This window comes from Cervus elaphus, chromosome 24 (genome assembly GCF_910594005.1).
Source record: "Cervus elaphus chromosome 24, mCerEla1.1, whole genome shotgun sequence".
NCBI classification, from domain to species: Eukaryota; Metazoa; Chordata; class Mammalia; order Artiodactyla; family Cervidae; genus Cervus; species Cervus elaphus.
In genome coordinates this window covers 64,250,815-64,373,904 of record NC_057838.1, presented here as the reverse complement: position 1 = coordinate 64,373,904, position 123,090 = coordinate 64,250,815, and the positions used below count along the sequence as shown (strand labels likewise).

General features: G+C 49.7%; 3 protein-coding genes across 10 annotated transcripts; 2 read left to right on the top strand and 1 right to left on the bottom strand.

Annotated features, from left to right (window-relative positions):
• Positions 1-17,710: 17,710 nt before the first annotated feature.
• Positions 17,711-35,547, top strand: CCR9 (C-C motif chemokine receptor 9). 5 transcript variants are annotated; one of them, XM_043886694.1, is made up of 4 exons: positions 17,712-17,833; positions 24,636-24,680; positions 31,268-32,365; positions 34,964-35,547. In XM_043886694.1, exons 2-3 carry the CDS (start codon positions 24,660-24,662, stop codon positions 32,348-32,350), a joined length of 1,104 nt encoding a protein of 367 aa, XP_043742629.1. In that variant the 5' UTR covers positions 17,712-17,833; positions 24,636-24,659; the 3' UTR covers positions 32,351-32,365; positions 34,964-35,547. The 5 variants fall into 5 exon arrangements, with proteins under 5 accessions (XP_043742628.1, XP_043742629.1, XP_043742626.1 ...); XM_043886693.1 differs by lacking the exon at positions 34,964-35,547 and having other exon boundaries at positions 17,711-17,833; positions 31,268-33,463; XM_043886691.1 differs by lacking the exon at positions 34,964-35,547 and having other exon boundaries at positions 17,736-17,978; positions 31,268-33,463.
• An 8,255-nt stretch (positions 35,548-43,802) lies between these two features.
• On the bottom strand, positions 43,803-122,230 carry FYCO1 (FYVE and coiled-coil domain autophagy adaptor 1). 3 transcript variants are annotated; one of them, XM_043885318.1, is made up of 18 exons: positions 122,105-122,230; positions 111,214-111,355; positions 108,189-108,295; positions 106,335-106,460; positions 102,792-102,898; positions 99,870-100,013; positions 96,623-96,713; positions 93,269-95,629; positions 92,166-92,258; positions 91,268-91,386; positions 88,973-89,140; positions 86,293-86,442; positions 85,345-85,556; positions 82,522-82,666; positions 63,081-63,176; positions 59,009-59,219; positions 49,552-49,661; positions 43,803-47,576 (listed from the first exon to the last, which is right to left on the bottom strand). In XM_043885318.1, the coding sequence occupies exons 2-18, from the start codon at positions 111,266-111,268 to the stop codon at positions 47,501-47,503; spliced, it is 4,371 nt and encodes a 1,456-aa protein (XP_043741253.1). In that variant the 5' UTR covers positions 111,269-111,355; positions 122,105-122,230; the 3' UTR covers positions 43,803-47,500. The 3 variants fall into 3 exon arrangements, with proteins under 3 accessions (XP_043741253.1, XP_043741252.1, XP_043741254.1); XM_043885317.1 differs by lacking the exon at positions 122,105-122,230 and adding an exon at positions 111,869-112,045; XM_043885319.1 differs by lacking the exons at positions 63,081-63,176; positions 122,105-122,230 and adding an exon at positions 111,869-112,046.
• Positions 69,489-74,551, top strand: CXCR6 (C-X-C motif chemokine receptor 6). 2 transcript variants are annotated; one of them, XM_043885321.1, is made up of 2 exons: positions 69,489-69,595; positions 72,682-74,551. In XM_043885321.1, exon 2 carries the CDS (start codon positions 72,703-72,705, stop codon positions 73,723-73,725), a length of 1,023 nt encoding a protein of 340 aa, XP_043741256.1. In that variant the 5' UTR covers positions 69,489-69,595; positions 72,682-72,702; the 3' UTR covers positions 73,726-74,551. The 2 variants fall into 2 exon arrangements, with proteins under 2 accessions (XP_043741256.1, XP_043741255.1); XM_043885320.1 differs by lacking the exon at positions 69,489-69,595 and adding an exon at positions 71,829-71,962.
• Positions 122,231-123,090: the final 860 nt, after the last annotated feature.

Genomic DNA, 123,090 nt, shown 5'->3' with positions numbered 1-123,090 from the left:
AAGTGGTACAGTTCACTTGAAAACAATCTGGCAGTTCCTCAAAAGTTAAAGAGTTACTGTGTGACCCAGCCATTCCACTCAGAGCTGTCTACACAAGAACAAATGAAATATCTACAGGCATAAAGACATGAATGTTTATGGAAGCGTTACCTGTAAAAACGAGTGGAAGCGACCGGAATGCCCACTAACCTGACTGCAGGACAGACTGCGCTGTGGCCAGATAACTGAATATTGCTCAGTGGTGCTAGACAACTACTGACATGCACGACGGCTTGGATGGACCTCAGAACGACAATGGAGCCAGGCCAAAATAGAATGTGTGCTATACACGTCAATTTATGTAAGATTCTAGAAATTGAAACCAAACGAGGGACGGCAGCTTGGCGCTGGAACGGGGAGGGATGAATGCTCAGGGTCACAAAGGGCACAGGGGAACTTTGGGGATGAGGGACAGCTCATCACCTTCATGTGGAGACAGGCTCAGTGACGCACACTACATCAAAATTTATCCACTTTTATGCTTTAAATATGAGCTTCCCAGGTGGCTCCATGGTAAAGAATTTGCCTACCAAGAGAGGAAATGTGGGTTTGATCCCTGAGTTGGGAAGGTCCCTGGAGAAGGAAATGGCAACCCACCCCAGTATTCTTGCCTGGGAAACCCTATGGACAAAGGAACCTTCCGAGCTATAGTTATGGGGTCACAAAGAGTCAGACCAGGCTGAGCATGCAGGCATGCTTTAAATAGGTTCAATTTATTGTGGCCAATTATATATCTTGATGAATCTGTTTTTTTTTAAAAAGCAATACATGTTTAATACAGAAAATCTGGCAATTACATAAGAATGAAAGACAAAATTACAAGCACTACTACTTAGCACTTCTTTAGAAAACTCATCTCTGCCAAAGATAAAGGCTGGTTCCAGTGGAATGGATCCCAAGTTCTGGCCCTGATAGCTCTGGTCATCAGCAAGATTCAGAGGAGCAATTTTCTTTTTGAGTGGATTTTCCTTAGCTTTCAGGAATTTCAGGGCTAAGTGAAATTTGGTTGAAACCACTAGCTTTGTAGAGTTGTGGTAGCAAACCGTAAATCATTCTGGGTTCCTTAAGAAGCTCTGCAAACCTTAGACAACCAGATGGCTCTTAAGAGCTGTTTGGCTGAACAGTTTTGGAGTGGATTTTTAGCCAAGTGCTGGTTCCAGATTCTCAGCGTTTAGCAGAAATGTTTAGTGAGTTAAGTTGTGGTAGCAAACCATAAATCATTCTGGGTTCCTTAAGAAGCTCTGCAAACCTTAGACAACCAGATGGCTCTTAAGAGCTGTTTGGCTGAACAGTTTTGGAGTGGATTTTTAGCCACGTGCTGGTTCCAGATTCTCAGCGTTTAGCAGAAATGTTTAGTGAGTTAAACACACACACATAGGCACACAATAAATACACACACACACAGCCTTTGTTCATTTTGATTACAAAGAGAAGTGTGTGTATCTGTTCAGTAGCTCAGTCACGTCCAACTCTTTGCCACTTCACGGACTGTAGCCGTCAGGCTCCTCTGTCCATGGGATTCTCCAGGTAAGAACACTGCAGTGGGCTCCATTTCTTCCTCCAGGGGATCTTCCCGACCCAGGGACCAAATCCACATCTCTTGAGTCTCTTGCAATGGCAGGTGGTTGTTTGTTTTTTTTTAACCACTAGTACTACCTGGGAAGCTCACAAAGAGAAGATGAATATGCAACTACGTTCACTCAGAATATCTGCAAATGTATCTTTCCTTAAATAATATTGTCCCATTTTACAGCTAAGGAAACTGAGATTGACTGACTGGCTCAACCCTCATGCAGTGAAATCCAGAGTAAGTATATAATTTATATAATATAAAGTACAACAACAGCCAAAAATTTCCCCTCACACCACAATTTATGAGGTTCTCTAGGTACGTTCTGTCTTTGGGCCCTGACAACCCTCCGCTGTTTGGGTGACTACTATGAGGCAGGGCTTCTCTCCACATCTCCCAGACCTGGAAATAAGACTGTCCTCTGAGGGCATGCTACTCAAAGTGCAGTCATGGCCCAGCAGCAGGGGCACGACCTGGAAGCTTGTTAGAAATGCAGGCTCCCAGGCTCCAGGCAACCCTGCCAACTCAGAACCTGCATTTGAACAAGGTCCCCAGGTGACTGGTAGGCACATTCAAGTCTGAAACGCCCTCTCATCAAGTCAGCCATCAAATGATGAGCAGAGATGAGCGGAGTGCAGTGTCCCCCATGCAAGTACATTTTGTGTGATACCGATTGAAGAGCTGAAGAAAGCACATGTGCACTGTATTGGGCTGGTCTGGCAGGGAGGGACAGAGAAACGAGCATTGTGGAGGCCCACTGACAGACAATGCCAGTGTAGCTCAGGGGTGGAGGGTTGTGGCTAAAGGCCAGAGGCAAGGCCAGGCCTGCTGAGCCAGGGACACGTGAGGCATCCAGATCTGCAGACACTGCACGTCGATCATGGGAGACCACTGGGTTACTGGGATAGGCAGGCTGTGATCCCTTTTTATTGTCAGCCTTCATGAAGACAGGGCGAAGAAGATGTTATATCTGCCAGGTGTCAACACAAAGCTCCTTTTCGTTTACAAGTCACATGTGCCTATTCTTTTATGTTTCCCAGAGAACACGGTCAATGTCTCCGATGGAGGAAGTGGTTGGATGTCACCCTGTGCCCACAAGTTCTATCTGCCCCTGTCGGGGATGGCACACAGGCATGCCAAGGAGCCAACCTCCTCTCACCTGTAATTCTCAACGAAATTCAGCCAGTTCTGAGTCTGCAATAGTTCATACCACAGATGAGCCCCTCCTCAGTGGGAATAACGTCTGGAGGAGGCCTGGTGGGAAATAAAGATCCCAGGTAAGCTTTGATTCTGGAGCCCTAAAATGTCCATCTCATTGGAATAAAGAGGAATTTACGTATGTCTCATCCAGAAAGATGAGGTCACCCCTACCGTCTGGAAGAATCCAAGATGACATTTACATCATCTTCTAACCTCTGCTCTAAAAGCATTTCCTACAGGTTTACAATTTGGCTTTTCCTCTGGGTTGACCCATGGATGGAGGGAGTGGTTATGCCAACAAAAAGCAGATGAATCCCAGGGATGTTTGGTTTTATATTTTCCTCCATGTCTTTCATTTCTACAATGCTGCCTCGATCAATGGGGTACAGATCAGAGGATTGTAATGAAGATACTCCTGAGATGAATTCTCCCAGACCGGCAGCCTTCTAGGCTCTCACCATCTCCCCAGGGCCCACTCTCAAGCTCAGGCTGGTGGGAGGGACAGGGCAGCATGTTACAAGGATGCTCATGAGGCCACATGGGGAGCCGTGTGGTTTGGGGTCAGGAAACCAGGTGCCTGACTGTCAGGCTACGCCCACAGACCCAGGCAACACTACCAAGTCAGGTGTCTCTTGGTTTTGGCAGCTCTGAAATTATGAGTTGACAATCAGATGGCACGGAAGCCTGGAAACAAAGTTATCAGTTAATCAGAGAGGCCTGCTTGGATGTGGTTTAGATATCCTGAAAGTTAGCACAATGTGGCATTGGGTGGAAATTGCTATGCCCAGGATGAGTGATGGTGTGTGTGTGTGTGTGTGTGTGTGTGTGTTTGTTTATGTGTGTGGTTGTGGTTGAAGACAGAGAATCTGGCTTTGTTTTTAACTCTCAGGTGAACGAGAGATTCTGACAAATGGAATGACTTCAGAATAACTTTCTAAAGAGAAATAATTGCATGTATACAAAGGCTCCTTAACATTTAAGACAAGGGACAAGTTTTGTTTTTTTTTAATGCTACTCGATATAAACCCTTGTTAGAATCCTAAAATGTTTAATGTTAATTATGCAATTTACTCCTCAATGCTCTCACTGTAAAATATTCAGTGATTGCAGACACAGCTAAATTCCTCCTTAACCACTTCGTACCAACGCCAACTTCTTCCCAGAGGCAAGTAGTGTGGTGGCCATCTGGGTATAAATCTTTCCAAGGTCTTTTCTCTATAGTTATAAACATGAACATGTCCCCAGAAACACAGCTAATGTCATTCTGATGTTCTGTTTTGTTTCTATTAGAAATACCATTATATTGAACACATTGTCTACAATTTGCTTTGTTCATTCAGAAACATATTGTGGAGACTTTTTCCTGTTAGTACTTATCGACCCATCTCCTTTCTAATCAATGCATAGTATTCAGCAGAATGCATATGCCGTTCTTTATGTAACCTTATATCTTTATGTAATCTTTATATAATCCTTCCTCAGTGATCAAAGCAAAGAAATAGAGGAAAACAATAGAATGGGAAAGACTAGAGATCTCTTCAAGAAAATTAGAGATACCAAGGGAACATTTCGTGCAGAGATGGGCACAATAAAGGACAGAAATTGTATGGACCTAACAGAAGCAGAAGATATTAAGAAGAGGTGGCAAGAATACACAAAATAACTATACAAAAAAGATATTAATGACCCAGATAACCACGATGGTGTGATCACTTGCCTAGAGTCAGACATCCTGGAATGTGAAGTCAAGTGGGCCTTAGGAAGCATCACTATGAACAAAGCTAGTGGAGGTGATGGAATTCCAGTTGAGCTATTTCCAATCCTAAAAGATGATGCTGTAAAAGTGCTGCACTCAGTACTCCAGCAAATTTGGAAACCTCAGCAGTGGCCACAGGGCTGGAAAAGGTCAGTTTTCATTCCAATTCCCAAAAAAGGCAATGCCAAAGAATAGTCAAACTACCACACAATCGCACTCATCTCATATGCTAGCAAAGTAATGCTCAAAATCCTCCAAGAGAGGCTTCAATAGTATGTGAACTGAGAACTCCCAGATGTTCAAGTTGGACTTAGAAAAGGCAGAAAAACCAGAGATCAAATTGCCAACATCCGCTGGATCATCAAAAAAGCAAGAGATATCCAGAAAAACATCTATTTCTGCTTTATTGACTATGCCAAAGCCTTTGATTGTGTGGATCACAACAAACTGTGGAACATTCTTAAAAAGATGGGAATACCAGACTGCCTTACCTGCCTCGTGAGAAATCTGTATGAAGGTGAAGAAGCAACAGTTAGAACTGGACATGGAACAACGGACTGGTTCCAAATTGGGAAAGGAGTACGTCAAGGCTGTATATTGTCACCTTGCTTATTTAACATATATGCAGAGTACATCATGTGAAATGCCGGGCTGGATGAACACAAGCTTGAATCATTGTCAGGAGAAATATCAGTAACCTCAGATAGACAGATGACACCACCCTTATGGCAGAAAGTGAAGAGGAACTAAAGAGCCTCTTGATGAAAGTGAAAGAGGAGAGTGAAAAAGCTGGCTTAAAACTCAACATTCAGAAAACTAAGATCATGGCATATGGTCCATCACCTCATGGCAAACAGATGGGGAAACAATGGAAACAGTGAAAGACTTTATTTTCTTGGGCTCCAAAATCACTGCAGGTGGTGACTGCAGCCATGAAATTAAAAGACACTTGCTCCTTGGAAGTAAAGCTATGACCAACCTAGATAGCATATTAAAAAGCAGAGACATTACTTTGCCAACAAAGGTCCTTCTAGTCAAAGCTATAGTTTTTCCAGTAGTCAAGTATGGATGTGAGAGTTGGACCACAAAGAAAGCTGAGCACCGATGAATTGATGCTTTTGAACTGTGGTGTTGGAGAAGACTCTTGAGAGTCCCTTGGCCTGCAAGGAGATCCAACCAGTCCATCCTAAAGGAAATCAGTCCTGAATATTCATTGGAGGGACTGATACTGAAGCTGAAGCTACAATATTTTGGTCACCTGATGCAAAGAACTGACTCATTGGAAAAGACCCTGATGCTAGGAAGGACTGAAGGCAGGAGGAGAAGGGGACGACAGAGGATGAGATGGTTGGATGGCATCACCGACTCAATGAACATGTGCTTGAGCAAGCACTGGGAGTTACTGATGGACAGGGAAGCCTGACATGCTGCAGTCCATGGGGTTGCAAAGAGTCGGACACGACTGAGCGACTGAACTGAACTGACGTAATCTTGTTTTATTGATGGGAATGTGAGTGGTCTTCCATTTTCACCAACACAAGTACCTTTGCTGCAATACCTCCTTGAGAGCATTCATGGATAGTCTCTAAAGGAACTACTGCAACTTTTATACATGAGCAGATCCTGCCACCATCCCTTCCCAGTATGGCTGAACCAATTCACACACTCTCAGGAGTGTGAGGCTATGTAGTTCCCCACCCCAATGCTCACTACTAAACTCATACAGATTTGCCTATTTGAAGGCTGAAAATGTTGTTGTTCTTTAACTTGCAGGCCCTGATGACCATTTAGGGCATCTTGTCAGGTGTTTGTCTTCCCTCATCTTGGAGCTACCTCTTCATACTTTTGCACATTTTAAATTTTGGGTTGTCTTTTTCTTTTGAGTTTGTAGAAGCAGAACGCCTTTTCAAAGAGAAACTGCAAAAGCAAGTAGCAAAAGACAGTTTGCTTGACTGCAAAAAGCTATAAATGTATCTACTGGCGGAGAAATGGAGGGAAAAAAAAGCCTGTGGTGTGTGCGTGCGTGCATGGTTTTTTTTTCCATAGCGTGACTTTAACACCCACACGTGTTTAGTAAACGGAGTGAAGCCCCCAAAGATTGCAACGGCAAAGATGAAAGACAGAAAAGTGAGGCAGATCTGCCAGACGCTTAATAATAAGAAGGACAATTCCAGCCAACGGCTGTGGGCTGGCTTTCGCAGGCTGGCTTTCACGGGCTGTGGGGGCTTGGTCTGCAGCCCCAGGACCAACTCTTTCCTGCAGGAATCTTTCCTATGGTAGGAGCTGGGGATCTGGGCTCCTGCTCATCCGTTGCCCACCTAAGGAAGTGACGTCAGTCTGTGGCCCCTGTCTGGGGTTATCTGAGGGGCTCATCGACGCTGCTACTGACAGAGGCAGAGGAGCAACCAGGTGGTAGGAAGGGGTTGGCAGACCCAGGCTCACCGACTTGCTCTCAACCGCAGGGGAACTTATCTCCACAGGGCATCTTCCTGGGTGAAAGATGAAGCCTGGGGGCTTGAGAGAACGGGCACTTGTGGGGTGCAGAGGGGCCGAGGAGGAAGGGGGTGGGGGACCCAGCCTCTCTGCAGCTGGTTCTGCTGTGTCTGTGGATGAAGTCATGGATAAACCCCCATGGTTTACCCACAAGGATAAACCCCAAAGATGGGGCGTAGTGTGGGCCAAAGAGCTGGGTCTGTGTGACGTCATCCCTCGAGCCCTCTGTTGTCAAATCTTGTTTAAAAAGATTGGAGAGGAAAGGCTCTGGCCATTTTTATTTCGGAAGACAGGCCTGGAGTAGTCTGTGTTTCCAGCCTTTGTGAACATGGCTAATAAGTCAAGGCTGTCACTGAGGAGGTTTGAATTGCTATCTTTTTTACAGAGTCTTGCTTATAATAATTCTGTTTCTCCTCCCAAAGCTCCTGCAGCAGATATTTTACCAAGTCCCCCTAACTCTGGAATACTTCCCCAAACCCACTCACTTTACTCCGTCTCCAAATTCAAACAGAAACAAATCCTTCCTGCCTCTGGGCGTTCTTGAAGCCATTCATACCTCCTAATATCATGCCTTCTCTCCCACGATCTCCTCCCCTCAGGCTTCCATGTAACTTCCTGGAGGACTGTCCATCACTTAACGTTCAAAGGGTAACAGGACCTTCTGAAGACAGGTAGCTTCTCTGCCCCCATTGGCAGAAGTGCCTGTCTCCATTTCCCTTTATCTCCCTTATTCCTCCATTGCATGAACGCAAACATACACATACACACACATACACATATATTTAGCTCATGACATTTTCTTATTCTGTCTTAGATTATTTGTAATTTGCTTTATCTTATGTTGCAGACAGTGACGTCACGCATTCATGGATTCTACGAGTATCTACAAGGACTCACCACATGCCGGAGATTTCTCTACCCTTGTCTTTCTTAGCATTCTCTCCTGTCTTCATTTCCCATTCATATTCCTTCTGCTTCCTCCTTGACCTTACATCCTTATTTTCAGGGACATTTTTCTCTAAGGAACCAAAACTACCTCATGAAAATATCAGCCACTGAAAACCCCTCAGGCTTTCTGCAGCCCTTTGTGGGGGGAGGGAGGGGAAGGGATGAGCAGTCTGATGCTATGTTTAAGCTATGCTGCTCTCCCGTGTCTGCTGGTAGGTCCTTTATTTACTATATGTCTATCTAACAGGTCTGTGTGCAGGACATGGACGTTTTGCTCTGGGGACTGTATATTTTATAACTGCATCTTAGTGGAAGCCCCTTGCCCTCTCATGGAATGGCTCTTCCTTTCCATACGTCAGCATACATGTCACCTCCTCAGAGAAGCCTTCCCTGTTTGCCCATCAGAAGTAGCCCCATCCTCTCCCTTTTCACCACCCAGCCACCCTCTATGACAATCACCTTGTGTGGGAGATGAATGTCATCGATGTCATTAATGGTCTCCCTCCTTCCATATCCTTTGAGATGGAGTCTGCAGCTATTCCCACCAAGAGGTAGAGTCTGTCTGCACCCCCCCCACCCCACCACCGAATCTAGGCTGACCAGGTGCCTTGCTTGGACTAACAGAACGTGACAGAAGTGATGGTGTGTTAGCTCTGCGCCCAGATCTCCAGAGGCCTTGTGTCCTTCTGCTCCCAAGTATTCCCTCTTGCCTTCCCTCCCTCCTGCTCTTCTTTCCTCCTTCCCTTGCTCTCTCTCAGAACCTAACCATCAGCATGTGCACAAACCCAGGTGACTCAGGTGGAGGATGGGAGACCACGCAGATAAGGGCTATGTTCATCCTAGCCAGCCAGCCCCTCATCAACTTGTTAGCTGACCACAGACAAATGAGTAGACCCAGCTCAAGTTATCTGAGGTTGCCTGGGATGAGAAGAACTGGCCAGCAGAGCCCAGCTTACATTGCAAGTTACAGAATCATGAGTTAAGTAACAATCATTGCTTTAAGCCACTAAATTATGCAGTGGTTCCTTACGCAGCAATAGCTAACTGATACATCTTGCTTATTTCCTTTAGAGCCCTTCTTGGGAAACTTGGTTAGCTCCTCAAAGACTCAGCTTCCTTATATTTAAAAAGGACATCACACTTTATCTTGTAGCCTTCTATGGGATTTAGATAAGATGCTGTTGTAAAGCTCTTGGCACAACTGGGGGCTCAAGACATTTATTTATTTCCTTTTTCTCTGGAGAAGAATGGAGAGTCTCAGTCAAGAGAATGTCAGAGCCATTCTCCCCTAAGAAAGCCCTCAGAGGCCTTGGAACCATTGAGAAGAAATGTTATTAGGAAGGGGACCCAGGGTGAGATAGCGAAGCAAGCCCGTTAAGTGGGTTGAATTTGGTCAATAAGTCCTGCATTATCATTTAACAGATTTCTCTGCAGTGTTTAGAAGAGAAATTGTTTATCACAAGAAGGGCCAGTGTTTTTGCTTTGGTGCCTCCCAAATGCCAAGCTCTCAGATAGCAACATTGATAGCAACCTTACAGAACAGATACTAACATCCTGTCTTACAAAAGAGTTAACTGAGGCTTTGAGACAAAGGCCACCCTGTAAATAAATATAGAACTGGACAGACCTCAGACATGGCTGTGACGTCAAGTACCTTCACTAGAAAGTACTGCTCGCTGAGCACGTGCTAAGTGCTAGGCCCTTCTCAGCTCCTATTTTATACTAGCTCTTTTTTTTTTAAACATTTATTTTTATTCATTTGGCTGCATAGAGTCTTAGTTGTGGCATGTGGGATCCAGTTCCCTGACCAGGGATCGAACCCAGCCCCCCTGCATCAGGAGCGCAGATTCTTAGCCACTGGACCACCAGGGAATTCCCTATACTAGCTCTTTTTTATCCTCACAGCAGCTGGGGGGCCATGGTGGGGTACTGTCACCACGTTTCAGAAACAAGGGAAGTCTCTTGCCCCAGGTCACATAGGCATGGCGGTCATCCCAACCTTGTTCTAGTGGGAGACAACTTTCACCCTCTTCCATGACCATTCCCAGGGATGGAGGAAGGTCAAGATATTAAGTCAACAGTAAGTTTAAAACAAAAAGAGAAGTGAGCTGAATCTTTGAGGCCAACAGAAAGGAAGGGCAGCTCATCACAGAGCAACTCGCAGGACTGCAGAGTGGAAGGGGGCTTATCTCCAGTCTCTTGGCAGAGCCCCCTGCATGCAGGACGGTGGGAGCCCAGAGAGTAGTTGTCTCCCTCTGGAGTCATCTCGAATGTGGGGGGAAAGGCCTCATCAACACAAGTGTGAGGGGAAGAAATGGGGGTGCCAGGTCCCACAGCCTAAGTACTGAATAACAGGTTCCAAGTTGAAAAGATTGCAAGCAGGTCTTTCCTGCAAATGCCTCAGAACCTTGGATGTGCTGTTTGCCTGTTTTGCAAATTTGCTTTGTGCTAAACACTCATTCACACCTCTAGGCCACAAGACTCAAGTTTGGGAAAGCTGCTACACATTGTTTTGGGGACATATTTTTTCAAATGTGGCTGATGTTGAAAAGCAGGTTGTTACTTCTCGGAAGGAAACCTGTGACCAATCTGAAGCCTGGGATGGGGCCTTAATTCATGTTTCTCTCTGTCCAGCAGGTAGAAACTCTGTGTCTGTGTGGTCGGCATGTGAGAGATTACAGAGAAAGCACCAGACTGGAGGCCTCAGGCCAACAGCCCCCCACGGAGACGTGCTTCTCCGGGCCTCCATGATAGAGACTAGATCTTTGATGCGGTTGCTCTGATGTGGCCATTTTGAAACTGGGGACATTTTGACACAGCTATTTTAAAGCTGTGGAAAATTTCTGACTTTTAAAAAACACCAGCTTCAAGCCTCTGAAAAAATTAGCAAGTATCAACGTGGTGTGGGCTCAGGGACACAGTGAGGATCAACATCATAGAGAAAACTGACAGGAGGATGAGGCTGGGGAAGAGGGATCTATTTTTTATTTACATTTTATTTACATTTATTACCTCTATTTTTTTTTATTACATTTTATTTATAGGAAAAGAGTTGAAAGTTTAATGGACTGATTTTTTAGTGTCACAAAAAGCCTCCAAGTTAAAAAAGCCTTTAGAGTAATTAAGATAGTGTAGAATTGGTGAAAGAAGAGACAAACAGATCAATGGGACAGAAAGGAGAGCTCAGAAAAAAGACCCCCATGAATATCGTCAACTGGTCTTGGACAAAGGAGCAAAGGAAACACAATGGAAAACGACAGAGATAGTCTTTTCAACAAATGGTGCGGGAACAACAGGACGTAAATGCGCCAAAAATGAATCCAGACACAGGCCTTACACCCTTCACAAAATTCAACTCAAAATAGATCTTTGATCTAAATGTAAAACACAAAACTCCCAGGAGGCAACACTAGGAAACCTAGATGACCTTGGGCAGGTGACTGTTTAGATATAACACCAAAGGGGCAAGCCCTGAAAGAAAGAACTGAAAAGCTAGACTTCACTAAAAACTGCTCTGCAAAAGAAAATGTCACGAGACTGAGAAGACAAGTCATAGACTGGGAGAATGTATTTGCAGAAGACATACTTGGTAAACGACTGTTATCCAAAATATACAAAGCATGCTTAAAACTCACCAATGAAAAACAACCTGATTTTTTAAAAATGGGCCAAAGGCCTTAACAGACACCTCACCAAAAAGATACAGAGATGGCAAACAATCATATGAAAAGATATGAACAATCTTATGAAAAGCTCTTTATCATATGTCATCAAGGAAATGCAAATTTAAAAAAACAGATACGACCATAGAGCTATGCTGCTGCTGCTAAGTCGCTTCAGTCGTGTCTGACTCTGTATGACCCCAAAGGCGGCAGCCCACCAGGCTCCTCTGTCCCTGGGGTTCTCCAGGCAAGAACACTGGAGTGGGTTGCCATTTCCTTCTCCAGTGCATCAAAGTGAAGACTGAAAGTGACGTCGCTCAGTCGTGTCCGACTCTTCGCAACACCATGGACTGTAGCCTACCAGGCTCCTCCGTCCATACGATTCTCTAGGCAAGAAGACTGGAGTGGGGTGCCGCTGCCTTCTCCACCATAGAGCTATGCGAATGGCCAAAATCTTTAAATGCTGGCAAGGATGTGAAGCTTTAGAAGTTCTTATCCACTACTGGTAGGAATGCAAAATGTATAGACACCTTGGAAGGTTCTTACAAAACCACACATAGTCTTACCATATGATCCAGTAATCAAACTCCTTGGTATTTACCCAAAAGAGCTCAAAATTTGTGTCTACACAAAAACCTCACATGAATGCTTATAATTGCCAAAACCTGAAAGCAACCAAGGGGGCCTTTAGTAGGTGAATGATAAGGAATAGTCCAAGGAAGAAGTTATCAAGTCATGAAAAGACATGGAGGAAACTTAGATGAATATTACAAAATGAAAGAAGCCAATCTAAAACGGCTATATGCTGGATGAGTCCAACCATACGACATTCTGGAAAGGCAAAACTATGGAGACAATAAAGAGATCACTGGCTGCCAGAGGTTAGAGGGGAGAGAAAGATGAATAGGTGGAGCAGAGAGGATTTTTAAGGCAGAGAAACTATTCTGAATGATTCTATAATGGTGGACACACGTCACTATACATCTGTCAAAACCCAGAGAACGCACAACACCATGAGTGACCCTTCATGGACTTCGGGTGATGATGATGCATTGACGTAGGTTCATTGGTTGTTATAAACACACCACTGTGGGGCAGGATATGGGTGAGGAAGCAACAAGGGGATGTGTGGGAACTCGGTGTACCTTCTGTTCAACTTTGCAGTGAACCTACAACTGCAAAGAAGTATGTCTGCTTGTCTTTTATAAAGCTCGTCAGCAATCTTGCTGCGTAACTGTCCTCATCACTGCAAAGGTTCCCTGACAGTCAGCATGGTGCCCGCCCTCCCTCTGGGCTATCGGGCCCTAAGTGCCCAGAAGCCTCCCTGGAGGCAGAAGTGGATGGAGGGACAGAGCCAGGCAGTGCTGAGGGTTCTGGAGCCGGCGGTGGCCCAGCCAAGGGGAGGTAGAATCAGTGAGCTGGTCCGTCCAGCAGGAGTTCACGCTGAGCGAGCCTGCAGAGAAACCATGAGGCTCTGCTGGTTTTTCCCTGAAGTTTCCCACGCAGCAGTGATCTCTTAGGAATGCCTACACAGACCCCTTCAGTGGCCTCTATCACAGTGGGCATCAGGTCAACACCACGGACCTGGGCCTCAGGTGCCCACCCCACCAGGCGCCTCCCCTTTCCCCAGCTGCCTCACCCCTCTCTGTCCTGGAGCACGTTCTTCTCCTCCTTGGACACACCCGACTCTTCCTACCTCCTGTTCCCTGGGCTGGGAATGGTTACCCCAATCTTCGGCTTATGGGAATTTATAATCCAGGCCCTAAATGCCACCTCTTTAGTAAGCCCCTCCTAACCACCAGGTGTGAGATGCCCCCTCGGTCACTCCACCATCTCTCCGCTTTAATTTTCTGTCATTTAACTTGGTATTTTTGGTCTTGTGTACTGCCCTGTCCCTAGTTTTTAGATCAGCGCTGGCACAGAGCAGGAACTTGGCAAACGGATGTTGAATGAAGGACTCAAATGAGACCCTCCAGTGAGAAAAGGCACGTCAGAGCAGAAGGACTGATGTTTTATCATAAACAGACGGTGTGAATAAAGTAACAAATCCTGCAACTGGTCTCATGATTCACACGCTGCGAGCATAACACCTCAGGAGGTGTGCATGACATTTATTTTCCCTTATAAATTGCGCATATTTTCTGCAAGAACCTGGCGGCCACGCGATGAACTCTTGACCTCCTCCAGGTTCCAGAGACCTTCATTTCAATACCTTAATCATATCACATCCAATGCTAAACGTACCACCGCCTTATAAAACCAACACCATTCCTCATATCTCATTTTTATTATGGGCACCCAAGTCTTCCCAGAGCCTCTGAATGATTTTGCTCCCCCGTTCTGCAACCTCCCACTACTGCCAGTTCCCGTGGGTCACCTGGCATGTCTCTCTCATCCCTTTCATTCCAACTGCTGGGCATGGTGTGGACCACTCTTTCCCCCACCCTCTGCCTCTGACAATTGTCTCCTGGGTCGCTTCCCAACCTTCAGTGGCTATTCATGAGAACTGATATCAGCAAAAATGGCTACTTCTTTCCTCCTTCCTCTCCTTTCATGGTTTTAAGTGCTAACCACAAAACACAAAGAAATTTAAAGAATCTAACACAACACTGGAAAGCAACTATACTCCAAAAAAATTAATTGAAAAAAAAAAAAAAGAATCTGTAGTTATCCTGGAAAGTCTGCACCGACTTTAAGCCTCCTTGGGAGGGAGGAGCCCTTCTTCAAGCCCCTCTGCCCTCGGGAAGTGTCCCCCGCCATGAACTGCAGAGTCAGCCATCCTAAGTCTCGTCCTACGACACAGGTATCAGCCGCTGAAATGGGGGTCAGTCTAGACCTACACTGTGCACCATGGTGGCCACTGGCTGTGTGTAATCCTGCTCTTCTTCCTGAATCTTTGATACATATTAGGAAAGACATTCCAAAAGCACAGTGGGGTCTTTGGAAGAGGACGATGATAGATTTCCACCCTTCCTTGATTTAGCCGTTATCCTCCCTTGGGAAGTTCAGAGCGTCTTGAAGGGGTTATCTAAATTCAAGTCAATTGCATTTAAATAAAATTTAGAGAAATCAATTTCTGAGTCACGCTAAGCACACTCGCGTGCTCACTGCCACACGTGGGGCAGCTGGGCCATGAATAGCGCAGACACAGGATGTCGTTCCCACCACCTCGTAGAAGGCGCTAACGCACGGCCCCGCTCTAGACCCCCAGCACTTGGATGAGGCTTGTTTTCTCATTAATGTAGCCAAGAGATGATTAATAAACTCTTAGAACATGCTGCTGAACTGCAACTACGCCAGGACCTCGTGGTCCCGTGCTCACAGGGTTAGTGAGGAAAGAAAATCCTTATGAACTTTACTCCTTGGAAGTTTATCCCTGGAACTCTTTGTACCCGCACTAGTCAGACCCTCACCACCAAATGATTGCCAACCCCTTCAAGACACTTTGGACTTCCCAAGGGATGATAAGGCCTGAATCAAGGAGGAGTGGAAATCTAACACTGCCTTCTTCCAAAGACCCCACTGTGCTTCTGGAAGATGACTTTCCTAATACATAACGAAGATTCAGGAAGAAGAGCAGGATTACAAACCTAGCCTTAGATCTGGAGACCTTGGAAAGCAGAGGACCGAAGCAAAACTCATTTGTTCTCTGCCAGAGACTCTGCTAGACACTCGGAATGTGGGGACAAACAAGAGGGAACCCAGACGTGGCTCTCCCACTGGCCCCTTCGACGAAGTCACCTTGGGCCTTTCCTCTGAGGTAGACCTGAGACGCTGTGGGCCACAGATTTCATTTCACAATTAGTCCCTCACTGACCTTCAACTCCAGGTGCAGTCCCAAGCCCCGGGACAGAGGGCCTGCACCCACCCGCTGCCCTCTAGAACTCATCTAGGTGAGAACGCAGAGAGAAAAATCCTGTTGCAAAAGGGAGCCAGCAACGGCCCATGATCACCCAGTTCTGAATTCTACCTGCAGAGAGAGAGAAACACAGCAAAGAAAACAAAAGAATGGGGAGTCCCCTCTGAGGAATGAAACCAAACTGAGTGACAGCAAAAGGAATCCCACTTGTCCCAGGCTTACTGGAGATACCAGAAGTTCTCCCTACTGCCCCCTCGCATCTTCCTGCCTCCCTGGCCTCGGCATCCCAGCCTCCTCTGCAACCCAGGGAAAACCTGGGAATTCCAAAGTGGCTCATCTAGAACTTTTGGATCGACTTCCAGAACACGTGGACCGCGGGGGCAGGGGCGGGGCCGGGGCCACACAGAAGAGAGAATTCTTCCTACAGCAGCACATTGATCCCTTCTCTTCTTCCCTGACCACCGCCCCCAATGCCCCTCTTCCAACCAGACTCACCAGCCACGTGGTGGGCAAGCAGCCCGAGTCAAGAGGAGGTAGAAAGCACAGCCATCTTCCTTGCCCAGGGCGTTTGCCCTTGTAGTGCACGGCTCAGCCTCCTGGAAGCTTTCCCGGGTCCCAAGCAAACATAAGGGAGGAGCAACATCACCACTCCCTTTGCCAAGACTCCCAGAAATCAGTTGGGGGGGGCCCCTTCCTTCTCTGTCATCATTTGCCAACTCCAAGGGAGAAGTGAAAGGCCACGGTGTTCAGCCGATTCTCAGTCAGGCCCCGTTTTAGACACGATGCTCAATGAATGTGGACGACGTTAGGGAATTCACGGCTCCCTCAAGGCTGCTGAATCAGCTACTGCTTTCATTCTTACTGCTCACTGCGCTGTACGTTTCATATGGGCTACTTGTTGGCCTTCCCATTTAGATAATAAACCCAGCTGCATCTTCTGCATGGCTTTGCTCTGTAGGAACTAATAGTGGCTGTGATGAATGGGCCCTGTGCCTGGAAGAACACTGCGAAGGCCACAGGACGATATATAATACACTGAATAGGTGAATTCACTGCAGTGAGACTTTCTCCCCAGAACAAATCTGAAAAAAAAAAAAAAAAAGAGTCTTTGCCATAATGACAAAAGAATCAACTGGAATCTTTTCTCTGTTCTGGACATCAGAGGCTGTTGACTGCAGCTTCTCTTTCACAATTATTCTCCAAATGCCCCACAAATACCAGGCATGGTGCCTGACCCTGGGACCCAGAGAGGTGCAACTGTGTCGCGTTCGAAGGCCCCACCGTAGCTGCTGTGGCTGGTGAAGACTTGCACGTGTGACTTCGTTAAAAATATAACATCTGTTTGTTTAGGCATTTTTCAAAATGTCACCTGAACACCCATGATCAGTAAGATGAAATGCATCATTGATGTTGACATATCTCATGGATAGTGGTCACGTCAGACCACTATCCATCAGAATAAAATCTTACTGTGTTTGACCTCAGTTTTAAGGGGTTCCTGGCTCTCCAATGCTCCCTGCGTTCCCAGATGTGTGTGTCTCATACATGACCTTCGAAGGTGGCACTGCCATCTGATGGAACTTTTGGAGATGATGGGCCTGCTCCTCACCTGCCGTCTACCATCATAGCCACGGCCACACACGGCTGTCAAGCACCTGAATTGTGGCTACTGTGACTCGGGAACTAGTCACATTGTAATTAATTTGAACTTAAACAGGCGGACGTGACTCGCAGCTGTGGTACTATAGCAGCCATGGTATTAGCACAGCTGTGTGGGTTTAGGTATATCTAAGGTCTAACAGGTCACACCGTGATGCTCAGGGCAGGGGGCAGGGGTGATAACCACCCCCTCACAGGCCTGTCCAGACAACGAGACCTTAGAAAGGTCTACTTGGGCCAGCCTGCTCCCGACGGGACTCTCCACCTCCCCATTCCCTGAAAGGAGCCATGCTGTCTAGGAAAAGAAATGGCTGTCAGACGAGCAGCTTGTCTGAGCATCTTCAGAGAAGACAGTTTTCCCTTAGCCCAGCACTTCTTGGCTTTTCGGTTCTGGTTGCACATCACCAACTCTGCTGATTGCTGGAAGCTGCAGCTGGTGACTCCCCTCTCCCCACCCTCCTGGCCACCCCACCAGTGACAACTCAGGCAGGGGTGGCCTGGCTTCCTTTCTGATGTTTACTACGGGGAGCAGCCTGCTCAGAGCTCACAGAAGGCTTGCCCCTCGTCCCAGGCAGAGAGCAAGCCAGGCCCTTCCCCAGAGCCGGCAGGGCCGCCTCCTCCGGGAGCCTCGCTCACTGCCCTCCCCCGTGAGTATCACCTTCCTCCTCCTCCCCACCCAGGGGTGCTGGGTCCTCAGTCGTGTGCTGCAACGATGGCTTCTAAAACACACTCGTTTGCTCAGTGGCCCTGAGCACTTGGCTAGAAGTTGCCAGGGAGGCGGAGGTGAATCAGGTGGGTGCCTTGCCCAGGCTTCCAGGGTGAGTAATAAGACTGCCTCCCACCCACACGTGTGAGGCTGGGGTGCAAGACAGTCTGTTCAGTGATCTGTTCCTTGAAGGAGGGAGAAGCAAGAGTGGGGGACGGGTGACAAGAAGGTGGACCGGGGCTGGGAGAGTGAAGCCCCGATGAGGTCGCTGGGTCTGAGGGGCTGTCCCAGGGAAAGTGTGTTTTTGGCAGCATTCTCTGTAGCGGCGAAAAACTGGAAACAAGTGAACTCTGCACCAAGAGGTGACTGGTTAAATGAATCATATAGAATCCAGAGAGTGGAACACTTGGCAGCCACTCAATCTGGTGACATAACTTCACACTGAACTGGCATTAAAAGTGGTCCGTGAGAGACGGTTAACTAGACAGCGAGACAGAAAACGCTTTGGGTAGTCTGATTTCCTTTCCTTTACGCGTTATGTGTGTATTGTACGTATGTGGGATTGTGTTAGAATGTCTAAAAGACCGCATCTCAGAAGATTTAACACTGACCACCCTAGGAAAGGGGTGTTTGGGGGAGATTTTATTTTCTTCATTGTATATGCTTGCTTTGGGGGATTATTTTTTCTTCATTGTGAATACAGTCCTCTACAATCAGATAAAAGTAAAGCTGCTCTATTTTAAGTGACTCCTCACTGATTACTGCTTTGTCCTGTCAACACACCCGTCCTCATCAGCTCCTAGCCGGCTGTGGCTCCTTGGACCCTCTGTGGGCGGCCAGCTGCTGGGTGCGGGGTGGGGATGCGGGGCAGCCACCAGTGGGCGAGGCCTGCTCCTCCCTCCCCTCACCCAACAAACCCAAGTTCACCTGCCATTTCAGCATCTGGCGTCTGACAGCCTATTTTTCGGAGTACCTGTCCATCTGCTCTGAAGCCCCCTTGCATGCCCCCCTCTCACAGCCCCCGGGCCCGGCGCAGTGCCTGCCCTGTGAGGGGCGCGAACCTCACCCAGGCGGGGGCAGCAGACAGGCTGAGGGACAGCTGAGTCCCTGCTGTCATGCAACGTGAAAAAGCTGAGCTTCCAAACAAAAACAAAAAGCAAGAGGTGATTCAACTTCCATGTGGCACGTTGGACAAAGATGAAAGTCAGGACCTGCCTTCCTGACTCACTTTAGTATCGGTATCCAGTTTATTGGGGCTACTATGAGTAACTCTTTGTGGATTCTCACACTGGTTACCTTGAAGGACAGCAGAGAATAGAAAAATGATAGGTATTAGTGGATTCCAGGCTAACTTCTCTAATGGGCACTTTCCACTCTTAGAGACGAGCAGCTCCCTCCTCCTCGGGACCCTGCACACACTCGCTGCTTTCTGGCACTCACACCTGTGTGGACATCTTCTACGTTTCCTGACCTGGAGTCACGTTTCCTCCCTTCATTGAACGCCCTCATGCTCTTCAGCCTACTTGTGTGCGGGCTAAGTTGCTTCTGTCGTGTCTCACTCTTTGCAACCCCATGGACTGCAGCCCACCAGGTACCTCTGTCCACAGAATTCTCCAGGCAAGAATACTGGAGAGGGTTGCCATGCCCTTCTCCAGGGGATCTTCCCGAGCTGGGGATCGAACCTAGTTCTCCTGTGTCTTCTGCACTGGCAGGCGGGTTCTTTACCACTAGCACCACCTGGGAAGCCCTCTTCAGCCTACAAGAGCCAGCAAAACTGTTGCCTTCTCAATGAAGCCCTCCTGGATTTTCCCCAGTGCTGGGGACTCGGCTTCTTTCTCCCAATTCCACAATCATCTCATAGCATTTCCCGTTATTGGTATTTGCAGCCATGACGTGTCCACTGTACTTGAATGTGAGCTTCTTGAAGACATGGATCACGTCTGGCACAGTATTTAAGCCAAGCAAGTCCAGGCGCATTGTGTAAATGAGCTGTGGGGTGAAGCCTGCTTCCTCATCTTCGCAGAGTTCTCTGCATCCCGCTAAGAGCCTAACGCGCAGCACTGCACTTGACCCTGGAAACAAGCCTTCAGAGTAGGCCAGGTGATCACGTCCATTTTACAGACAAGGAAACTGAGGCTGGGGGAGGGCAGGTCGCTCCTTGCTAAGGTCCCAAGGCAGCAAAGGATGGGCCAGGGAGCAGATGGGGGCCGGCGTGCACCCCCACCTCACTCCACCGGAGACTCCACGCAAGCAGGCTTTGTAGACGGGGTGGCTCCCGCACCCCAGCGAGGCCTCGTGGAGTGGCGGGGGCCGGGGGGGGGACCTGGGGTGGCTCCGAGCCCAGCCCTCATGTTCCCCCAGCAGACGGTTGCGAGGTCCCTTGCTTCCAGTGTGTTTTGTCACTTGTGGGTTTTCCCCTTCTCTTTTTCTCTCCTTCTCAGGGGTCAGAAGAAAATGAAAGCAAGTTCTGACACTTCTGCAGTTTGTGGAATAATACAGATGAAAACCATGTGACAAAGGGCAGGAGGAACAGATGGAAAGGCTCGAGCTGGGGTCTTTAGGTGGTGGGTCTAGGGAGGAGTATTTTTCATTTTCATTTTCACCCTTGGGCTCTCTCCAAATCTTCTACGAGCCCAAAGCACCTTTATAACAGAAGGAAGATAAACCTTTACAGAGAGCCAGTGTAGGATTCCAAAGTCGCCAATAGTAGCCGCAGTGAATTTACTTGCTAAATTTATTCTTCCAGGGCTAAGTTCCTCCCATGGACAACTTTTGCAAACAGGCGTATAGGACGGAAGAGCGCTGGGGCTTTTTTTCTTTTTTTAAGCTGACAAGTTATTTTTATGACAGCCCTTAAAATAAAATGTTGTATACAAAGTAGAATATGTAAATAGGTTACAAAACCTGAAGGAAAAAAATGAAAGTCTCACTTTCCACTGGTCATCCTTGTTTAATCTCCTTCCAGAAAACACTTCAGTACTGACAGCCATCAAGTGTGTAACCTTTTATATATTTTTTTAAAAGAGCAGGCATCATAATCTTCCACATTTTGCATGTGTATACCTAAAAATCTTGGTGACCTCCTTGCATCAGCGTGAGGTCTAATTTATTCTATTTATTGGCTACATGAGGTTTATTGAATGAGTGTATCAGAATATTACCTACTGCTGGATACATAGGTTGCTTTTAGTGTTTTTGATTCTGGGGGGCGGGGGGGGGGGGCAGGGAAGCAACATACAGGATCTTTTGTGTTAGTTGCTCAGTCGTGTCTGACTCTTTGCGACCGCCATGGACTGTAGCCCACCAGACTCCTCTGTCCATGGGATTCTCCAGGCAAGAATACTGGAGTGGGTGGCCATTCCCTTCTCCAGCGGATCTTCCTGACGCAGAAATCGAAGCTGGGTCTCCTGCCTTGCAGGTGAACTCTTTACCACCAGAGCCACCAGGGAAGCCGGTCCATCCACCCTTCTGTCTGTCCGTGTGAGTCCGTGCTAGGAGGGTGTGTTCCCAGCAGACGAACAGCTGAGTCAGAGCCGCTGTGCTCTGTGCGTTCTGACAGACAGGGTTTAATCCTCTGCAAAGGTCACACAAATGTACACTCCCCACTGCTGTGTGGAGGCCTTGCCCCTCACACTCTCACCAGCATCATTACCATCAATCCTTATTTTCAGCCTATAACTAGCTATAACCAAATCCATTCTTTCCTCTTTGTGTGGCCTCCTCCCTTGGGGATTTGTTTTCTCAGATATTATCTGGTTAATATTTAGTCTTTTTATGCAAGTTAAAAGGAGGCGATGTGGGATCGCAAAGAGTCTGGGGCTACATAGATACTAGAAATATATGAAGTGTTTTCTAACAAATGTCTTAAAAACTATCTCCCTATTCCCCAAGATGTATTAAAATTAAATTAGATGAGTTGAGATTGTTCCATCTTAACTAGGCAACTTTTTATAAAGATTTGTTTCAGAGCATAAGAGAAAAAAATCATAAAGTCAATGCGGCAATATGTAATTTGGGGGGAGATCCTTTGAAACTAAATTTCTTATCAAATGTTCACCTGCTAATTTCATCATCCATTGGTGATATTCTAATTACAGTAATCCTCTGTACTTATTAGTTGGCACCATAAGGAGAGCTTAGTTTTCTCCATTTATTTTTCTTAATATGGATCCACGGATCCTTAATTAATTGAATGTGCTATAATGACTGCCATCATTATTTAATTTAATGCTCAAATTGCCTCAGATTTGGCTAGTGGAACCCTATCAAGTTGGTGCCTCTGTCCTTTGACAAGTCCTCAGTGCCTTTAAACACTTGCTTTCTGGGTTAAAAATCAGTCCCAAGTTCATCTTACAGTTTCCCTGCCCTAACTCTGGAATCAGGCATTTCTCCACGGGGTCTTGGTTCCTTGTCAGGAAGAAAGGTATTTAGAAATGAAGAGCTGGGCACCAGATGGTCATTATACTGTGTGTCCTTGCTTTTAGGTCGTCTCAGCAGACAGAGTCAGGAAATATGCTAAAATACGTAACACCTGTGGTGCAGTGGGTAAAGAATCCGCCTGCAATGCAGGAGATGCAGGAGACGTGGGTTTGATTCCTGGGTCAGAACGATCCCCTGAAGGAGGAGGAAATGGCAACCCACTCTAGTATTCATTCTTGCCTGCAGAATCCCATAGACAGAGGAGTTTGGTGGGCTACAGTCCATGGGGTCGCAAAAAAGAGTCGGCCATGACTGAAGTGACTGAACAGAACACATCCACACAAACTTATCTGTATCTATTTATCAATCGATGGACTGATCTATCAAACATCATCTGCTTAATCTCTTCTAACCCTAAAAGCCATGAGTTCATACTGAGCCCTCAATTCCCACCCAACAGCCCAAGGCACTTCAAGGCACTGTGGAGGAGCTACTGCAGGAAGGCTACAAGGAGGAAGTCCTGAGTCTTCCCCCCACCTGCTAACGGCCCGATGTGACTCTGAAGAGGGACAGAAACGAGGAAGCTTTCATCAGATCTTGCTGTTTTTCTTCTTTTCTTTAACCACTTTACTGAGATCAGTACCAGCACTGCAAATGTCTGAAGTACAGAACCCAAGTTCTGACATCGTGCACCCCCATGAGCTCCACACTATCCTTTCAGTGAACACACCGCTCACCCCAGGGGCTTCTTGGCCTGCTCTTGTCCCTTCCTGTCCTCTTGCCCTGCCCTTCTCTCTCTCTCCAGGAAATCACTGGTCTGCTTTCTGTCACTATTGATTAGTTCCCATTCCCTAGAATTTTATGTAAGTGGAATCACACAGTACGTACTTTTCCCGGGTTATTTTGAAATTTATCCACATTGCTGTATCAGCAGCTGTTCCAAATTCACTGCATGGATATTCCACGGTGACTTATTCACTCTACTTGGAGGACAGTTGAGCTGTTTCCAGTCGTTGGCTATTACAAACAAAGCTGCCGTGAACATTCATATAGTAGTCTTTGTATGGATATAAGCTTGCATTTTCCTTGGGCAGATACCTCATGATGTGTGGTTAATGGGTTTCCATAGTGGCTATCCCACCTAGTATGTTTATTTTTTTTAATTGGAATAGAGTTGCTTTACGGTGTTTGTTCCTGCCGTGCAGCAAGTGAACCAGGTAACACATAGGCACCCACCCTTCTTTAGGCTGCCTTCAGGTCACCGAAAGGGCATGGAGGAGAGTCCCCTGCGCCGTACAGTGGTGCTCACGAGTCCTTGTCGATTTTACACATAGCCGTGTATATGCGTCTATCTCAATCCCCCAATCCACAGGCTGTGTTTTTAAAACGACTACACTCTTAGAAAAGCAGGGAGAGTCACGAGGCTGTGTTATGAAAACAAGAATAAAACAAGCCCAAGAGGTTACAGTTGGATCTACGAGGGAGAAATTTCCTTCCAGAAGCCTGGAGCGTGGGCTGAACATGTTTCTCGGAAACACACTCACTGAAGGTGTATAAGAAGAAATGCCCCACTCGGGCACAGACCCCTTCCTTGAAAGGAACTGAGCTGTTGTTTGCTTCGCCACAGAGGGGTGGGTCTTGCAGAGATTCAAAACACAAGAAAACAAGAGCGGAGATTTAGCTCAGTTAGTTTGGAGGCCCTCTGCATGAGACAACTATGTTTTCTTCGGTAAAGAAATGTAGGACTTCCTTTTCCTGCTGAAGTCAAGGTACAGAGCAAACAGGCCCTGACTTTGTAAACCGAGCATGCAGGGAGGTGCTGGGGTGCTGGGCCCTTCCTGGCGAGGGACTCTGATGCCGGCAGAGGCCACCTCACTCTGGGGTCCTTGCCACCTGGTTACCGAGAGGCCCCTCCTCTGCAGTCAGCTGGAGCAGTCTTTCAAGTCTGCTGTCCTGCCGTCTTCAGGGGACACTTGGTGGATAAAATTGGAGTGGGGGCACCTGATAGAGAAGCTGAGTTATGAGAAAAAGGGTTACGGTAAAAAGGACATGCTGGGAAGATGTCAAAACTCCCAAGTGCTCTTAAAGGAGAGGTTTCTTTCAACTCTACGTTAACAATCTAGATGACTGTGAAATCCAGACTTGATTTGAAATCTATTTAACTCACCATCAGTATAACATGGATTCTAACTCAGCTTGGCATTTTTTTTGTTGTTGTTGTTCGTGAGAACAAACAAATTTGATGCTTTATCTCCATCTCTCGGTACTTGCTACTGTTTGGTCAAAAGCCAGTCCTCGTTCTGATTTTTGCCCTCTCTTTCTAGAAGCAAGTCTGAACCTGAGCCACCATGGTCCCCACAGAAGCCACAGTGAGTATGGCCACACCCTTGGGCTCCTTGAAATACACTGCATTTGGGGGCCTCTCCTCGGGGAGTGGGGGGAAGGAGTGCTCTGTGGTTTCCCAGGACAAAAGGTCTGCTGAGCGATGCTCCAGACAGGTGGTCCGTGCCCAGCACGGACGGCTCTGCAGACACGAAGCTCTGGAACAGCTCTGGGGTCCGTGTGTGGGGGCGGGGGGCAGAGGAGAAGGCTGTTTCAGATTTTACTCATAGGTGAGGGTTTTATGATCTTTACAATGTGCTTAGTCCCATGTGTCTGTTCTGAAACTCAGACAAAAGAGGGCAAAGGAGAATTCATTTGCTTTTAAAAGACCCACGGTGGGCATGTTAGTCGTGTTTCTTAGCAGACATTATATAGTCTTTACAAAAAAGCAAATAATGATATATATTTCTCTGAAAGAGGCTAATAGAAATGAGTACAGCTATTATCCAGAGAATCATTCATGATTTTATAGCCAAATATAATTAATTATAGAATCAAATAAAATTCCTATGCTTTACTTATATAAAATGCTCACAAAAATATCTAAGGATTTTAATTTTGCTTTCTCAAAGGGAGAATCTGGGTTTTACACGTAGGTATTGAAGTCAAACATTCTTAGTGGAGTTGACAACTGTCCTTCATACTGTAGGTTCCCCCCACCTATGGAGAGTGGTGGTTGCCACCACTAATATCAAGTAAGTTATTTATCATTGGCTGATGATATTTAGTATTGCATATGTGATCATGTTTCCCGTAACAACAATAACAACAACAAAAAGACAATTATTTTGGACCTGCTGAAGTAACAAGGTGCATGTTAAGTCACTTCAGTTGTGTTTGACTCTTTGCAACCCTATGGACTGCAGCCTGCCAGGCTCCTGTGTCCATGGGATTCTCCAGGCTAGGGCCTGGGGTTGCCATGCCCTCCTTTAGGTGATCTTCCTGACCCAGGGATCGAACCAAGTCTCTTATGTCTCTTGCACTGGCAGGCAGGTTCTTTACTAGAGCCACCTGGAAAGCTGAAGTAACAAAATAAGTCTCTATTTTTCTGACCAAAATTAGAACCGTAGTTTCTCCTGAGACAGAATCTGCTCTTTATCCCTGATGCTGGAAAACAGGGCTGATAACGTCAGTCATTCGGTTTTATCATTTGGGATCTTGGAAAAAATATCCGAAATTTGCAAGGCAGCCCCAGAAAGGAAGAAAATGCACTCAGATAATGACCTTTTGTGGTCAAGAGGTGTCTGGCACCACCTACACGGGGACAAGACAGGACCTCTGTGGCTGTGACCTTGGTCAACAGCCATGACTTTCCTGGGGCCACTCTTCCGGGGACCGGCCATGTGCCAGTCACCACCCCGGGCGCCTTGCTCCTTCTATCTCACGGTAAGGGCGGAGCCATGCTAGCAGATGAGGAAACTGGAGCTGGGGGAAGGGACAGAGCATTCAGATGGCTCAAAGGAAGAGGAGTGCTGGGGGGCGGTCTTGGTCCCGGCTTCCCTGGGTTCCTCCCTCAAGGCAAGTGTCCACATGGCTCACTGGCTGAAAGTCTCCCCTCCTCAAAGGTGGGGACTTGCCCACTCCCACCAGTCCGAGTCCCTCCCTGCCTGTCTCCCTCCTCTTCCCTCCCGGCCCCGTCTCCTCTCTCCAGCTGCGCATCCTGGTACAAGGAGCAGGGAAGGATACGGCCTTGGCCCTCCACAGTGGCCTTTCCAGAGGTGCCTGGAGCTGGGGGACGGTATCCAGAGACAAGAGTCAGGAGGGAGGCCTCGGAAAGTCGGGGGAAGATGGAGTCCAGGGGCTGCAGAGTCTTCAGTGCCTAGGCCGCAGCTTCTGGGCCAAGGGCTCCCAGGGGGAGGAAGACACACCTGCTCGGGCTCAGGAGCCAGGGCCTGTGGGTGGAGAGCCTGGCAGCGGCACTGGCAGGCAATGCCTGCCCCTTATCTGCTGTGCACTGAGGTTTGCCCCCAGCAAGAGGCAGTTCCCGGCTGCCCTGGGCAGAGGAAGCCACAGGGCATCCTCTGGTGCCCACAGTCTTTCCGGGATGGGCGGGGGGAGGATGCAGGTGGGGGATCTGACAGCCACTCAGCTCAGGTGCTGGGACCCAGACGCTGAGGCTCAGGCTTGGGGTGGCCACTGTGAGCTATGGTTTTTCCGGCAGTCATGTACAGATATGAGCGTTGGACCATAAAGAGGGTTGAGCAACAAAGAAATGATGCTTTCGAATTGTGGCGCTGGAGAAGACTCTTGAGAGAGTCCCTTGGACAGCAAGGAGATCAGACTAGTCAATGCTAAAGGAAATCAACCATGAATATTCACTGGAAGGACTGAAGCTGAAGCTCCAATACTTTGGCCACCTGATGCAAAGAGTCAACTCATTAGAAAAGACTCTGATGCTGGGAAAGATTGAGGGCTGGAGGAGAAGAGGGCGGCAGAGGATGAGATGACTGGATGGCATCACCAACTCAAGGGACATGAGTCTGAGAAAACTCCAGGAGACAGTGAAGGACAGAGGAGCCTGGCAAAAGTCAGACACGAATTAGTGACTGAACAACAACAAATAACAAACAGCAAATAACAGTGACAACATCAGGAGAGCAAGGTGCCAGGTCTGGAGGGATTACAAGTGCCCCAGCTTGGGGCTGAGGGGCAGGGGGCTGGCTCTGGCCTTGACCGTCCCCCAGGGGGTGAGGGTTTGGGCCAGAACCTTCTGTTCCTTGGGTCTGTCTCCTCCTCTCTAGTGAAAGTCACTCAGTCGTGTCCAACTCTTTGCAACCCCATGGACTGTACAGTCCATGGAATTCTCCAGGCCAAAATACTGGTGTGGGTAGCCTTTCCCTTCTCTAGGGGATCGTCCCAAGCCAGGTATCAAACCCAGGTCTCCCGCATTGCAGGTGGATTCTTTACCAGTTGAACCACTAAGGGAAGCCCAAGAATACTGGTGTGGGTAGCCTATCCTTTGCCAGCGGACCTTCCCCACCCAGGAATCGAACTCGGGTCTCCTGCATTGCAGGCAGATTCTTTACCAACTGAGCTATCAAGGATGCCCTCCACTGTAAGATGGTCTCTAACACCTGAAAATCATTCTAAAACCTGTTGAGCCTCTAAAAGCTCTGTCCGGGGCAGAAACCAAAGCCTATGTGAGCGGAAGGCAGTGAGTTCCCACGCTGCTGAGTTCCAGGCCAGTCCCTGGGCATGCTGTGAGACAGTCTCTTGTTCACTTAGATCTATGACTATAAGGTACTTCTCTTCTTGATCAAAATTCTAAAAAGCATCCGAATGATATAACTACTCCAATTAAGCAGCCCCCTGGGAATAACAGAGCCATCCCACGATGCTGCCCTGTCTAGGGCACATCTGTGGTGTGGAGTTCAGGGCCCCACATGCAGGCAGACCACCCTCCCGCCCCCCCCACCCCCCGCCCCATTCCATGACAGGTGAGTCAAGGACTTTCTCATGGTTTGCTCCACTTCTATTACCATCACTGACAAGAACACTGTCAGTGGTTTGGTTGTCAAACACTTTGGAAGTGGTTTCCTTGCCTGGCATGTAGTCTGTGCTTAGTAAATACTTGCTGAATGAGTGAACAAATCACATTATTTATCACCAACGAACAAGAAATAAAGAGCTGTTTCTCAAGCTTAAGGTGAGCATGCTGACCTCTTAGTTGGTCAAGGAATAAGATGGCGGGATCTTCACACAAACACCATCCATCGTGGCCAGGTCTGCCCCCCCCCCCCCCAAGGATTGCTGCTCCTCAGAGTGGGAGAAGATTCTAGATCTGGCTCAGACCACTGCTCATGGTGGACCACAGGCTGTGAGCAGTGGTCCAGTTGGTGAAGATGTCATGTTTTTAAAAGGGTCTAAGAGCAACACAGTTTGCTAAGAAATGTTTCAAGGGAAACCTTGGGAAAGAGAACTTCTAGACGTTCCAGTAAGAAGAGAATGTGGAAGAGAATGGTCAGCCCCGTCAGAGAGAGACTGGGCCCTTGCCAGCAGTAATGATAGCCTGTTTTACTCTGGCCCCATGGCCCCTGTCATGTTCCAAAACAGGCATGAGGCAGTTACGGAGTGCACACAACAGAAAAGAAAGGATATACATTCAAATAGGGTCAGAGCAAATTGACAGAACAGCGAGAAAAGAGGAAGAGTCAGAACTTGGGTTTTCAGCCTGAAACTGATCTGTCCAATGCGGTAGCCACAAGTCACGTAGGGCCTGTAAGCACTTGAAGTGCGGTCACTCCGACTAAGATATCCCCTGATTGTAAAATGCACTTAGTCCAAAAATAGTCTATGCAACAAAAGGATGTGAAATAGCTTGGTAACTTTTACACGGCTTGAAAGAAAGAAAGTGAAAGTGAAGTCGCTCAGTTGTATCCAACTCTTTGCAACCCCATGGACTGCAGTCTACCAGGTTCCTCCATCCATGGGATTTTCCAGGCAAGAATACTGGAGTGGGTTGCCATTTCCTTCTCCAGGAGATCTTCCCGAGCCAGGGATTGAACCCCGGTCTCCTGCATTGAAGGTAGACACTTTACCGTCTGAGCCACCAGAGAAGTCATTGCTTACATAATGAAATAATATTTTAGACATGCTAGGTTTCAATAAAACACATTATTAAGGTGAGACCCACCTATTTCTTTTGACTTCACTTGGCTACTAGAAAATGCAAAATTAAGGAGTTGTCTTATATTCCTATTAGGCAGCACTGGTCAAAGGGTTTTACTTGGTTACTATACTTGGGCTACCAGTTTGACTGAGCTTCCCAATTACAAAGGGAATCCTCATCAGTCACAAAATTCATGTGGTTCATGAGTTAAAAAAAAAACTCTCACTTGTCCTTCAGGAAATATGAAAGCCTTGCTTCACATCTCTTTTATACGTAAGTGCCAAATGCACACCTGAGCTAGGTCTTGAGTGGACACAGCTGGACCGAAAGGCCCTGGAGGCGGGGCGCCCAGCGAGCTCCTCAGAAGCCACCTCGACACAGTCCCCAGGATATACAGCGCAGCCTGTGGGAAATCACTCTACCCAGTGCTCAGGCCAGGGGGGTCCAGGGCGTGCTCTCGGACGGATAGTGATTGGGAGATGAGTGGATTTCAGATCCTTACAGTGATCTCTCTAGGTCTTATTCTGACCCAGACCTTGAGAACAGCCTCTGTGGGTGGCTTCTCCAGCAAGAGCAGTGTCTCCAGGGCTCAGAGAGCAGAGAGGACGGAAGAAATGGCTTGGCCACCTCAGAATTCCTCCTGGTAGCCAGCTGCCCCTCATCTGGAAGAAGTGCCTACCCCTACCTGGAAGGTCCAGGATTAAATGCATGTATATCCTGTACTCCACACCAGGTCTGGCATGCACTCGGGGCTCTGACAGTAGGGAAGCAAATAAGCTGGTAAATAACTGACATTTATATTTGCTGGGAGATTTTCAGAGGATCCTGTGCCTGAGATCCAAAGGGTGTTTACCCACCACTCATAGGTAGGAGTACAAGTCTTGACACAGGTGGACAGGTGTGTCCAGGCTTCCCCTAGCCTAGGACATGAACTTGTCCTCTGTCTTTGTCATAAAGATGGCCAGCACTCTGATCATCCGATGATACAGGCTGGCCTTGTGGTCTTGACGAAATTCATTCAATTCCAGGTTTTTGTCTGTGAATTCAATCACTCTGAAAATATGCCTGGAGAGTCCTTAGCTGTATCAAAGGATGTGTGTGTGTGCATGCGTGCTTGTGTGCACATTGTGAGGGTGTGAGCACAGGTGTCTGAATGTGTGCATGCATGTGCGGGGGTGTGTACATGTGAGTATGTATGTGTATACGTGTAGGCACGCTTGTGTGCACGTGTGTCTGTAAATGTGAGCACTTGTGAGGGCTGGCTTCATGGGTGTGTCGCACAGGGCCTCATGCTTAGAAGTGTTTCTTGCTTGAGTTAATGCTCTGCTGTCTTGAAATTCCTAACAAATTCTGAATAAGAGATTCTGAAATCACATAGCCAATGCCGGTTTCTACGTATGTGCATGTACGTGAGGGTGTACATGTAAGCGTGTGTGCTCATGTGTGTGCACATGTGTAAGTGGGTGCATGTGTGACTGTTGCTGCTCAACAGAGGATCCATAGCTTTCAGAGGACTCGGGAATCTGGACCCAGAGAAGTGTGAAAGCCTCTGAGGACCTTTTAGGGAGTGCAGAGTAGACAGGAGAAGGAACAGACTCGTTCACTGAGTTGGCTAAGTTCGCCCACCAGTGGCCCTGAGACCCTCTCTCCATCCTGATGGAGCACCTGCCATGTGGCCCGTGACTGTTCCTTTGCTTGCGTGTCTCTTCCCAGAGGAGGAAAGTTCCACGAGAGTGGGAACCACACCTGACTCTTCAGCACCTGCTTAATAAACATTTGTTGAATAAATAAATCATTCACAATCTAAGCAGATGCTCTCGGAATTCCTACTTCCCACACACACATTTCTTCTGCCTTCTCACAGCCTTTTGGGGTTGGAAGGTCCAAGGGCTCCATGCCTTTGCGATCAGACAGAACCTCCAAAAGCCAGCCCTTGACCCAGTGTCGCCTTGTGTCTCCTTGCAGAGCCTAATCCCTAACCTGTCAGATGACTACGCCTACGATGGCACGCCGCCCATGGAGTATGACGGCAACTTCACGGACTACTTCTGTGAGAAAAGCCACGTCAGGCAGTTTGCGGGCCACTTCCTCCCGCCCCTGTACTGGCTCGTGTTCATCGTGGGGGCCGTGGGCAACAGCCTCGTCATCCTGGTCTACTGGTACTGCACGAGAGTGAAGACCATGACCGACATGTTCCTGCTCAACTTGGCCATCGCCGACCTTCTCTTTCTCGCCACCCTGCCCTTCTGGGCCATTGCCGCCGCTGACCAGTGGAAATTCCAGACCTTCATGTGCAAGGTGGTCAACAGCATGTACAAGATGAACTTCTACAGCTGCGTGCTGCTCATCATGTGCATCAGCGTGGACAGGTACATCGCCATCGCGCAGGCCATGAGAGCGCAGATGTGGAGGCGGAAAAGGCTCCTCTACAGCAAGATGGTCTGCTTCACCGTCTGGGTGATGGCGGCCGCGCTCTGCCTCCCGGAACTCCTGTACAGCCAAGTCAAGGAGGAGCACGGAATTGCTATCTGCACCATGGTCTACTCCAGCGACGAGAGTACCAAACTCAAGTCGGCTGTCTTGACCCTGAAGGTCATCCTGGGCTTCTTCCTCCCCTTTGTGGTCATGGCTTGCTGCTACACCATCATCATCCACACCCTGATCCAGGCCAAGAAGTCTTCCAAGCACAAGGCCCTGAAGGTGACCATCACTGTGCTCACCGTCTTCGTCCTGTCCCAGTTCCCCCACAACTGTGTTTTGCTGGTGCAGACCATCGATGCCTATGCCATGTTCATCTCCAGCTGCGCCCTCTCCATCAAAATTGACATCTGCTTCCAGGTCACTCAGACGGTGGCCTTTTTCCACAGTTGCCTGAACCCTGTTCTCTACGTTTTTGTGGGCGAGAGGTTCCGCCGGGATCTTGTGAAGACCCTGAAGAACCTGGGCTGCATCAGCCAGGCTCAGTGGGTTTCATTCACGAGGAGAGAGGGAAGCCTGAAGCTGTCATCTATGCTGCTGGAGACAACCTCGGGGGCTCTCTCCTTCTGAGGCGGCTTCTCTGAGGTGAGCGGTCCTTTTGGAAGTGTCGAGAAATTCAGACACAGCTTCCCTTACTGATAGGCCAGAGAGAAAGTGGAGAAGGAGAAGGAATGAGAAAAGGGAGGAAGAAAACTCAGAAAGGGATGAATTTGAATAGCATTATTACTTTTGGTCAGGATTTGCCAAGTTGGACTCTTTAAAACTGACTGGCCATCCCAGAAGACTGCTGACTGGCTCCTGGCTGCAAAGCCTGTGGTTTTCAGAGGAGGATTAATGAACGACAGACACCACAGGCCCCCAAGGCTTTGCCATTTGCCTGAGCATTAATGCAGCTGTGCCCTGGAGGAGGCGTTTGATTTCTCGGAGCAACGGGAATCGCTGTGGCTTCAGTTCTGACGTGATCTCTTCCAAAAGAAGACACAGAAGCATCGGCCATTGCCACAGTCCATGAATACACAAGGCTTCATGAAAGCTTCTGTCTTTGGAGAATTTCTACTCTGGTTTTGGAGGCTGATACCCATGGCAGGTGTTGCTCTAGAATCCTTCCAAACAATCTCAGATCTAATTCCCTTCTGCTCTCCTTGATCTATTCTGGGCCAGTTGGGTCCTTGTTCCTGTTCTGAAACTATCTGCAGCACTGGTCACTGAGCCTCTGGGCAACTGACCATACCAGCATGCCACCTGAATTCTGCTGGCTTCCAACCCACGTCTTCTGGAGGCTCTGTGATTCCTCACCTGGCTGCCACGCTGATCTGGGCAGGATTCAGCTTGTCCCCTGGTGCCATGGAAGTGGTCTTCACAACCCGTGCAGGGAGAGTAAGAACCTGGGTTGGTGGGGTCCTGGCTCCATTAGGGCTCACTCTGTTAAGTGGCTGGTATGATGGTCTACTCTACCTGCTCCCTATACAAGGGACTGGCCCTATTTGCCCTCTTGTTTCTGAGGCCACTGGAAGGATATCTGCCTCCATGCTTCTCTTTTTCATATTGTATAATGCTAACATTTTTTTTTAAAGCTTTCAACATAGAGATTAACCTGAAAAAAAAAATGATGTAATTTACCTTTGTGTCTCTTTTTACTATTTGGCAAATTTATCACATTAAAAATTTTCAGTCATTAGAAAAGTGCTTTTTAAATGACTGTTTACAAATATCCATTACTTTCCACTTTTTTTTTTACCCTGTCTCTATATTTTAAATGTGTATAGAGATCAAACAGCCATATTAGAGTATGAAGAATAAGGACTGGGATAAGGAAATAACACTTCAAAAATACCATAAAACCATTTTGGCTGAACAATTTATAGTTTCTTCTCTGGGCAAACTTATCTCCCAAGTTTCTCCAGGTGAGTCCATTGGCATTCCCAAAGAGGACGATTAGAGCAGGACCATGAACCGTCCCGGCTTTGCCACTTGCTTCAGAGAAGGCATCTCGTTTTCCCAGTGGGCTGTGAATTGCTGTGGTTTCGGTTCCAAGGCCATTCCTTTCAAAGGGGACGCCGAAGCACTGGACTCTGCAACAGTGTCCTTTCCCCCGCCCACTTCTAAACTACACGTCAGTGAGGAATGAAGTGAGCAGAAAGTGGACAGCAACAAGGAGAGCAAGAGACAATACAAAGGCCTTGCCAACTCATCCCGAGTGTGGGCAGTTGGTGGCAAACAAGCATTGGCCTGGGACCAGCAGGTCAACAGGGGTCCCAGCACAATAAGAACCACCTACAGTCAAGGAGAGGATGACCGTCCCAAGGCAGTCTACAGACAGAGCTGTCCATGTGGCCACCTTTTCCAGAAGAAGACTCATATCCTTTGAGGAACTTAGAATAAGCAACAGGAATGGGCCACACCTAAATAACTCTGTGCGGTTCTGTGGAAGAACTTGACTGGCATTCATCCCACGCCCTTTTGATACTGCGGTTCTGGTACTATATGTCCACGGAGCTGAGGGTGAGGGTAGGGAAGGAAGCAGGGAGAAGTGAGCCACGACTGTGCTTGTTCAATCTCCTCCAGCCTAGAGTCACTCATGGGACACCATGATGGAGATTAAGTTCAGAGGCAATGTGAACTGAACTACATGTTAGTTTTGCCAACAAAGGTACATGCAGTCAAAGTTATGGTTTTCCCAGTAGTCACATATGGATGTGAGAGTTGGACCATAAAGAAGGCTGATGCTTTCTGATGCTTTCAAATTATGGTGCTGGAAAAGACTCTTGAGAGTCCCTTGGACTATAAGGAGATCAAACCAGTCAATCCTAAAGGAAATCAACCCTGATGATTCATTGGAAGGACTGATGCTAAAGCTCCAATACTTTGGCCACCTCACACAAAGAGCCAACTCACTGGAAAAGATCCTGATGCTGGGAAAGATTGAGGGCAGGAGGAGAAGGGGGCAATAGAGGATGAGAAGGTTGGATGGCATCACCGACTCAATGGACATGAGTTTGAGCAAACTCCAAGAGCTAGTGAAGGACAGGGAAGCCTGGAATGCTGCAGTTCTCGGGATCACAAAAAGTCAGACATGGCTGAGCGACTGAACAACAACAAGAGAGGTAGATAAGGCTTTGACCAATGTACATTAGTTGAGAAAACAATGTCATGGACTCTACTGCTCCCCCCTCTGATTTTTAGGAAAGGAGATGAATGCCGTAAGAAGCACGAACCCTGCACTGAGCATGATGACCACACTTGGTTCCAAGGGCCTCCTTTAGCACCCGACTGACTGCCCAGTTCTACCACAGCTTCGAAGCAGGGTTAAAGATGCACTGCAGCTGTATTATATTTTAAAGATTTTAAGTATCCTTTGTTGGTAAGTTAGTTTTTATACATAAATAGGACCATCTTACAGTCAAATTAAACTAGGTCTTAGAAGTAGGTGTATCCTAAGATAAAAACATTGGAAGAATCTACAAGGGTACACCCACCAGGACACCCATTCAACATTTCTAGAAAATATGTCTGTGAGTACTTTTCTGAAATAATGATAAAAGAGGATTATAATATAATTACATTTTAGAGGAACTCTATAGATCAGAAAAATCAGGAAACTGAATGAAATATATCAAGAAAGATACTGCTTAACCAATTAAAAATTTTTTATGACTAATCTCAAGTCAACACATCACAATGTGTACATTCAAAGGGGAATGTTGTTTTGATGTAAGATGTGAGATATGGATGTCAGAGTTGGACTACAAATAAAGCTGAGCACCAAAGAATTGATGCTCTTGAACAGTGGTGTTGGAAAAGACACTTGAGAGTCCCTTGGACTGCAAGGAGATCCAACCAGTCCATCCTAGAGGAAATCAGTCCTAAATATTCATTGGAAGGACTGATGCTAAAGCTCCAATACAGTCTGTCTCAAAGTGAGGTCTGGTCAAGGGGTGCTAAATGACTTTGACAAAAGGGAGATTATCATGGCCTCCAGTATCTGCACCTCACACATTTTAGACACTCCAAAGAAATCTCTCTATTCATTTGACAAATAGTTACTGATTGCTTACTATGAGTGATAAATAGATAGCGTGGTTTTAGAATTATCATCACAACCAAGATGTGGTGGTTCTGCAACAGTTTCCTTGGCCCGACTCCATATGGCCCTCCTGTTCCAACTGTGGTCTGAGCCCAGCAACCTCCCGGGACAGGGACTGTCTCTCTAATCAATTCTGTATTATTGTTACAGACAGCCCACACAGCTAATGTCCCTTTCAATGTCTGCGTTATAAAAACCTGCAAAAGACAAGCAAAGGTTTCTCTCCAACATGTGACTCTTTGTGAGTTCCCCTCCAACGTGTGACTCTTTGTGAGTTCCCCTCCACTCTTGACATATTTGGGCTTCCCAGGTGGCGCAAGTGGTAGAGAACCCGCCTGCCAATGCAGAAGATGTAAGATACACGGGTTCAATCCCCAGGTCGGGAAGATTCCCTGGAAGAGGGCGTGGCAACCCACTCCAGTATTCTTGCCTGGAGAATCCCATGGACGAGGAGCCTGGCGGGCTACAGTCCATAGCGTCACAGAGAGTTGGACACGGCTGAAGTGACTCAGCATGCACACAGCCTCGTGCCAGGCTGGCAAGATTTCTCTGCCCAATCCTATTTCCTCCTACTTCCCTTCACAGTTGGCAACCCCGAATAGACATTTGCCCCCAAGATTCCATCTCGGCATCTGCTTCTAGAGAAGTCAGCTTGCAACAAGCTTTACCTCAGGGGCTGGCAATAGCAAAAACACATTTGAGACCTGTTGGGCAAAGAGCACAGGGTACCCAGAGCTACAGAGTGTTCTGTGAGCATCCATCACAGAACCCATCTCAGGAGGCTGGGAGCAGAGGCCTGCCTGGTCTTAATTCAACCATCAGCAGACCGCTGTGCACACCAACAGCCTGCCAGGCCCCGTGGGTACCGGGCAGACATGGGCTCTCCTCTTCTGGCTGTCATCTTCTGCTTGCTTGCTTTGCGCCAGGTACATAATACTGTATGTAACTCAACGATTTTACAGATGAAGGGGCTGAGCGCTTCTGAGATCAGGAACACACCCAGCATCACACTGTAGCAACCGGCAAGGCTAGGACATGATCCCGGGCATGTCTGGCACTCAAGCTGTGGCTTTCGCCCACCAGGCTGTCCCACCTTGCGTGCGTGACACGGTCAGACAAATCGGCCACTGCTTTGAAGACTTGACCAAAAATGTGCCGAGTATCAGGCTGAGTACCAGGGGCTGCAAAGACGCATGGGCAGACTGGGCCGGCACTGCTTTAGATACCACTGAGCACAAACTCTCAACAATGACACGTGACAGCTGAGGCCCTGCTGAGCCCTCTGTCAAAACTGGGCCTTGGGATGATGGCATCATTCTCACAGCCTCGAGAAGGTTCCCCTCTTCTCCCTCTCACAGGCTCCTTCCTCCCCAAACACGTGCAGCTGTGGAGCCTCAGATTCTTCGTGCGGGAACCACAGATTAGGCTGCAGGTCTGAGGATGTGCAGATCCAACGACTCCGTACCCAAAGCTGGCCAGAATTCTGGACACCCACCTGTCCTCCTCACCCCATGCTGTCCCCGCTGGTCTTCCCAGCTCCCTTCTCACAAACAGTCCATCTGCCTGCTGGACGCCACCTCAAAGTGCATCAATACCACAGGGAACAGAAGAAGCATCGTGTCAAGCCCTACTCAAACTCCTGACCCATAAAATCATGAGATACAATAAAATGGTTATTATTGTTTTCAACCACTGAGTTTTGGGTGCAATTTGTTACATAGCAGTTGATAAGCAGAATACCAAGGAGCCAACAATTTTACCATTAGTCTTTCAAATCCAACGCAATGATGTGACCAACCTAGGTTGAACCCCCAGGAGCTCATGGCTCAGACCCGGCGTTACAGAAGAGGCTGGACGAGGCATCAGACAGTTCACCCCGCAATCCCCTAGGTGACTCTGGCTGGATCTCTCCCAGTCACATGCTTCCTCCGCCACCTCCTTAGGCCTCTGCTTAAACACCAGCTTAAACACAGAAGCCTCTGCTTCTCCTCCAGGCCGTCCCGGCCCATCCACAGTCCCCTTCCCTGCTCTGCTCTTCTCAGCGCTTGGCACCACATGACGCTTAATAAATATAAACTCGGGCAGGGACTGTTCTTCTTTTCTCTTCACTGCTATTTCCCAAGTGCCTACGGCAGACCTCATACATGAGAGACACTCAATAAATGTATGTTAAGTGAATCAATGGCTCCTCCAATTTCAAATATTTGGTTCTGGGAAGTGCAATTACTGTTGTGAAATCCTGTTATCTTGGGAAAATATAGCAATTGATAACAATATTTTACCAATCTCATTGAAGAAAAACTTATGGAGCATTTTCTACGTGTCAGGCACTGGGCTCAGGTGATACTAAGGAAAAGCAGACAGAGGTCCAGTGCCCACGGAGCTCACAGTTCACAGATGACAGATGCCAATCGGACCGTCATGAAGAGAGGGCTTCGAGATGCTGGTGAGTGTGTTAGAAGAGGTTCTGACCTACCGTGAGGATGAGAGGCAGGGAAGGTTTACCCGAGGAAGCGGCGTTAAGCTGCGAGCTGAAGGATGAGCAGGAGTGAGCTACAGGAGGAAGGGAAGGGAGGGTGCGCTGGGAGGAGGGGGTGACATGTGCAAAGGCCCTGCGGTGCCCGTGCCTGTGCGACACTGCCAGGCTAAGTGCCCCTGCCTCTGAGTTAGTTCAGGTTATCACCACTCATGCTCTTTTCGTTTTAAAATCTTTAAATATGAAAATTTAAAAAAAAACACACATAGGGCTTCCCTGGTGGCTCAGCGGTAAAGAACCCTCCTGCCAATGCAGGGGACATGGATTCAATCCCTGATCCCAGAAGATCCCACATGCCTTGGAGCAACTAAGCCTGGGCACCACAACTACTAAGGCTGTGGTCTAGGGCCTGGGAGCAGCAACAACTGAGCCCGCGAGCCCTAGAGTCTGTGCCTACAAAGGAGGCCACCGCAGTGAGAAGCCCGTGCACTGCAACTAGAGAGTAGCCCACGCACCAACAAAGACTCAGCACAGTCAAAAAATAAATTAAATTAAATTAAAAAACACTTAGATAAACGTGGCGAGAACAGTATAACTAACCTCCTCGTGCCCATCTCTCAGTTCCAACAGTGATCAACACTCCCTGCATTCTTTTCCCGCCCACAACACCCACGTTCTCCTCTTCTTTCCCTTTCTCTTCACTCTTCGCTTCATTTGCCTCCCTTCCTTCATTTGCTCCTCCCTTCCCCCTCTCTTCCTTCACTCTTACCTTTCTCCGTTAGCACCTCCCTTTGCTACAGTATTTTAAAGCAAATCCAAGACATCATGTACTTCCTCTCAAAAATCATGCTCTTGGGGCTTCCCTGGTGGTCCAGTGGTTACGAATCCACCTGGCAACGCAGGGACATGGGTTCCATCCCTGATCTGGGAAGATCCCACGTGCTGTGGGGCGAGAAAGCCTGGCTGCTGCAGCTACTGAAGCCTCAGTGCCTAGAGCCCGTGCTCCACAACTAGAGAAAGCCTGCGTGCAGCAACAAAGATCCAGCACAGCCAAAAATAAAGAAAAATAATAATAAAATCATGCTCTTACCTTTACAGACCTCCAGATTTAAATGAGTGAATGAATACTTGATGGAAACTTCCTGTTTGGCTGGGCCACCTTTTACCAAAGGGACCAAGGGAGGTATAAAGCTACTTGGGAATGAATGAGCAGACGCTAATAGAACTGTGGTTGACACGTTCTCAGTGGGACTAACAACCTAGGGAACTCAGAATATTCTGGCAAGGCTAGCAAAGGCAGAGTGAGCCCAAGCACATCCCCTTGTTCAGCTTTCAGAATCCAGAAAACCTGTAAGAGCCAGAAGAGATCTGATCCTCTGAGACAGTGGGGAACCATGAGCTGTAATTCTCAGTACACAACTGATAAGCCTCTTGTATGGAAGATGATACATAGTAAGGGTTTACAGGCCAAGGGCTGCCACAGCATAGCCTGGTTTATGGAAGGTTATTTTTTGAATAATTGGGGAATCTATTTTCCAGTGAAATGAGAATGGTTTGGAGAAAACTACTCCCACAGCTATCTCGGTCTTGTAGTAACATGTTCTCCAAATGGTTCAGACTTACCAGCTTCCCTGGGTCTTTGGTTTCCTCATCTGTAAGAGGTGGCTGACTTATGGCAAGAGCCTATTAAATTATTTATGCTGCTATTAATTATATGTTATAAATAATAAACCAGTGCTGCAATGAGCTGATCTTTCTCTTCTTTTCCATGAAGACCTGCCAGAACCCAAAGGTCCTTAACCTTTTTTTCCCTTATGTACCCCTTTGACAATCTAACAAAGCCGTCTCAGAACGTTTTAAAATGAATAAAATATATATGATTACAAGGGAAACCAATTACACTGAAGCATAATTCTCTATTAAAATAAATTTGTGAACTAGTAATATACATCTCTTCATGAACATGGTTAAAAAAAATCTACAGCAGGTCTAACAACAACCCTCATTTCATAGTACAGATGAGCATAAATGATATTTAAAGGGTCTGCAACAACTTTCAAGTAACAAGAAAATACCTGTCAGTTCCACCAGTGGCAGAGTCACGGGTCTTGCTAATGCATACTCATGTGGCATGTAGTCTATATTCATAATTGAAGAAGATCTAAATTTTAGCTAGATAGTAAAGGAAAGTGGTCATTTTCCCAAGTTCACAGACCTTCTGAATTCTGTGTATGGACCAGTTTAGGAATCCCTATTTAACCCAGACCCTTTGATACCAAACTCATATTTCTTCCTCTAAATCTTAAATTGTGGACACGTACGGAACTACTTCAGGTTTGGGGAAGGGAATGTTTTTCCATTTACAAATGACCAGTTGGGTAACATGTCCCTTGAATAAAAACATAAAGCCATAAAAAAACTATGGTTGTGAAAAGGTTTTACCTGTAGGATAGTTTCACACCAGGTGGTTCATTTGGAAATATCTTCCTCTCTAAGAATGACATTTCCATCACTGCATCCCAGTGCTTGGACCAATGAGCTGAGAGAGAGGTCCTGATTCCAAGATTTGAGGGTCACTGGCAAAGCTGAATTAGGAGACAGATCCATTAGCTGATTTTACCCCTTTCCTCAAGTTCTAACCAAAGTGGTGACAGAGTGGTGATCATCAAGGACTTTCTGGCGTGGTCCATGGATCACCTCCATCAATATCATCATCTGGCAGACTTGTGAATGAACTGGACCCAATGAACCAGAGTTGATATGCGGCGTGCCCATGACTCTGTATTTTAACGTGCCACCAGGTAACCCAAAGAAGAGGACTTTCTTCTAGGAAACTCTCTGCTACTTGCTTTGTATTTACTGACACTTAATAAATGAACAGCTTGACTCTGGAGCAAAATTGAGCCCTCGGTGAGTCTTGGGCTTTTCCTGATAATACCTGAACCCTTGATAACCAAGGAGCCCGTGCTCCTGATCTGGGCTTAATGGGTCCCTGTCCCTCTTCCACAGGTTCATCTTGGGGGCATGAATGTGTGGTCCTTCTGAGAACACCCAACAGGTCTGTGGGGTCCCTTGCTGGTGCAGAAGGGCTGTCTTTACAAAGACCTCTGGTTTCACACATAGACCCCGTCTGTTGTGCAAAGGCCACTTGAGGGCTGATGCTGTGGCCACCTTGTGAAAGCACGTGGGGGCTTGAAGTCAGCCTCAGAGTCAGAGGAACAAACTGGATTCCTTTCTCCAGGTCTGCAGTCACTGCCTTTGTCGTCTGTTCAGTAAAACCTGCCATTCCCCCGCCTCCTTTCCTCCCATGAGAAAGCCTAACCTGCTCACCTGGCCTGCGGTGTGGCCCTGGCGAAGGCCCTTCCTGCGGCTGACCCTCCTTTCTTACCCCTCCTTTGCTCTGCTATCCTTTGGGCCTCCCCCACCCCCACCCGCCTTCCTTTCTCATGCCAAGGAGAAGACGGTGCCTGCCCCACTGACCTGGCAGACGGATGGGTGACCTCCCAGAAAAGGTGTCCTTCTCTCCTTAGGGCTCAGTGGGAGGTCTCCCTGAAATCGCCTTTCCCTTGAGCATCCTGCCGCAGCCACAGGCGCTCTGGAAATGAGGCCTTCCCTGGGGAAGGACACTCACGCACCTCGGATTTGGAGAGGCCTGGCTTCCTCTGTTCATTATGGAGCTAAGACAACTCATTCCATGCTTCAGATGGGGCTGCCAAATGTGCGTTAACCTCAGCATGAACCTGCCAGAAGGGGTGAGGAAACCACACCAGCCTCCAGCCGCCCCCACGAGCTCAAGGGATGGGGGAGGGACGAGGGGACACACATCAAAGACCAGAGGTTGGTGATTATACTTCGGCTCGGCTTTACAATCTTTCTTCAGAAACCAGCGGGTGTGGGAAAAGTAAAAGGCTGACCTTTCTTTCAACCCTAACCCACTTTGAGCGGCTTTCACAATAGCTCTGCTCTCCCCTGGGTTTTGATGGCTTCAGCTTTAACCGCTCTCTCAATAAAAGTCCGTTTTCTCATTTCAGGCGACAGGTTTCACCATCTATTTGCTCTGCAGATGTGTGTGGGCGGCGGGCTACACTTGCCAGATTTTTCCCACGCATCTTCAAACCAAGAGGGGCTGACCGTGGCTGAAGTGTCCTTCTGAGTCACCCGGGGAATCGCTACATCCTCCGGGCGGAAGAGGCACCGCGGGCAGCGGCACGCGTCTACGGACACTGAGAGGGGCTAGAATTCCCGGAATCGCGTGGGGGCTTGGAAAACCAGGAGCGGAGGTTTGGTTTGCTCACCTGGGGGCGGCTCAGCAGGTGGGGAGAGGTGCACCAGGATTGTGGCGCGGAGGCCCTGGATCCCAGCCCAGATAAAGCAGCCTGTATCTGTGGGTCCCAGTCCTTCTCCTAGGCTCAGTCCACGTGGCCTCTCTGCAGGGCCTTTCCTAGGAACACAGAATTCCTTCTGCTGTGCTTTCAGGCACTTGGATAGAGCACTCTTCCATTACTGGACAGGAGAGGCTTGAGGGCACAGGAGGTTACACGTGTCCAATCCGGTAACCAGCTCACCTCTATCCTCCCCAAATCGCCCCTGTGGGCTTGACCTTTGTCCTTCTCCACCATGGGGGTTTTGGGAGTTGGCCAAGTTGGCCAAGTGGGCTTGTTGATGGCCTAGGGCTGACCATGGTGCCCAGGGTCCTCGCTGATTTAGAGGCTGGTGAGCATCATGCTCTGTGCTCGATGCTGTGGGGTGAGGCAGAGGAGGGAGATGAGGATGAAAGAAACAGGGTCCTGGACCTGCCGGGAACACTTACAGAAAGTGTAATCTCTTCCTGAGTAACTGATGAAAGAAGAGGCCACAGGAGAATCCAAGGCCTCTTGGGGGGAGGCTGGAAGAAGGGAAGTGGAGGGAAGGAGGGCTGCGAAGACCCTGTGGGGCGCAGGGCGCCCCAGAGGTGAGTGCGGATGGACTGCCTGGCCCAAGCTCAGTCCGCCCAGGGGAGGAGTGACTGGGACACGGCCCTCGGGGCCCATGTCCAGGGTCTTCACTGCCCCTCTCTGCTGCCTCCTCTAACAGTTCTGCCTAGATTTGGATCCAGCTTGGCTAACCATGGTTTTAGGCCACCTGTGACCTCCTCCCCGACTCCATCATTCTGGTAAATCAGGCTGCTCTTCGTGGACCAGGGGAGGGCTGGGGAATTTCGCTGAACGCAGAAGCTCTTCTGGCAGAGGGCAGTGGGTTGGTGCACTGGACTGGCTGAGGCAGGTCTGAACTCGGACCTCAGCGCAGACTGTGGGTCCAGATACCAGGTCAATTTGGCAACCTCTTAGAACAGCTGCCTTTTTTTTTTCTCCCTTTTGAAAAGTCACAGGACTTGACACGGCCCAATAGCTTTGTCCCAACTCTGCTGTGTGCAACTGCATCTCTCACCTTACGTCTCAATGGAATGAAACGTGACGCCACTCTCAATGTCAAAGTGTTTATTTAAATCCTGAGATTAAAAATAAGACATTCCCAAATGGTGCAGCAGATGCTATATGGACTGTTTTGGGATACAAAAGTTCCTCACCCCCACTGGGCAGGTGGAGAGTTGGCATTTGATGTGTTTCTGGTAATTCTTTGGCAGATAAAAAAGAGATGGGTTCCCAGACCCACTACCCCATAAGGCCTCGAGCATTGAGGATTGGTCAATTAAAGTGCAATTCCGATTTGAAAGCCACCCAACTGAGGCTTCGCTGTTGCTCTGCAGCCATGGGGGAACAGGAGCATCTCCGGATAGCCCTTGTCCTCAGGTTGTGAGGAAGCCTTTTCATCAGAAATGCCTTCCCAAATTTAAAGATGTACTGTGTTATTTTGAAAAAGTGCTTAAGAGAGGAAAGGCATTATTAACTGCCTTTGTTTCCTTGGAAGCACCACAAAAGAGAAAAATTCACCCAGGGTTCCACTGAAAAGAACCTTTGGGGTAAGTGTTTTGTAAACGTAGATGGCTGATTCCACATTCTCTGTGCCGGGTGACCCTTGGTTCTGAGCATTGCAGGGGGTGGCTCTGCTCTCATTCTCAACACCTCTGAGCTGAGGTTGGGATTCTCCAAGGTGGAGTCACCAAGGTGGGCTTCTAAAACGGAAACTCCTATAAAAGCATATGGTGGACAGATAACCAGAATCATAAAACACAGACATTGAGATTTCATCCCCAAATGGGGATTTCTCTTCAGATGAGTCTGGAATGGCTTCACCACCGAAGGTGAGTGACAACTGAAAATAATTCAAAAAAACCCATCTCCTTTATCTCTGAATTATCTAGTGTGGCTTGTGTTCGTACTTTTCAGACCCTATGTAGTGTTTCGGTTCCAGATTTCTGCTTGAGAATTTCCTTGCCTGCTCTTGGACCAGCGGATGTGGAGTAGGTGGGCTCCAGCCAGAAGTGCTCTGCAGGGGCTATGCTTTCTCCCAAACACGCTTGCTGGCGGTGGATGAGGGTGCTGACAGGCCGTGCTCCCGGGCGAGGGTGATCACTGGCTTCCAAGGCAGTGGTGAGCAAGGCGGCTGGCACTAATCAATACTAAATAGCAACAGTTATTCAGAGAGTTCAGCCAGACCCCAAAGAGGCTGCTGGGGTATTTTTCTTTTTTTTTTTAAGATAGTGATCTGGGATCCCAAGAATGTTTCCTACTTGTTGACTTTTAGTGTTAATTCAGTCTACTGGCTGGGGCCACCACTTTCAGTAGCTGTTTTTCATTATCGTTTGCATTAAAAAGAATACCTCAACCCCCAAACTTCAGTAAAGTTGGGAACTTGCTTAAAGTAAGAAAGCAGTTTATATAAGCCATACTTAAACATGCCAAGATGTCCTCTAGCGGCACAGCAAACCCGAGCTCCCACAGCAAAGTAACGAAGAACAAGAGTCCATTCAGCACAAAAAAATAAACACGCTGCAGAGGCAGGGTGGGGCTGCAGCGGGCAGGCGAGGGCCTTTGTGCACCGCTGCCATCGCCGTCTGCAGTGCTGGCGCGAGGGGCCCGCGAGCTCCCGCGGCAGTGGCTCTGGGCTGGCTTCCCAAGAGCCACAGGTTTTTTTTTAAGCTGCAGTTGGTCCCCTGCTGGGTCGAGTGACAGAGGTTCAGAACAAGCCTCAGATGGAATGTCTCAGGCCTTCCGCAGGAAACACATCAGCCCCACGAGAAATGCTGACTCGAGCTGCAGGTGACGGTGGTAACATGAGCAGAGGGCCGTCGGCTTGGCCACGTCTCCAGGGTATCCTGGGAAAGCTAAGCACTCAAACCGAGATTCCAGATGCTTCGGGGTCTTTTGTTTCTCTCAAGTGGTGATCCAGCTACATCTGATTATCCTTTTCAAGGGGGAGATGGATTTAAAGGCAGGGCAGTTCACTTTCAAGCAGTGTGGCACCCTGTAAGGACAAGCACGCGTCTAGGAAGTCTCTGGGGGCCTGGCTATTTCTGTTTTGGTGCTAGGCACCGTCAGGACCTTGCTCAATGAGATGCTAGAGACTCCTGGCTTTCTCCCAGGAAAGAGAGCACGAGAGGGCCAGCTCTTCTCTGGAAGGTTCTGTTCACCATGTCTCAAGCCCCACTTAAAGTGCCTGGAAGTGCCTATGTCTCCTGTTTAAATGGAAGTTCTGAGTCTACTGCCAAAGTCATTTCCTCCTACCTCTGCTGGCGCCTGGGGGTGTATGGGGTCTGAAATGAACTTGGCCAAGGATTCTTGACCCATTTGTCAGTTTTCAAAACCAGTCAGACCAGGCTCGTGAATGAGGAGATGAAGCTTCGACGTGGTGTGGCTCGGCTTAGTCACTGGGCTAGCTGAAGGGCTGGCGGGGTACTCAGACCTGCAGTTGCCTTGCCAGGTACCCTCTCCCCCGACCACAGCTAAGGTGGGCTGCTTGGTCAGATCTCTGCTCACTGCGGAAGGACCTGGGTCCTGACTGCCCTGTGGACAGGGCACAGAGAGGCCGTCAAAGGTGAGCTCTCTGTGGTGGCAGAAAAGGGCCACAGAGAACAGGAAGATTATCTGCTGCTTGTCCCAGAAAAGGACAGAGGATTCATTTGCTCCCAGGTGTCAGGTGCAGGCTGAGCAGCAGGAAGTGGGCAAAAGGGGTGTGGGGAATCTAGGCAGGTGGGGAGGAGGGCCCGAGAGGTGAGCAAAGAGCCGATTCATGAATTATGCCCGTTTGCACTTGAGTTAGCAAAGACTTCTCTTAAGAAGCCCCCGATTTTTAAAAGTGGTTCCTACCCTGTATATGATCACTAGTAAACGTATCTGCAGAAGCTCTTGTTAATATAAACAAAGACAGGCTGACGAGTGAGCCCCACAGGCTGATGCGTCCAGCCTTTTGGTCATGGCGTGGACATTACCCAGCACCTGGGCTCTGGCCATCTGGACATAGATTGCACTGCAGGCCTCAGTAGAGGGGTTCTGTTTCCCGGATTAGCTTCACTTCTGATTCTTAGGGTGGTATTTTGAGCTGATGAGAGGCCCAGGTGAGTGGAGGGCTTTGCCCCAGGACAGACTTGCTCAGATAGAAGGGCCAGGAGAAAAGTGCAGCTGGCAGCCCCTCTGAGTAGCCCCACACTCCCCGGGCAGGCGGGGACAGGAGCATGACAGAGGAAGCTAGATGGGATCTCAGGCGGGCCCCCAGGCACCCTGACGTCCTTTCCCGGGGAGGACTCGAGGACCCCACAGGGTCTGGCCAGGCATTCCAGCTCATGGTCACCCGTGATGCCTGGCTGGGCAGAGGGGGGCTGTGTCTCTCCATGGGTGGAAGTTGGGACCCCTCTGTCCTAGGAAACTCTTCACAGGAGGCCTGGAGCCAACTGCGCCCCCTGGAGAGGCCAATGGTTTCCTGAGTGTTTAAACCTTTGGCATAGTGTACCTCCGGGTGTGAGGACAATGGAAAATGTCACTTTAGCCCTTTCGAGCCATGGGGCTAAGAGCGATGTGCACAGGGCCGAGTACCCAGTGTGCGGAGCAACGCGGCTCTGAGGAGCAGCCAAGGGCCCGTCTCCTAAAGTTGCATAGTGGAGACTGATAGCTTTAGAGCAGCTATTTTTTGTTTTCTGGGTTTTTTAGGTGCTTTACGTGACAAGTGAGGAGGAGTAGTGTTTCCTGTGGGTAATGTGAAACTAGTAAAATCCAGGTACTTGAGGTTACGGGAAATCACTTCCATCGTAGATCACAGGCCGGTCAACAGTTAAGTGATAAAAGACTTTCTTGGAGACGAATCTGAGGAGATGAACAGGAAAGGAGGGGTTATTCTGAGGGCTGAAGCCCGAGGTGCGGCAGCTGCAGCGACCTGGCTGGGGTGGGTGCTGGCTGACACGGGAAGCCTTGGTGCAAAGACCTCTGCTCCGAGCCTGGGGTCCCTTACAGACTGCGTGGACTCTGCCAGGCCCCCTCACCCCCATTTCCTGTCTGTCTAGCAGAGACATCTTCCTGCAAAGTGTCAGGATCTTAGGACACCTTCGTGGACTATCCTAGGGCTTGGGTGCAGAAATGCCCGTTCAGTCCCATGCTGTGAAGCACCCCTCCTTGCCTTGCTGCTCTGAAGGGGCCCTGGGCGGGGGGTGTCTCAGGGGTCTCGGTGGTCTGGGCGACCCTGGGGAAGTGGGTGGAGCAGGCGTGGAGGGCACACACAGTGGAGGCGAGCCTGGATCTCATTCTGACTGGACATCTAGATCTCTTCCACTGTCGTGCTTTGAAAACCTTGACCAGGCCCTGAGATGACGTCAGTGGCGAGGGCTGCAGTGTGTCTCAGCACCACAGCCGCTCCTAATGCCAACTGCAAAGCTGCTCTGGGGCTGCCTCCGCCCTCAACATGCTGCTCCCAGCCTCTCCGTCAACCTGCGGTGGGGCTCAGGGAGGTAGCAAAAATGCTGGCTGCCACCGCAGAGGAAACTGGGGTTCCACTAAAACCCAGAGGGGCGAGTAGACCCTGTGCCAGGCTGGCCTCCACCCCGTCTCCTGCCCGCTGCCCTGAGGGGCTGAGGCCACACCTGGTCTGACCAGCTTTCTGGACATGCAGAGCCCATGCCAAGAATCCTGCTAACATTCATGTTCCTGGGGGTGGGTGGGGGAAGGGCGGGGAAGGGGAAAGGTGGGAAGCCCATTCTTCCAAGCTCTCCCTTGGTGGATGCCCTCGGCCACATGCCCTGGGAGTTCAAGGCCCTGAGGTGGTGAGAGGGTGGCACTCCAGCGTCTCACCTACTTAATAGCTAAGAAGTTACTGTGCTGAAAGCCCAGCGGGCTGGCAAGGGCGCCCGCGGGGAGGGATGCAGCCGCTAGCTCAGGGCCCTGCTCTGGTGCTAATCAGACAGGTCTTATGAATGAAGTGAGCCCCTACGAAGGGCTTACGCTGAAGCCAGAAGGCCAGCAGCCTTCACCGTGCCAGTCGCACATCTCCATGAAGTAGGCCCCTGGCTCGAGGCAGATGCTCAACCAACACTGGTCCGCTGTCCTACTTCCTTTCTCGGCCGCCCCTCCAGCCTCATCTCCCTACACCCCCATCCTCCTGACCCCTCAACCCCGCACTCGCTCCTGGACCTGCGCCTGGAGCTCTGAAGTCGTGCTCCCCAGAGATGGTACCTGCTGCTCCACTCCCTGGACAAGGGGGCCCAGGGGCCTCGCCTCACAGTTCCAGTCCTGATTAGCTCTGGGCCTTCATTACTTCACTTCCGTCCCATCCATCCATCCATCCATCCATCCATCCATCCACCCAATCCTTCCACTGTATTTTCTGAACTCTTCTCTGGCCTGGGCGGTGGGCATCGGGACGGCAGAAGCAGAAGAGCATCCTCGACAAGAGCCCAGAGCCTGGAGCCAGGCCACCTGGGTTCCAATCCAGCCCCACCACCAGCTGTGTGATCGGGAGAGCCCCTCGTCCAGGCCCTCAGTCCTTCAGCAGTAACACGAGGAGAAAGACAGTCCCGACGGCACGGGCTGCTGTGGGGCTGAAGGGAGTAGTATCAGTAAGAGCAGAGGGCGGAGAACATGCTTGACCCGTGGTGAGACTCTGTAAGTACTGGGTGGTGTGTTACACACTCTAATGGACACTGGAACACCAGAGTATAGGTCTAAAATTAATGAACCACTGATAATCAGCGACTGATAATTAAACAACTTGCTTTTAAACATCCACCTCTGTTCTTGAGGCGGGGTGCGGGGTGGGTTCATCTGGACGCTGACCGAGGCGGTGGCCTACCTGGAAAAGGTGTTGTCGAAGATGAGCAGGTAGATGCCTGGTGTGCGGACTTTGAGCTGGCCCTGGATGTTCTCCTTGTGGGAATTGCAGCGGGTGGTGGGAATGAGCACCTGGGAGGAGAAGCAGATGGGAAAGTGTCACAGAAGTGGAGAGGGCACCACAGAGCCTCTGCACAGACTATTTGGGGGAAGGAAACTGAGGCCCAGGGAGGCTGAATGCCTCGTGTGAGGTCACAGCTGAGCCTCATCAGCCCCCAATTTCGGGGCGTGTCCTTCCACATGCCCTGGGTTTGTCAATAACTTAGAATGGGGGGGGCCCACTATAGACATGAGTTTCACCCAGAATCATGAATAGGTCAGCATCCTAAAAGAATGGTCCCCCCGGCCTCCTCTGACCATGGCCAGCGCCGGAATGCTCTACTGTCCAGAGAAGCAGCTTCTTCTTGGCTTTGGGAAGCAGAGGCTTACTCCAGGTGAAACACTGCCTGGTCCTTTCCTATCGGTGCGAGTGCTACTGCACTCGGGGGTGTCAGAGGATGGGCCACGCCCTCCATCCATGTCTCTTGGGCACTCTGTGAAGGTTCTGGGTCTACTTTCCTCCAGGCTGACCACCCAAGGCTCCACCCATGGCTTCTCACTTGGCCCCAGTCAGTCCATATGTCCCAGAGCCCTTTCATCTTTCCAGGTCTCCAGCTTCCTATCTCCTCTGAGAATGAGAAATTAATCCCAGGAGACATTTATTTTCTGAGAACATTGTTCTCTGGGCCTCAATGTCAGAGGCCAAGTCTGAGCAAATGGCGTGAGCTGGCCAGGGAAGATACTTTAAAGCTAAAGATATAAGAGGAAGTAACACAAAGCCAGCCAAAATTAAAAACATTTTTGGGAGGGCTTCCCTGCTGGTCCAGTGGTTAAGTATCCATCTGCCAACGCAGGGGACACGGGTTTGTTCCCTGGTCTGGGAAGATCCCACATGCTGAGGGGCAACTAGGCCCTCAAGCCACAACTACTGAGCCCATGGGCTGCAACTACTGAAGCCTGCATGCCTACAGCTCATGCTCCACAGCAAGAGAAGCCACTGCATTGACAAGCCTGCGCACAATGAGGAGGAGCCCTCACTCGCTGCAACTAGAGAAAGCCCACATGTAAATATTTTCAACCTGTATAAAATGACTGAATCCAAAACAGTTACAAAGATGTGATTACTTTTTCACCTCAAAGTTGAACATAACTGCCTATTTCTGGAAATGCTACATGGTGGTCACGAAGTTCCCAAAGTGGAGTAAGTTCCCACAAAAGGTTCTGCCCTTAAGAATTTTGTGGTTTAATGGTGATGACAGATAAGAAAACATTCAGTTATGTTGGGTAAGACTGTCACAATAGGTGTACTGGGGAGGGGTGCCAATTCCAGCCTCTGTGTGGGTGGGAGGTGAGGCAGAACCAGGGAAGACTTCCTGGAAGAGGCAACGCTGAGCTAGGACAATTTAGTTAGTACAGTCCAAGGGGCCTCAAAGAGTCAGACAGGACTGAGCACACACACTTCTAACTTACTTGTATCTTTACATTTAAATTTTATTGCTTGTAGGCATGATGGGGTTGGGACTTGCTTTTACCCAACTTGACAATTCCTGCCTTTCAGTTGGGATGTTTACCCAACCTACATTTATGCGACTGTCAATAAGGTTAGGTTTGAGTCTCTCATCTTACTGTTTTTCACTTGTTCCATCTGCTGATTGTTCTCTTTTCCCCTCAAAGCAGTAAGCTAGGGCAATTTCCGGGCTCAACTTGTTCTATCAAAGATCACTGTCCATCAGCGCCTGCTCTACAGTGACTTGAAAACTGTTGCTTCTCATATTTTGTCTGTTTTGGTTATTTCTTGAGAGGGTAAATCTTAGCCATTCTCCCGTGCATCTGAATATGTTGTCCCCCCTGCCTGGCGCAGCCAGCGAATAAAAATAAATAAGTAAGAGACTCAGGTTGGATCCCAGGGTCAGGAAAACATCCTGGAGAAGGGAATAGCAACCCATTCTAGTATTCTTGCCCGGGGAATACCATGGACAGAGGAGCCTAGTAGGCTAGAGTCCATGCGAGTCTCAAAGAGTTATATATGACTGAGCAACTAAGTTAAAAGTGAACGAATGTAAAAAGATACACCATGCTGCTGCTGCTTAGTCACTTCAGATGTGTCCAACTCTGCGCAACCTTATGAACTACAACCTGCCAGGCTCTACTGTCCATGGGATTCTCTAGGCAAGAGTACTAGAGTGGGTTGCCATGCCCTTCTTCAGGGGATCTTCCTGTCCCAGGGATTGAACCCAGGTCTCCTGTACTGCAGACAGATTCTCTACCACTGAGTCACCAGGGAAGCCCCATACCATGCTAACACTGGTCAAAAGAAGCTATATTAGTATCAAAGTAGATTTTATATCAAAGAATATGGCCAGGGATAGTATCATAAATGATAAAGACAGCAATTCATCAAGGGGACATAACGATCCTAAGCACTATCTATTAACTTGATGTAACTGGTATTTATAGGACACTCCACCCAACGATAGCAGAACACACATTCTTTTCCAGTATCAGTTCAGTTCAGTCATTCACTTGTGTCCAGCTCTTTGTGACCCCATGGACTGTAGCACGCCAGGCTTCCCTCTCCATCACCAACTCCCAGAGCTTGCTCAAACTCATGTCCATCGAGTTGGTGATGCCATCTAATCATCTCATCCTCTGTCGTCCCCTTCTCCTCCCGCCTTCAATCTTTCCCAGCATCAGGGTCTTTTCCAATGAGTCAGTTCTTCGCATCGGGTGGCCGAAGTACTGGAGCTTCAGCTTCAGCATCAGTCCTTCCAATGAATTTTCAGCACTGATTTATTTTAGGATTCACTGGTTTGATCTTTTTGCTTATCCAAGGGACTCTCAAGAGTTTTCTCCAACACCACAGTTCAAAAGCAAGAATTCTCAGCACTCAGCTTTCTCTAAGGTCCAACTCTAATATCCATACATGATTACTGGAAAAACCATAGCTTTGACTAGACAGACCTTTGTTGGTAAAGTAGTGTCTCTGCTTTTTAATATGCTGTCTAGATTTGCATAGTTTTTCTTCCAAGGAGCAAGCAGCTTTTAATTTCATGGCTGCAGTCACTGTCCACAGTGATTTTGGAGTCCAGGAAAATAAAGTCTGTCACTACACCAAGTGAACATTTCATGCAAAGATGGGCACAATAAAGGACAGAAATGGTATGGACCTAAGTAGAAGATATTAAGAAGAGGTGGCAAGAATATACAGAAAAACTACACAAAAAAGATCTTCACAACCCAGATAACCATAATGGTGTGATCACTCACCTAGTGCCAGACATCCTGGAGTGTGAAGTCAAGTGGGCCTTAGAAAGCATCACTACAAACAAAGCTAGTGGAGGTGGTGGAATTCGAGTTGAGCTATTTCAAATCCTAAAAGATGGTGCTGTGAAAGTGCTGCACTCCATATGCCAGCAAATTTGGAAAACTCAGCAGTGGTCACAGGACAGGAAAAGGTCAGTTTTCATTCCAATCCCAAAGAAAGGCAATGCCACAGAATGCTCAAACTACTACACAATTGCACTCATCTCACACACTAGCAAAGCAATGCTCAAAATTCTCCAAGTGAGGGGTCAACAGTATGGGAACTGAGAACTTCCCGACGTTCAAGCTGGATTTAGAAAAGGCAGAGGAACCAGAGATCAAATTGCCAACATCCATTGGATCATTGAAAAAGCAGGAGAGTTCCAGAAAAACATCTACTTCTGCTTTATTGACTAGCCAAAGCCTTTGACTGTGTGAATCAAAACAACCTGTGATTCACAGTTTTCACTCTCTTCAAGAGATGGGAGTACCAGACCACCTTACCTGCCTCCTGAGAAATCTGTACGCAGGTCAATAAGCAACAGTTAGAACCAAACATGGAACAGCACACTGATTCCAAACTGGGAAAAAAGTACGTCAAGGCTGTATATTGTCACCCTGCTTATTTAACTTATATGCAGAGTACATCATGCAAAATGCCGGGCTGGATGAAGCACAAGCTGGAATCAAGATTGCTGGGAGAAATATCAATAACCTCAGATATGCAGATGACACCACCCTAATGGCAGAAAGTGAAGAGGAACTAAAGAGCCTCTTGATGAAAGTGAAAGAGGAGAGTGAAAAACCTGGCTTAAAACTCCACATTAAAAAAATAAGATCATGGCATCTGTTCACTTTATGGCAAGTAGATGGGGAAACAATGGAAACAGTGACAGACTTTTCCAGTATACTTGGAATAATCGCTAGGTGGGCCACATTCTAGGATATTAAAAATTACACTTAAAAGGATTCAAACTATAAAAAGTGTGTTTTCTGGCAATGGGGTTAAGTTAGAAAAAAACTGCAGTTGTCTAGAAAATCCCCAAATATCCGAAACTAAATAACACATGAGTCAGAGGAAAGTCAAAAGGGAGAACCCAAAGGCCTGGGAGAGAGAGAACACAGCAGGCTCCCGCCACCACGGGATGCCGGCGCTGACTGAGGCCGGTGGTGGTGAGGCAGCAGGATGGGCCAAGCCAAGCCGGGAGAGGCTGCGATGTGTGAGGACCGCCTGCGTGTGGGCTCTGCGGCAGCTCCCCTACCATGTACAACATGCTATCTTATCAAGCTCCATTAATGGTTTATCATATTCTAGTTCTACAGGGAACTGAGAATCCTGGGAGGCCGAGTGGTTGGGTCTGTTCCTGTGATCCATAACCTAAAAGTTTTGAGGCCAGCCTGAGACATTTCAGCAAGCACACGTAGGAGGAAGTGCCGGGGAGCAAGGCTTACACGGGGACGCCTGTGCGCCCTGCACACCAACCTTCCCACACACTACTTTGATTACAAAGCAAAAGCCAAGAGCTTGTCGAAGCAGGATCTTCTGAAGAAGAGAGGTAAGATAATACTCTATTTCTTTAAAATAGTCTATAGACTTTTTGTTCATTCCAGCTGCTGTTTCTTCCACCATGGTAAAAATCTGTAAGATTTTCTTGCTATTACTTTAAATCAATCAACAAAACCATCTAGGGGAGATTAACAAAGGCTCTGGTGTCAAACTGTGGAAAATCCTTTAAGAGATGGGAATACCAGACCTTACCTGCCTCCTGGGAAACGTGTGTGCAGGTCAAGAAGCAACAGAACTGGACATGGAACAACGGACTGGTTCCAAATTGGGAAAGGAGTGTGTCAAGGCTGTATACTGTCACCTTGCTTATTTAACTTATATGCAGAGTGTATCATGTGAAATTCTGGGTTGGATAAAGCACAAGCTGGAATCAAGATTGCCGGGAAAAATATCAGGAACCGCCGATATACAGATGATACAACCCTTATGGCAGAAAGCAAAGAGGAACTAAAGAGCCTCTTGATGAAAGTGAAAGAGAAGAGTGAAAAAGCTGGCTTAAAACTCAATATTCAAAAAGCTAAGATCATGGCATCTGGTCCCATCACTTCATGTCAAAAAGATGGGGAAACAATGGAAACAGTGTGAGACTTTACTTTCTTGGGCTCCAAAATCACTGCGGGTGTTGACTGCAGTCATGAAGTTAAAAGACTCTTGCTCCTTGGAAGAAAAGCTATGACAAACCTAGACAGTGTATTAAAAAGCAGAAACAAACAAACAAACAAACAAAAAGTAATAAAATAAAAAACACAAAAAGTAGAGACATCACTTTTCCGATAAAGGTCCGTATAGTCAAAGCTATGATTTTTTCAGTAGTCATAGCTATGATTTTTTCAGTAGTCATGTATGGATATAAGAGTTGGACCATAAGGAAGGCTGAGTGCCAAAGAATTGATGCTTTTGATCTGTGGTGCTGGAGAAGACTCTTGAGAGTCCCTTGGACAACAAGGAAATCTAACCAGTCAATCCTAAAGGAAATCAACCCTGAGTATTCATTGGAAGGACTGAAGCTGAAGCTGAAGCTCCAACACTTTGGCCACCTGATGTGAAGAGCCCACTCACTGGAAAGACCCTGATGCTGGGAAAGACTGAGGGCAGGAGGAGAAGGGGTCAAAAGAGGATGAGATGGTTGGATGGTATCACTGACTCAATGGACTTGAGTTTGAGCAAACTCTGGGAGACAGTGAAGAAGAATGGCTGTAGTCCATGGGTTTGCAAAGAGTCAGACATGACTGAGCAACTGAACAACAATTGGTGTCAAAGCCCATACAGCAGAGGTGACAGGAGATGACTGGGGTCCCATGTAAACCTGAGCAAGACAGGTCTCCGCCGTGTGAGATCCTGATCTATACTGCATGTCTGCAAAACAGTCCAGTTGGTTTTACTGATCTCTCTCGAGACTCCAGTGGCCTGGGGCCCTAGTACAGAGCCATGATTCTATGCTAAACGGAAAAACCCAGTCACAAAAGGCCACGTAATGCATGATTCCATTCACATGAAATGTCTGGAACAGGAAATCTAAGGACAGAAGGTAGGTTGTTGGTTGCTGGGAGGAGGTTGCGAAGTGACTGCGAATGGATACAGGGTTTCTTTTTGCTTTATGCAGTGATGAAAATGATCTAAAATTAGACAGTGGTGATGGTTATGCAATTCTTTGAATAATACTAAGATAACTGGATTGCTAAGATAACCAATACTAAGATAACTGAGCATTTTAAATGGGTGAATTACATGTATGTAAATTGTATCTCTTCAAAGCTATTTAAAAATAAAAAGTCAAGCTCCCTGTCCCGGCTCCTCCCCTGACTCCCAACAGCCCCAGGCAGGCCTCCGGCTTCTCTGGGCAAAAAGAGAGGCAGGGCCCGGGTCTTGGATCCCAGGCTTCAGGCCAGTGGTCTGCATGCCTGTGGCCTCAGGTCCGTGATTTACTGCTTCTTTTGTCAAGTGCTTCCCAAATTTCTCACCTCATTGATGGAGGAGGGCCCTCTGGAGAGAGGGTGGTCCCGGGTGGGGCGTATCTGATGTGCCCTAGAGATGGGACTGGCCTGCCACGCTGTTCCCTGGCCTAGACACTTCTCCTGTAACCCGTGCCCCCCTCTCACCCCCTCCCTATAGCTTCTCTTGGTTTGGCCCAGGAGTCTCCTGCTTTGATCACTGCCCCCCAGGCTGGGTTAGACGCCCTTCTTACTGCCCCCCCCAGCCCCCGCCCGGTGCCACCCCATCATGACAGTCACCACCTGGAGTCGCAGTTGTTTCTTTAATAGGGCCTCTCTCTGACAACACTCAGCTCCTCAAGGGCAGATCCCAGCACGGCCCTTCTCTCCTGATCCTCAGTGGCCCTACAGAGCCCACCTTACCACACAAGTTCAGTGAATGGTTGTGAACTGAGTGCAAGGACCCAGCCCAGTTCCTGATGTCTGAGCCTCCGTCACCATGAAACCTAAGTGCTGCGAGGGGCACTATGTCCTCTTGTTCCCACAAGGTCCAGGCTGGTCAGGGCATCACTCGGGGAGTCTACATGCGAAATGCTAAAGAAGTGAGTCTGGACACAGATTCTCCAGGCTGATGCCTGTCTGGGACCTCAGGCAGATGTAACAGCACCCCCACAGCGGGCTGGGAATGGCAGAGGAGCCGCGTGAGCACCCACTCACTCACCGTGAGCTTCTTCTGCCCCCTGGTGACCACTGTGGGAAAGACAACGGCTGCCACACCCTCCAGGCGGCAAGGGAGCCAGAGATGAGGATCCTGACTGAGCTCCTGAATCCTGGGAGGAACCAGCCAGGTCTTCCAGGGCCATGAGGATTAGCCAGGTAGTGACTGAGCAAGGAGACAGGTGTGGACACAGGATGTGTCCCCTCCCTCTCTCACCACGGACATCCACCTGTGTCTAATCTGGGCAGACGCAGGGCTTCAGCGCTCAGCCGGCCGTGGGAACACGAGGTGAACAGCGAGGGTGCTGGAGTGAGTTCTGGGCAGTGCAGCTGTCTGTTCGTGCAGAGCTGATAAGCCCACTGCTTAAGCTGCTCAACCAACTGCCCAGGCAGGCTGCTCTGGCATGGCTGAGCCTGTAACCGCTCTCCAGCCACAGGCCCAGGACCTCCCAGGTGGATGTCCAGAATTGCTCAGGAAGGAGGGGCTCCCTACACGTGTGGCGAGGTCATGAGCCACCGAAAGGAAAAGAGGGGCAGGGCAGTTTTTAAATAAGAACGAGCAGGAAACTCTGATCAAGAAGGCCAACTCAGGGGGCCAGACTTCAATTTTAGGCATGAATCTGAAGAGGAGAAACATCACAAAGCAATCTGTAATCAGCAGGTATCACAAGGACAGGGATGGCAGGAGAGCAAACCCAGAGGGACAGACGTCCCTCACGTGGATGCTGGAGCTGGAGTGGTGATCCGTGTGCCCAGCACACCCGAGCCTGGCCCTCCTGGGGCTCTGGGCCCTCCCCAGACCGCGACTTGAGCCCCTTGGGACACCCCGAGGACCACAGGCATGAGGGACTAGTGGATATCACCACAGACACTTCACAGAAGGCTTCTTTCACACCACTTCAAATTGCTCCTCTCCAGCTTCACTCTTAGAAAATGGAGATTTTGTATTAAAAGCCTGGGATGCACCATGAGCCTGTCCTCATCATACCTTCCACTCACAGTGATTCCTATGGAGCTCGAACTTCCATCACCGCTCGCCCCCTGCCTGCAGAGACTCAGGCAAGGAATTCAGACCCCGTTCCCCGCCCCCCGCCCCCCGGCCCATCCGCTTTCCGGCCCACAAGGAACCAGCCCCCACAGAGGCCTATTTGCTGTCCTGGGCTCTGCACTTATCCCATCCTTTCTCCTCTGACTTCTTAACCTTGATCGAGACCAATGACTCTCAACCTTGGTGCCCACTGGGATCACCCAGGGATGCCTGGGTTCCCCTTAGTGATTTTGATTTTTGGGTCTGGGTTATGGACTCAGAAGTGCGTTTAAAAATGTTTCCCAGGTGTTTCTAATGTGCAACCAAAACTGAGGATGACTGTCCCAGGCAGTCAGCGTCACATGCTTAGGATTTCTCAGGAGTTTATGAACTGGTGTCCACTACTGAGGTTCCCAACCCAACCACCCAACTGACACAAAGGCTGTGAGTCTCCTTCGACCAATCTGAAGTGAGATGCTGAACGCCCTAAGTTCAAAACTGGAAGCAGAGATCTTGGTCACCACCTCCCGTGATGACTCACTCTTGCTCTCCACGATTCTGTTAAAATACGATCCTTAACCTGAGTCACACATCTGTATTCCTTTCAGTTTCACCTACCGACCTATCCGAGAGGTCTGTCTGAAGCCGACCCAGGAATGGCCTTCAGAGACAGCTCTCAGGCCCTTCCGTCCCCACTGGACAAGCCCAGCTGCATCGCCTGCTCTGCCTGATGCAGGCCGGTGGGCTTTTCCACCCTGGTTTCCCTCTGTGTCTTTCTCAGAACAGTCCAGGGAAGGGCTGTCCAGGCATCCTGCTGGCAGGGAGCCAGCCTCACCTTACACTGATCCAGCGGTGTGTCCTCGGCCTCCTGGAAGACCACGCTGAAGGAGATGCTCTTGGGGTCAGAGGAGAAGACCCAGCTGATGGTGAGGCCTGCTTCGGCCACGGTGATGGGGATGAGGCTGTAGGTACTGGACCTCACAAACAGCTCCCTGCTGCCCTCCCCGAAGTTGGCGATCTCTTCCACCGTGAGGGGTAATTTTATCCTGAAACATGAATGCAGAGAGGGGCTTAAACACAGCAGGGAAAGCGCTTGAGTTCACTGGCCAGGTTGCCTGTAACTCAGAGGTGACTGGAGACAGCTAGAGGCTGCTGAAGGTTGGCCAAGCCTTTGGTCACCATGACTGACATGCTCAATCGTGGGAGAAACCCTGATGTGCAGCCCACGCCATCAGCTGTTTCCTAAGCCCTTACTATTAACAGATGCCTGGCATAGCTCGAGGCACTGGGGACACAGGAGTGAAAAATACAGACGACACTCCTTGTCTTCACGGAGCTGGTGTGGTCCCTGCGAGCTGGCAGGAACTGAGAGATGCCTGGGCCGCTCTGAGCCCCTCGAGGGCAGGAAGTGTGTGCTGAGGCCTCAGTTTCCACAGCTCTCCTGCGGCTGCCCTCTGCCCAGCGGTCCACTCTCTCTTTCTCCTTCCAGCTCTTCGCTCTCCCGCTTTTAACTGGTTGGTACCCGCAGAATGCACACCGCTCTCCCGCTTTTACCTGCTTGGTACCCGCAGAATGCACACCATCACCTGAAACTTCCTGCCCTGTCGGTGATCTCTCTTTTCAGCAGAAATCCGGGACCTGCCTCAAGATTTCAAGGGGGCACCCTGACGTGCATTTCTTAAATGCAAATGCCCTAGACTTGCTAATGCAGGGTAGGATGAGGGCCCTGGGGAGAGAGGCTTCTGGGGGCCATGTCCCTATTCTCCTCCTCATTAGCTGGATTAACAGCCAGTTCCAAAAGCTTAAAGGTTTGGGGACAGTGAGTTCCTCGGTGGGACGGAGGGCATGGTGCTGGCTCCCGTCACAGGTCTCAGCCTCACGTCAGCCTCAGGCTGCAGCCAGGGACGACCACGCCTGCCTCTGGCTGGTGTGAGGATTATGTCAGAGGATAAACCTCCCTAGAAGGGCAAAGTCTCCCTCATTAAGGGCCGCACTCCCGGCGGCTCTGCAAATCCAGAGGCAGCAGCTGAGTCAAGGCCACGAAGGTGGGGCCTCCAGGAGGAGCTGCAGGTCAGCAGCGTGTGGTCCTCCTCTCCTCTCCTCTCCTCAACCGTGAACGGCCCAACTCTGCTTGCCAGCTTTGGGTTTGTTCTCGTCTACACACGAGGAAGCTAAGATTCAAAAAGACAGAAAGACTCTACCTAGGTCCACACAGGTCTGAGCCAAAGCCACTGCCTTTCCACTATACCAACCTGCCTTTTGTGAAGAAAAATACTACTGCCCCTTTAACACAGAGGTGGAAACCAAAATTCAGGGAGGGTAGGTTACTTGCCTAAGACTGCACAGGGGTGCAAGCGGTGATGCTAAAGGTTCCAAAGGTGTAAAGGTGGCTGGGAATACTGGCCAAGCTTTGCAGATGAGAAGACTAACTGATGATTAAAAATCCAGAATACTCTAAAGAACAGCTCTGATACAGCTTGTTCACTCGTGAAAAATTTAATTCCATGGACCATTTTTCCATGTGTTAAAATTAGCTTTATGGCTAGTTATAGTCAAAAATGGAAAATTCTGAAAGAGATGGGAATACCAGACCACCTGACCTGCCTCTTAAGAAATCTGTATGCAGGTCAGGATGCAAGTTAGAACTGGACATGGAAAAACAGACTGGTTCCAAACAGGGAAAGGAGTACGTCAAGGCTGTATATTGTCACCCTGCTTATCTAACTTCTATACAGAGTACATCATGAGAAACACCAGGCTGAATGAAGCACAAGCTAGAATCAAGACTGCCGGGAGAAATATCAAAAACCTCAGATATGCAGATGACAACACCCTTATGGCAGAAAGTGAAGAAGAACTAAAGAGCCTCTTGATGAAAGTGAAAGAGGAGAGTGAAAAAGTTGGCTTAAAGCTCATCATTCACAAGACTAAGATCATGGCATCCGGTCCCATCACTTCATGGCAAATAGATGGGGAAACAGTAGAAACAGTGACAGACTTTATTTTTTTGGGGCTCCAAAATCATTGCAGATGGTGACTGCAGCCATGAAGTTAAAAGATGCTTATTCCTTGGAAGAAAAGTTATGATCACCCTAGAGAGCATATTAAAAAGGAGAGACATTACTTTGCCAACAAAGGTCCATCTGGTCAAGGCTATGGTTTTTCCAGTGGTCATGTATGGATGTGAGATTTGGACTATAAAGAAGGCTGAGTGCCAAAGAATTGATGCTTTTGAACTGTGGTGTTGGAGGAGACTCTGAAGAGTCCCTTGGACTGCAAGGAGATCCAAGCAGTCCATCCTAAAGGAGATCAGTCCTGAATATTCATTGGAAGGACTGATGCTGAAGTTGAAACTGCAATACTTTGGCCACCTGATACAAAGAGCCGACTCACTGGAAAAGACCCTGATGCTGGGAAAGATTGAGGGCAGGAGGAGAAGGGGACGACAGAGGATGAGATGGTTGGATGGCATCACTGACTCAGTGGGCATGAGTATGAATAAACTCCAGGAGTTGGTGATGGACAGAGAGGCCTGGCGTGCTGCAGTCCAAGGGGTCGCAAAGAGTCAGACACGACTGAGCGACTGACCTGAACTGAACTGATAGTTAGGAAAAAAAAAAGGTCTTGTCCAATATTAACAATTTTCAAGAATCTGATAATAGGTGGAGGGGTCTGTTGTGGAAAAGCGGTCTCATGACCTGGAGATCTTGCTGCCTCACTTACTCTGACAGGAGGCCCCACGATGCTGGGCCATTCCATCACTTTACGTCCCAGAAGTCTGCCCTTGCACCCAGTGACTGGATAGTGCCCTTTATCTTTTCTCACTTCCGAGACCTCACCTGCTCAGTGAGAGGACAATACTCAGTCTCGCCAAGGGAGATGCTAATGAGAAGATAGCAAGGGTTTGCCATCTCTGCTCAAATGTAATCTTAAAAAAGTCTGTTGTCTACAGCACTCACATTACAAACGTAAATTCTACTGGTCTCCCTACTTCTGTCCCTGCAGAGTCACTCTTCACATGGCAACCAGAGTGACCCTGTTTCTAATGTAAGTCAGGTTAAGTCATGCTTCTAATCCAAATCTAATTTAAAGCTCCTATCTCCCTCAGATTAAAAGTCCTTCCAACGGCCCAGAAGGCCTGGGGTGAAGTGGGCCCTGTCTCCTCTCGCATGCAGTCTCTCTCCCGCTTTCTGCTCCAGTCACACTGGCCCTTCCTGGATTCCTCGAATACACACCAGTCACCATCCTGCCCCAGCACAAGCACTGTTCCCTCTGCCTGAATGCTGTTCCCTCACATATCTGCATGTCAAGTTCTTCAAGTCTTACCTTCTTAGTGTTTTCTGTTTAAAACTGAGGGGTCCTTTTTTCTTCCCCAGTAAGCACCACCTTGTAACACACACAGGGCACAGACGTGCGGGAGGAATGACTACGAGAGGACAGGGAAGCCTTCTAGGGTGATGGGACTGTTCTGTATCTTCACTCTGATCACATGGGGGGGGGCAATCATTTTTCTTTTCTGGATCAAGCTTTCCTCTTTGGCAGAACGGGGAGTAGAACTGATTGGGTACAGTGGCCTGAGATTGTATAAGCCACTGGCCAAGCAGGACATGGGGGCCGCCAGATAATCAGTGATTAAACGGTATTATTTGTCTAAATCTAAGCAGTGTACACTATAAATGGGAAATCTTACTATATATAAATCTTACCAAAAAAAGGAAGAAGAAGAAAGGAAAAAAGAAAAAGTAGCGCACACTTTGAAAGTCACTATGGGTGCCCAGCCCGAGCACAGGGGTGTTTTCCAGGGGGGCCGTGGAAAGGCCAGCTCCTCTGGCGTTCCCCCTCTCCTCCCCAGATGTGACCTCCCCACCCCGCCACCCCAGCAAGGCCAGCTAGGGCCCACGACTTACATCAGTTCCCCCGACTTCAGCAAGCAGATTTCGGAATCCTGCCCCACGGGCATGTCTTCAGCATCCTCAGGGGTGAGCGAGTTGGACGTGGTGTCCCTGAAATGTCACAAACACAGCCGGCTAGCTGTCAGCGCATAGGCCCGCAGTCTTGCTGGAGTCCAGCAGCCATCCCCAGAACACATGGGGAGCCTTCCGATCACGGAGGCAGGGACAGAGCCCGCAGGCCCTGTGTCTGGGGAGCCACGGGGGCCAGGCTAGGGCAGGCAGGATGGCGAGGTGTGGGGGGACAACAGGGCCGCAGTGACCTGCCCGGCACAAACGGGCCGCCCTCCTCTCCCACGCCAGCAGAGTTACAGCCGTGGGGCGAGTGTCCAGCACCACGGATGCCAACTTCACAGCGCCAGTTTCTGACTGGACGAGCCTGCTCTGGCCCTTCCCCGAGGAACAAGGGCAAGGTGAAGGGGCGGGAAGTGGCACGGGCAGAGAGGGAGGTGGTGGGGGCCCCCTCGTACAAGGGGGGCAGACCCACACCATGTCTCCTCTTCCCTCACAGCCCATGGTCTGCCGTCCAGAGAACCAGCTGCTGGAGCTGCCTGGCAGGAAAGAGGTACCGTGGTTCCCAAAGTGTGCTCTGTGGAACACCTGTGTCTGGGGAGGGGAACCCCGTACTCTTTCTCCGAAACTCACGGCATTCTTACACCGTCAAGGCTCTGAGATGTCCTGCAGTAAAGGCAGCTCCTAAATTTTAAATCTAGTGTTCCCACGGAACGTTTTTAAACCCGACTGAGTTGCCGCTCCTTGGCGCGTACTGGCCACAGGTCACTGATGGGGACACGGAGGCCTCACCGGCTCTCACGCGGCTCTGGGGGCAGGAATGTCTGTGCAACACGCAGTGCGCTGCAGTGACCACGACACACCGGGAGTTTGGGGGGGGTGCCCGGCGCCTCCCCCAGGGGCGGTGACACACGCGGCAGCCGCCGCCCGCTCCCAGCGCCCATGCTCCTGCACCGCAGACTCACCCCACCCCCGGTCACAGTCCCGGTCACGCTGCGCCTTGCCCGTCTGCAGGGGTCTCACCTCCCCCTGGCCCACCAGATCTTGCAAACAGGGGCTGCGGCGGGACTGTCCCTGCCCCAAAGGACAGGCCACGGCCGTCTGCAGGTATCAAAGCATGTCCATGATACTTGCTGAGAAATACACACGGGGGAGTGAATCCTTAGTGTGGAGATCCAGGATGAGAGGGCAGAGGGAATGCTGACGAAGTCAAGAGAAGAATCGGGGACAGATCCCAAAGGAGGAAGACTCCGAGTCGCTCAAGGGGTGGCGGGCGCTGGGTTAGCAGAGCCACACCTGAGGACAACCTGCAGCCCCTTCACCCTGAACGGGTTTCTCTCACACACAAAGCAGGCTGCAGCCTGCCGACTTACAGCCTCTCTCTCTGGAGGACAGCGGCACAAGAGAGGCCTCTGTCCTCTCAGGAAACCTCTGCGCATGAGACCTGGCCCTTCAGACAGCTGGACGTCACACCTGCTCCCCACGAGGCTGGGCCGCTGCTCGCCCCACCGTAGGGCCCCACTCCCCTCCCCATCCTGTCTACTGCTGGGGGCCGAGGCCACTGACTGCCACAAGCTGCCCAGGGCCCTGCGGTGAGGGTGCAGGTGGCGGCTGGCATGCAGGGGGCCTCCAGGGCTCCCAACATAATCAGACACCCAGTAGGGCCCAGGTGTCCGGCCAGGGATGTCTGTGCAGTCTCCATCAGCACACGACAGGTGGGAGAGCCTGTCCGCAGACACCCTGCCCTCGGGTCTGAGCGCCCTGAGGTCCGAGCAGTGGGCACCCTCTGGCTGGAGCTTGGTGTGGATCCTGGGGGAGTATGGCTTGTGTGTGTGTGAGGGGGGAGAGGGGGGCATGCAGGTGGAAGGGGTGGGCAACTCTCCAAGGTGTTCCAGTCTTGGCTTTATGACTAACTCGGACTCTGGGCGAGCCCCTTCCTTCTCCAAGTTCTCCTCTCTAAGAGGGAGGAGATGGAACCAGCTGGACTCCAGTTCTGCTGGCTTAGAAAGGCTGTAAGTTTCAAAGGACTTGGAAAAAGCATTCCACTGGCCAGAAGGATCTGGGCTTACTCTGGCAGGCACTATTTCCAGGGAAGGTGCAACAAGAACATGTTCTGAAGTATCTGCTGCCAACAAGGGCAAGCCTGTCACTCATTTTTCTCCTTGGCCCAGCCCACCTCTGACCTCCTCCCTGTCCAACACCTCCTTCGTGTTCATCTTTCAACTGCTGGCTTCCAGATTCCTACACTGCCGTCACAGAATGTTTGTGCGAGAAGCAGCTCAAAGAATCATCCAGTCCAACCTCCACTTAACAGCTGGGGAAGCAGAGGGGCAGGGGAGAGGAGTCTGGGGTCCCAGGGCCAGTCAGCTTGTCTCGTTTCATTTGCCCTCAACCTTGTCCAAAGTGCAAGTACCATAAATGAGAAAGATAAATGACATATGTAAAACAAATGCTGAAAACTGTGGTTCGTTCTCTCAGTTTTCCTGCATTAAAAATAAAAGACATCAGGGGACTTCCCCGAGTGGCTAAGACTTTACCTTCTGATGCAGGAGGCATGGGTTCAATCCCTAATCGCGGAACTAAGATCCCGCATGCCATGTGATAATGGTGCTAGAAAACAAGCTGAATACCTCTAGGCAAAAGGGCAGTGACAACAACTGATCATACTTTGCACCAGATATGAGAGATTAATTCAGAAGTGGATCATAGACCTAAAAGCAAAAAAAGAATTTTTAAAAAAGAAAAAGAAAAGCCAAACAGTTAAAAAAATTAATAATAAGTGAATAAATAAAAGATGCCGGGACTTCCCTGGTGGTCCAGTGGTAGCGACTCTCTGCTCCCACTGTAGGAGGCACAGGTTCAATCCCTGGTTGGGGAACTAAGATACCACAAGCCGTGGGGTGAGATTGAAAAAAAAAGTCCTAATCTATTATTTCTTCTCCTCCTCTATCTCCTCACCTCTCTGACCATCACGACACAGACAACCTGATTACCTGCAAGTATTACCAGAGTAGGTCCCACGACCCTTGCCAGTCCTGGCTGAGGCCCCGTGCCGGCGATCTCTGTGACGGGGGGGTGGGGTGGTGCGGGAGGGGGGAGTGTGCATGGGTGGGTGAGGCAGTCTCAAAGGCGATGATTAGGGACACAGACTTTCCTTTCAATGACTCTTCAAACTGTGGGTTACAACCCAATCAGTGAGTTGTGAATCAGCTGAGTAAGTTATGATGCATATTAAAAATAAAATAGAAAATGTCAACACATTTTTGTATCATGGTAACGGAGAAGGCAATGGCACCCCACTCCAGTACTCTTGCCTGGAAAATCCCATGGACGGGAGGAGCCTGGTAGGCTACAGTCCATGGGGTCGTGAAGAGTCGGACACGACTGAGCACCTTCACTTTCACTTTTCACTTTCATGCATTGGAGAAGGAAATGGCAACCCACTCCAGTGTTCTTGCCTGGAGAATCCTGGGGACGGGGGAGCCTGGTGGGCTGCCGTCTATGGGGTCGCTCAGAGTCGGACACGACTGAAGCTACTTAGCAGCAGTAGCAGCGTGTGCTAAGGATAAGCATTGTTTTTAAGAGGCTCTTGTTTGACTTTATGTCTACACACAAACACACCTGGGTAGTCATGTAAATTTCTGCAGCAGAAAATGTTCAAGCAACTCTGCTGGAAGATGTTAAGGGATTTTGAAGTTTGAGGACAGGGAACAAATGCAAGGCCACTAGGGGGCACCCTCACTCCTTTTGTAGACACTGAGATGTTTCAGAAAAGCTCACGGTCCACAAGTGACCTTCCTCCTCCCCTTGCTCTGGCTGTGGGAGCTGACTGCTAGCTATGGTGGCCTCTTGTGGGTGACGGCACATCACCCTGTCCTGTCTATCTGAGCTTCCGTCCCTGAGCCTGTGGTCAGTCAAGCGGAACCTGTACCGAGGCGCGTATATCTGTCACCTTGCCCTCTTGGGGGTGGTCATCTTGGCCACCCCTGCCACATTTGGCCTGGGCACCTGCCTTGCATACAGCCAACGTGGTTTTCTGTCCCTAATGTCCTCAAGGACATGAGCAAGGTTTGCTCCACTTCAGAAGCAAGCAAGAATGAACTGGAGACCACGGGCAAGGACGCCGAGGAAGTCCCCAGCAAGGTGGTCCAGGGTCCACGCCTGTCTGGACGAGGGGTCACAGAGGGGCGCTCTCCAGCTTAGTATCTGCAGCTGGGATCTACGGTATTTTCCTGTCACAAATCAAAACGCCTCTGCCCCTTACTTGCTTCTTTAACTTCAATCCTGCCAACTGCCCGGGGAGCAGACTCCTGGCTGCTCAGGTTGTCTGAGGAAGGCATGGAGCCTAGAGAGCCTCCTGGCCTGCGTGTCCTGCTGACAGCCTTCCTCAGAGGGCCCCACCCACCCCTCCACCACGCCAGGCCAGCAGTTAGGAGTGCTGCTCTGCCTGTTACACGGGGCCTCCTGTGGACTGGAGAGGTCTCTGCTTTACAACTGCTCTGCCCAGTACAGTACAGTACCATTGGACTCATGTGGCCGCTTAAATTGAAGTTCATCAGAATTAAAACAAAACTCAAAGCTTGGCTCCATGGTTGCGGTGGCCACATTCCAAGTGCCTGATACCTACACTTGCGCGCCGGACACGTGGACACAGGGCACGCACATCATTCCTGAAGGCTCTGCTGAACAGCTAGGGTCTGGAAGGAGAGGCTACGCCACACGGTGGGCCACATTCACTGTGGGGCTCGGGTGCATTTTACTTGACAATTAAATTCTTACTAGTTTTTCTTTTGGTTTTGGCTTCCTTTTTGCTACAAAACCAAGTGAAGAAGGGCGCTTCTGGTTTTGATGTCTGATTACTTGGTAACTATGGGCTGACCGAAACACGCAGACCCACATCCCTGTCCTCACAACTGATCCGCCGCCTGCTGCCCTCTGGTTAGGCTGCTTTTCTGAGGGTCTTTCCACTCATCTTCCACAGCCCCCACCACCTACCACCGCCTGGCAGGTACTCCTCTCCCAGCAGCCACTGCCCCAGCCCTGGTCCCAGAGCTGCCGCCGGAACCAGGGCTCTGGCTCCAGAATGTCAGGCATTCAGAAAAAGGGAATGGGTTGAGTCTGACCCCAAGAGAACCTGTGGGGGGCACAGCCGCCATGGCCCTTTTATTCTTCCCCGATTCTGTTCAGGAACCGTTTGCATGTTCTGGGGAAAACCCAAGACATATGATTGGGTACTTGCCGTCAAGAAGTTCAGTTTTGTTTCAAAGAAAAGCAACCGATACTCCAAATTGGAAGACAACAGAAATAAAATTCTGGCCCTCAAACTGGGAGGGGCTCTAATTTAGTTGTGAGTTTTCCACTGGAGAACTTCCCACTGGAGAATGCTTATGGCAAGTACAGTCACGCTCCCTCTGAGATACACATCTCTCCTCCCTCTCAAGCACATACGCGGTCACGGAGGGCACCGGGCTGTTTTTCTGCAGGGAGGACATGCTGAGGGGGACAAGCACAGCCAAGTCAGCCTGTTTGACAAGGTTCAGGCCCTTCTGTCATCACCCTGTGAACTGGGCCTAAGGGACACGGTTGGCTTGTCACTGGGAAGAACCCATCTCTCAAAGCTCAAAGACTCCAAAATGTGAGGCTGGCTCCCTGTGAAGGGATGTCTTGTTGAGAGAGACAGGCGCTTCAGGATTTGGTTCAGCCTGTTCACTGGTGATCCTAGCCATGAGAAGCAGGGCGGTGAGCACCACCTGAGTGGGGCGGGTTTAGGAGGCAGGGCTGCATCAGGCCCTCTGGCAGACCCATCACTAGAAGCCATCTGGCCCACTGGCCTGGCGATGAGAGACACCTGGGCTTGCATCCTGGAAGTGGCAGTTGTTGGTTGTGAGTCCGCAAGGGTTGTTCTCTGGCTATGGTCCTCTGTATTCCCATCTATGAAATGGGGTAATACCTACTGGCAGGGTTGCTATGGGGATCAGGGCTGTCATGTATGTTGGAGGTGCACACACACACAGAACCCAGGCCATAGCATCAACTTTGCATCGGTCCAGACCCAAACTGCTCCAAAGGAACATATGACTAGTGAATGATATAATTTTAGGGTATAAATGCCTCCACCTTCAGTGGACTACCAGTGTCAGACCTGCGCATGGCTCCCCTTCCGCTTACAAATGGAAACCCTCTCAGATCCTGGTCAAAGGGTAAGACGCCCGCCAGGATGCGGGTGTTGCACAGCATTGGAGCTACTGCTTCATCTCTTTGACTCCCAAATTATACGGGTGCAGGCTGGGTCATGTGGATTCTGACCTGCAAGATGGGGGAGGGCTGGGTCTCCTATCATCGCCAACTGAGGACTCTTCACAAGTACTCAACGGAAACCCAGACCGCATCAGAGACAAAGGCAGACCTTGCTGCTGTGAGCAAATTTGTCTGATTAACAAACTGAAAGAGCAGCTCTACCGGTGAGTCATTTATCTTTTTCTTTATACTTAAAAGAGGGGCTAACCCACATTTTGGGGGGATTCTCAGAGTCCTGTCTGCAGCGTAGTACAGTATCAAGTGCCCAGGTTTGGTTTGAGCTCTTGGCTCAAACTTCAGCTCAGCCACTTGTTGCCAGAGGGCTAGCGCAGGCTAGCTACCCGTGTTTATTCACTGACTAATCTCTTTTCTCCCCTTTTTTTTTGTTTCTTTCCCATTTTATAAGACTGTTGTTATCTTAGCTTATGGTTTACTTTCTTTTATCCACGTACATCAATACAAAACTGTAACAGCTTTTGCAAATACAGAAAATTTTAAAGGAGCAGGGGACATAAGTCACTACTAATTCTACTAGTCAGGGGTGAACTGCTGATAAAATGTAATTTTTGTACTTTTTAAAAAACAATTTTTGCCAAAACCATGGAGCTTATCATAGATTCTTACACAAGGTCCACAGAATATGGAACAGAGGGATTTAGAGTTCACGAATCCCCGCAACTGCAGGCATGTATGTGCATCACTGAGGGAGACGCTGTGCAGCTTTTACGAGACTCTCAAAGGGGTTTCTGACCAAAGAAGGTTGAGATCATGATCGATTCCACGTTCACTCTGTCATCTGTTCATTGTAATAGTGTCGGCCAATAGTATTTTGCATGTCTATTTTCTGCTTACATTGTTTCGAGCAATTGAAATATACTTTGGGGGGGCAGGAACTGGGAGACTGGGATTACATATACACACTACTATATAGGTGCATGGCACAGGGAACTCTACTCAATACCCTGTAATGGCCCACACGGGGAAAGAATCTAAGGCTGAAACCAACACGACACAGTAAATCAACTATGCTCCAATAAAAAAACTTTAATGCACTGCATTTTCCAAAGTCAAGAGTGCTTCCTAAATGTTTCAGTCATATTCTATCTCATGCCTAAATTATATTTTGCTTATTCATTATAAAATATTTACTATTTCCAAAGTTGGATATGTTATTATTTTTTTAATTTTCACAAATCAACCTAGGACTTTGGTTAGAGAAAATAAAGAAATGAGTGCTTTTAACATTTCTAGAAGGGAAAGTAATTTTTAATACTCTATCTGCACACAACCATGCAGTCCCAATCTGTTACATACTGTTTAAGTTCACCAACTGTTACAAATGAATTTGCATGGGTCCTCTGAGGAAACTGCAATGCCAGTGTAATGTATTTTTAAAAGGGAAGAGTAAGTCAAGCAATAATGGAGATGTGACATTACTTTCAACATCATGTTCTAAATGATAAATATGCTTTTGCCCCCATGTGAAGCAGTAACACATACACATCATCGTTTGATCCACTTAACTTAGCAGCCCAGAGATGGTGGGGCAGAATGTCTACGGGGTTACCTTTCCCTCTTAGAGTGCCAACAGTTTGTAGTCCAGGAGGAGGGACTTATCACTGAGCAGTCTTAGCCCAAAGGCAAGGTCCTTTCTTGGACCAAGAGGGTGCTTTGACCCCACGAACAACCAAAGTGCACTAGGGTGGCCATCCCTTCTAGTCAGGACCCAGCATGGGGAAAAGTCAAGTCTCTGAGGATACCAGAAAGGAGAAATCATCTCTCTTACACCCTCTTATCTGGCCAGTTGATATTCTGCCTTTGCTGGACAAAGACCTGTTCTTCTTAAACCTCTCCCTGAGGTGCCAGTGGATTATGGCACTAGTCATCGCAAGAGCCCCTGCGTGCTGAGTGTCTGCGGGTCACTGACCTGGCCCCCCAGGGGACTGACCCGGCCCCCCAAGGCTGATGCTGCCACAGCTCCCACACCGGACTGTGTCACCCTTGGGGCTGGTCCGTGGTCCCCAGCAGGGTCACAGGGCCCAGAGCAGGGTCACAGGGGGTGATAATCTTGAAGGGCTAGGACCCCTAGGCAAGAAAGACAGCTATTTGGTCTCTGCTATAAGCAGCCCCACTGCAGGGCTGGCCACCGGCCCTGTTTGTGGCCGTGTATTCCCCTGACGTCCCATTTCCATCAGCTCTTCTGTTTGTTAAAGGAGACCCCTCAGCCCTACACTGTTGGTTGTAAAAGCTAGAGCAATGTTCCCTTCTCATGTAATCTACCCTGTAAGAGATTCCTAAAGATCAAATAGGCCCTGAGGGTGGAACGTCATACACAGACAAGGAAGGGGAAGGCTGGGGTTGAGCGTGAGGAGAACCGCCCAGTTCCCTGGGCAGGAAGCCACTCAGCCAAAGCACTGGGCAGCCTGGGCTCTTCCCCGACCTGTCTCCCCATCACAGGAAGATGAGGCAGGATGAACGGGCCACCTGGGGAAGAAAGGACCAAACTCCTCTTGGTTTCCAGGCCCATCAAGGTGAACCCCTTATTGCCATAGCTTTCACAATTCCAGGTCCAGGGGTCAACCTCACAAAACATGGGGCACAGGCTGGGTGGGCACCTGCTGTGAGGCCCAGGCAGATGAAGACAGCTTCCCCACCGAAGACCAGCACAGTCCTTCCGAAAGGACAGGGTCCCCATTTCACCATGTGATGACCTCTGCTTCCAAGGCCATTCAGCACAGGATTTTCTGGAATGTGGGTGGGGTCCTGAGAACTTTACCGAAAGTTAAGGGTCCTGGGCTGAGCAGTTTCCTCTCAGAACAGGCTGTCCCCAGTATCCTGTGCTGTTACCCATCAGAACAGTGGGAGCACTTAGAAACTGACTATTCGCCCCCTACATGTGGGCAACAGGGCAATGGGAAGACAGGAGGGGGCTTCCTAGGAGGCACTAGTGGTAAAGAGCCCGTCTGCCAATGTAGGAGACTTAGGAGACGTGGGTTCAATCCCCAGGTGGGGAAGTTACCCTGGAGAAGGAAATGGCAACCCACTCTAGTATTCTTGCCTAGAGAATCCCATGGACAGAGGAGCCTGGTGGGCTACGGTCCACGGGGTCACAAAGTATCGGAAATGACTGAAGTGACTTAGCATGCATACATGCACATTTGCCCCCTGAATGTGGGCAATGGGACAGTAGGAAGACAGGAGGAGTCACCCTCAACCCAAATGCATGTAATTCCTGTGGTTTGACTCCCAGGGGTCCAGCAGAACAGACGACATGGCTGAGTACGACTACAAAGACTTCGGGGTCTTCAACAGTTCCAATGACAGCAAACAGGAGAACCAAGACTTCCTGCGGTTCAGCAAGCTCTTCCTGCCGTGCGTGTACGTGGTGGTGTTCGTCTGTGGCCTGGTGGGGAACTCCCTGGTGCTGGTCATCTATGTCTTCTACCAGAAGCTGAAAAGCCCGACGGATGTGTTCCTGATGAACCTGCCCCTGGCTGACCTGGTGTTCGTCTGCACTCTGCCCTTCTGGGCCTACGCAGGCACCCATGAGTGGGTCTTTGGCAACGTCATGTGCAAAGTCCTGCTGGGTATCTACACGCTGAACTTCTACACATCCATGCTCATCCTCACCTGCATCACCGTGGACCGCTTCATCGCCGTGGTGCGGGCCACCAAGGCCTACAACCAGCAGGCCAAGCGCATGGCCTGGGGTAAGGCCATCTGCTTGTCCATCTGGGTGGTTTCCCTGCTGGTTTCCTTGCCGCAGATCATCTACGGCAATGTCCTTTACCATGACAAGCCCATCTGCAGTTATCAGGAGGAGATTTCCACCATGGTGCTGGCCATCCAGATGACCCTGGGGTTCTTCCTGCCACTGCTTGCCATGATTGTTTGCTACTCGGTCATCATCAAGACCCTGCTTCAGGCTCGAGGCTTCCGGAAGCACAAGTCTCTGAAGATCATCTTCCTGGTGGTGGCGGTGTTCCTGCTGACCCAGATGCCCTTCAACCTTGTGAAGCTCATCCGTAGCACGAGCTGGGAGTACGACACCATGACCAGCTTCCACTACGCCATCACAGTGACAGAGGCCATTGCCTACCTGCGTGCCTGCCTGAATCCTGTGCTCTATGCCTTTGTTGGCCTCAAGTTTCGGAAGAATTTCCGGAAGCTTGTGAAAGACATAGGCTGCCTCCCTTACCTGCGTGTCTCTGGCCAACACACATGTTCGGAGGACACTTCCAGGAGTGCGTCAGCCTCTCACAATGTGGAGGCCACCAGCATGTTCCAGCTGTAGGGCTCAGGGAGGCTCCCGGATGTCACGGGAGCACGGCTGTGTCTTCCGGATGAGGCAGGCTTTGTGTATAGTGCGTGCGTTCTCATGGAGGTTACCCAACGCCGCAGCTGGGGCGGGCTGCTGCTTCTTAGGCATGAACAGATCTGCTTTTTCACAGCCCAGCCTAAGCTCAAAGGGGAGTCTGAAAGCTGCGAGGGCTTTCCTTCCTCCACCCCAACAATACTGATGCCAGGAAATGACATGTGATTCTCAAGACCCCAGGTTCTCCTTCACTGGGAATGGGACGGGGACAAAGAGTTGAAGAGGGGGACATGGCCAACAAAGGTCTTGAAGGCAGGTAAGAGTCTGGGTTTCCAAGTTCCGAAAACTTTTCTGATGGCTGGTAAGCAGGGGACATTAGAGCAGCCGTGAAAACCGGTGCTGACCTTGGTGTCTTAGACCTTCCTCACCAGGTGCCTGACAGAAATGAGCTCAGGTTCTGTCACACCTTCGGGGTTTTGTTTTTATAGAGATAGCTGGTTAATCCTGCTATCTTTGCTTAATATGGAAGGACTAGCACCGGGAAACACGAATGGGCCGAAGCAAAGTAGGGTCGGCTGAAGATTCCAGTGGGCCACAGAAGGCTAGAAAAATATGCAAAGCTGGTGAAGAGTGTCAGGAATCTAAGCAGCACTTCTTAAATGGATCCTCAGTGGGTTTGCTCTTAAAATCTGAATTACTCAATGCCTCACATACAAATCATGTATAAATGTATATGTTTTACACACACATGCATATCAAATAGCATATGATTTTCATGACTGAGAAATAAAACTTTTAAAATCTCTCCAAACTACTTTTACCCTCAGGCACATTCTATCTTAATGCGGTATTCCTGAATAAAACAAAAGTGATCACTTGTGGGCTCAGAGCACAGGAAATAAGTTTACTTTGACTGTCAACTTTGAAGGCAGTGCTCTATCGATACACCAATGGTAACAAACCAGCTTCTTCACTGTGGCTTCTGACCTCCTGCCCAGAACAAGAGGAGCATTTCTTACCTCTGAAATGTGGTCATGGGATGAAACAGAGTTTTAAATGTCAGTCACTTGTTTGTGCATGTTTATTAGACCCCAGCACCTGCTCATCAGGCTTGAAGTGGCCTTCTTGACTCACATGTTGCAAAACCACTCACTGAAACAGGGAGAATACTTTGATGACAGCTAGAGAGAGACTTGGGGAGGGGGTCAGAACAGGCTGAACAGTGAGGTTTTGAGGCTTGGGCAGACCTGGGTCACGGGCTGGTAAGACCAGCTGCGTGCGGCTCAGTCACTTCAGCGGTGTCCAACTCCTTGCAACCCCATGGACTACAGCCTGCCAGGCTCCTCTGTCCATGGGAATTTCCCACAAGAATACTAGAGAGGGGTTACCATGCCTTCCTCCAGGAGATCTTCCTGACCCAGGGATCGAACCTGTGTCTCCTGCATTGACAGGTGGATTCAATTTGTTACCACTGAGCCACCGGGTTAAGACCAGTTGGTAATGTCTTAGCCACTTCCGCTTTGGTGCAGCGTGTACCGTAACAGTACCTACTGCCTCTTAGGCCGGGCATGCAGAGGGCTGGAGAGGATGCCCACCAAACACTTAGCACTCTTTGCATTTGTGGGAGGAACGGCCCCCCAAATGGTGAGGCGTGGGAGGATTGGCTTCATGCCTTCCAGAGGTGCAGGGCATGGCCCAGCTGTGAAAAGGCTGGGCTTGCAGGGCCTACAGGGCCCCACCAACTGTTTCATAAACACGCTAAACACACCCCTGGGGAGAGCAGCTTTACAGAGAGAGCAGGAGAGCAGAGAGCTCTGCTCAGGACACAGAGACCATCTAGTGCTCCGTAAACACCAAAATCTGACCTTTTCACTGTGACAAGGCTGACCTTTAACCTGTTTATGTTGGCTTCAGAGAGGTGGAGGTTGGTCACCCTCCTCTGTGCGGTCACCTTAATGTTTAGCACTTATGCTAGAGAGGCCACGAGCCCCTGGCCTCAATAATGCCCCAGAACAAGAGGCAGAGGCCCTAACTGGGAAGGAATGGGTGAGGTGTCTGGCCCAGTTTAGGGCCTCTGACCCCACAGAGGAAGGCAGTGTGGTGTGAGGGGAAAGCCAGGGCTCTGGGGTGACTCAGATCCTGCTTGGAGGAGAGCCTCATGTCTGTGCACCCCAGGACAAGGCAGGCGACCCCCCCGCCCAAACCTGTTTCACCACCCATACACCCGCCGTCCAGGAGCGCTGGGAGGTGGTAACCACGTGCTCCGAGCCATGCTGGGGGTGGCTGCTGGGACCACTGTTTCCTCCCCTCCTGGGTGCCGGCCTGGCTGAGTCAAACGAGAACAGTCCCCTCAGGCCACGCGCCACCACAGGCCTGTTATGGGCCCTCTGTCCAGGCTCCCCGCAAAAAGGTTCTGCACTGGCCCTTCCACAGCTGAGGAACACCTGTCTGCCTGTCCTGAGGAAAAGCACGGCCGCTCCATCTTTCCCCCTTCTCTGCCTCCCCAGGCACTGGTTGGGCCCACACTCTGGCCTCACCTGCTGCCCTTGGGAGCAGAGATCATTTCCCCAGCCCCCTCTTGGGCGCACGCCACTCCGGGCAGCAGACACTGCGGGCAGCAGGCCCTGGCACAGCCCACGCCGCTTCCTGAGGGTTTGCACTCTGCACGTCACTTGTCCACACGATAGCCCTGTGGAGCCCAGCTCCCTGTCTCAGAGCCGCCCTTCCCCTCCCTGCAGCGTGCGCCTCTCCTCACAGCCACTGCTTGACCTAAGGGGCCTGGGATGCAACTGGCGGGAGGAGGTCAGGTGGGCTGTGGCTGCCGGAAGAGCCCAGCCTGCCGCAAGTGAGGCCTCAGGGTCTCCCCCGCCACTGAGTTCCCTGCACTTGCAGCCCGGGGGCAGGACGGGGTCACACCATCTGAGATGCAGAGAACACAGGCTGACCCTGATTCCGGGGGCTACTTGGAGCCAGAAGCCCGGGATTCCAGTGAGCATCCTGCAATGAGGAAACGGTGCTGTGGGAGGGAAAAAACAGAAGCTGCCTATCCTGGAGGGGCAGAGGCAGAGCAGAGAGCACCGGCCCAGGAGCAGAGGGGGCGCTGGCCCTCCTTGTCCTCTTGGGGCAGCACCCCTTCCACACAACCACCCCTTCGTGGCCCACAGGACCCAATGCCCTTTGTTAGGAGGTCTGGCACTACCCCGTTTTCCAGATGAGGAAACAAGTTCAGAGAGATCACAAAGCCCATGCAGCAGAGCTGGGGCTAAAACTCTGGTGAAAAGCCTCTTTTTCTTCCCTCAAATGTTGGCTAAGATGGACCAGGGAACCTGACAACTCTGTACTCATCTGAAGGCGGAGATGCTAGGTTAACCCCAGTGCAGCAAGGCTTTCTGGATAAGGTCAGTTTTCATTCCAATCCCAAAGGTCAATGCCAAAGAATGTTCAAACTACCACACAACTGCGCTCATTTCACATACTAGCCAGGTAATGCTCGAAATCTTTCAAGCTAGGCAGGCTTCAACAGTATGTGAACCAAGAACTTCCAGATGTACAAGCTAGATTTAGGAAAGGCAAAGGAACCAGAGATTAAATTGCCAACATCTGCTGGATCATCAAAAAAGCAAGAGAGTTCCAGAAAAACATCTACTTCTGCTTCATTGACTACACTAAAGCCTCTGATTCTCTGGATAAAAACAAATGGTAGAAAATTCTTAAAGAGATGAGAATACCATTCCACCTTACTTGCCTCCTGAGAAAACGATATGGAGGTCAAGAAGCAACAGTTAGAACCAGACATGGAAAACTGACTGGTTCAAACTGGGAAAGGAGTACATCAAGACTGTATGTTGTCACCTTGCTTATTTAACTTCTATGCAGAGTACATCATGTGAAATGCCGGGCTGGATGAAGCACAAGCTTGAATTGAGATTGCCAGGAGAAATATCAATAACCTCAGACATGCAGATGACACCACTCTAATGGCAAAAAAGTGAAGAGGAACTAAAGAGCCTCTTGATAAAAGTGAAAGAGAAGAGTGAAAAAGCTGGCTTAAAACTCCACATTCAAAAAACGAAGATCATGGCATCCAGTTCCATCACTTCCTGGCAAAGATGGGGAAAAAATGGAAACAGTGACAGACTTTATTTTTTGAGGCTCCAAAAACACTGCAGATGGTGACTGCAGCCATGAAGTTAAAAGATGCTTGCTCCTTGGAAGAAAAGCTATGACAAACCTAGATAGTGTATTAAAAAGCAGAGACATTACTTTGCCAACAAAGGTCCATATAATCAAAGCTATGGTTTTTCTGGTAGTCATGTACAGATGTGAAAGTTGGACCATAAAGAAGGCAGAGAACCAAAGATTTGATGCTTTTGAATTGTGGTGCTGGAGTAGACTCTTAAGAGCTCCCTGGACAGCAAGGAGATCAAACCAGTCAATCCTAAAGGAAATCAACCCTGAATATTTATTGGAAGGACTGATGCTCCAATACTTTGGCCCCCTGATGCGAAGAGACCCTGATTCTGGGTAAGACTGAGGGCAGGAGGAGAAGTGGGCAGCAGAGGATGAGATGGTAGGATAACATCACCCACTCAGTGGATATGAGTTTGAGCAAACTCCGGGAGAGAGTGAAGGACAGGGAAGCTTGGCGTGCTGTAGTCCATGAGGTCAGACATGACCGAGCGAATGAACAACCACAAAAGGCGGCTTTCTAACCTAAACCATGTTCACCATGTTCTGTTCTCGTTTTGTTTGAAATACCAGGCACTGGATCTCCTGGCTGGTGATAAACCCACAACAGTTCCCCGAAGCACTGACCACAGAGCACCCATTCTAAAGTAGGTGCTGGCTAAGATACTCTGTGGGTTGGCGCAGTCTCTAGAGTTTGAGCTCAGTAATCCTGGGCAACAGGTAGGATGTTCTTCGGTGAAGACACCTGAGCTACGTGGTGCAGTGAACCAGGGCCCATGCAGTAGACACCACAGCGTGACCCTTGACCTCACGGCTCAGGGAAAAGATTGCAAAAACAGGGCTCCTCCATGGAAGGCTTCCCACACGATACACATCTGACCCTCTTAACACTGTGGAGGTGGGTGCTGGCCGCATCTTGTACGTTCCAGGGAGGAAGCTGAGTTCAGGGGGCTGCAGTGAACCTCGAGGCAGCAACCCAGGACCTGACCAGGAGGGTCTGACTCTGCAGCTCAAGCTCTTCACTGACATGCTCCGCTCAAGAAGGGGAGGTAGGCCTGGGGGAGGCCGAGGACCCGAGGCCAGCCCTGCTGTGGGCGAAAGGAGCTGTCTTTCCTTCTCAGCCTGCTTCAGGCCTGAGAACAGCTGGGCCTCTGTCAGGCAGATGGCTGAAGGTGCGCCTGGAGGACTGTGGGGAGGGGTGTGCATGTCCGTGGGGTCTGGAGAATGCCACCTTCCCACCTGGTGAGGCCTGTGCCCCGGGGCCACGTGCCGGGGCCACTGGGAGGCTGCGGAGGGATCAGTGGCGTCCTGCCAGCTCTTCCTGAGCGCCTGGGTTCTGGGAGGGACCTCTTCCTGTCACAGCCAGGGGGCCAGGGCAGACAACTGTGTTCGTCCTGAGGACACATGTGTGGAGGGGGGAGTGGATGAAGGGTAAGGAAGGAGCACAGCTTTTTGATGGGAAGATGGGGAAACAGGGCCAGGAGAAGGTGGCAGTACGCTGCAAAATGCATCTCGTGCCTGTGATGAGAGGGAGGGGTTCTGGGTACAAAGCTTAGTTCTGACACTTGCAACCCTCTGACCTGGAGTGAGTTACCTGGCCTCCTGAACTTCAGTGCCTTGATGTGTGAAACTAGGACCATGACCCCTACTCTGTGGAGGGCTGGACCGGGATTAAGTGAGGGCAGATGCAGCTCCTGAGGGAAAAAGCTCCAACAAAGGGCTTTCAGCAACACGATCTCTAGGCGGCCTCCATTCTCCAGATTAGAGTTTTTCAGCGTTAACCCCTCCTGGACCACTTCTTACTTCCGACTTGCTGATTTCTTTCTCTAAATCTTTTGGCAGGGATGTGTACACAAACCCAGGCTCTGTACCACCGTTCTCCCCAACGCCACTTTCTCAGACTCCTGGTGGCTTTAAACCTAAGAAAAAGTCGCAGGAGACACGGGTGTCTGTCTCTGGTTAATGTGCAAGCAAGGTGTGAGATGGGGCAGGCCCTGAACTGACTTGGAGGGCTTACCCTTCGCCCAAACAGACTCGGCACGGGACTGCGATTCATCCATTAGCCCCGGATCTGCCTTGGAGGCTGAGGCCAGCATGCTGGCAGTTTCCTTTCCCTGGAACACTTCCTGATTTCCCACGACCAAAACACACACATTTGTCAGTGGTCAGAAGACCTTCTGCTTTTGTTCCTACTAGGAAAGGGGAAGGTGAGGGGTGAAGCGACAGGGGAGCTAAGGGGGTACTTTCTCACACACCTGAGAGCCTGAAGCCATCTCCAAGGCCCTGAGGTTCTGGTCTGGCTCACCTGACCCCTGACCCACCTGGCCAGGAGTCAAGGCACAGTCAGCGAAGAGTTGCCAAGTGACAAAGGAAAAGGGTGGCTTAGTGCAAATCCAAAAGAACATGCCCTAGGGGTCACACCTGTCCCCATGGGGGTCAGGGGGAACACTGCAGGCTCGCGCAGTCAGGCAAGGCTTCAAGGTGGGGCTTTCAAAAGGAAAACCAAAGGCCCATGGTCACAGTGAGCACCTTAGGTGGGTGATGGGGTTGGCTATATCCTTGACATGAGTTCAGTCACCCTCTAGCATGAGAATAACCGAGTATGGGGACACATGCTGGAGCCTAAAATCTCCTGAGCTGAGAGCCTTCCAAGATTAAGTGCATCTCCTCCCATGCAGCAGAAATCCCAGACGATAAATCCGACAGATTGGTGCCAGCCTTCCTCTGAATTCTGGGCATGAAGAGAGGAATAGAGATCTCAACATGAGTGGGCAAAACCATCACAAAGCTCCCCACCTGGATGGAAAGTGGGTCAAAGAATGTCTGGACACAGGAACCCTGTCAATTCTCCCTCGAGCTTCTGAGCAGGCAGTGCTTTGCAGAAGAAACTGCATTTTAGCCGGACCCCCGGGGCTGAGAAATACCAAGTGAGGCTGCCAGGGAGGGGAACTTGACCTTTGCTGTGGGTCCCCTGACTTAAACTCTTGACACTTTAATACAGTGGCACTTGATGCAGTTATTTCATTTATTTATAAACTAGCCCTTGCACAACTCTCCTTGCAAGCTTTGCTGGAAAACAGCTGGCCCAGAAAAACTGGGGAGGCCAGTGGAGGGCTGGAGCTGGAGGGTGGATGGCCCTGTGTGGGTGCTGTCCATCCACAGCAGTGGGAAGGTTTGGAGGGTCTGGGTCATGGTGATGGCACAGGGCCCAGGCTAGTTGGGGGAAAGTCCCTCAGTTCCACGGAGTGCTGGGTAACAGGCTTGTCTATATTTTTTATTGCTTTTAAACTCTGGGGCTCGAAGAGACCTTAGCTGAAGCCAGAGGAACTTCTGAGAGAAACCGCTTAAGAGAACTGAAATTAATCTGAGCTTCCTTTCTTGTGGCACCATTACCAGGCCTGAGGAGTGGTTCTGTGACGTGGTTTTTAAAGAGCAGTGTGTTGCTCTGAGCACAGCTGTGGCAGCCCAGGAAGGGCTGCTCTTCTGAATCATCCAGCAGAAGTCCTTCTGGATCTCTGTTGCACGCGAGCACATGCACTTCACTCCCCATGTTGATGTCCTAACCCCCAGAGCCTCAGAACATGGCTGCTTTTGGAGATAAGACCATTAAAAGTGAAAAGTAACTCAGTCGTGTCTGACTCTGCAACCTCATGGGATTCTCCAGGCAAGAATACTGGAGTGGGTTGCCATTTCCTCCTCCAGGGGATCTTCCCAACCCAGGGGTCAAACCTAGGTCTCCCACATTGCAGGCAGAGTCTTTACCATCTGAGCCACCAGGGAAGCCCAAGACCATTAAAGAAGTTAGTTAAAATGACACCAATAAGCTGAGCCCTAATCTAATCAGACTGGTGTCCTTATAAGAAGAGAAGATTAGGACTCAGAGAGACAAGGGTGCACACGCCCATGGCTGAGGCCGACCACATGAAGAGACAGGAAGAGAGCAGCCGTCTGCAAGCCAAGGGGCAGCCTCAGGAAAAGTAAACCTGCTGGCGCCTTGGACTTGGACTTCCAGAACTTGACAAATGAGATTTCTGTTGTTGAAGTCATCTGGTGTATAGCATTCTGTCATGGCGGCCTAAGTGGATTAACACAGTTGCCCAAGACAAGAAAGGCTTCATGGAGTTGCTGAAATCAGGAGGACTGCTGACAGAAATGCCCAGAAACTCTCTGACAAGGCTCAACGCTGACCACGCCCCAAGTCCTGGTGCTGTTCAAGGACCACCTGCCCTGAGCACTGTTCACAGGCACCTTCCCTTAATGAAAGACAGGCGGTCCTGCTTCTGAGCTTTCCTAACTCTCTGATGGGAAAGCACAAGGCCAGGGACTTCCCTGGTGGTCCAGTGGCTAAGACTCAAGCTCCATTACCGGGGGCCTGGCTTCAATCCCTGGTCAGGGAACTAGATCTCACACGCAACTAAGAGTTCGCATGCCACAACTAAAGATCCTGCATGCTGCAACAAAGACTGAAGATCCTGAGTGCTGCAACTAAGACCCCGTGCACCCAAATAAGTATTTTTTAAAAAAGAAAGAAGGCACAATACCAGGTACTTAATGAGAACTCAGGAAATGGAGGTGATGTCTACTCACTGTTCGGCCACATTCGGGTCAAGAGAATCAGTCTCAGTAGGTGTTTCAGGCAAGGAGGAGCCGGACTCCTGTATCTGGCACAACTCCTCATCTGTGATGATGTCAAACACAGCGTCATCTGGTGGCCGGCAGTCTGTGTTTGCACCTGGGGCACAGATGCAAGCAGGGAGAGAAGAGAAACGCATGGTCATGCACGGGACGGGGAGGGAGTGCAGCTACACGGGACGAACCGCTTCAGGTCCGCCCTGAAGTGCTCACTCAGCTGACAGCTACTCTGTCTGGGTGGAAACAAATGGCTGTTGGGATGTTTCAGAAAAGCAGATGAGGGGACTACAGGTGAAATTGAACGCACAAAATAAGTGTTTTCTCTGAAGTCCCTTAGGCAGGGGCGTGGAAGGGTTTTAAGCTTTAACCTGTTCTCTGAGGCCCCTTACTTAGAACAAAAAAACTTACCAAAACCTTATCAGGAAAGAACCTAACAAAAAGATAAACATACTTCCCTGCTGCTGAAATCCTTGCTCTAGCAGACACATGCCTCATGCATGCCTCTTTGAGGGCAGGATTCTGTGTGACCTGCATTTCCGTCTGAGTCCACTAGCGGGGTGGAAAAGAACCGCCTCCCCACCCCATCCCACCAGCTCCTGCAGCTTGAGGGACTCGTGCCCAACTCTGCAGGGCACCAGGTAGGAAGGATGCAGTGTGGATGCTGTTGTTCTAGTCACCCCCCATCCCGCCAACAAGCACTCTCCTGCATGTGATGGAAGCTGTGATGGCAGGCCTGAGGTGAAAGAAGAAAAGGCAAGTAAGGCAGAAAGACAGGCGGGGAGGAGGCAGGGAATATCAGAAAGCAAAACAGGCAACATCAGCACGCTGGCACCACGCCACCCTGTGTTGTCACTCAAACACCCAGAATGAGCCAGGCATGGGAAAGAGTCCCGGGCTGGTCAGCGAGAAGAGGAGTTCACCTGGGCTGCAAGCTCCCAGTGGGCCCTGCCTCACGGCTCCTGGATGGGCCAGGCTTTAGGAGGGACGTTCTTCCTCTGGTCTGTAAGTCTGCATGATGGAGGGCGGCTTGAGGCACAGGCTGGAAAGGGGGACCAGGGACTGGCTTTTTTCAATAGGCCCAGCCACATTCCTGAACCTGCCTTTTTAGGCTGGCAGGGGGACGGGGGAAGGAAGAGGAGGGAAGGGAAAATGAGCAACAGGGACCCAAAATGGTGCCTGTCGAGAGAAACCAAAGGAGCCCTAAACAGAGTGCTCTGCCACGTGTAGACTGGAAGACTCAACTCTGTTCCTTTGGCAATTTTCCCCAGACTGCTGTAGAGACTCAATGCAATCCCAACCAAAATGTCACCAGGATGTTTTTGTAGAAACTGACTAGTTAATTCTAAAATTTATATGGAAAAGCATAGGACCTAGAATAGCCAAGCTTTAATAAAGAAGGAAATTGGAGGACTCACTCTGCCTGATTTTAAGACTTATTACAAAATTATGGCAATCATAACAGTGTGGTATTGGTGAAAGAAAAGGCACGTTGGTAAATGGAGTGGAACAGAAAGTCCAGATACCAAATAATACATAAAGGCAACTGATTTTTGAGAAAAGGCAATTCTATGGGAACAGACCTTTCAACCAATGGTGTTGGAATAACTGGACAACCATATACAAAAAATGAATCTTTGGGCAAAGCGTGCATCATATAAAAAAATTAACTCAAAATGAACCATAGACCTAAACATGAATCTAAAACTATAAAACTTTTAGGAGAAAACAAAAGAAGACCTTTGAGTTCTTGAGTTAAACAAAGAGAGATATGATATTAAAAGAACAGGAAAAAATTGACCCATAAGGGAAAAAAAATTGATAGACTGGACTTTATCCAAATTATGCTCATCAAAAGAAAATTTAAAAAGACAGGATACAGGTTGGGAGAAAACATTTGTAAAACACATATATGATAAATAAATCATACTTAGGATATATAAAGGGCTTTCAAAATTCAGTAACTTTTACATAACACACTAATGCTGGGCAAAGCGCACTTCCCCCTCCCTGAGCAGCTGTTTGTATCCAGTATAAGTAATGGAGCCGGCCAACCTCCTTGATGATCCATTTAAACAAAAGAGGAGCTAACAGTGTCTCTGAAGGCTGGCTGGCCTGGGTCCAGACTGAGGCCAAGGAGTGATGCAGGGGTCTGGCTGCAGGAGGCAGTGATGTCTGAGCACAGAGGACGCTCACTGCCGCCCGAGTCACTGCAGCTCTGCCCGCCTCTGCTCCACACCACAGTCCAGTCCTGAGCGGGCGGCCTGGGCTGGGGTCTGCGAGGCTGTGCTTGGAGCAGAAGCAGCAGGGACCAAATGCCACGTTCTTTTACTGAGCTGAGTGAGAGGAGGTGAAGGACAATGTGTCCTTCTCCGTCCGTCACTGCGTGAGAACACCAGCTTCTGGAAAGACAGGGAAGGATGCGCTCATTTCCAGATTCAACGCCTGGCTTTCGGTTACCCTGGGACAGAAGTTTTGGGCTGGGGCCTGGGAGACAGCATTTTCTAAAGTGTGGGGTGGTGTTCCACTGGTGGTACATGAGTTAACAGGCAAACAGACCTCATGTTAAATAATAATGCTGAATCATATCTGGAGAAAGTTATTCCCTTTTCAATTCACTTTCCATCCTAATTACATCAAAAAGAAAGTCTCAGACTGGTGGTACTACCTTTTCAGTGCCTCATTTTGGAAGTACTGAACTAGGCGTGGCCCAGCTAAGCAGCCACAGTGGGGAGCTGGGGAGGGTGGCTCCAGGAGAATGGAGGCAGTGGGGGAGCTGACCTTGGCCTCCGGTGGCCTGGAGTGTGGCCTGGGCAGGCGATCGCGCGGGGCTGGGCTCCCCCTGGCTGGTGCCCGAGCTGCTGCTGTCAGGGGACCCGGGGCTCTCATTCAGCTTCCGGAAGCAGGCCCGGCAGCAGCGCTCCTTCTTGCCACTGTGCTTGCTCACAGCGTAGTTGTTGCAGCAGTAGTAACAGAAGACACGGCCGCATATCCTGGGGACGACACGGGCATGGGCTGTAAGGACGCCACACAGGGGTCGCGAGCGCCCTGCTCGGCACCAGACTGGGCTCTGGGCTGGGCTCTGGGCGCCACACGGCTCATCACACCCAGCTCTGCCCCCACTCTGGACCATGGCCTCAAGGCCCATCTCCTAAGACTCCAAGACAGTCGCCTGGGTGACACCTGATGGGAGGAAGTTTTACTTCCTAGGGTCCTAGCAGGCAGGCTGAGCCCCCTTCCCTGACACTATGATGCAGGTGGGCATCCCACACCTGGGGGCTGCGCTCTAAAACCAAAGACGATTCTCCATGCCCCTGTCCCAACTAGAAATTCATTCCTGCCTGCCCGTCTTCGGGTCCTGCGGGCAGGGAGGTCTTGGCTCTATTTTCCTCTGGTGAAGCCTCAGCCCCTGCTCTCTCCGTGGTCTGTTTCTCCTCTGATCCCCGCAGGCCAAGCGAGCGCCGAGACTTGGGTCTCTGGGTGCCCCACATCCCTGGGGGTCCCTTCACTTCTGCCCACATGCCCTGTATTCAACTCTCTTCCCTTTCGGGGATCCTTAAGTGTCCTGCTGGGACCCTGCCTAACACCAACTCCTCAACTGTTTCCCTCAAAACTAAAAGACAACATGCTCTTCCTAGACAAGTGGCCGCCATGCCAACGTCTGCCCTAACTCCCCGTTTGGAGCCCTCTGCTCTGGCTCTGCGTCCTGCCCGCGAGCCGCTCGCTGACCTGCAGTGGTGCCTCCGCACCATCCAGCTGAACTCCCGCTTGCAGTCGAGGCAGTGGTTCGCCTCCGTGTCCCCGGGCCACCTCTCCTCAGCACTGAGCTTCTGCTGGAATTCCAGGGCATCTGACTTCTGCCAGAGAGCATCCTTGTCCCTGGGACAGAGCCACATTAGAAAAACAGAAGAAAGCGTCCATGAAAATGACAGAACTACCTCTGGATTCACTTCAAAAGACTGCTTCTGAATTTTGCAAGACAGGAAGGGAATTCACTTTTATTGATACTGAGGTCACCTGTCACCCCACAGCAGATCCAGATTCAGCAGGAGTCCCCCAATGTGTGGGTCCTGATCTGACACCACACATGTGAAGGTATGGGGGCCTGCGGGGTCCATAAAAGGCTCTGGCAACTGCAAAGACCTGCTAGCACCAACAGGGTCACCAGCTGCCCAGGGGTCTAAACGACAGTGTACACGGCCACTGAAAGTTTAGGCTGCCACGTGCTGCCACGATTACACGACAGCCAGCGTGCTGTGAGACAGACAACCAGGAATGTACCGCCCATCCAAATCTTAAATTTGTTTGGGAGCCTTCTTGCTTTTATGGTCTAAGTAACAATTAATGGCCCTGGCAACATGTGAGACACTGATGGCTGAGAGCCACACCAAAGCCACCCAGGCCCTGAGAGAAGCTGGCACGCTCACCAGTCAGGGACCCGAAGTCAGTCAGAGACCCTTCCCCTGAAATATAAACCAGAACACAGACTTTTCAGGAATGCCCGACATCGTCAGGAAGCAGGAAGACTCATTCTTGGGACCAGCGTCATTCTCCCAGCTGGGCCACAGCTTGTTCTGTCCGGCCCCGGGAGGCCAGGCGCCCAGACCCTGGGAACGTGGCAACTGTGCTGGGACCTGGGCTTTTCCAACACAAACCTCTGGAAGGTGTGTGAACGCAGAGGTCACAAATGCCGAATCCCTAGTCTGCAAACTGATGGCACGTGGGCAGAGTTTTCAAGCTTCCAAACTAGTCAAAATTTATTATTGCTAATGTGAAACCCCAAATGAATTAGAACATTTAGGTGCCGCTTATGTGTGGCTGCTGACGGTGTAAAGAAAGGGCTAACCAGATCTCATGTGGTTCTTGAAAGAAAGACCCAAACCATACACCAATTTTATGGAGTTTTCCGGACAAGACTTTGAGTCTGAGCCAGTGTCTAGTACAGCAGTGGTTTCAGCTCTCTCTCACTGATGCCTGGACCCCACTCCCAGGAATTCCAATCTGGTTGGTCTGGGTGGGGTCCAGACCTGAGTGTTACTTTAATTAGCTCCCCTAGTGACTGCAATTTGCATCAGGGTTGAGAACTACTGCTCTAGTTATAACTATCGATTTATAGGCTACATAGAAGACGGAAGAACACGTTAGATGACACCATAGAGATGTAATCAGCAAAGCCCAGGCTACAGGAAACTCTACCAGATAAATGGCCTGCTTTCTTTAAAAGCAAACTGCAAAGGAAAAGAGGAGAGATGATGGGGAAACCATGCCTAAGTAAGAGAGATCCAAGAAACGTATCACCATGCAACATACAGATCTAATTTAGATTCTGACTAGAAAAAATTATAAAGCAATTGGAAAAATTTCAAAATGACTAGATACTTGATGACATTGGGAATTAGTAAATTTTTAAGCATAGTAATGATATTGTGGCAAAGTAATATTTATTGTTTAAAATAAAGAGTCCCAGTGTTACGAAGGCATGTACCAAAATACTTGTGGATGAAATGACAGGAAGTTTGGGATTTGCTTCAAAACTGTCTGAGGAGGTGGGAGAAATGGGTAGGACTCCAGGAAACACAAGACTTAGTCATGAGCATAATGTTGAGGCTGGGTGACAGGTACAGAGGGGTGCATTCTGCTATCTACTTTTGTATTTTTGAAAATTTCTGAGACTTCCCTGGAGGTCTAGTGGTTAAGACTCTGGGTTTCCACTGCAGGGGCCACAGGTTCGATCCCTGGTCAGAGAATTAAGATCCCACAAGCCACAGGGCACAACCAAAAAAGAAGACTCCCATACAAAAAGCTTTACAAATTTTTTGGAATGACTTGCCAACATTTAAAACTCAGGCCGATTTCACATAAAAATCCAGATTTCGATCTTCTCTGAAGAAGTAAGGTGACCTGGCAGTAGCAGCGCAGCCATGTCTTCTGACTTCTCAGAGCCCCTCCAGCCCAGGTCACACATTCACATCACTGTCTGCCACCTGACTGAGCATAACTGCTACCTGAGGCGCTGGAGTGTGGGGCCCCAGGTGCTGCGGAGAGTCGGATGGAGGAGGAGGAGAAAAGGACTCGTGAGAGATGGGCAAGGGAATGGAGAAGTCCCTCAGGATACTAAACATCTTTGACTGTCACTCTGTGGCTGAGTACACGGAGATTTTGAAAACAATCAACAGAGCAATACAAAAACACAAACCAGACGCACACTAGTGGGAACAGTGAAATCCTGTCTTTTAAGGCTGCCAAGGGCCTGAGTAGACCCTGTTCAGGCGTGTGTGCCTTTACAACAGAACACAAGCAGACAGGGGCCCACTTCCCTGCAAGAGTCCCTTCGAGAAGAGTCACACTTCTTTAAAGAAAAGCCAGGCTCTGGGGAAGCCCCAGGCCCCTGGTCTGTCCTGACACTCACCTGAGCAGCTCTATCAGCCGCTCCTCCAGGTACTTCTTGGTTCTGTTCAGGTCATCCAGGTCAGCGAGCATCTTCTGGTCATTCTTCTCCTTGTCTGCCGCCTCCTGGCAGAGTCTGTTGTAATATTCCTGGGCCTTTGTGGTGGCTCTTTCGAGTTCCTTCTGGGTCCTGGTGGAGGAGTGCTAAGTTGTCCTGATCACCCACTATTTCCAGCTTCTCCCTTCCCCCCGGGCTAACCCCAGCCTCTAATAAGCAGTCCCGCTGCCCTACCTGCCTTTGTCTTCCCTGGGGAAGCCCCTTGGCACTGTTCCGTTCACAGGGTGTATATTCTCTTAAGCCTTCAAACCTCCTCTCACACACTCAAACTCTTCACACATTGCTACTCCCCACAACAAATACAAGGGACATTCAGGAGAGGAGGTTGACCTCAGGTCACTAGGAGCACCCCAGGTGGGTCAAACTCCGCACCACTTTTCTTGGGAGTAAACTGAGGTTGTGAGAGGAGCCCAGTGGGTGAGGTGCATGGGTCAGTGATGGCAGGTGGATACGCAGAGGAAAAAGGAGTCAGAACAGGTAGAACTGAGGCGCAGCTTCCTGGAGGTACCAGGCAGAGGAGCATCCGTCCCCCACATTTCTCTGGGACTCTACACATGGGGTATGGCACTGGGCACAGAGCAGGCACTAACTCTGCATGGCCAGGAGTTCAACCTGAGACCTCGAGGCCTATGGAATCCTTCTCTGGGTACTGCAGAGTCTCAGGCTATGAGAGGGGCTGGCTGAACCACAGTCTGCCCATCCTTGCCCACTTCTCATTCAGCTTATCAGTCCCCTAAAGCAGTGGTTTTCCAAGGATGGTTTATGAACCAAGGCATTCACAAAAGCTCCATAAAACTAGAGGGCTATGCCTGACTAATCAATCTGTATCTATTCCAGCCTTGCCATGTCCAGTAAAAAGTTGTCAGCAGGCTATTTACGAGACACTGTCCACCGAAGTGATCTTGGGGACACACAGACATACACACAGTTATAGCATTAAAAAAAAAACACCACCAGCTTAAGAGGTTCTATTTAAGTTGTCACATGAACACGACCTGGCTCAGGGCCGCCAGAGTCCTACAGGAATTGAACTCCGAAAGGAGAGTCAGATGAGAGGAAATACACATCCAGGCTACTAAGCATCCAATGTGGTCTGGATCTCCCGCTGAGCCTGGGTCAGGCCTAGAAGCAGGTAGTAGGAAATGGGTGGGAAAGCTAAAGCCTCGGGGAAGTTTGGTGTGTCTGCTTCTGCTGGGAGCACACATGCAATCCGGCGCCAGGATCCCCTGCAGGATGAGCCTGGCCCCATCGCTGGATGGCGGGCTGATGATGCACACAGCTCCAGGGGGCTGCCAGGTCTGAAGATGCGGCAGCCTTGGGGCTGGACACAGGGAGGGCCATATTTTAAGGTTAAAAGAAATGATGAAAGGGTGATGGCAAGACGTGCTCTCCACAGACACAGCACGAGAGAGTCTGCAGGAAGACAAGCCTATCCTGCTCCCTGGCTCGCTTACTCACTCCTGAATGAGCTGGGAGAACTTCACACTTAACCCCGCAGCCTGTCATGTCACTGATGAAGAATTCATGTCAAAACTCATATTGGGGAAAACATGCACACACATAACTCACAAATCAGTTCCCTAAAACAAAATAAAATACAATAAAACACAAAACTATCTGTATATATATATTTTTAGGGTAGTTGTTCAGAAAAAGACTCTGGAGCCAAATGTTCTAAGTTCTAGTCCTGCCATCACCACTTATACACTGTGTGACCCTGGGAAAGTGACTTCACTCTTCTGAGCCGCAATTTTCTCTTCTATAAAATGGGATTAAATAATAATACCATCCTCACAGGACCGTTGGGAGGATTAAATAGGCAAGTAAATATCAAATATTTAAAATGGTACCTGCCACATTTTAGGCTTAAATGTTTGCTGTTAGTATCATGACACTTGCCCAATTTTTATTTCATTTTATTTTTACCAAAGCATGAAGTTCCTGAACTGAAATATGCCTCCCAGAGATGACAATGGATTAAGAGAAAGGTTCCCTGCAGCTTCTACAGGCTATGACATGCAGATTGCCAAGGATCTCTGTGGCACACTGCTGACATAAGCACTTCCTGGGTCTACAGCTTTTCTTGCTAAAGGACTTTTTAAAGCTGAATGAGTGGTTGACTTTCTAAATGACTGGACCAAACCCGCCCCTTCTGTGAGGACTCTGCCCCTGGCCCCGTGGGCAGACTGTGTAACTAACCTGTCCAAGTCTTGGCGCAGGGCGGCCCCCTCCTCGTCCTTCCTCAGCATGGCGGCCTGGCACTCGGCAAGGTGCTTGCTGGTGCAGCTCAGCTTCTCCTGCACGTCCGCCTGGGCGGCCTGGCACAGGACAGCAGGGAGAAGATGCCTGGCTGCAGAAGCCATGCAAGGTGCCACCCGGGGACTGGCTCGCTCCACCCCATCTGGCTGGCGCACTTCTAATGGGAGGGGCTTTCGTTTAAGTGTTAGAGGCCAATAACTAGTATGTGTGTGGAATAGGACAGATTCCCGTTTGTAAGTATGTCACCTGAGCATCAACTAGGGCCATTTGTGGTGGGTGTAGGGGCTCCAGGGTGGGGATGGAGGTATGGTTGCAGGGTGTGGGGGTTTCTGAAAAACATCACAGCCCTGAAGACAGGTTTCAGCGCCACCCCTGCTCCAGCTCTGGTCAGAATCACTGACTTGGAGAACATGTGCAGATTTGTGCGCATGTTAGTCACTCAGTCGTGTCTGACTCTTTGCGGCCCCATGGACTGTACCCCGCCAGGCTCCTCTGTCTATGGGATTTCCCAGGCGAGAATACTGGAGTGGGTTGCCATTTTCTTCTCCAAAGACATGGCGGGGGGTGGTGTGAAAAAACACACTTAGCAGGTCCAGCCAGGTGTCCAGGGAATGGCAGGGCCATGACACAGGGCATCTACAAAGGTGAGCTGACAGCAGCTTCAGGGAGGCCACTGGATCTCCCGCAGGCGGGCCTCCTGATGGTCCGGTGAGAGACAAGCGAGATTCCCTCCCCAACAGGCCCACAGTCTGGGAGCAGAATGACCAGGTGGATGATGGGCCGGCCCCTGCTCAGGCAGGCAGGAGTACCTCCCCGGGGCCCCAGGACTCAGGCCTACCTTCAGCTTCCCTTCAGCCTCCTTGGCGGCCTGCAGCTGCCGACCCTGCTCCTCCAGCTGGCCCCTGAGGTTCCTGCATTCTTCACTGGAGGTCTGAGAGCATGGGAAAGGGATCAGAAAAGTGGGGTCCTTGTTCTGAGACTCCTTTGGCCCCATTCATTGAAGTGGGTAAAAACAAGCCACTTCTCCTTCTCCCACTCAATAAGCTTTGGGCTTCACTGGTAATACAATCCTGTCAAGCTAAGAGATTTAGCTTGGCCTCTGAGCTTAGAATTTCATTTCTACGAGGGAAGGGTGGAGCATGAGCCACATGGAGCTGCACAGGATACAGTGACACAGGGTGGGAGGTACATCTGTGCAAAGGCAGCAGCTGCCTGAGCGAGAGGAGAGGTCTGAGAGTGCACAGACCCAGAAGCACAGAGACACGTGACGAGCAGCAGAGGCCAAAGCCCCGTGTCTGTCTGCCTGTGTCCTCACTCTTAACCCTCCTCCCCTGTGCAGTCTAGGGCACGCATAAGCTCGTCTATCCCAAGGGTCTTGTGAAAATGAATTGAGTTGGTTTATTACAACTGCACTGTTACCAGAAGGCAGCTGAAGGGACAGAGAATTCAGGGACAGGATTTGAGACAGTCAGGAACTCACAAGCCCAAAGGGCTTAGACAAGCAAGTACAAAAATGAGGGTAAGGAAAATACCAGAGGCCTCATGTTTCCTTAAAGCAGGCAGTCCCCACCCTGCTCCTGCTGACTGCTGCCATGTAGGAATGGGGGCACAGGTTTACAGGCCTCTTAAGATTTCAAAAGAAGCCCCTGAACTAAATCTACAAACAATTTGCTCTTAAAACGTTGGCTGCTAATTACAAAAGAAAATTTTGTGTGGGCCAAACTTGTCCGCAGTGGCATCAGATGTCTGAATGAAGGCATCCCTCCCTCAGGTGGGTCCCTGACAGGTTCTTGCAGGACAAGAACACTGTGAGCTCTGACAATAGGACATTCTCGGGCCATCACGGGCCACATGGCCCAAGGTGCCTCCCACTCACTCGGGGACCCACCAGGCCCTGCTGCAGGAGGTGGGTGCTGCTCAGGCAGCTACGGGGAGGGATACCTTCAGTCTTCTCTGGTAGTCCATGATCTCGGTGCTCAGCTGGAACTTGAGGGTGTCGAGCTCCTGGCGTGAGGTCTCCTGGAGGCTCTGGGCGTGCTGCTCAGCCTGGGCCAGCTGGGCTTGCAGGCCAGGCAACACGCTGGCTGTCTCCTCGGCCGCCTTCAGCTGCTCCTGCAGGCTCTCCTTCTCTCGCCGCAGCCCTGCCACTTGGTGCTCCAGGCCCTCCCGCTCCCTGGAGGCTGCCTCTTTGGCCTCTCGGAGCTCCTGAATGGTGTGGGCCAGCGCCCCCTCCACCTGCTCTTTCTCCGCGGTCAGCGCACAGACCTGGATGCCGAGCTCAGCTGTGTCTGTGTTGGCGCGGTGCAGCTGCTCCTGCAGCTCGGCCTGCTTCAGGTGGGCCTCCTCGGAGCTGCACCTGGCCCGGGACAGCTCCTCCCGCAGGATCCGGAGCTCCTCTTCCCTCTGCTGTGCCTCTCCGGCCCTCTGCTCCCTCAGCGCCCCTTCGCGCACCGAGCACTGCAGCAGCTCCTGGACGTGGGCCCTGTTGAGAGCCTCGTTCTGCTCCTTCAGTTGCTGCACAAGGGCCTTGTGCTCTGCCAGAGCAGCCTCAGCCACGCTCAGCTGGCTCTTCACCTTCTCCTGGTCCCCCAGGGTGGCCTGCAGCTTGGCCTGGAGCTCCACCACCGTGGCCTGCAGTCGCCGGGCCTCCCCCTGATGGAGCTCCAGCTGCGCCTGAGACAGGGCCAGCTGGGTGGCCAGCTCCTGCGGCGCATGTTCTTCAGGTGGGCTGAGACCCTGTTGGCCTCTGTCTGCCCTGAGGGTCTCAATCAGCTGGGTCTGCTGCCGGCACTGGCTCTCAAGAGCTCGGAGCTCCCCGTCCCGGGCCTCGGCGAGCTGCCAGCCCTGCTCCACCTGCTCCTGCAGCCGCCGGCACTCGGCCTCCTTGCTCTGCAGGGCAGCCTCCTTCTCTGCCACGTGGGCCCGCAGGCTTGCCTCCATCTGCTCTGACTCCAGAGAGACCTGGGAGCCCTGGATGGCCGCCTCCCGCTGCTGCAGTGCTTGGTAATCAGCCTGCAGGGCCTGAAGTTTCTCCTCCAGAATGTGGTTGCGCTCAGCGACCTTCTGCAGCTCCTTCTCCAGCTCCCTGTGGGCCTGCCGGAGCTGGTCCTCCGGGCCGGCCGCATGCACCCTGGGATTGTCTGTCTGTCCCTCCCGCAGGCCCCGATGTTCCTCCTCGGGCGTCTCGCAGGCCTGCTGTGGGGCGGAGTTCGGAGCCTCAGGTGTCTCAGCTGCGCCGGGCAGACCTGGGCCTGGCTGCACAGCAAGTCGCTCCAGCGTCCCCACCTTCTGGCTGAGGTGGTCCCTGTCCTGGGTGAGCTGCCGCTTCTGCTCCTCCAGGTCGCTCACGCGCTGGCTCGCCTGGGCCAGCTGGGTCTCCAGGAGCTGCAGCTGCCGTGTCAGCGAGCGGGCCTCCCGTTCCAGCAGCTCCTTCTCCTCCTGCCGCCGCCGCGCCTCACGCCTCGCCTCCGCGAGCTCCTCCTCCAGCGAGCCCAAGTGGCCCAGCGACTCCTGCAGCTGGCGCCGGAGCTGGGCGGCCTCCTGCCCCTGGCGGGACAGCTCTTCCCGCAGCAGGGCTGTCTCCTCCACCAGGCGCTCCAGGCAGGCCCGGGCCTCCTCCTTCAGCTGCAGTTCCCCGGCCAGCTGCTCCAGCTGCGCTGCCTGCTGCCTGCTGAGCTCCTGGACGCGGGTGTTCTCGCCTTCCAGGGCTTGGAGCCTCACCGCCAGCTCCTGGGTCTCCAGGGCCGAGTCACAGGGGACGCGCTCTTCCCGCTCCTTTGCATCCAGAGCCGGAGCGGCCGTCTGCTCGGCTGTGGCTGGCTGCTGCAGGACATCGGCCATGGGCTGGTCCCTCCTGCCCGGGGAGTCACGGATGGCCTCGAGCGCCCGAGCCAGGGGCTTCAGCAGGGACTCCAGCCGCCGCAGGGCCGAGCGGTAATCCTCCTCCTTCTCCGCGGCCCCCAGCTCCAGGGCCTGCAGGCACGTGTGCAGCTCCACCACGGTGTTCTGCGTGGCCTGGGTGACTTCCCACTGCTTCTGAAGCTCGGCCACCATGTCTGCGAGGCGACTGTTGTCCTTGGCGGTGGCGCGGCCCCTCTCCCTCTCCACCTGCAGCTGCTCTCCCTGCAGGCTGATGGCCGCCTTCAGCTCCTGGTTCTCTCTGTCCAGCTGCTGCATCCGCTCCTGCAGCTGCTTTTCCCGCACCTCCAGCTGGTCCAGCTCCAGCCGCATCTCGTCAAAGCCCTCCAGGGACTCGCTGTTTAAGGGGTTGCTCAGGTCCAGGCTGGAGGCCATCTCCTGAGTCTGGGCGGAAACACGGAAAATAAGTGGCTTGGGGATGAAGCTACACAGCTGTTTGGTCAAGCTTTAGAAGTTAATGAGAACAGAAGGAAAAATACAGCAATTAGGTGACCTAAAGTCTATGGAGCTATTCAAAGGACTGGAACCCCTTCGCTCAAAGCAGTTGCCAGAGAAGGTCAGCAGCACATCCTAATACCATGATGCAATGCCACACGCATGAGTTCCCCTGAGACCCGGAATCGATGTTTCCCATCCCACCCCCGCCAGCGCTGGTGACACAGTGGATGGTCACTCTCAGAGAAATGAACTTATATGTAAATTACTGCTTACCCACTGCACTGTACCCACAATTCCTACTGTGATTATATCACAAAATGGGGTAAAAATGCTACTCTGAATGCTTCTTGCATTGATGACTCTTTATTTTGCTTTGCTGAATAATTTCAGCGTTCTTTCCCATTAAACCATATGATACATTCCATTCACATAGATAACAAAATTAACCAAACTGGCCTTACCTACTAGCGTTCACTGAGCACTAGGCACGCGCCAAGCCCTCAGGCACAGTAGGTGCGTACCCTCATCTATTCCCTACAACCATCCTAAGGGCTGGGGTAATTGTTACGATCCCATTTTACAGATGAGAGAGCTCAAGTTTCGAGAAGGTAAGTCACCTTCCCAGGTGACTTCGAGAAGGTAAGACACCTTCCCAGGGTCACACAGGTGGCGAGTGACAGTCAGGACATGATCTTGCTCCTTTTAACCACGGTGCTAAATCACTTCTTCTAAAACACTTCAAAAAGTTTTAAAAAATAACTTACTTTTTAAAAGGCCTAAATTCCTTTTGGTTGTAAAAACCTGGACTCTAGGAAACAGCGGGTAGGACTGAGGGGTTATGTGGCTTGGGGCTGGAACACCAGGTGTCTGAAAACGTCCCCTGAGTTGGGCGGGGCAAGGACATGACAGACAGGAAGTCTGCAGCCTTTCTGGCATTACCTGCAGGTAGCTGCTCACCAAACTGCTCACGCTTGAGCTTCGGCTGGGCGGTCTCCACAGGTAAGCAGAAGAGCTGCTGGCCAGGGTCCTCCTGTGGGGCCACAGAACAGACACGCCTGCATCAGAGCAGGAAACACACACACATACTCGGGGAGGCCTTGGTTGTCAATTGGCAACTGGGTGGTGGCAGGGGTGATGCCCACCCAGGTACAGTGAGGAGGCAAAGTCCAACAATTTCCACCAAAGCACACATTCAGCTGGACTCCACTGCTGAAGTCTAAGCATGGTGGCTTCGCTCCCACTGTCAAAAAGGAACGATATGCTATTTTCCCAGTTTGGGGTTTAAGCTCTCATAGAAACTTTGGTGCCAGCCGTTACTTGTCTGCCAGTGAGGAACCAGCAGCAGTCAGTCTGGTGAACAGAAGTCACGCTGTGCTTTGGGCCTTGAGGTCACTGCTTTATAGTACGATACACGGGTGATGTGGCGGAAAGACCTCTTCTGGGTCATGTGACTGCACCAGATACTTTCCTCACTGCGGAAAGTTCTATTTGATGGCACTAGTCACTGCAAACGAAATGCACTTTCACTTAACCAGAATCTGTCCCTTAATCTACAATTACTGCATTTTGCACCTTGTTAGTCTCCACAACCCGGCGACCGCACTTCTCAGCATCTACCCGGAAGACAGTCACGTATGTGTGCATATGTGTGTGAGGTGGCATGGGGGTGCTCTTGGCAGTGTATCACAGTGGAGAAAGCAGAACCAGTCTGATTCTGTATCACTGGAGAGACAGAGACCTCTTTACTCACACAAAGGAACACTACGCCACGTGCTGGTCATCTTTTTTGTAAATGCCAGACAATGAATATTTTTGGTCTGTAAGCCTTATGGGCTCTGTCACAACAGCTCAACTCTGCCACTGTAGCCTGAAAGCAGACCCATAGACAGCAGGTAAACAAAGGTGTGTTACACACTGCCCTCTGGGCCATGGTTTGCCAGTCCCATTCCACATCTGTAGAACTAACTCCCTGTGCAAATAGCTAAAAACCTCAAAAACAAAGTGGAATGAAAAAGACGAGTTGCAAAAGAATAGCTACTTCATGATTCAATGTATGCAAATGTAAAAAATATACATATATAAAATAAAACTATATATATATTTATGAGGACACATAGTAAAACACAAAAATATCTGGGAATGACATTCATCAACTACAGGGTTGTAATTGCTTCTAGAAAGGGAGAAATCAGAAAGGATGGCCATGGGGTGCGGCTTTATTTGAATCTATATTTTATTCCTTAAAAAAAAGGTATTGGAACCAGCTTGAAGGGTCTTTGACTGGCCAAATATGAGATAACTTGAGCTTTAAAATTATTATAGTGATGCATATAACCTGTTGAATAAAAGAAGAATCCACAATACTGCTATAAATAAGCAAATGAATAAACAGACGGAGAAGAAAGAAAAGAACTTCCTTATAAACAGAATGCCAACTACTAATGCAGAAGGAAAAATGGACTCAGAAAATCACTCTGATAACCATGACAGTAACTGATTCAGGAAAGATTTACCAATGGATGCTAACAGGAGAGAGATTTAAAAGAAATAGGATAAAAGAAAAAAAACAAAAACAAAACCTAGTCTCAAAATGTCTTCCAATAAGATACCTATTAATAACAAAGAGAGAAACAAAACTTCAGGAGAAACCTGGCTAACGCCAGCATAACCAAATGATGATGGTTAACCTCACTAGTAATGAAACAAATCAACATCCTGTGCCTCTAGATATAATGCACCGAGAGGGACACAACACCTGGGCTATTCCTCCCAAAACGCTTACCCTGAATACAGTCATGGGAAAATACGCTAGACAAACTCAAATCAAGGAACAATTTACAAAACAACTGGCCTCTACTTCTCAAAAACGCCTGTGCTATAATCAACAAAGAGGAGAAACTATTCCAAATGAACAAGGACTAGAGACCCCTGACAATTCACTGACGTGATCCTAGACTGGCTCAAAGATGTGTCTGGCATAATTCTTAAAATTTGAGTATGTTCTGTAGATTGGAGACCAGTATTGTATCAATGTCAATTCCCCAATTTTAACTATTGTACTGAGGTTGTATGAGAGGATGTCCCTGATTTTTAAGGAAATACACAATGAAATACTTAGGAGTAAAGGGCAATCAGGGCTGTAACACATTCTCAAATGAGAATGGAAACAAACCACGTTTACATAAGGAGAAACAGTGATATGGAATTCCCTGACAGTCTAGGGGTTAAGACTCCATGCTTCTGCTGCAAAGGTGGAGGTTCAATCCCTTCTTGGGGAACTAAGAATCCCCAAGCCATGAGGTGCAGCCAAAAAATTACAAAAGAAAAGAGAATGATAAAAACAGTTGTAGTAAAACACTGATAGCTAGGGAATTGAGGTAAAGGACAGATGAGCACTGTGTACGGTTTTTACAACTTTTCTGCAATTCTGAAATGATTTTAAAATTGAACCGTTCTGAAAAGGACATGTGAAGTAAATATGGCAAAAATGTTGACTCTTAAGTCCCAGTAGTTGGCACATGGGTTCCATTACAGTCAGTACTTTTTCCTCCACAGAAAGAAGTCCCTAATAAGAAATACAAAGAATTGGAATTAAAAACAAAACACACCTTTTTTTTCACAGAAAGCGGAAAAAAAAAAACGCAGAGTGCTGGGCGTGAGCTGAACTTGCCTCTGGGGCCCTGGCCCTGCTCCTGCCGGCTGTGTGGCGCTCGGCAAGCCCCTCCACTCTGTGCCTGCTTCCGCGGCACCTCACTCCTGAGACGGGCGCTGTGCCGGAGCAGGAGAAGAACACACAGCAAGGCGAGCTCTCCCACAGCCCTTACGCGACGCGCTTTCTACCCCTCTCACTGGCGTCTATGGTGACGGCTGTAGCTACGGGAACACAACTGGGAAAAGCCCACTTGCTTCCACTTCGCTCCCACACCGAGTTCCTTAACACATCTGAAAACCCTGGGTTTTGCATATGCATCTCCACGACTCACACCGCCTAACCAACTAGGTTAGTTGAAGGCTGGAACCTTCAGATGTTATCGCTAGTCATGATGCAACCGTGTCTGTAAAATTAGCAAGCATAAGGTAATTTGCCACATTAGCAAAACTGCTTTGAGCAGACTGACGGCAAGCTTCAAAACCTCAAACACCTCTTTCCCCTCTTTTCAACCAAGCAGTTAATTCTTCAAAGTACCTGGCAAACGTTGGCCAGGCAGCATCCAGGTCATAGCCCCTTGATGCCAGGTCAAACTGGACGTCAGTCAGCTCGTAGAGTTGGCCCACAATGTCAGAGCTCAGCTTTGGCTTCAGAAAGGGGCTCCTTGCATAGTACCAGTCACTGCAGAAAAACATGAAAAGGGGTCAAGTATAGGAATAATAAAGATAATGGAAGAGTGCATTTAGTCAGTCCTCCTAGCATGGCTTTGCCTCATCAAATTGCAACACAGGGTACTAAATTAACTAAAGACAGACAGAAATATGCACATCCCAATGTGATTTTCACCACTGAAGTATGTAACTCTTAAACTCACTCTTCTTCAAGGAAATTACTGAAATGAACTAGATGGTTATTTGTTTATTATTTATATCCTGTCTATTCCCCCAAAGAATGTGAGAAACCTTAAATTTGAATTACCGTCCAGGAAAGGGTAGTTGTAAGGGAAAGAACACTTCCTTTTCAAAAGAAAATCTTGTCTTCTATCCCTCTTGGAGAACGCAATACAGGACACTGAACTCACTGCTAATTTCTGTCCAGACATGAATTAAAAAGTCAAAGAACAAAATATCTCCAGTTTGAGGTGGTGGCTGTTTTACTTCATGTGAAACAGTAAGAATTAAAGAGACAACACTGATGAGTTTAATGAGCTACTTGGCTGATGTCTGGGAACTGGGAGACACTGTAAGTCAGTTTATGACAGCTGTCACCAAACAACACAACAAAACAACCTTCAGATCAAATGTGCAAAGGTTCTCAACTCACAAGAATTCACAAAGCTTAGCATATACAAGAGAAATATGCATTTACACAAATCTTAAAGGTGACACAAAATGAAACAAAATATCTGCCCCCCCCCCCCCAAGAGTTTTTCTTTAATTCAGAAGTATCTCTTTGATTAACTGGAAGAAGACCCAGGGGTAGACGGGCGGCAGAGGTGGAAAGGGGAGCTGGGCCAGCCACAGAGGTTCAGCTAACAGGCTCCTAATCAGATATCCTCTCCCGCTTCACGCGCGCAGTCCTGCTCTCAGTCCTGCCCTCCTCCCCCTGCTCAGGGGGTGGGAGGGGCACGAGGGGCCCAAAGGCTCCCCTTCTGGTCGCTGCCACAAGCTCAGGGAGCCCAGAGCAACGGGGCCGGCACTGACTCAGCGTCTCTGGTGAGCCCAGGCTCGCTGGTGTTAAAGATTCCACAGGTGGTTCTGCGGAGAGGCACGTCTGCCAGCACCAAGGACATGCCACCCACCAGGGGAAACCACCTGGCATCAGGAGTTTTGAGACTTGAACCCCAGTTTCTGCTTCCCACCTGAGCATCAGTGGGGCCCAGAGAGAGGCGTCTGACCTCCCTAGGCCTCCTCACCTGTGACAGCTCACGGCTACCTGCTCCGTGTGCGCCAAAGACTGTGGTCAGGAAGGGGAGGAGATGACAGGTGAAGGCCTCTGCTTGTGCCAGGATGTGACACAGACAGGCACTGCCACTGTGCCTGGCATTATTATAATATTATTATAATCTTTTAGTTTATCACACTTCTTTGAGGGCTCCTGAACTTGTTTCAGAGGCCTCATACACTTTAATGCCTGGTGCAAAGTGTTGGAAAATATCGTTCACTGCAAAAACAATAATTTAAAAAGAAAAAAACTACATAGTCCTACCTTTTATCACATCATGTTCTCATATACTTTCTAATCTTTTTATATGTTTTTGTGCAATTTCTTCATTGTTGTCATTAGGACAGATAAGATTTGCATTCTTTTTCCTTGATCGTTATATTGTTATTTTCATTGTTGCTATATAGACCTCGTTATTACAATTTTAAATGATGTCGTGCTATGTCATTTAAGCTAATTTGCTGTAATTTTACAGCCCTCCATCACTGGATACTGATGGCTTCCACTCTGTGTATTATATAGCATCACAATTTTTTTGATAGCTGATTTACAGTACTGTGTTAGTTTCACAAGTACAGTAAAGTGATCTGGTTACACACTGTATGTACATGAAATTAAAAGACGTTTGCTCCTTGGAAGACAAGCTATGACAAACCTAGACAGCATATTAAAAAGCAAAGACATCACTTAGACGACAAAGGTCTGTATAGTCAAAGCTATGGTTTTTCCAGTAGTCATGTATGGGTGTGAGAATTGGACCATAAGGAAGGCTGAGCACCAAAGCAGAGATGCTTTCAAACTGTGGTGTTAGAGAAGACTCTTGAGGGTCCCTTGGACAGGAAGGAAATCAAACTAGTCAATCCTAAAGGAACTCAACCCTGAATATTCTTTGGAAGGACTGATGCTGAAGCTGAAACTCCAATACTTTGGCTACCTGATACAAAGAGTCGACCTACTGGAAAAGACCATGATGCAGGGAAAGATTGAAGGCCAAAGGAGAAGGGGACAACAGAAGATGAGATGGTTGGATGGCGTCACCGACTCAATGGACATGAGTTTGAGCAAGCTCCAGGAGACAGTAAAGGACAGGGAAGTGTGGCGTGCTTTAGTCCATGGGGTTGCAAAGAGTTGGACATAACTTAGCGACTGAACAACAACAATATATGTACACGTCTATATTTTAAAAAATTCTTTTCCATTATAGCTTATTACAAGATCCTGAATATAGTTCCCTGTACTATATAGTAAATCTTTGTTGTTTACTTTATATATAGTACTGTGTATCTGTTAATCCCATAATCTCAATTTACCTCTCCCCAAGAAGTTTGTTTTCCATGTCTGTGAGTCTGTTTCAACAGTTTCATAAATAAGTTCATTCATACTGCTTTTAGATTCCACGTAAGAGATCCGTTTGTCTTTCCCTGCCCAGTGTAAGCAGCACCATTACCATTCACGAGGGGCCTTCGGGTCATTCCTGCATCACAGGGGCGGAGCCCAGAACTGTCACGTGTTTACCTGGTCACTTTGGTGTTCATGAAGCACTGCTGTAAGGTGTCGGCTAACCGCTGGTGCACCAAGGAGTAGCGAATAAATGCTCTTCCTTTTCCAAGAGATGTTCGGAGCTGGAAAAAGTAGATAAAGCAGAAACGAAGCGCTGTTAGTCCAGTTCCAAACACAGGCCTCCAAGGCTGGCTGGCAAAAACAGAAACAGGGTGGAAAATGCCACCCAGCTCTCCCCTACACACAAGCTTCACTCAAGTCCCTCAAAGAACACAAAACATTTGAGAACGTCACCTCAGAGAAAAAGGCCTAAAGTGTGTAGACGTCTTGCAGGCCTCCATCTGAGAATAATCTGTGGACTCTAGCAAACGTGCCATGGAAGGCACAGTCATGAGAGGCTCAAACATCTACTGTGGATTCTATTGGAAGGTCATTCTTCCTCCTCTGCTCCCTCAGAATCCCTGGGTTTAGAGTCAGAGATGAAATGGTCTGGTTTAACTTGGAATCTTTAGAAAACAAGCCGGAGATAAATGGAGGGCTCCTCATAGCAGAAGTACCCTTGAGGAACAATGGTCTCCATTTAGCAAATGTCTGGGCTGGGTTTGTGAGGTGCTGGGAGAAGACAGGCAGCCGAAGAGGCCAAGGCGGCGCGGCTGGAGGCCGTGTGGGGGGGACAGAGAGGAGGGCAAAAGGCAGAGGGCTGTCAGCGGACCTGGGATGGGCGTAACTGCTCCTCTGTATCCTCATGGAACCGTCAGTAAAATCCATACATCTGCCAGTGCTTTCCTGGTGGGATCTCTTTTCAGCTATGCCAGTTCACTGGGTTTAGTCAGAAGGTATGCAGGGGGTGAGGGCAGGGATGTTTCTAGGCGGCCCAGTCACACTGAGGTAATGAAAAATGGGTGCAGTTCTGTTTCAATAACCTTTAGGTGGATAGAGGGTCCAGGTGCAGGCCTGTATTCACCTCTCCCCACAGTGACAAAAAACGGCTTCTAAAGAGGTTTCTGGCAGCTTGTTGTGATAGAGGTAGAGTAAGCTGGTCAGAGAGCCTGGCCCTAGCAAGACACTTGAGATCAGTATGCAAATCAGGGTTCATGCTCCTGATGTTCCAGCCCCAGAAGCTCAGGATAAATAGGCAGGAGCTCAAAACCTGCCAACTTACCACATGCACCTGTTCTGTCAGGCACTGGCTCTGACTGGGGTAAGCCAAGACTCATTCCCCTCTCACCTCTTCAAAGGTCAGAAGTATTTACCTTGGTGGTTGGGGGAAGGGTGGCAGCGGTCTGACCAAAAGATGGTCCTAACACTGCACTCTTAAGAGTTCCCTGGACAGTAAGGAGGTCAAACCAGTCAATCCTAAAGGAAACCAACCCTGACTATTCATTGGAAAGACTGATGCTGAAGCTGAAACTCCAACACTTTGGCCACCTGATGTGAAGAGCCAACTCATTGGGAAAGACCCTGATGCTGGGAAAGAGTGAGGGCAGGAGGAGAAGGGGGTGACAGAGGATGAGATGGTTGCATGGCAGCACTGACTCAATGGACATGAGTTTGAGCAAGCTCCGGGAAATGGTGAAGGACAGGGAAGCCTGGTGTGCAGCAGTCCATGAAGTCACAAAGAGTAGGACACGACTTAGTGATTGAACAATGACAACAACCCTCCATCCTATTAAGAAGCTAACCATGGCGCTGGACTGAGACAGGAAACACGAGGTATGACCTCCAGCACCAGCATGTTCACGATGCTGTAAACATCTCGGTTCCCAGCACCGTTTAGCTCAGGGCTCTGCGCCTTCTCATTGCTGACATGAGGAAATGATACCACAATATGAGGTAGTTTTAAAAAATGAGAAGGTGTGAAACCTCATAAGACATTTCTGTCAGAGTCTGTAAGACATTTCTCTGTGTGAGTTTTGTGGATCTGGGGTACAGCCAGGAGGTTTGGAAATGAAGGTGGGTGGCAGCCTGACCCACTGGCTTTACAAAATCCACCATGGCATGTCCGCAGGGAGTGGATCCCGACAGATGCTCGGGAAGAATGACATTCCCACGTCCAAATGCTTTTCCATTTATGAGTGAGGTGAGAACAAAGTGCCCATTGGTGACAACCAGGAACACAGGCAGCTGAGAACAGCTGAGCAAGGCATCGTGAAGTGAAGCGTATCAGTCACACACACACATCCACACCCAGGCCCTGCTCAATCTAAAAAAAAAACCCCACATAACAGCTCAAGTCTATAAGCTCCCAAGGGAGGGGCCTGTCCTTATTAATAAAATGGCCATAGTAACAGCACTTAGAACATTTAATTTTTTAAAGGCAAACATTTGAGGCTACATTTTAAGTCAGGCCTATTAACTGAATCTATTATATGTGTGAAAGGAGTTATGTTAAAAGGTCTTTTTAAACATCCTTTAGGGAAGGGAACAACAATAGTTCCTTTGTATAGCAAATGAAGATACTGCATATAGCCTTTTTTTTAAGAACTTTTTGAGATCATGGGTCCACTTTCATCATTCAATTCCTTAATTTTTGTTAGCATCTAATCAAAACTCACTGCACTACACAGAGAAGCAATACAACACTTAATCATGTACCTGAGTGTCCCACCAGGCATGAGCTCACAAGACCTGTCTGTGCATCTGGACATTAAACCAATTCCTCTGAGCCAGGATCTTCCCTCACTTTCTCAGCTGTCAGAAGGTACAGCTGGTGGAGAATGCCTAGCCCTCAGTGTCCGCATGTCTAACGCTGTCATTCTCTATAAGAAGAAACCTACCCGGCTCCAGGTGGCACAGCTGGGGAGTTCTTCCCAGAGCACACGACCCTGTGGCCTTTGTGGGAGGCCAGCCCAGGAGCATGTGCTCTGATTTTAAAGGGACCTTAGGCTTACTGATGAGATACCGAAAAGAAAGATGAAATGTATAAACCTTCTGTCTCAAATCTAGGTGGATTCCCTAACGTGCAAAGTTATCCACTACCAGATGGACTAGACTGATGAGACAGAGAATGTGTGCTGCTGTTCACCCAGAGTTTTGTAAAACAGCAAAGCAATGGCATTCTGCTCTTGCGGGGCTTAGAAAATAATGTGGGAAGTTGCTTACTGCTGGCGTTTTAAGAAATGTCTCTCAAGATCCCACTTCACTCTCTTCATCTCAAATCCAAGTTTTCTGGGCATAGGGAAAGTAGCCTAGCAAACTGTAAGGATTTTCTTTAAGAAACCAATTCTTTGAAAAAAAGGTGAAGGTGTCCTGTGCTGTCCATCTCTTTGGGGGTACCACGAGCAGACTGCAATATGAACAGCCCACCCTGTGAGGTGACGTGTGGGCCGAGGTCTCACACACAGTCTGGACTCGGCCACTCCTCGGCGTGGTAGACGCTCACCTACCAGGCATCCCTGAGCTTTCAGCAGGCACTGCACAGAGCTGGACTGGGTCTCCTCACTTCCTCACTACCTTACTACCCTCCTTCCCTCACTTGGCTGTCTGCAGCAGAGGTCTCTGTGAGAGAGGCTTAAGCCGGAGAGGAGAAGATGTGAGATCACTGGTTGTTTCGCTCACCTCCGAGATGGACTTCACGAATCGGATCCCATCATTTGCACCCTTCACCTTGGCCAGACAGGCACAGAAGTAATCCCAGTAGTCCTTCTTGTTGCCCAGGAGGGTGGCCTTCTCTTTCTGATCGAACTGGGCAGAGAAAGGAGAGAGAGGACGTTCAAACACACTGCTGTTTATCCCACTATTTAAATGATGGGTAATAACAACAGCTTCTTAGTTGCCTGGCACTGAGTGAGGCTCTTTATTGGCATTATTTTTACTTACTGGGGACTGAGGGTGTTTTAGTCCCCAGTTTAAAGGTGAGGAAACAGGCTAGGAGAGGTTAAGCAACTAGCTCAAGGTCATACAACTAGTGAGATTCAGGAATAACAGGCCCTCAAAGTGACCTCTGTGCATAGAGTTGGGCGGAAGACACCAAAGGTGCTATTAACACACGGAAAAGGAATGCAAGAGAAAAATTCTAGGGCAACATGAAGAGTTATTAACAATGTCTTGACATAGGGAAATGTGTTAGTAACATCTTACCCCAGTAACACAACTCAAGTTTCAGTACTGTTTTAATATACATAGAATAAATCCAAATAAATGTCAGCCATGAGTCATTTCAAAACCCAAACCAAAATGGGTGAATTCAGGGAAGGAAGAAAAAAAAAGCCCATTAATACTTTCACAGTGTAAAACAAGAGAACCAGTCGAAAAGGCATGTGAAAGGTGAGACTTCAACACACTGCAACACCTCCTCCAGTGGGCTCTCACGCCATATGCTCTGGTCGGAGGTGACACTGCAAACTTACGGTGCTCAAATCATAGAGGGTATCTTCCTATAACCTAATGTTCTATGGCATTTTTTCTGATTATAAAACACGTGTATACATTGTTAGGAGGTCTGGATAAAACAAACTAAAATAGAAAAGAAAAAATTATAATGCCTAACACCATCACCCTGAGATAAGTTTTGTTATTGTATTGGTCCATTTCCTTTCTACCTATTGTAGTTGCCTATATTTTTCCACATCTGCGGTTCTCTAGATCTGTGCTTCTTGAACTGAGCAGATGTAAGCTTGGTTATATAGTGGATGTGTTAAAAGAAAGCTTCCTGGGCTGACCTCAGAGATCCTGATTCAGCAGGTCAAGGTGGGAACCAAGAGGGCACTTCTACATTGCTCCCAGGTGACGCAGATGCTTCTGGTCTATGACCACACTTTGAGGAGCAAGGCTCTAAAATGGGGACTTCTGGATAGTCTTCAGAGGGCCCAGAGCCTCCTGGAAAATGTGTGACCAGGTATGTATGACTATGTTTGGGGAGAGATTGCATAGTTTTCACTGGGGTACCAAAGGGGTATGGGATTGCCCCAAAGTGAAGATCCCTGCTATACAGAGACCTTGTGACCTGCATTAAGAGGACATAAATCTCTGAAGTGAAGCAACAGTTGCTCAGTCGTGTCCGACTCTTTATGACCCCATGGACTGTAGCCTGTCAGGCTCCTCTGTTCATGGAATTCTCCAGGCCAGAATACTGGAGTGGGTAGCCATTCCCTTCTGCAGGGGATATTCCTGACCCAGGAATCGAACTGGTGTTTCCTGCATTGCAGGTGGATTCTTCACCAGCTGAGCTACCAGAGAAGGCAAAATCTCAGAAGAATGCTCTCAATTCCCAACACCATCCTGAGGGGCAACAATCTGATTCCCCAGAGGATCACACTTGGAGGCTGGGGACGGCTCTGACCCGCAGTCTAACCAGGAGGGCTCAACAGCTGCACTGAGCTTTCAGAGCCGCATCCTGTGTTTTGATGAGGCAGCTGAGAGAGAGACAAGAGACCACAGAGCAGGAAGCAACACACGACAGGAGTCACTTACCTGGAGGAGGTACTCGAGTTTATAGGAAAACTTATGCAAGTTGGTGCTGTCATCTGTGATGGGTTCCCCTGCTTCCTTAGATTCTCTGCTTAGCTCTGTCACAGCATCTTTAAGACAACAAACAGGAACATGTAACCAGATGGAGCTGGCCCCAGAGAGAGCAGCAGGGTGACCCAGAGAAGCAGGAGGAGTAAGTGGTCCATGATGGCAAAGCACTGCGCACACGCGGGGTGCTGCCTAAACATCTGTGGGCTGGAACTCCAAGTCAGAAGGCACGAGGCTGTCCCGAGAGCCCACAGGAACTTTATAACAGCTCGCTGACTCAGCGCCTTTCTCGGTCAGCCCTGTAAGCCCACCAAGAAGGCCTCATGATTTGCAAGCAGTATTTGGACAAAAACGTCCGCTGCATGGACGAATCCTACAGCAGTCCCTAATACAGACTTCCCGAGGGCTCTATCCTCTACCCTGCCGTGTTTCTTGTTCCTCACTATAACCCCACTGCTCAGTACAGGTAAATCCAGGCTTCCTGAGGACCCAGAACGTGCAAACAGTGGTCATGACGACAATGGCAAGAGCGACACCACCATCTGCTTCTGCCAGCTGAGTGCCGCTTAGACGCCAGACCTCTGTGTGTCTTCCTTATTCAACAGAGCGCTGTGAGGCAGGAATTGCTTTATTTCAACAAATCTTAAGATGCAACTGATTTTAAGATGAGCCCAATTTCATAGCTGTTAAATGTGAAAAAAAAAAAATGGTACAAGGTAGAATTGACAGGTGGGCATTTTCATCCCCACTTTGTAGACGAGGAGCTCGCCGAGAGCTCAGGGCACTTGGCCAAAGATTAAGGGTGGCAAACGGCAGAGCTGGAATAAGAACCTGGTTCTCTCAGGAGAATCCTGGTTCTGACCCCAGAGGTCCTTTCATAACTTCTAAGACAATTTACCTCCCAATGCAGAAAAAGAGGAAAAACCCCTCTGACTCTCACTCATAGCCTTTCTGTGGGACAGAGGGACTGTCAGAAGGTGGGTCTGCTTTAGACCCTGAGAAAAACATCCCTAGCTGAGATGGTTTGGGATATGTAGGACAAAACTGCCTTCACTGACAATTCTTGAAAGAAAAGGAGCCCTGGGACCAAATGGCATGGTTAGAAAGCAGATGTGCCCAGGACTGAAGCTGGGCCTCAGCTGTTAAAAGTTAACCAACTCTGACCCCTCAGGCAAAGCGAGCCACCAGCAAAGACAGGTTCTGTGGGACTGAGTCTCCCAACAAGTGACCAATGTCTGGTGTGCCCGACGAGAAGCGTTTGCCATGGGGGCTCCAGGGGCCGGGGCCAGGGACCGGGAAGGACACATAGCCTTCCTCCTCCGCCTTCAGGAAGGGACAAAGCTCACAACCTGACGTGGGAACTTCTGAAAGGTAGAAAGAAGGAGCCTTGGATATGGAATATGAAATTTCCTACTCTAAACTCTGACTGTTACCAACAGATGAAAGGAAAGGCTCTTGAGAAAGTGTGATGCCTTTTGAAACTTCCCACTGAGGTGCTCTGAGCACTGCATACTGGACACTGAGATGGCCTGGGACGTGGGGGATGACAGACAAGGACAGCTTGCAGGGTAGAAAAGGGCAACTGAACAAAAGCAGATGCCGATCCTCCTCCCTGGATCACGAGCTCTGCCACGGGCTCCTCCCTTCCTCTCTCTTCCCTCCACTGAGGACCCACAGGTCCCAGAGTCCTCCTTGAGAACCAGAGACTGAAACACAGAGAAGACAGTCTACTTTGTGGAGAAGGCTCTGAAGACCAGGGCAAACTCAGATTTGCAGCGACTGTCACTTTACTTTCTGTGTGTGTTTGTGCACGTGTGTGTAGATTTAAAAAGAAAAGAAGCATCTCACATTGTAGCTGGACGCAGACTGGTGTGGTTAAGAGCACAGACTGTGGCACCAGCTGTGTGTACAAACCTAGGCTCCATCTGACGGAATGTGTGACCTGAGGCAAGTCACTTCACCTCTGTGTCTGTTTCTACATCTGCAAGATGGGAATGAAATGGTTCCTGCCTCACAGGACCAAACGTGAGGACTCAATGAGTTATTATCTATGAGACTCGTGCCTGGCACAGTGAAATGCCATGTAATCATCAGCTAGTAGAGGCCCAACGTACTACATAAATAGGAGATAAGCCTGAGAAAGTGATTTTTATCTCATCCAGTTTTGACCCTCACAAGGAACACTCTTGTGGCCTCCACTAGCTGGAGCGACTGCAGTTGGTTTATCATCGGTCTGAGCAGTTAGGAACCTGGGCCTTGAGTTTATCAGGAGCGTGTCACCAGGGTCCCCGTGACCTGGAAGAAGTGGGTACAGAACATGTACCAGTGCTCCAGAGAGGCTCACGAGACCTGCCCTGGTGATCCACGGGGGATGGAAAACTTGTTAAAGATCTGACCCTTGGGACGGCACCTACAAGGGTGGACTTGGGCCCTGGACTCCGCAGTCAGTAGAGAACACAGCCGGTTCCTCCAGGCCTGCCCTCCTCACACGCACCCCCGCCCGCTCTCCCTCTGTCCTGCCGAGGCCCACGAGCCGGTCTCTCTCACTGAGCTCAGAGTCTGGGAGGCAGCAGGCCCAACTGCAGGAAGTGCAGCCGGGACCAGGCGGGAGAGCGAAACCAGAAAGGCAGGCATGTCGTCTTCCTACTCAGAGGGCGGGCGCATACTCCTTCACAGAGGAGCCAACTCCAGCACTGCCCAGCGGTGTGTGTACACACACACACTATAATCAGACAAAAAGGGGTATCTGATTTTGTCTACACACTGCCTCTACAGTGTCTGAGAGGAGGGCCAGGCAAGTTCTTCCAGCCTCACACGGGGTGGACATCTGAGCCCCAAATATTTCAGTGATGTGTGCCGAGGGCTCCGATCACCATCGGTGTAAACACAGATCACAGGGCTCAAACTCAGCTGGCCCTGGCAAAGCACAGCCACAGCTCCCTCCGCGCCAAGCTCGGGGTGCCCTGCGGCCGGGCCGTACCTTGTAAATCGCGGATGATTCTCTGCAGCTGGCTCTCCGCGCTGGTGGACGCCATGGTGACCGTGACTGTCTGGGGCCACCTTTCCTGGCTGCGCGCTTCCTGCCCGGGCCGCTCAGCAGCGGTCAGACTCCATGGTGGCACCTGCACGGGGAGGAGGCCGTGGAGGAAGGGGTCACAGACACGACTTAAAGTCAGCAGGAGAGGGACGCTGCTCTGGGAGCACAGCCACCCCGTCTGGGCGTCTCCTCTGAACGGGAAGGGCTAGACCCTTCTGCGTGAGCCTTGCTCTGATACACTTACATTCTCTGATATACTTATATTCAGACACAATGAACTGGTTTGGGGCTTCAGAAGAAATGAGATCTACTAAATAGCACCACCTATTCTTTCTGAGCTCCCCTCCCAGGCTGCCCTCTTAGGGCAGAGAGTGAAGCCTGCCTCACTTTCCACCTTTCAAAACCTCCCAGGGGCTCCCCTTACCCCGCTACACCGAGGCCAGAACCAGTCCAGCCGCTCACTCACTGCAGCCAGGCCTAAGGCGCGGCCATACCAGCTCCATCCCCTCCATGCCCAGCCCCACGCCCTCCCAGGCTGCTTTCTGAGGAATGGTCGGTAACCTCTGGCCAGCAGCAGCCGTGGAAGGAGGACACATACCCTCAGGGCTTCTGGACCAAGGAGAGCCTGGCCTGCCTCTCGGGGAGGCCTGTGGCCTCCAGCTGCCCAGCGTCCGGCTCAGCCGGGGAGGGGAGACACCAGAGGCCACCGGGGGCCTGCACAGCCAAGGGACGTGTCTATTTTAAGCATGCCTCCAGTCCTCTCACGGCTGGTGAGTACCGAGTTACCAGAGCTACTTAGGCAGCTGCTGAAGTGATGTCAGGACACGGTGGTGGCAGGAGACCAAAAAAGAGGAGGAGGTCCGAGCCGCATCAGGAGGAGGTGTGGGCATGCACGTGGACACCAACGTATCCTCCTTTCAGAGCCTCTAAGCCTTGCCTTAGATGGCTGATGCAAAGGCGTAATGTGTGCTGGCAAAATCGGCTGGTAAGACGAGAGGTGGCCAGAGTAGCCACCTGTGCACCGGGCCGGCGAGGGGCTTTACACACTCAGTCATTCTAATCCTCAGCAGTGCCCTGGGGTCGGGGGAGGGGCAGACAACGTACGAGGGAAACCTGGGGCACAGAGAAGCTGTGTAACTCGTCTATGGCCCAGGCCAGCAGGGAGGGGGACCCTGGCCAGTCTGAACTCAACCCCTTTAGCTCTACACCGGAGCCCCTGTCACTACAGCAAATGTCACCACTTCCACTGGCTTCCGGGAGCTGCTCTGAACTCCATGCCTCTCAAGTATGCCGCCAGCCTGAGTGTTTCAAGCTGGCCCATACGCTCCCTCCACCCTTACTACTCCAGGAGACAAGGAAGGAGGAAAAATGGTTGAGAACTTCAAGTTCCCAAATATTTACAAAAGCATTCCAGGTCAGCCTGGGGCCCAGGGAGGGGCCGTCATGGCGCAGATATCCCTAGGCCTATTTTTAACTCACAAGCCGACGTGGCTGTGACTCAGGGAAAACAAGGCCCAAAGAGGGCTCCTCCTGCCTAGGAGGAACTAGACAGGCGCACACCAGCACCACACCCCCGGGAATTTCAGACACAGAGCCCCAGAGGGTCAGGGGATCCACGGAGACTCTGCCAAAGTCCCCAGTAACAGTGCTGGCACCCCACCATCACAGACACCAAAGTGAGGGTAGGCTGATTTACCGGAAGCCAGCCTGCCCATCCCTGGGCGGCTTTCTGGGTCCCTGCTGAACACAAAGCCCGAGCAGGGACCCGCCAGGACCCTAGAGAGCAGCAGCCCAGGATGGGTCAGACTTGTGCAGCGGCCCTGCTGCCTGGGAGACACTTGGCTCCTCCTAGCAAGGAGGAGACGGTCAAGGACCACCACTGTCAGCGCACAGCTGCCCAGCACCGCCCTGTCAAGTTCAGTCTGGGCTTCAGGGCACACAGGCACCGTCCAGCCCTAGAGGAGCTCAGCTGTGTGCAGACAAGACAGACAGGAAGTGTTTAGATATGCAGATAAGGCAGAAGAGGTCCACGCAGAGATACAAATAAAAAGCTATGAATACTCAGTAAGGGGAGGGAATGAACCAGGGATACACAGAACACATGATGTTTTTCAAGTGAAAGAAGCCAGACTGAAAAGCCATCTACTTTACAATTCCATCTGCGTGCTATTCTTACAAAGGGGAAACATTGGGGAGAAATCAGATCTACGGCTGCCAAGGACTGATGGGAAAGGGAGGGTCTGACTACAAGAGAACGTGCGGAAATCTGGGGAGCAATCCTGATCTGTCTTGATTATGGTGGTGGCTACGTGACTGCATACATTTGATAAACCTATGTGTCAAACCTCACTTACTGTGCATTTTATCTCAACAAAAGAAACAGCAGCACTGGGATGAATTTAACAAGATGCAAGGAGCCCTGAAGAAGGGAACGTTCATTCCACTTAGGGAAGGGAGAGTGTGGTGGACAGTCTGTGATGGTGACCGGGTTGGGCAAGGCCTGAAAAATGAACAGGAGGTCATCGAAGAGATCGGAGGAGGAAAGGGAGTGACAGGTGTTGAGGCCACATCTGTACCTTCAAGCCTCTTATTCGATTATGGTCAACAGAGAGCCTTGTAGCTTCGGGGGGGGAAATAATCTTGAAAGAAGATGACCCGAAGAGTCCACTGGGTCTGTGTGCATGCTGAGAGGTGCGGGAGACCCGAACATGAGGGGGAGGGCGGAGCCTGGAACGGGAAGTCCTGACAACCACACACTCTGAGTCACCTCATCCAGGCTCTGGCTGGGATATCACACGAACCATACAACCGACCTCGATTTCCTAGAAACCAGCCCTCTTTGGAGCTGGGCACGAGGGCAACAGTGTCCCTAAACCAAATTGGCATCTTGGCAGGATGCGCCTGAACAGACAGAAACACGCTCCTCCTGGACCTCCTGGTGCTTTGGTGAAGCGGCAGGTGTCAGCCTGAGCCCAGGCGGCCTTCTCTGCTGAACCCTGGCGTGCCCCCTCTGCCAACGCCAAGCTCCCAGGTCATGAGGTGAGCTGTGCCCAAGCACGGACTACTCAAGCTGGTTTTCCCAAGAGCCTGCATCACCATCAAGGTAAAAGGCCTGAGAACCTGTTGCTGGGTCTGTAGGTCACAGCAGGTTTCCCTACAGGGCTGTGGGTCATCACCTCCCAGGGCTTCAGGAAGCAAATGGTCACCATAAGAATGCTAGTTTCATGGATTTGAAAGAATGACTCTCAGCATTCTGGCCTCCCTTTTCCTGATCCTGAGGTTATTATTGAACTTCAAAAGACAGAATGGGGGCAGTCTCCCTCCACTTTATTTCCTCGTGTCTCTAGATGAGCTTGCCCTTTGGCTTAGGGATGGGCTATTTTTATGCATAACACTTCTGACACCAAATGTGTGGCCTTTTCCCCATACCAGTATCCAGTTGTCACCACTGGGTGTCCTGCAGTTCATTTAAACTGGTTTTCTTTTTGTCTAAGCCACATGGTTTATGGGATCTTAGTTCCCCGACCAGGGATCAAACCCACGCCCTCAGCAGTGAAAGCTCGGAGTCCTAATTACTGGACCACCAGGGAAGTGCCTCAATTCAATTCTAACTCTGCTGCTGCTGCTGCTAAGTCGCTTCAGTCGTGTCCGACTCTGTGCGACCCCATAGATGGCAGCCCATCAGGCTCCGCCGTCCCTGGGGTTCTCCGGGCAAGAATACTGGCGTGGGTTGCCATTTCCTTCTCCAATTCTAACTCTAACTAACTCTAATTCTAACTCTGGAGTCAATGCAGACCCCACAGGTTAAGGGTTCAGTCCACAAGACTGCCTGGGCTTCAGACACCAATCACAAGTCCCAGTACCTGTCACTACCTGTACTTCAGATCAACCAGTTATTAATCAGGGCTCCCACAATCCCCCTCTCAGGTTTGACAATTTGCTAGAACAGCTTACAAAACTTGGGGAAGCATTTTACCATTACCAGTTTATTTTAAAGGACACAATCCAGCAACAGCCAAATGGAAGAGAAGCATAGGTAAGTCGGGGGTGGGGTGGGGTGGGGTGGAGTTTCCATGACGTCAGGGCTCCACACCCTCCAGCACTTCAATGTGTTCCTCAGCACAGAATTTCTCAGAATCCTGTCATTTCTAGGTTTTTCAGTTCACTTGCTCAATTGTGTCCCACTCTTTGTGACCCCATGGACTGCAGCACACCAGGCCTCCCTGTCCATCACCAACTCCTGGAGCTTGCTCAAACTCATGTCCATTGAGTTGGTGATGCCATCCTCTGTTGTCCCCTTCTCCTCCCACCTTTAATCTTTCCCAGCATCAAGGTCTTTTCCAATGAGTCAGTTCTTCACATCAGGTGGCCAAAGTATTGAAGCTTCAGCTTCAGCATCAGTCCTTCCAATGAATATTCACCACTGATTTCCTTTAGGATTGACTGGTTTGATCTGCTTGCAGACCAAGGGACTCTCAGGAGTCTTCTACAACACCACAGTTCAAAAGCATTCTTTACGGTCCAACTCTCACATCCATACATGACTACTGAAAAAACCATAGCTTTGACTAGATGGACCTTTGTCAGCAAAGTAATGTCTCTGCTTTTTAATATGCTGTCTAGGTTGGTCATAACTTTTCTTCCAAGGAGCAAGCATCTTTTAATTTCACAGCTGCAGTCACCATCTGCAGTGATTTTGGAGCCCAGAAAATAAAGTCTCTCACTGTTTCCCCTTCTATTTGCCATGAAGTGCTGGGACCAGATGCCGTGATCTTTGTTTTTTAAATGTTGAGTTTTAAGCCAGCTTTTTCACTTTCCCCTTTCACTTTTATCGAGAGGCTCTTCAGTTCCTCTTCGCTTTCTGCCATAAGGGTGGTGTCATCTGCATATCTGAGGTTATTGGTATTTCTCCCGGCAATCTCAATTCCAGCTTGTGCTTCATTCAGCCTGGCATTTCACATGATCTACTCTGCATAAAAGTTAAATAAGCAGGGTGACAATATACAGCCTTGATGTACTCCTTTCCCTATTTGGAATCAGTCTTTTGTTCCATGTCCAGTTCTAACTGTTGCTTCCTGACCTGCATACAGATTTCTCAGGAGGCAGGTCATCTGGTCTAGTATTCTCATCTCTTTAAGAATTTTCCACAGTTTGTTGTGATCCACACAGTCAAAGGCTTTGGCGTAGTCAATAAAGCAGAAGTAGAACTCTCTTGTTTTTACTATGATCCAACGGATGTTGGCAATTTGATCTCTGGTTCCTCTGCCTCTTCTAAATCCAGTTTGAACATCTGGAAGTTCTCAGTTCACATACTGTTGAAGCCTCACTTGGAAAATTTTGAGCATTTCATTACATAATGTACGGCTGATGAAATCACAGGCTACTGGTGATTAACTCCACCTTCAGCCCTTCTGAAGGGGGGTCTAAGGATGGGGCTGAAAGTCCTCTAGCAACCAGCCCTTACCAAGACACCACCTATCCAGGGGCCCAGGAAGAGTCAACCTTCCTAGCACAAATTGCCTGTGTGGTTGAAAGGGTTTTGTTTTGAATAACAAAGGATACTCCTATTACTCAGGAAATTCCAAGAGTATTAGAAGTTCTGTGCCAGGAACCAGGGACAGAGACCAAATATGTATTTCCTATTATATCACAGGGATCCCAGACTTCTGGCATGAACCAGCATGATCCTGACCTTTACAACCCACTGCAAACTGCTCTCCTGACTCGGGAGATACTCAGAGACTGCTCTGTCCACACGCCATGGGCTCCAAGCCTCCAGCACCTTGCAAGGCCCCCACAGTGCAAATCACCCCCAGGAACCTAGGATCCTTGGTGACTTTGTAAACACCTCCTTCACTTGTCTCTGGCAGGCTCTTTCAAATACCAGAGAAATTTATTTTATAAAATTTGAGGGAACAGTGGAGTCTCTTGCCAACAACACAAAATTATGTTTAAGCTTATCCAGAATGTCTGAAAGCATCCAATTTTCTGATAAAGACAAAAAGGGACTAAACACATTTTTAAAAATTCTTATTTATTACCTGGGACTACTGCCTGGCTTCCAAGTCACAACCGAGGTATTATTTTAGAGGTGAAGGACCTTCCTCGAATTCCAAATCCCTCCCACACCTGCCCAGTTGCCCTAAATGCCTTAAACAACAGAGACAGCAGTTCAACTTCAAATTAAGTTACAAAGAAAAGCTGACTCATAAACTTCTTCACACTATGGTACAAATGACTAATACTCCTAATGTTGCCCAGAAGCTGACTCCGGCAGGAACAACACCATGCCAACTGGAAATGGGCACTTGCCATCTGCCTCTACAAGGATTAAGTCATTCTAGCCACTGCAGTCACTGACCTTCAACACATTCTGACGAGTTCAGGGTGGAGATCAGGAATGAGGCACTCTGTAGTCTGGGAAACTAGCAGAACAGGCTTTCAGATAGGTATCAATACATACTTTGAGGAGAAGCTTTTATGTGCCCAAATCCTTACATCTTCTCATATCTAGAAAAGCACTAGGTCATTCACAGTGACATCTGTTGCTCACGACTAGCAGCAAGCCTTTGCCGAAATGTGTGCTTGACTGCATGTACCCCCTTTCATTAAAATCATATATAGTACTGACCTTAGCCGCTACCTCTGTGGAGCAGTTCCTCAGAGCTACCTGAGATGCCTGAGAAGCTGTTTCCCAGGCTAAACTTCTTATTTTGCCCCAGATAAAACTTAACTCGTAACGGTCACATTGTGTATACTTTTTTTTTTAGTCGACAACAGCATCTGAGTAGCCATGCTGGAAAAGACGGATGAGAAAGGGAGGAGGAGGTGTGGGCACAGAAGACAACCTTGCCCAACCTGGCAGATTTGTTGTACTTCTCCCAACATAACAGCTAAGACGTGACCCAGAGAGGGCACCATACAGCAGGCTCCTCCCCGACTCCTGGACAAGGCGGAGCATACCAGTTGTCAATTCCACCCGGACCAGGAAAGAATGTTAACAAGGACAGTTCGGACCAGTCAAAAGCAGACAACTTTTCTGAAGAATCCATTGCCTTGACTGGGTTCAGTACATCCAACAGCGTCTATCCAGTTACCACCGATGGGAAGGGGGGCACTTGGCAGGTACCTGCGACTGTGAAGGCCTGGAGGTCTTGGGGTCAGTCAGCGCTGAAACAGTCAGTGGGCAGGCAAGTTGTCCTCCCCAGGGCTTCAAGACAGTGCCTACGAGAGTGCTGGAGAGTCTGTCAGAGGCCAGCTCAGAGGCTGATGCTTCAACACACGTGAACAAAGCCTCATTAGGTGACCCAATTATATCTGAAGACCTACAGTTAAAGCACTGACTACCTGCAGGCCTGGGTCATCTAGCCCAAACACTCATTCCTCATAGTTCTCTCTTCTCTCTCAAAGGAAATGAAGACTTGAGCCGTGGCCATCACTTCTTGCACCATTTCTTGGCCCCCTCCCTCCCACCAACAATTCCAGATTTCTTGGTCACTCCCCATGAAACAAAACGGGCCCCAATTCCAGTTGGCTGACCCAGGAGAACAGGGTCAAGAGGGGCTTGAGGGTGTGAGGTGCTGCTTCTGGGCTTGGAGAAGGCAGTCTTTTTTAGGAAGGTGGGCAGTTGCTCAGGAAGGAGCCATACATCCATATTTGGGGGTGCAGGGCTAATGTCTTGCCACTGGAAATCCCAGAGGAAACATCCAGAACCCTATTAGGAAGGTAGAATCAGGTTCACCTTGTGAAATGTCCTTTTCCTATCGTGTACCAAATCATGCAGTAAAGATCATGCCATGACTGTGGGAAACCCATGGTACATTTGGTTCCAACTATTTTGAGGCAATTTTAGCCTGTCTTCGGGAAGTTTTCTGACCTCTTCCTACATGTATGTGTGTTTTCATGTGCAGTGTAGAGAGGTGTTACCCTTTACCTTCCTCCACAGAGAAGATGGGCAAGGAGAAGAACAGACATTCTCAGTGGCTACCTTTGGTTGAGGCTTCTAAGCCCTGCTCTTGACCCAGGCTGCAGATGCCCTGGAAAAAGCATGTGGGGCTACAGTTCCTTCCAGCTCCACATGAAGCCACTGCCTCTGATTCAGCTTCCAGCCCACCCTGGACCTCTCATAGGGCTTCTCCTCTTGGCCTAACCCTCTGCAGACCAATGTCTTGCTTGGAATGCTTTTTCCCTTCAGTTTTTCCTTTGGATTTCAAGGGTTCCCCTAACCTGGTTTTCTGCCCCAGGGCAAGGGTGCAGTACTCCAGGACCTGCCCTTGGGCCCTGGAACCAGCCACATGGCCACAGATTCTGCTGAAGTCTGTCCTCGGAAACACACTGACACACACATCCTTATCCCTGCAGAGGATCTGGCCCAATTAGAAACAGGTACCTGGGTTCTTTCAAATGCCACAGAGACATGTGTGAACAGGAAGGACCATCGGAAGCCACTAAAACCAACAGGAGAACTGGCTCCAAAGTGAGGAAGAGGGGCCAACCACCTTCTACCCAACGCAGCATGGCTCTGTCATCCTGATCATCTGAAGGTCAGGGAGCCCCCGTGCTCTGAGGCTGCAGCTCCTAAGGGGAGAGTATAGTCACACCTCTAAAAACAGCAGGGTAAACACAGAACCATGGAAACAGTTCAAAACTCACCCTACTGATTTATTTAGTTATTCAAACAGATGCCATTAAACCACGAGCTTTAAAAACAAACAAATACAGAAACCTGGCACTGAGATCACAAATGGGAAATACTGTTTATCTTTTGAGCAACACAGTAACATTCAGCAGATGAGCAGGATCAGTAGGTGAGCAGATGCTGACAAGGCCAAACTCCATCTGTGCTCACAGGAGGCTTCTGGTTAATGAATCCTACCTGCTCTGCTGCCTGGGCCTGCTCTAGTGAGTGTGGCTCCAGCCTATGAGTTCCATCGGTGATTTTCACCACTGTACCACAGCTAGACAATACGCTGCCTCTGCCTCAGGATTAAAGACACGCTGGTTTTGAGTCACCAAAGTTGTCCTTGGAATCACCAGAAAACACAGGTTACCCATTATTTAAGCCTCTCCCCTAAAGGGAACGGGGGGCCTGCCATTTCTTGAGTGCCTACTGCATGTTCTAGAGGTAGCAGTCCACAGCCTCAGTGATCAACATGGGACAAAGTCACCAGTTGCTCTGATCTTGTGCTGTTTTGGGTGGTTCCTCTCATAACACACATCTGTGGGGTCCATCTCATCTCCAAAGGACCAGGTAAAAAGTGTGGCTCCTGAACCCATCTGGTATCCCCAAACCAGCCGGCAAAGGAGCACAGCCCATCCGAAGAGCAACTAGAGGACTGACTCTAAAGCAACGCAACAATAAGCAGAGTAAAATATTAATTGTAGACTCTAACAGATGAGTGTACATTCACTGCACAATTTTCTCAATGATTCTGTATGTTTATTTTCCTAATAGAGTGACTGAAAAGAAAATAAAAACTAAATGAAGCACTACACAAAGAACACTTTTAACAGAAGCAGAAAATATTTGTCCTAAAGTCTTTTCAGATTCTTTTAATCAAAGAAGACCACGTTCCATCACTGAGACAATTACCTCTGATTTCCAGGGTAACAACAGTGGAGGCTCATAACTGGTACAGGACATTCAACAATTTGTGAACATAACTCATCGGAGGGAGGGTCAAGTGGAACTTAGTCAGTATGGGCCCACTTCAGAGGGTAGGAGTCACTGAAAGCAGAAAACCTTAGCGTGACAGCTCTTCCCTGAACCCCCCTACAATACCCAGCAGGCCGCATTAGGCAGATGGCAGAGTTAAGCTTGTTACAGAGGCGACCATAAGGCTGGAAGTGGCAGGAGAGCAGCGAGCAGATTAAGGCCTGATCCTCTGCCCTCAAAGAGCCCCTGACCCATTTCTCTGTTTGGAAAGGAAACTGCTGTGGTAAGACCAGTACAGAAGCAGAGAGGCTGTGGCCAACGCAGGTAGCGCTCAATTTTTTTGCGGACGGGACAGCGGATGGAACTGAGAAGAGTGAAAAAGGGCATCAGATGATACAAATGCACTGAGAGTCACGTGGTTAAAGTGTCAACCACACACGCCTTTATCACAAAAATAAAACTCAGCCTTCCCGCCTAGGTTCTTAACAACGTGGACCCTAGCCTGAGTCCGGTGCGCGGCCACCCCACTACTCATAAATCCACAGGTGTTTCAGGAACAATCACCGAGGGGCTATCTTGAAACCCTGCACCAGAACACAAGCCGCTGCGGGTCAACAGACTAGGCCGTGGCCTGGGATGGCCGGGGAGAAATAAACTGTCGGCTGACAGACGGGAGGAGGCGAGAGACACGGGCAAAAGTTAAGTTTTGGAGTCTTGCAAAGTTAAGGGGTGGGCTGTCCCGGCCCAGCTGAGGCACGAAGTACGCTTCTTAAGGTCAGCGGCCTCTTCGAAGAGGCAAGCAGAAACTCGGGGCCTGTCCGCCTGTGCTTACAGACTCCAAGACTTGTTTTGAGACCACACATGGTGGGCTCCTTGGCGACCCCATGGCCGTGAGAGGAGTCTTGGAACTGGTGTTCGGAGGGGGCGGAGGGTGTCTCTCTTTCTAACTGATGACCAGAGGAGGCCTGGGTTCTACCGTCAGATCCATCAGCCCGAGGTGCTTCCTAAGCCCGCTGGGCAAGGGGTCGGGGCTCCGACGGGGTCTGTGGAAGAGTCGGGATAGGAGGGGACGTTAAGGGCAACAGGTGACAAGTCGCGCCCGGAGGGAAGGTCTCCGCTCCGGAGACGACAGCAGCTAGAGGTGCCCCCTGAGTCTGGCCGGCCCTTCGCAGCACTTACTCGCTCGTGGGTCCAAGGCGTGACAGAACCGAAACTTTCTGCGGCCAAGCGGAAGAGTACCAGAGCTCAGCGTAGGCGGCCATGATACGCAAACCCCTCCGCAGACAGGCGCGGACTACAACTCCCGGCGTGCTCCACAGGGCCGCTGTCTACAACTCCTATTGGACTCCATGGGCAGACGAGCGCGAACTACAACTCCCAGCATGCCCCGCAGAGTTGCTGTTTACTACTCACACGGGTCCCCCCGGGGCAGCCGGCCTTAAATTAACTCTTGCAATCTCTGGGGGCTTGCAGGTCTTTAAACATATCCCTGGGATCCTGTAGGCAGTGATGTCCGTATGTGGCTTTTAAGAGCTTGAATTGTGACTAGAGCTGAACTGTACGTGTGCTGTAAGTACAAAATACACCTGAGTTCCAAAAAAGTGTAAAATAGCTCACAAACATTTTTATATTGTTTCCATGTTGAAATGATTACTTTTTACAAATTTATTGGGCTAAATAAAAAGCATTATATACTGCTGGGCCTAATGGTATGTCTTTTCATCCCCTTTGGTACTTAACACAGGGACCTGCTTAAAAGCAGTGCTCAAAAACTGTTAATGAATGAACTACCTCCCCCAACTTCTCCATGCTCTCCACCCAATTTCTATGCACAAGTTCTATTTTCTATTGGTAAGTTGTGAAGCACTCTGAGTCTACACTCAACAGAACAAAATGCATTCATTAGTAATGACCGGACACAAGAGAGGAGAGCCACAGTACGTGGAGTACTTCAGCCTGTACTCTCCTCCATTCCTTGGCCCTGGCAGCACCGTGCCTTTTTCTTGGCCGGTTCTCACCATTTCCTCTGGAAACAATTTTCTACCCCATAGGATTTGGCCACCCTCTTCTCTAATCACTGCAACTGTCCAGTTCCACCTGCCCATCTGTTGCCCACGTGTTCTCTCTGATGCTCAAGGCTAATTTTCTGAAAATGATAAAGTCAA

What these genes read in the sequence shown, in the direction of transcription:
- CCR9 (XM_043886694.1), top strand. Translation starts at nt 24,660, where the DNA reads ATGGTCCCCACAGAAGCCACA. An exon ending in TGGTCCCCACAGAAGCCACA is followed by an intron (nt 24,681 to 31,267) that starts GTGAGTATGGCC and finishes GTCTCCTTGCAG; the next exon opens with AGCCTAATCCCTAACCTGTC.
- CXCR6 (XM_043885320.1), top strand. Translation starts at nt 71,903, where the DNA reads ATGAACGGGCCACCTGGGGAAGAAAGGACCAAACTCCTCTTGGTTTCC. An exon ending in TGGTTTCCAGGCCCATCAAG is followed by an intron (nt 71,963 to 72,681) that starts GTGAACCCCTTA and finishes TTTGACTCCCAG; the next exon opens with GGGTCCAGCAGAACAGACGA.
- FYCO1 (XM_043885318.1), bottom strand. Translation starts at nt 111,268, where the DNA reads ATGGCGTCCACCAGCGCGGAGAGCCAGCTGCAGAGAATCATCCGCGAT. An exon ending in TCGTGAAGTCCATCTCGGAG is followed by an intron (nt 102,899 to 106,334) that starts GTGAGCGAAACA and finishes TACTTTTTCCAG; the next exon opens with CTCCGAACATCTCTTGGAAA. An exon ending in GACCCGAATGTGGCCGAACA is followed by an intron (nt 63,177 to 82,521) that starts GTGAGTAGACAT and finishes GTGACATTTCAG; the next exon opens with GGACACCACGTCCAACTCGC.